The 144,179-nt window shown below is 51.2% G+C and overlaps 2 protein-coding genes across 2 annotated transcripts in view; one reads left to right on the forward strand and one right to left on the reverse strand.

The window, feature by feature from the left end:
* Positions 1-9,204: 9,204 nt before the first annotated feature.
* RUVBL2 (RuvB like AAA ATPase 2) lies at positions 9,205-113,056 on the reverse strand. The gene is made up of 15 exons (XM_075327153.1): positions 112,979-113,056; positions 109,569-109,620; positions 101,328-101,383; positions 100,133-100,274; positions 99,777-99,906; positions 69,518-69,584; positions 69,178-69,284; positions 61,946-62,039; positions 60,392-60,515; positions 59,932-60,026; positions 59,709-59,827; positions 15,887-16,006; positions 14,445-14,574; positions 10,685-10,799; positions 9,205-9,360 (listed from the first exon to the last, which is right to left on the reverse strand). The coding sequence occupies exons 1-15, from the start codon at positions 112,991-112,993 to the stop codon at positions 9,335-9,337; spliced, it is 1,392 nt and encodes a 463-aa protein (XP_075183268.1). The 5' UTR covers positions 112,994-113,056; the 3' UTR covers positions 9,205-9,334.
* A 6,683-nt stretch (positions 113,057-119,739) lies between these two features.
* Positions 119,740-144,179, forward strand: part of GYS1 (glycogen synthase 1) — a 41,865-nt gene continuing 17,425 nt past the window's right edge. Inside the window, exons 1-4 of the mRNA XM_075328123.1 lie at positions 119,740-119,947; positions 135,837-136,018; positions 143,072-143,263; positions 143,348-143,536. Coding sequence (XP_075184238.1) covers positions 119,830-119,947; positions 135,837-136,018; positions 143,072-143,263; positions 143,348-143,536 — 681 coding nt within the window. The 5' untranslated portion in view covers positions 119,740-119,829. The remainder of the gene's footprint in view (positions 119,948-135,836; positions 136,019-143,071; positions 143,264-143,347; positions 143,537-144,179) is intronic.

Consider the following 144,179-nt stretch of genomic DNA (forward strand, 5'->3'; position numbering starts at 1 on the left):
AGCCCGGACCCCCAGAGAGATTCTGCAGCCAGCGCCGATCGCTGTGAGAACGCTGGTAAAATGGCGCCGGAGCGAGGAGAGGGGGCGGGGCCTACTCTGAGAGCGAGAACTGGAGGGCCAAGGAGATTTACAGGGGAGGGAACATTTCCTCAGAGAGGAGTGTCCCTCCCCTGTGCCGAACGGCCGCTGGGCGGAGCCGCACTGTCCCTCTGCATGATTGACATGCAGGGGCAGTGAAATCGAAACTAGGCCTCAGGCGAAGCCGGGGCCTAAATTTAACGATGCGATGGGCGCGCAGGCACCATCGGCGCGGTTCTCAGGCGAAAACCAGAGAACCGGCCGGAAATGTCAGAATAGATACACAGCCCACTCTCCATAACAATAAAGTACAAGGGATCCCCCGAAAATAACGTCTCAGATACTTAGCTTGTGAGACGCAGGGTTTCAAGTCCCTGGGGATGAGTGCTCCGTCCGGCAGGATCCTGAAGGGCTGCGGATGGAGACCGTTCTCCTGCAAGGCAGGGAGAACCGTGCTGGCTCCCACTTCAAGCCAGAGCCCGAGGGATGGTGAAGGAGCGCGGCATGTAAGGCTCCAGCCCTGAAATCAACCTTAACAACACCGCCGACACAGTGGGGTGAGAAGGGACATGCCGGGAGTCCAGGCTTGGACCCGCTTTTCTTCAAATTCTTTCCAAAAATCAAAAATCAGATGAGAATGCATGTGTGGATGTATGCCTCCTGAACACAAAGCATTGAACTGGCTATATTGGTTATCCAGGGGGTGTATAAGCTCAAAGGGAGGAGCTACACTTTTTAGTGTAGTACTTTGTGTGTCCTCCGGAGGCAGGAGCTATACACCCAATGTCTGGGTCTCCCATAGGAACGATAAAGAAATGAAAATTCTGGGCCGATAGGGTAAGACCAAGATGTGGAAGAGCTCAGACTTGTCAGCTACCGGAGTAACCCCTAGAAGAAGAATAGAGGCTTCTAGGTGACCAGCAGATACGTAAAATCTCCTATTGCCTTAGTGATCCAGTCAACACCGCAAAAAAATGATCGGCTGAGCGTCTAAGCTTAATGTTCAAACGAGACGGACCTGTCCAGTGCTCTCCTAGGAGGTTAACAGATAGAAAGCCTGATAGTATTCTCTACCTCAGTCATGAAGGATTGTATGCAAAAAATACTAGGATAAGGTGGACAGCGCCTCGGGAAACGAGATGGCGTAAGGGATGAACCAAAGTTCTGAACTAGCCGCGCCAAAAGGCGGCTTCAATAGCCTCTCAATGCGCTCAACACCGACTAACTAGGTGTTGACTGCCTGGGTTTAGCCCGGTGGAGAACAGTCAGCTCTTTTTCTTAAATGTGTTCTTCGTGTTAGCCTCCAGGTGGCAGCATATTAACCCATGGCTTGTGTCCCACAATGAAGCCACCAAGAAAGTCAAGTGTATTACTTGCTGATTAATAGAAATAAATAGATAAATAAAAGGCCGAGTGTGCATGTGAATGGAGTGCCTGGAGCTGTAGGACAGCATGCATGTTTCATTGTGAAACGCTGCGGCGTAGAATAGAGTTAGGGATCAATTTATTAAGACACGGGTTATACAGACTAGCCTTACAGAAAGGATCTGGTATAGCGCCTGCACATACAAAGTCACAACTTCAGTGATAGTCTTAGGACCAAGAATAAAAGGTGGTGACTAATGTATATAATTATGTAACTATAACATCCTTGACATGTATTTACCGTTTTTTTTTTCATTTTATAAGACGCACTGGATTATAAGATGCACCCCAAATTTAGGGGAGGAAAAGAAGGGAATTTTGTTTACTTACCGTAAATTCCTTTTCTTCTAGCTCCTATTGGGAGACCCAGACAATTGGGGTGTATAGCTTCTGCCTCCGGAGGCCACACAAAGTATTACACTTAAAAAAGTGTAACCCCTCCCCTCTGCCTATACACCCTCCCGTGGATCATGGGCTCCTCAGTTTTGGTGCAAAAGCAGGAAGGAGAAAACTTATAAATTGGTCTAGGGTAAATTCAATCCGAAGGATGTTCGGAGAACTAAAAACCATGAACCAAAAGAACAATTCAACATGAACAACATGTGTACACAAAAGAACAACCAGCCCGAAGGGAACAGGGGCGGGTGCTGGGTCTCCCAATAGGAGCTAGAAGAAAAGGAATTTACGGTAAGTAAACAAAATTCCCTTCTTTGTCGCTCCATTGGGAGACCCAGACAATTGGGACATCCAAAAGCAGTCCCTGGGTGGGTAAAAGAATACCTCAATAAAAAGAGCCGCAACGGCCCCCTCTTACAGGTGGGCAACCGCCGCCTGAAGGACTCGCCTACCTAAACTGGCGTCTGCCGAAGCATAGGCATGCACCTGATAGTGTTTCGTGAAAGTGTGCAGACTAGACCACGTAGCTGCCTGACACACCTGCTGAGCCGTAGCCCGGTGCCGCAATGCCCAGGACGCACCCACGGCTCTGGTAGAATGGGCTTTCAGCCCTGAAGGAAGCGGAAGCCCAGAAGAACGCTAGGCTTCGAGAATCGGTTCCTTGATCCACCGAGCCAAGGTTGACTTAGAAGCCTGCGAACCCTTACGCTGGCCAGCGACAAGGACAAAGAGCACATCTGAACGACGCAGGGGCGCCGTGCGAGACACGTAGAGCCGGAGTGCTCTCACTAGATCCAAAGAGTGCAATTCCTTTTCACATTGGTGAATTGGATTAGGGCAAAATGAAGGCAAGGAGATATCTTGATTGAGATGAAAAGGAGATACCACCTTAGGGAGAAAATCCGGGACCGGACGCAGAACCACCTTATCCTGGTGAAACACCAGGAAGGGGGCTTTGCATGACAGCGCTGCAAGCTCAGACACTCTCCGGAGTGATGTAACTGCCACTAGAAAGGCCACCTTCTGCGAAAGACGTGATAAAGAGACATCCCGCAGCGGCTCAAAAGGTGGTTTCTGAAGAGCCGTTAGCACCCTGTTAAGATCCCAGGGTTCCAGCGGACGTTTGTAAGGTGGGACTATGTGGCAAACTCCCTGCAGGAACGTGCGGACCTGCGGAAGCCTGGCTAGGCGCTTTTGAAAAAATACGGAGAGCGCCGATACTTGGCCCTTGAGAGAGCCGAGTGACAAACCCTTGTCCATTCCGGATTGATGGAATGAAAGAAAAGTGGGTAAGGCAAACGGCCATGGCGGAAAACCGTTATCAGAGCACCAGGATAAGAAGATTTGCCAAGACCTGTAATAGATCTTGGCGGACGTTGGCTTCCTGGCCTGTCTCATGGTGGCAATGACATCCTGAGATAACCCTGAAGACGCTAGGAGCCAGGACTCAATGGCCACACAGTCAGGTTGAGGGCCACAGAATTCAGATGGAAAAACGGGCCTTGTGACAGCAAGTCTGGGCGGTCTGGAAGCGCCCACGGTTGTCCCACCGTGAGATGCCACAGATCCGGGTACCACGACCGCCTCGGCCAGTCTGGAGCGACGAGAATGGCGCGACGGCAGTCGGATCTGATCTTGCGTAACACTCTGGGCAGCATCGCCAGAGGAGAAAACACATAAGGCAGTCGAAACTGCGACCAATCCTGAACTAACGCGTCCACCGCCAGAGCTCTGTGATCCTGAGACCGAGCCATGAATGCCGGGACTTTGTTGTTGTGCCGTGACGCCATGAGATCGACGTCCGGCGTTCCCCAGCGGCGACAGATCTCTCGAAACACTTCAGGGTGTAGAGACCATTCCCCCGCATCCATGCCCTGACGACTGAGAAAATCTGCTTCCCAGTTTTCTACGCCCGGGATGTGAACTGCGGAGATGGTGGAGGCTGTGGCTTCCACCCACTGCAGAATCTGCCGGACTTCCTGGCAGGCTTGACGACTGCGAGTGCCGCCTTGGTGGTTGATGTATGCGACGGCAGTGGCGTTGTCCGACTGGATACGGATCTGCCTGCCCTCCAGCCACCGATGGAAAGCCAATAGGGCTAGATACACTGCCCTTATCTCCAGAACATTGATCTGAAGGGAAGACTATCGGAGTCCAGGTTCCCTGAGCCCTGTGGTGGAGAAAAACCGCTCCCCACCCTGACAGGCTCGTGTCCGTGGTGACCACAGCCCAGGTTGGGGGTAGGAAGGATTTTCCCTGCGATAGAGAATTGGGAAGGAGCCACCACTGAAGAGACGTCTTGGTTGCAAGGGAAAGAGAGACTTTCCTGTCGAGGGAAGCCGAACTCCTGTCCCATTTGCGGAGAATGTCCCATTGGAGTGGCCGCAGATGGAATTGCGCGAACGGCACTGCCTCCATCGCTGCCACCATCTTCCCCAGGAAGTGCATGAGGCGCCTTAAGGGGTGTGACTGACCCCGAAGAAGATATTGCATCCCTGCCTGCAGAGAAAGCTGTTTGTCCCGCGGTAGCTTGACTACCGCTGACTGTGTATGAAACTCCATCCCGAAGTCAGTGATTGGGTCGGTGTCAACTTGGATTTTGGGAAGTTGATGATCCACCCGAACTGCTGGAGAGTCGCCAGAGCGACGGTAAGGCTGTGTTGACACGCCACCCGAGAAGGGGCCCTGACTAGGAGATCGTCTAAGGAGGGAATCACAGAGTGGCCCTGAGAGTGTAGGACCGCCACAACGGATGCCATGACTTTGGTGAAAACCCGTGGGGCTGTCACCAGGCCGAAAGGCAATGCCACGAACTGAAGGTGTTCGTCCCCGATGGCGAAACGCAAGAAGCGTTGATGCTCGGGTGCGATCGGCACGTGGAGATAAGCATCCTTGATGTCGATCGATGCTAGGAAGTCTCCTTGTGACATCGAGGCGATGACCGAGCGGAGAGATTCCATCCGAAACCGTCTGGTTCTCACGTCTTGAGTAGTTTGAGGTCCAGAACGGGACAGAATGATCCGTCCTTTTTTGGCACCACGAACAAGTTGGAGTAAAAGCCGCGACCACGTTCCTGAAGGGGAACGGGGATCACAACTCCTTCTGTCTTCAGAGCGTCCACTGCCTGAAAAAGTGCGTCGGCCTGAGTGGGGGGCGGAGAGGTTCTGAAGAAACGAGCCGCAGGACGAGAGCTGAACTCTATCCTGTAACCGTGAGACAGAATGTCTCTCACCCATCGGTCTTGAACATGTGGCCACCAGGCGTCGCCAAAGCGGGAGAGCCTGCCACTGACCGAGGATGCGGCTGGGGGATGCCGAGAGTCATGAGGAGGCCGCCTTGGAGGCAGTGCCTCCTGCGGCCTTTTGGGGGCATGACTTGGACCGCCACGCATAGGAGTTCCTCTGGCCTTTCTCCGGCCTGCTGGACGAAGAGGATTGGGGCTTGGCGGAGGGACCGAAACCTCAATTGTATTTTCCGTTGCTGAGGTCTCTTAGGTTTGGATTGGGGTAAGGAGGAGTCCTTTCCCTTGGATCCTTAATAATCTCATCCAATCGTTCGCCAAACAAGCGGTCGCCAGAAAACGGGAAACCGGTTAAGAACCTCTTGGAGGCAGAGTCTGCCTTCCATTCGCGCAGCCACATGGCCCTGCGGACTGCCACAGAGTTAGCGGATGCCACAGCTGTACGGCTAGCAGAGTCTAGGACTGCGTTCATGGCGTAGGAAGAAAAAGCTGACGCTTGAGAAGTCAAAGACGCAACTTGCGGAGCAGAATTACGTGTGACAGCATTAATCTCAGCCAGACAAGCTGAGATAGCTTGGAGTGCCCACACGGCTGCAAAGGCCGGGGCAAAAGACGCGCCCGTGGCCTCATAGATGGACTTCACCAGAAGCTCTGCCTTTCAGTGGCATCCTTTAGCGATGAGCCATCTGCAACCGATACCACAGATCTAGCCGCCAATCTAGAGACTGGAGGATCCACCTTGGGACACTGAGCCCAACCCTTAACGACCTCGGAGGGGAAGGGGTAACGCGTGTCAGTGAGGCGCTTAGTAAAGCGCTTGTCCGGAACCGCTCTGGGCTTCTGGACAGCATCTCTGAAGTTAGAGTGATCGAAAAACGCACTACGTGTACGTTTGGGGAACCTAAACTGGTGTTTCTCCTGCTGAGACGCCGACTCCTCTACAGTAGGAGGCGGGGGAGAGAGATCCAACACCTGGTTGATGGACGAGATAAGATCATTTACTAAGGCGTCCCCCTCAGGTGTATCAAGGTTAAGGGCGACGTCAGGGTCAGAGCCCTGAGCTGCGACGTCCGCCTCGTCCTCCAGAGAGTCCTCAAGCTGGGAACCCGAGCAGCGTGAAGAAGTCGGGGAAGATTCCCAGCGAGCCCGCTTAGCCTGTCTAGGACTGTGATCCGGGCAGGAGTCCTCCACGTGAGACCTAGGGCCCCCCCTGGGAGCGCGCTGCAGCGCGGACCGAGAGGGGCCTGGAGGCGACGATCCAACAGGGGCAGGGGCCTGTGTAAGGACCGGTCTGGACTGCAAAGCTTCTAGCAGCTTGGCAAACCATTTGTCCATAGACTGAGCCATGGATTGTGAAAGTGACTCAGAGTTTCTCAGCAAAAGAGGCGAACTCTGTCCCTGCCGCCTGGACAGGGGGAGCAGGGGGGTCTACATGAGCCGAGGGGCCCACTAGTGACCGAGGCTCCGGCTGAGCAAGCGAAACAGGGGTCGAGCATTGCTCACAGTGAGGGTAGGTGGAACCCGCAGGTAACATAGCCCCACAAGAGGTACAGGCCGCAAAAAAACCCTGTGCCTTAACAGCTTTGCTCCTTGTGGACGACATGCTGTTGTCTCCTAGGAGAATGACCACTGAGGGTATATGGGCAAAAAAGGGTATACAGCCCGACCGAACAGAAATATATATATAAATACGTATCTATTCCGGCACCCTAGGGGGGCCAGCACCGGGTGACCGGTGTGGCTTACCGACCGCTAAAAAGCGGAGTGTGTGTCCTCCAGATTCCCTGCCTTAGGTCCCCCGGAGCTGCAGAGCTCTTCACTGAGAATCCTCCACCGGCAGAATGCCAAAAAATGGCTGCCGGAGCTCTCAGGGGAGGAGTGGAGCCGTGGGCGGCGCCAGGAAAGTGCGGGAATCTGGGGTCCCCACAGTGATCAGTGAGGGGGGGAGGAAACATGCAGGATGGTCCGGCCCTCACATCCGACGTCAGGTCGGCAGTCCCGCCCTTACCCCTGACAGGCAGGCCCGGGGGCGGGATTTTTGCGACTAGGCCGCGATGAAGCCGGGGACTAAATTTGAGACCGCGCCCGACAAGCAGGCACGGTCGGCGCGGAAGTCCGCCGGCCTTCTCAATTCAGCAGCTGCCGCAGCGTCCGGGAAGAAGGTGCGCTCCCTGCACAGTCCCCATGGGGACACAGAGTACCTTAGAGTTGCAGGGCCCGGTCCCTGAGGTTGAATAGACTCCGGTCCGGCAGATTCCCACAGGGGCTGCGGAGGGAGCACGGTCCCAGTAAATGGATGACCGCTCAGGATCCCACTTCTCCCAGAGCCGCTAAGGGATGGTGAAGGAGACGGCATGAGGCTCCGGCCTTTGTACCCACAATGGGTACCTCAACCTTAACAACACCGCCGACGTAGTGGGGTGAGAAGGGAACATGCCGGGGGCCCCGTGGGGGCCCTCTTTTCTTCCAACCGACATAACTAATATGAGAATGCATGAGTGGATGTGTGCCTCCTTCCACACAAAGCATAAAACTGAGGAGCCCGTGATCCACGGGAGGGTGTATAGGCAGAGGGGAGGGGTTACACTTTTTTAAGTGTAATACTTTGTGTGGCCTCCGGAGGCAGAAGCTATACACCCCAATTGTCTGGGTCTCCCAATGGAGCGACAAAGAAATAGGAAAAATAATTTTTAATGTTAAAATGAGGGTCCGTCTGATCATCCTAGTGCGTCTTTATCCTAATGCTTACCGGGGGGAGCGGCGGTGGTGGAGCGGATCAGGAAGGTCACAGGAGGCAGGGTAGGAGATGCTGCGGGCTTAGAGGAGGGTGTGTTGCTGCTCAGGAAGGTCGGCGATACTGCGAGCTCGGGGTATCGCAGCAGGTGCCACTGATCTGCCAGCGGGCTGCGGGGGTGTCGTGGCGGCAGGCGCCATTGATCTGCTGGCGGGCCGCAGGGGTGACACTGCAGTAGAGCGACTCAGGAGGGTCACAGGCCGGGGCGTCTTGGTGGCGGGTGCCATTCATCTGACTGCAAGCTATGTTGAATACCCCGGATATGGCTTACCAAGGCGGCAGTGGTGGAGTGGGGTCATAGGAAGTAGGTTCACAGGACGCGCTTGGGGTATCCTGCCAGGCGCCATTGATCTGCTAGCGGGCTGCGGGGGTGTGGCGGCAGGCCGCAAGGGCAACACTGCAGTCGAGCGACGCAGGAGGGTCACAGGCCGGGGTGTCTTGGTGGCAGATGCCATTGATCTGACTGCAGGCTATGTTGAATCCCCTGGATACAGCTTACCAGGATGGCGGTGGTTGAGCAGGGTCATAGGAGGCAGGTTCACAGGACGCGCCCGGTGGTGTCGTAGCGGGTGCCATTGATCTGAGGGCAGGTGGGCTATGGAGGTACTACAGGATGGGATGGTTCAGCAGCGGGTGCATTGAGCTGACTTTGGGCTCCATTGAATCGCCCGCGGTTGACGTTATTGACTTCAAGAAAATGGCGGAGGAGACGGCGCGTGAGCAGATAGGACTCCGTGGCCATTTTCATGAAGTCAATGGCATCAATCTGCAAACACACAGCCTCTGCGGCCATTTTCTTGAAGTTCATAGCGTCAACTGCGGGCGATTCAATGGAGCCCACACCGTGACACCATGTCCTGTGACACCCCCGCAGCCCAATGGCACTCTATGTGATACCCCCGAGCGCATCCTGTGACCCTGTCTCCTATGACCCTGCTTAAAACACCCTCACCCCATTAAGCTATATCCATTTTGTAAGACGCACCCACATTTTACCCCCAATTTGGGAAAAAAAATTGAGTCTTACAGTCTGGAAAATACGGTACACAAAATAGTTGTTTTGCTATGGTGTGCCTTTTGGGGGTGTAATGTCATTAGTTTTTCTTCCAGTCTTTGTGTATGTAATGCATTGTGATTAATAAAATATGAGATTTGTGCATCATTGTCAAATTTCTCTTGGGTCCCGGCCCCTGTGCATTTATTTCCTTTTACTGGGAAGTGCCGGTCCATTTTACATCATGCAAAATTGCATAAAACAAAACTCAGAAACTTTTCTTTTCTCTTTTTGTTTTAATAAAAAAGGACAGGAACATTGAAATTAAGGAAAATACAAGAATGGAAACAAAACGGACGTGGGGAGAGGAGACAACAACAAGCACGTTCATCCGCATCATCAGTCATCAAGAGGTGTCCATGGTTTCTCCTTCTGTAGAAATGAAAGGCAAAAAGCAAAGAAGCATTACAGATATCACTGGTCAGTAATGTGAACACAACGCGGACGACATAAAGCGAGAAAGATCACGTAGGAACTAGAGTCGGAGCAAATCGACTGCAGGATCTGGTTTAATCGGCCGCATCAGACATGGAGCCCGGAGAGCCGCCTTTTAGCTCCAGGCATCCACCGCTCTTCCACTGATTAACCGGCCTGGGGTGAGACATCATCGTTGCGGTATGACTCATGTGACTTTACGCCAGGCCAGCTAATCAAGCGTAGAGAAGCGGATGATGGGAGGTAGGAGGCGTATCTTATCCGTGGTCACATAATACTGATGTGGCCGATGGACCAAGTCCTGCGAATGGATTCACACCAACTCTAGAAGGAACACGAAGTCCAATATGGAGGATTTACTTGAGGTGCACCCGATCTAAGGAACCTTAATACATTAAAACGTGAACTTTGGGCTTAAAGAAAAGTAGTGTATTTGGCTGATTATAAGACACACTTTTCCTCCCAAAAATAATCCGAACGTAGCTTACCGGGAGGTAGCGGAGAGAGGTAGCGGCAAAGCTGCGGGCGCTGTGCTGCGGTTAGTGGGGCACTGGCAGGGGCTATCTTGAAAATGTTGGCGGTGCAAGGTTCAAATAATGGTGCCTGAATTTGGCGCATGCGCAGATTGCGCTCTCGGCTCAAGATCTCATCTGGACACGCGGCACCTCCGGCCCATTGATCTCCCACATTTAAAAGGGACGGTCACTAGGTTTTTGCTCCCGCACCTCAGACCCGCATAATGTAGACAGAGACCCGGATTCCAGCGATGTCTCAATTATTGAGCTGTTTGCAGTCTCCTCTGCTGCATATTTATACAGAGCTCATGTATATGCTGGACTACCTGCAGCACGCAAAGTAGCCCTGTAATGATTTTTGACTGCTGATTAATCAGTGATTTTATCAAAACTACACTAAGCAGCTGAGTAAGGCAGGTTTCACACATCCGACTTTTTGCCGGATCCGGCGCTCTCCTGTACAGATAATACAGTACAATGACAGCGCTGTAACTTCCGGGTCACATGCGCCGGTCACATGACAGCATGTGACCGGCGCTTGTTGCGCTGTCATTGTACTGTATTAACTGTACGGGAGAGCGCCGGATCCGGCAAAACGGCAAAGAGTCGGATGTGTGAAACCGGCCTAAGTGACACATCACTGGAATCAGGATCTCTGCCCCTACATTATGCTGCTCTCAGATTAGGCGGCAAAACCTGGTGACCGATTTCCTTTCATGCATCTATACACTATACAACACACTTACTCATTTCATTGAACATGAAGGCGTCCTGGTATTCTTTCATGTATTGTGTTGATCGAGATTCATCAAGGAACAGTGAGTAAACGCGTTTGATGTCATCCACCTGCACATCATTACCCTGGAAAAACAGCGACATCCAATGACTGCCATATACTAAGAATAGGGATGATCAAATACCTCAAATATTAGGCTTCACGAATATCTGACGAATAGGTCGCCGCTATGCGAATATTCAATGTGCAATGTAAGTCTATGGGAAGCCCAAATAGTTCCGAATAGTTGTTATTCGGGTTCCCCATAGACTTACATTGGGCATCGAATATTCGCGAATAGCGGCAAACTAAATCGGCAACTATTCGCGAAGCCGAATATTTGAGGTATTTGATCATCCCTAACTAAGAACAGTCCACACGTCACCCTCCTAAGCCGGGAGCGTGGAGTGGCACACGTCTCTCCTTCCACATCCAGCGTTAGTATACCGGGTCACATCGTCCCTCTCTGAGGAGGGTACCTGGCTTTTAGGGAAGACCCCAATTCATCAAGCCACATTTGTCTTTTTGGTTAGACCCGGACCACTCTGAGCAAAGGTTGGGTGGGACTGGTCTAAAAACACTAGACGATGCTACATTTTTGTGCAACAACCAATTGCACAAAAATGGAGTAACTTTTCAAAAGGTTTTATGCCAAAAAAAAAAAAAAGAGAGAATTTTGTTTACTTACCGTAAATTCTTTTTCTTATAGTTCCGTAATGGGAGACCCAGACCATGGGTGTATAGCTTCTGCCTCCGGAGGACACACAAAGTACTACACTAAAAAGTGTAGCTCCTCCCTCCTAGCATATACACCCCCTGGATAACCAAATATAGCCAATTTAGTGCAAAAGCTGAAGGAGGATAGCCACCCATAAGTAGAGATAGAGCAAAAAACCGGAAGAACCGGAGCCTCTGTCTACAACAACAGCCGGTAAAAACACACGGAACAAGAAAACTGCCAACAGGCAACAGGGAGGGTGCTGGGTCTCCCATTACGGAACTATAAGAAAAAGAATTTACGGTAAGTAAACAAAATTCTCTTTTTCTTCATCGTTCCTATGGGAGACCCAGACCATGGGACGTTCCAAAGCAGTCCATGGGTGGGAATAAACAGAAAACTGAGAAGTAGGCGAAACCTAACTTCACAAATGGGCGACAGCCGCCTGAAGGATGCGTCTGCCCAAGCTCGCATCTGTCGAAGCATGAGCATGCACTTGGTAGTGCTTCGAAAAGGTATGCAGACTAGACCAAGTGGCAGCCTGACAGACCTGCTGAGCCGTAGCCTGGTGCCGGAAAGCCCAAGAGGCACCGACAGCTCTGGTCGAGTGTGCCTTGATCCCCGGCGGGGGAGGCACCTGAGAACACTGGTAGGCATCGGAAATGGCCGACCTAATCCAACGAGCTAGGGTCGGCTTAGAAGCCGAAAGGCCCTTGCGCCGACCTGAGGTCAGCACAAAAAGAGGTGCACCGCCTAAGAGCAGCGGTGCGAGACACACAGATCCGGAGCGCCCGCACCAGATCCAGAGTATGCAACGCTTTTTCAAAGCGATGAACAGGAGCCGGACAAAAGGAAGGCAGGGAAATATCCTATTTAAGGTGGAAAGGAGATACCACCTTAGGAAGAAAGTCCGGAGTCGGACGGAGAACCACCTTGTCCTGATGAAAAACCAAAAAAGGTGACTCCGAAGAGAGAGCAGCCAAATCAGAGACTCTCCTGAGGGAGGTTATGGCCACTAGAAAGACCACTTTCTGTGAAAGACGAGACAAAGAAACCTCCCTAAGTGGCTCAAAAGGGGGTTTATGCAAGGCCGTGAGGACCAGATTAAGGTCCCAGGGATCCAAAGGCCGCCGGTAAGGCGGAATGATGGGAGATGTGCCCTGCATGAAGGTGCGCACCTGAGCCAGTCGGGCGATACGCCGCTGGAACAATACTGACAGAGCCGAGACCTGACCCTTGAGGGAAGTGAGGGATAGTCCTAGCTGCAGACCGGACTGTAAAAAGGACAGAAGGGTCGGCAGGGAAAAAGGCCAAGGAGCATGGCCGGAAGAGCGACACCAGGATAGGAAGATTCTCCAGGTCCTGTGATATATCTTGGCCGAGGAAGACTTCCGAGCCAGAGTCATAGTGGAGATGACTTCAGGAGGGATACCAGAAGTCGTCAAGATCCAGGACTCAAGAGCCACGCCGTCAATCTGAGAGCCGCAGAATTCTGGCGGAAAAACGGACCTTGTGAGAGAAGGTCTGGACGGTCCGGAAGATGCCACGGCACCTCTACGGACAGGTGGAGCAGGTCTGGGTACCAAGCTCGCCTGGGCCAGTCTGGAGCAATGAGGATGACCCGACGGCCCTCCATTCTGATCTTGCGCAGGACTCTTGCTTATGATTGGAATCAATGCTTATGATTAAGGACTTATCTATATTCCAACTGTCCGAAACGCGTCAAGCCATGATGTTTTCATGGAACCGATGATGTTTTTCTTGGATTTTTAATCATTGAATAAAGTTTCTACACTTTTATATATTTTTCGTTGAATTTATATTTTTGCTATCCTGGAATTGGTGCTGAGTCCCGTCCTACCACCATGTTAGAGCAGGCATCACAATGTGGATATGTGCTCGGTTCAGGCAGTACGAGCTTACATGCAGTGCATATTGAGTGCAGCCTTGCAGCCTTGCTCCTTGTGAGACATGCTGCTGAAGTGGGGGTTCTGAGTAGAATGGCACCCAGAGAGTATATAACTAGGTCCACAACCGGAGGTTGTGGCTTACCCAACCGTTTGTGTGCCCTCCAGATCCCACAGACCGGACCCCCAGAGAGATGCTGCAGGCAGCTCCAATCAGTGTGAGAACGCTGATAAAATGGCGCCGGAGCGAGGAGAGGGGGCGGGGCCTATCTCAAAGAGCGGGATCCGGAGGGCAAAGGAGGTATACAGGGGAGGGAATCTTTCCTCAGAGAGGAGTGTCCCTTCCCTGTGCTGAACAGCCGCTGGGCAGAGCCGCACTGTCCCTCTGCATGATTGGCATGCAGGGGCACTGAAAACGAAAGTAGGCCTCAAACGAAGCCGGGGCCTAAATTTAACAATGCGGCCGGCGCGCAGGCACCATCGGCGCGGTTCTCCGGTGAAAACCAGAGAACCGGCCGGAAAGTCAGCATAGTTACACAGCACACTCTCCCCAACAAGGGACCCCCTGATAACCACGTCTCAGATACTTAGCTTGTGAGACGCAGAGCCAGGTCCCTGAGGGATGAGTGCTCCGTCCGGCAGGATCCAAAAGGGGCTGCGGATGGAGACCGGTCTCCTGCAAGGCAGTGAGAACCGTGCTGGCTCCCACTTCAAGCCAGAGCCCGAGGGGATGGTGAAGGAGCGAGGCATGAAGGGCTCCAGCCCTGAAATCAACCTTAACAGCACCGCCGACACAGTGGGGTGAGAAGGGACATGCCGGGAGTCCAGGCTTGGACCCGCTTTTCTTCAAAAACTTTTCCAAAAATCAAAATCAGATGAGAATGCATGTGTGGATGTGTGCCTCCTGAACACAAAGCATTGAACTGGCTATATTTGGTTATCCAGGGGGTGTATATGCTAGGAGGGAGGAGCTACACTTTTTAGTGTAGTACTTTGTGTGTCCTCCGGAGGCAGAAGCTATACACCCATGGTCTGGGTCTCCCATAAGGAACGATGAAGAAAAAAAAGTTTGATGCACTTTGGCCCCAATGTATCTTCTGCCTCACCTTCCTCTTCCTGCACACCAGGCTGGCCGCTGTGATGAGCTGTATGGAGTATCTCAGCGAGGTCTCCAGGCCGATCCTCGTCAGTACAGTATAGGCGTCTTCACTCATGTCCACATCCTCCTCTTCACACCTGAATTACAACATCTACCATTACGACAGCACTGGTACGTCCTAAGCCATTAAGGTGTAATCACCTGCGGCTGCTGCGGTGAGCTGGAGGTGATTCCTGCACGTCAGCTGATTTGCATAGCAGACATGTGTGCCTCGCAGGTGGATCCGTGATCCACCCGTGCCTGTTAATCCCTTAAATTGCTCTGTCAAAATGTGACAGCGCGATTTAAATCCCCACCGCAGTAAACACGCAGTCATGATGTGAGCACGTGGAGCCGATGGTTGCCATGGTAGCACAGGGTCATATGATGACTCATGTAGCTATCATGACTCACTTCCTGTAACAGCCTGCCGAGTGCTGCCTGTTATAAAAGAGATGAGCATTTCTGGTGATCAGAGCTGTGTAGCTGTGATCAACAGAATTGATTAAGCGATCAGACTGCTAATCCTTATAGTCCCCTAGGGAGACTAGCAAAATAATAAAATAATAAAAAAAAAAAAAAAAAAAAAAAAAAAAAGAAAAATCAAAATCACCCCCCTTTTGCCCGATTGAAAATTAGTGTTAAAAAATACACACTATAAAAATATAAAATCAATTAATCTGACCGGTAAATAACGTAGCGCCCAAAAAAATTCCAAGCGCCAAAATTACGTTTGTTGGTCGCCACATATTTTGCGCAAAATGCAATAACAGGCGATCAAAACGTAGCATCTGTGCAAAAATGGTACCATTAAAAAGGTCATCCAATGACGCAAAAAATAAGCAGTCATTGATCTATAAATCCTGAAAAATGAGACCTATACGGGTCTTGGAAAGTGGAACAAAAAGTGCGCCACTTTTTTTGGACAAACTTCTGAATTTGTTTTTAACCCCTTAGATAAAAGTAAACCTATACATGTTTGGTGTCTTTGAACTCGCACTGACCTGAGGCATCACTCCCACATGTCAGTTTTACCATATAGTGAAGACTGTGAATAAAATATTCCAAAAACAGTAGTACAAACACTTTTCTTTTTGCAATGTTTCCGCACATGGAAATTTTTTTACCCCATTTTCCAGTACACTATGTAGTAAAACTTATTATTTCAATTAAAAGTGCAACTTGTTGCGCAAAAAAACAAGCCCTCTTGTGCCAAGATTGTCGGAAAAATAAAAAAAAAAGTTACAGCTCTTGGAAGAAGGGGAGCAAAAAAACCCCCCAAAAAACAGAAAATCGGCCGGGGAGGGGTGGGGGTTAAGTCTATAGACCTGCTGATGACAGGTTCCCTTTAACTCGCCCTCCTTTGTGAATCTTCGTTCACAGCCCCAGATACCGCAGAATCAGACTCGCCTGATCTTCAGGATCTGTTTTGTTTCCTTCTCATTATATGGTGAAGTGGAGATGATCAGTAACCGGTCCAATAAATCAATAGGGATGCCGTGGGGACTCTGGTAATTTGTGCCTCGGATCCTGATAGAGACAAGAAAAAAAAAAAGTTACAAAATCTGCAATATTGAAAAACTTGATATTTTAATCACTATCCTCTGACAGTCTGCATTTTGCTTTATTTTATTGCTCACTGACACGCCTCATCACCAATTCAGCTCTGCTACATCTCTGTATTGTGGGTAACATACGTGACCGGGTGCAGACGATGCACGAGGGGCTGCCTAGCCAAAATGCTCAGCAGCGAGGTCTCCATGACATAAATAAATCCTCATAACTATCATATACCGTATTTTTCAGACTATAAGGCGCACCCTTGTTTTAGAGGAGGAAAAAAGAGAATTTTGTTTACTTACCGTAAATTCTTTTTCTTATAGCTCCGTATTGGGAGACCCAGACATTGGGTGTATAGCTTCTGCCTCCGGAGGACACACAAAGTACTACACTAAAAAGTGTAGCTCCTCCCTCTGAGCATACACACCCCCTGGAGAACCAGATCTAGCCAGTTTAGTGCAAAAGCTGAAGGAGAATAGCCACCCACAAGTAAAGAGAGCAAGAACCGGAACAACCAGAGCTTCTGTCTATGACAACAGCCGGTGATAACACGCGGAACAAGAAACTGCCAACAGGCAACAGGGAGGGTGCTGGGTCTCCCAATACGGAACTATAAGAAAAAGAATTTACGGTAAGTAAACAAAATTCTCTTTTTCTTTATCGTTCCTATGGGAGACCCAGACATTGGGACGTCTCAAAGCAGTCCATGGGTGGGAATAAACAGAAAAACTAAGAAGTAGGCGGAGCCTAACTTCACAAGTGGGCGACAGCCGCCTGAAGGATGCGTCTGCCCAAGCTCGCATCTGCCGAAGCATGAGCATGTGTTGAGGATAAAGAATTGAGTATCCAAAAATACTTAATTCAGCCATTTCATAGACTCAGTTATATAGTTCAGTAGATGTGAACTAACACATATTTGTGAATGCTTTTGTTTCTTACTAACATGTATATATGTATATTGCATATTCAGTGTATTTTCCTTAGACACAGTATATACCAGCACATGTAATTGTAAAGATGGCTGCTATTTCCTGTTCTACACCCAAGACAGATGGACAAAAGAAATTCCTGGAGCCTGGACTGACCAATCCAAGGAGGATGTGCAGATCTCTCTACGTCATGAAGCCCTGACCTGCGATACTTGATTGGACTAAAACTTTTGTTTACACCCCCTTACTGCTTGGTCTAGAGTTTCTTTCAAACAATAAAAAGTACACTTGGTCAAGAGCCAGTCATGGAGATAGATGTAACTGACTTGCTTTCCAGTTATTTAGTCTCGTGTGCACTCATGACATTTTTAATTAGAAACAGCAGCCGGATAACGAGAGATCCTTTGAGTCTCATCATAATCGTCATTCTGACCTTGACAGTTGGCGCGCCAAGTGTGGGGCCACCGAGAAGAGTGAGTCAGAGCTTCCACTTTCCGGACGTCTGGGGCTACTCCACAAGTATCCAGGTGTTGCTCGATATCGAGGTTTGATCGCCCTCCGTTTCACGGTAAGCATCATATACATTGTGTGTGCTGTTTTACCTGTGGATCGAGAGACACCTGGCGAAAGGGGGTGGTCACTAGTCCGGAGAATGGTAGTGCACCGGAGACCTAACGGTGTGACTGTCGCTCGCCGGTGACCTAGAGAAAAAACCCAGACCCTATAGGTGCTGGCTTTTAGGTCTTTTGTATAGGATCCGGCTGTCTGTATTTCTGGCTGTAAGTAAGGTAGAAATGGGGGGCTTTTTGAGTAGCTGTTGATTTATATATAGGTGTATGGTTAATCAGGCTTGTGATTTCTCTGTTTGGTTCTCGGAGAGTTAATTGTCTGAGCAGACAGCTATAGAAATGGTGGAGAGAAGCCCGGCGTGCCTGCAGTCTGTTACACAAAAAGGAGGGGGGTCAGTCCCTCACTGGCTGCTTACACGGGACAGAGAGCGGGAGTTGTATTACGCGCTGTGCCTGCAGTCTCTTAGACAAAGAAAGCGGGGGGGGGGGGAGAGTTAATCACCCACTGCCTGCATTTCTCCACTAAGAGGAAAGCAAGAAAAAGGTGGGGGGGTCACTCGCTCACGCAGCTACGTTCTTTTGCTAAAGGCCCCGTCACACTAAGCAACATCGCTAGCAACATCGCTGCTAACGAACAACTTTTGTGACGTTGCTAGCGATGTTGCTGTGTGTGACATCCAGCAACAACCTGGCCCCTGCTGTGAGGTCGTTGGTTGTTGCTGAATGTCCTGGGCCATTTTTTAGTTCTTGTTGTCCCGCTGTGAAGCACAGATCGCTGTGTGTGACAGCGAGACAGCAACAACTAAATGTGCAGGCAGCAGGAGCCGGCTTCTGCGGAGGCTGGTAACCAATGTAAACATCGGGTAACCAAGAAGCCCTGTCCTTGGTTACCCGATATTTACCTTTGTTACCAGCCTCCGCCGCTCTCACTGTCAGTGCCGGCTCCTGCTCTGTGCACATGTAGCTGCAGGACACATCGGGTTAATTAACCCGATGTGTACTGTAGCTGTGAAAGCAGGGAGCCAGCGCTAAGCATTGTGCGCTGCTCCCTGCTCTGTGCACATTTAGCTGCAGCACACATCGGGTAATTAACCCGATGTGTGCTGTAACTAGGAGAGCAGGGAGCCAGCGCTCAGTGTGCGCTGCTCCCTGCTCTCTGCACGTGTAGCTGCGTGCACTGGTAACCAAGGTAAATATCGGTTTGGTTACCCGATATTTACCTTAGTTACCAAGCGCAGCATCTTCCACGTGGCGCTGGGGGCTGGTCACTGGTTGCTGGTGAGCTCACCAGCAACTCGTGTAGCGACGCTCCAGCGATCCCTGCCAGGTCAGATTGCTGGTGGGATCACTGGAGCGTCGCAGTGTGACAGCTCACCAGCAACCTCCTAGCAACTTACCAGCGATCCCTATCGTTGTTGGGATCGCTGGTAAGTTGCTTAGTGTGACGGGGCCTTAAGAGGGCAGCAGGGAGGAGAAGGGGGGTTGATAGAGCCCACACAGACGCAGCTGCTGTCTTTGTTCTGTGGAGGAGAAGGGGGGGGTCAGTGTGTGTTGGCCATTGCCCACCGACTGCTTGAGAAAGAGCAGAGATCGAATTACATAGCTACGTCCCTGCTGTCTTTTAGCTGAGAAACAAAGGGGGTGGAGGAGTGAAGAGGCAGACACCGGTGGTCAAAACAGCGCAGCTCTTTGCAGTGAAGAGAAAGGAGGGGTCAGTGGGGTAACATACAGGAGATGGCTGCAGCCTTTGTATAGTAAAGCAAACAGTTGTAATGATTTGAAAGAAAGACAAGTGTTATTTTGGTTTGGATTAGAGAGAAATTAACGGGTTCATGCATTTTTCAGTTTTTTTAAATTGTTTGTTTTTGAACAGAAGTATGAGAACTAGCGATTCCCCTGTGTTGCGGATGACACAGCCACTGTTTGTTAGATATTAGATATTAAATATTAAATATTGAATGTTGGATAGATAATAAACGAGGCGGGAAGGGTTCTGTTAACTTAAAGTGGAATTAGCGTATTCCCCTGCGGTTCAGGCGCAAGTCACTGTTTGCATAGCAGAAGAGACGGGAAAGGATTTCATTTTAGTTAAGGTAAAAGTGTCGGAATTAGCGTATTCCCCTGCGTATTAAACGTGAGCCACTGTTATGAGGGGGTAGGTCGTCATAACGAGGCGGGAAAGAATTCCGGTTGGAGCCGGCCGGTCCAATTAGAGCACTTTGTATACACTCTGTTCAAGAGATAAATATGTTGTTTTTAGTAGGAGCTGAGAACGCTGTCGCCCTAGTTACAAAAAACGGAAAAAATATAAAAGATTGCAAAAAGTTGTGTAAAATCGTTGAACTACCACTAGATGGCAGGCTGCAACCCATGTATTGAAGTTCAGATTAATCTCCAGTGAGAGTATCCTGGAGAACAAAGACCTCATTCACTGTCTGTTGCTGTTTGTAGAATCACTAAATGTTTTTCTCTAGCTGTGCCTCATGGTTTTCCTTTAGAAGTCATTATATCTAGTGCTAATCAAATCTCTCCTTTGTATGCTGGAATGCAAATTTACAGGCACTAAAAGTATCCCTGGTTTACTACGTAGTTACAGCCACTCCCAGTACACCCAGAGAGTCACAACATGGATGCTACACCCGGAAGTCAGGTGCCTGGAACTTCCTGTGGCAGCCGTCTTGCTACACCCACTGATGGCAGTACACCTCATAAGCCACACCCCTCGCAATGGCTCTTTGTCTAAGACTCTCCACCCATCCCCGGTGGGAGGTGTTCTCTGGTATAAATGACTAACACATTTGAATAAGTATAAATTGTATATTTGTTTACTCAGCTATCCAATACATGCAAGTCAAAGATAAGTAAGTGAAATTTTTTTTTACTGAATTGATAAAGTCAGAGATAAGAATGGAATGTGTCTTTCCCCAATAGTGACGTAAGTTTGGTTTAACCCTTGGAGTTCAGGATTTCCCATTTTTAGTTTACTGCTTATACCGGAATAGGGAATATTAGATTTCATGGGATGTGCGATATAATTTGTGTTGTTTTGTTTTTAATGGCGATTTATTTGAACAATATATTTTTATTTTGTGACTATCATCTTTTCTGTTTTTACGATTATTTCTAAACAATTCATATATTTTTGCAGGTTAGTCGCCCAGTCACAGCTGTCATTTCATCATGTATCAGTTGTTTCTACTATGAAAGGTTTTTCTTTTCTTTATGCATACAGTGTTTATTGTAAGGTTTTAAAATTTCCCAGTAATGTATATTGTTGTGAGATATACGTTATTTTCAGTGTTTGTTCTTTTTAAGTTTTAGTATGTAGCTAATTTATTACCTGCTGTTTTATTTTTTTCTTTTAGGGAATACCAGTATAAAAACGCTGAATTTTGCCATATTGGTAAATAAACAATTAAACAAGGGGGGAATAAGGTATTTATTATATTCTCCAGTTTCTTCGAGGGTGCAGTAGGCATATTAGATAGGTTTTGAAGCTGACCTTTTTCCCACAGGCTATGTTTATTAGATTACTATGAGGTATATCTGTTAACTGAAATAGGAAAGTCTTGTCTTATATGTTTGTTTGTTTATTTATTTAGTATTCTCAGTGATGTGAAGTATAGATGACCACTAACTGTATTATGATCAGAGATAAAGTTATAAGAATGATCTAATGTATATTTTTTAGTTTTTGTTTTTATAGATGAAACCAGATGGTGGTCGATTCTGCACTGGATATGCTGCTGTTTACACCACATGAGGTAGTCTAAATTCGACCACTCCCTCCAATCCTATTGATACAGGAGACAGTGATGCATTAATGCCTCTCTTGATGGGTAGAACAGGAGTGGGTAAGAATCTTTAGAGGTGTATGTAGGTTGTAGATTTTTTCCTGTTGTCAAATGAATTAGGTATGCCGAAAAGAAAGTCTAGATCTGTGCTGATTGATTCGGATGGAGATCCTCGCACAGGTGCAGCTGACCAAGAAGCAGGTAACGGGCCTAGAGTTGAGAGTCTTTCACCAATACCGACCATGCCTTGGTGACACCGGTCACGTTAGTGACTTCTGTCACTCCTTGTGTTCTTAAATCCCTACAGGAACAAGCGATACAACAAGGAATGGAGTGTCACATGCAGGGAGCCAGCTGACTGAGGAAGGTCTGTGGACAAAGGGTGGTAAGCTTTCTCTGCCATGAGAGCTCTTCTTAATGATGGCCCAGGTAACGTTTGTGAAAGACAATGGTCAGTATGTGCTTTGGTGATACCGGGTTCAGTACCCAGGTGGGCAGATTCACCCAGTCTTGTGAGACAAGTGCCTAGAACGAAGTGAGAAAAAACTGTAAAGAGTCCGTAGAAACACCCTGCACCTACTCTACCCATTCTTAGAGACTGCAAACTGATTATAGATGTATATCATGAGCATGTTGTATGCAAGTCTGTGCGTGTTGTGTAAATTTCTCTCCAGGTTTGGTCAGAGGCATTCCAGTACAGAAAACGATATTGTTGAGAAGCACATGAAGGTGGTATGTAAAAAAATGTGTTTACAATAAGTGTATATTTTATAGAAAAGTGGAAACTAGTAAATCGTGTATAAAATGTATATGGTTTTCTTTTTGCAATAAGCAGGTCTTTATGTAAGATGTTTTTTTGGTTTAGCATAGACATGTATATTTTTATATAATTGACTGAATAGTGTGATAATCAGGTGTATTCTCCAATTCCAGATCTTAAATCAGAGCTATTAGCATATGGTCTCCAGTCAGGAGACTGATTGATCCTAAACGACAAGCGAGAAAGAGCCATGAGTCAACACTAGATGAGCCGATCCAACCACAGAAACATCTATGGATCCACACCTCGCATTGCAAAAGGGTCGATCAACCAGAGCTGCACTGAGCGTTCTGCTCATACTTATCCTTTTCAGAAAACCCTGTACAGTCTTAGACCAGCATTGCCAGAACAGTTAGAAGAGAGGACTTAGAGAACCTTGAGACATGGGAAAGTCCAACTACAAAGGGTGAGGACTCGCCTAGGAGTCCTTGGTCTCAAACCGGTGAAGAAAACCCCTTTCCCCTTTCCGACCATGTTTCAACGTTCAGTTAGGCAGGTTTTTCAACAGATCTTTCTACCTCTCTTCCTAAGGGAACACAGTACCCTTAGAATTTAGAAATGGCAGAAGTCTTTAGGGGGGACTGTTGAGGATAAAGAATTGAGTATCCAAAAATACTTAATTCAGCCATTTCATAGACTCAGTTATATAGTTCAGTAGATGTGAACTAACACATATTTGTGAATGCTTTTGTTTCTTACCAACATGTATATATGTATATTGCATATTCAGTGTATTTTCCTTAGACACAGTATATACCAACACATGTAATTGTAAAGATGGCTGCTATTTCCTGTTCTACACCCAAGACAGATGGACAAAAGAAATTCCTGGAGCCTGGACTGACCAATCCAAGGAGGATGTGCAGATCTCTCTACGTCATGAAGCCCTGACCTGCAATACTTGATTGGACTAAAACTTTTGTTTACACCCCCTTACTGCTTGGTCTAGAGTTTCTTTCAAACAATAAAAAGTACACTTGGTCAAGAGCCAGTCATGGAGATAGATGTAACTGACTTGCTGTCCAGTTATTTAGTCTCGTGTGCACTCATGACATTTTTAATTAGAAACAGCAGCCGGATATCGAGAGATCCTTTGAGTCTCATCATCATCGTCATTCTGACCGTGACACATGCACTTGGTAGTGCTTTGAAAAGGTATGCAGGCTAGTCCAAGTGGCAGCCTGACAGACTTGCTGAGCCGTAGCCTGCTGCCTGAAAGCCCAAGAGGCACCGACAGCTCTGGTCGAGTGTGCCTTGATCCCCGGCGGGAGAGGCACCTGAGAACACTGGTAGGCATCCGAAATGGTTGACCTAATCCAACGGGCTAAGGTCGGCTTAGAAGCCGAGAGGCCCTTACGCCGACCTGTGGTTAGCACAAAAAGAGAGGTGCACTGCCTAAGAGCAGCGGTGCGAGACACATAGATCCGGAGCGCCCGCACCAGATCCAGAGTATGCAACGCTTTTTCAAAGCGATGAACAGGAGCCGGACAAAAAGGAAGGTACGGTAATGTCCTGGTTAAGGTGGAAAGGAGAAACCACCTTAGGGAGAAAGTCCGGAGTCGGACGGAGAACCACCTTGTCTTGATGAAAAACCAAAAAAGGTGACTCCGAAGAGAGCGCAGCTAAATCAGAGACTCTCATGAGGTAAGTTATGGCCACTAGAAAGACCACTTTCTGTGAAAGACGAAACAAAGAAACCTCCCTAAGAGGCTCAAAGGGGGGTTTCTGCAAAACCGTGAGAACCAAATTGAGGTCCCAGGGATCCAAGGGCCGCCGGTAAGGCGGGATGATGTGAGACGCACCTTGCATGAAGGTGCGGACCTGAGCCAGCCGGGCGAGACGCCGCTGGAACAGAACTGACAAAGCTGAGACTTGTCCCTTGAGAGAGTTGAGGGACAGTCCAAGTTGCAGACCGGACTGTAGAAAAGACAGAAGGGTCGGCAAGGAAAAAGGCCAAGGAGAATGCCCGGAAGAGCGACACCAGGACAGGAAAATCTTCCAAGTCCTGTGATAGATCTTGGCAGAGGAAGACTTACGGGCCCGAGTCATAGTGGAGATGACTTCAGGAGGGATACCAGAAGTCGTCAAGATCCAGGACTCAAGAGCCACGCCGTCAATCTGAGAGCCGCAGAATTCTGGCGGAAAAACGGACCTTGTGAGAGAAGGTCTGGACGGTCCGGAAGATGCCACGGCACCTCTACGGACAGATGGAGCAGGTCTGGATACCAAGCTCGCCTGGGCCAGTCCAGGGCAATGAGGATGACTTGACGGCCCTCCATTCTGATCTTGCGCAGGACTCTGGGCAAGAGAGCTAGAGGGGGAAACACGTAGGACAGACGAAACTGGGACCAATCTTGAACCAGAGCGTCCGCTGCAAAAACCTGAGGATCGTGGGAGCGAGCCACGTAAACCGGAACCTTGTTGTTGTGACGGGATGCCATTAGGTCCACTTCCGGAGTGCCCCACTTGCGGCAGATTGACAAACACTGCCGGATGCAGGGACCACTCGCCGCTGTCTACGGTTTGACTGTACAAAGCTGTGGAAAAAGAAGCGCAAATAGGGTATTACCCCAATAATATGGGGTGAGGAAGGGGGAGTGAATACTCACCAGATGGAGTTGTGCAAGTCACAACCCCTTTAATCGCATGTAATGTATTGATCCAGGCTGCAGCCACCCGATGGCAGATAACAGAGAATAATAGAGATAGGTGATAATGCCGCGCCACAGATCACTTCTGGAACCGTAAGATTAACGTATCTTTATTGGCATAGGTCTACATGTTTCAGGAGCTCCGCTCCCTTCCTCAGGACCGTGAAGAACCAAGAGACATCAAATCTAAAATGGTGTCTACTGACATACATTAAATAGCCCCATTGACGTCATAAGGACCATCCCTCATGAAAAAAAAACGAGCGGGAAGAACACGTTGCATTAAAACCATGACATCATATAAACATTTGCATATACAAATTAATGAACACTGTGTGCAAAAACATATGAGAAGCATGAACCAAATCTACTGGCAAAAAACATGTGAACAAATGATTAAAACATCTGCAAACATTTGCAGATCCAGAATATATGTACAAAAAATGTATTAAGAGATCGAGCATACCTGGGGATTTTTTGCTCGATCTCTTAATACATTTTTTGTACATATATTCTGGATCTGCAAATGTTTGCAGATGTTTTAATCATTTGTTCACATGTTTTTTGCCAGTAGATTTGGTTCATGCTTCTCATATGTTTTTGCACACAGTGTTCATTAATTTGTATATGCAAATGTTTATATGATGTCATGGTTTTAATGCAACGTGTTCTTCCCGCTCGTTTTTTTTTCATGAGGGATGGTCCTTATGACGTCAATGGGGCTATTTAATGTATGTCAGTAGACACCATTTTAGATTTGATGTCTCTTGGTTCTTCACGGTCCTGAGGAAGGGAGCGGAGCTCCTGAAACGCGTAGACCTATGCCAATAAAGATACGTTAATCTTACGGTTCCAGAAGTGATCTGTGGCGCGGCATTATCACCTATCTCTATTATTCTCTGTTGTCTACGGTTTGACGGCTGAGATAATCTGCTTCCCAGTTTTCCACGCCTGGGATGTGGACTGCGGATATGGTGGACTTCGAGTCCTCCGTCCATTGAAGGATGCGTTGAACCTCCAACATTGCCAGGCGGCTGCGTGTCCCGCCTTGGTGATTGATGTAGGCAACCGCTGTCGCGTTGTCTGACTGGACTCGGATGTGCTTGCCCGCCAACAAAGACAGCTCTGGTTTCCAGCACATTGATCGAGAGGGCTGACTCGGACGGAGTCCAAGTGCCCTGTGCTCGGTGGTGGAGACATACCGCTCCCCAGCCGGATAGACTGGCATCCGTGGTGAGGATCACCCAGGACGGGGCCAGGAAGGAGCGCCCCTGAGACAGAGAGAGGGGCCGAAGCCACCACTGAAGAGAGCTCCTGGTCTGTGGCGACAGAGCCACTAGCCTGTGTAAGGAGGAAGGCCGCTTGTCCCAACAGCGGAGAATGTCCAGCTGCAGTGGACGCAGATGGAACTGGGCAAAGGGAACAGCCTCCATTGACGCCACCATCTTACCCAGCACCTGCATCAGGTGCCTGATGGAATAACGGTGGGGCCTCAGCAGAGAGCGCACCGCCAGTTGGAGGGACTGCTGTTTTACTAAGGGCAGCTTCACAAGTGCCGACAGAGTTTCGAACTGCATCCCTAGGTACGTGAGCCTCTGGGTCGGAGTCAGAGTGGATTTGGGCAGATTGACAAGCCACCCGAATTGGGCTAGAGTGGCAAGAGTGAGCGAGACACTCCGCTGACAGTCTGCGCTGGATGAAGCCTTGACAAGAAGGTCGTCCAGGTAAGGAATCACTGCTAACCCCTGGATGTGCAGAACCGCAACCACTGCTGCCATGACCTTGGTGAATACCCGAGGGGCTTTGGCTAACCCGAAGGGGAGAGCCACGAATTGGAAATGTTCCTCTTCGATTGCAAAACATAGCCAACGCTGGTGTGAAACTGCAATTGGCACATTTAGATAGGCATCTCTGATGTCGATGGATGCCAGGAAATCCCCTTGGGTCATTGAGGCAATGACTGACCGCAGAGACTCCATGCGAAAAATGCCGCACCTGAACATGCTTGTTGAGAAGCTTGAGATCCAGGATGGGCCGGAAGGAACAGTCCTTTTTGGGGACTAGGAAGAGATTTGAGTAGAAACCTCTGAACCGTTCCCGGGCGGGAACCGGTACAATTACTCCGTTGGCCTGCAAGGATGCCACGGCCTGTGAGAAGGCGGCGGCCTTGGAGCAGGGGGGAGTTGACAGAAAAAAATCTGTTTGGCGGGCTGGAAGAGAATTCTATCCTGTAGCCGTGGGAGATGATATCCCGCACCCACTGATCGGAGACGTGTTGAAACCACACGTCGCCAAAGTGGGAGAGCCTGCCACCGACTAAGGACGTTGCTGGCGCGGACAGATAGTCAAGAGGAGGCTGCCTTAGTGGCAGCAGCTCCTGCGGTCTTCTGTGGACGCGCTTTTGTGCGCCAGCTGGATTTTTGGTCCTTGGCTGAGTTAGTGGACGAGGCCGAGGGCTTAGAGGACGACCAGTTGGAGGAACGAGAGGAATGAAACCTCGACTGATTCCTACCCTGGACAGGTTTCCTGGGTTTGGTTTGTGGCATGGAAGTACTCTTCCCGCCAGTAGCTTCCTTAATAATTTCATCCAGCTGTTCACCGAACAGCCTGGACCCAGCAAAAGGGAGTCCAGCAAGGAACTTCTTCGAGGAAGCATCTGCCTTCCACTCTCGAAGCCACAGGATCCTGCGGATAGCGAGGGAATTAGCCGAAGCCACCGCAGTGCGGTGAGAAGCTTCCAGCATGGCAGACATGGCTTAGGATGAAAAAGCTGAAGCTTGGGAAGTTAAGGAAACCATTGCAGGCATAGATTCCCTGGCGAGGGAATGCATCTCCTCTAGAGAAGCAGAGATGGCTTTGAGAGCCCACACTGCTGCAAAAGTCGGGGAGAACGAGGCCCCTGCCGCCTCATATACAGATTTGGCCAGAAGGTCGACCTGGCGGTCAGTGGAATCCTTAAGAGAGGTGTCATCAGCCACTGACACAACGGTCCGGGCTGATAGCCTAGACACCGGAGGATCTACCTTTGGTGAATGAGCCCACTCCTTGACCACCTCAGGTGGAAATGGAAACCGATCATCAGAACCATGCTTTGGGAAGCGTTTGTCAGGACAGGCCCTAGGCTTGGACACAGCGGCCTGAAAACTGGAGTGGTTAAAAGAAGGGAATTTTGTTTACTTACCGTAAATTCCTTTTCTTCTAGCTCCTATTGGGAGACCCAGACAATTGGGTGTATAGCTTCTGCCTCCGGAGGCCACACAAAGTATTACACTTTAAAAAGTGTAACCCCTCCCCTCTGCCTATACACCCTCCCGTGCATCACGGGCCCATCAGTTTTGGTGCCAAAGCAGGAAGGAGGAAACTTATAAATTGGTCTAAGGTAAATTCAATCCGAAGGATGTTCGGAGAACTGAAACCATGAACCAAAAGAACAATTCAACATGAACAACATGTGTACACAAAAGAACAAACAGCCCGAAGGGAACAGGGGCGGGTGCTGGGTCTCCCAATAGGAGCTAGAAGAAAAGGAATTTACGGTAAGTAAAACAAAATTCCCTTCTTTGTCGCTCCATTGGGAGACCCAGACAATTGGGACGTCCAAAAGCAGTCCCTGGGTGGGTAAAAGAATACCCTGATAAAAAGAGCCGAAAACGGCCCCCTCTTACAGGTGGGCAACCGCCGCCTGAAGGACTCGCCTACCTAGGCTGGCATCTGCCGAAGCATAGGCATGCACCTGATAATGTTTCGTGAAAGTGTGCAGACTCGACCAGGTAGCCGCCTGACACACCTGCTGAGCCGTAGCCTGGTGCCGCAATGCCCAGGATGCACCTACGGCTCTGGTAGAATGGGCTTTCAGCCCTGAAGGAATCGGAAGCCCAGAAGAACGGTAGGCTTCAAGAATCGGTTCCTTGATCCACCGAGCCAAGGTTGACTTGGAAGCCTGCGACCCCTTACGCTGGCCAGCGACCAGGACAAAGAGCGCATCAGAACGGCGCAGGGGCGCCGTGCGAGAAATGTAGAGCCGGAGTGCTCTCACCAGATCTAACAAGTGCAAATCCTTTTCACATTGGTGAACTGGATGAGGGCAAAAAGAAGGTAAGGAGATATCCTGATTGAGATGAAAAGGGGACACCACCTTAGGGAGAAATTCCGGGACCGGACGCAGAACCACCTTATCCTGGTGAAACACCAGGAAGGGGGCTTTGCATGACAGCGCTGCTAGCTCAGACACTCTCCGAAGTGATGTGACTGCCACTAGGAAGGCCACCTTCTGCGAAAGGCGTGATAGAGACACATCCCGCATCGGCTCGAAAGGTGGTTTATGAAGAGCCGTTAGCACCCTGTTAAGATCCCAGGGTTCCAGCGGACGCTTGTAAGGTGGGACTATGTGGCAAACTCCCTGCAGGAACGTGCGGACCTGCGGAAGCCTGGCTAGACGCTTTTGAAAAAAAACACGGAAAGCGCCGATACTTGTCCCTTGAGAGAGCCGAGAGACAAACCCTTGTCCATTCCGGATTGAAGGAAAGAAAGAAAAGTGGGTAAGGCAAACGGCCAGGGGGTAAAACCCTGATCAGCGCACCAGGATAAGAAGATCCTCCAAGCCCTGTGATAGATCTTGGCGGACGTTGGTTTCCTGGCCTGTCTCATGGTGGCAATGACATCTTGAGATAACCCTGAGGACGCTAGGAGCCAGGACTCAATGGCCACACAGTCAGGTTGAGGGCCGCAGAATTCAGATGGAAAAATGGCCCTTGAGACAGCAAGTCTGGTCGGTCTGGGAGTGCCCACGGTTGACCCACCGTGAGGTGCCACAGATCTGGGTACCACGACCTCCTCGGCCAGTCTGGAGCGACGAGGATGGCGCGGCGGCAGTCGGACCTGATCTTGCGTAACACTCTGGGCAGCAGTGCCAGAGGAGGAAATACATAAGGCAGTCGAAACTGTGACCAATCCCCAACTAATGCGTCCGCCGCCAGAGCTCTGTGATCTTGAGACCGTGCCATGAATGCCGGGACTTTGTTGTTGTGCCGAGACGCCATGAGGTCGACGTCCGGCGTTCCCCAGCGGCAACAGATCTCTTGAAACACGTCCGGGTGAAGAGACCATTCCCCTGCGTCCATGCCCTGGCGACTGAGAAAGTCTGCTTCCCAGTTTTCTACGCCCGGGATGTGAACTGCGGAGATGGTGGAGGCTGTGGCTTCCGCCCACAGCAGAATCCGCCGGACTTCTTGGAAGGCTTGACGACTGCGTGTGCCGCCCTGGTGGTTGATGTACGCGACCGCCGTGGCGTTGTCCGACTGTATTCGGATCTGCCTGCCCTCCAGCCACCGCTGGAACGCCTTTAGGGCTAGATACACTGCCCTTATCTCCAGAACATTGATCTGAAGGGAGGACTCTGTCGGAGTCCAGGTTCCCTGAGCCCTGTGGTGGAGGAAGACAGCTCCCCACCCTGACAGACTCGCGTCCGTCGTGACCACAGCCCAGGATGGGGGCAGGAAGGATTTTCCCTTCGACAAAGACGTGGGAAGAAGCCACCACTGAAGAGAGGTTTTGGCTGCCAGTGAAAGAGAGACGTTCCTGTCTAGGGACGTCGACCTCCTGTCCCATTTGAGGAGAATGTCCCATTGAAGTGGACGCAGATGAAACTGCGCAAAGGGAACTGCCTCCATTGCTGCCACCATCTTCCCTAGGAAGTGCATGAGGCGCCTCAAGGGGTGTGACTGGGCCCGAAGGAGAGAGTGCACCCCTGTCTGCAGCGAACGCTGTTTGTCCAGCGGAAGCTTCACTATCGCTGAGAGAGTATGAAACTCCATCCCGAGGTAAGTCAGTGATTGGGTCGGTGTCAATTTTGACTTTGGGAAATTGATGATCCACCCGAACCTCTGGAGAGTCTCCAGAGCAATGGTCAGGCTGTGTTGACATACCACCCGGGAGGGTGCCTTGACTAGAAGATCGTCTAAGTAAGGGATCACCGAGTGGCCCTGAGAGTGTAGGACCGCCACCACTGCTGCCATGACCTTGGTGAAGACCCGTGGGGCTGTCGCCAGGCCGAAAGGCAGTGCCACGAACTGAAGGTGTTCGTCCCCGATGGCGAAACGCAGGAAGCGTTGATGCTCTGGTGCAATCGGCACATGGAGATAAGCATCCCTGATGTCGATTGATGCTAGGAAGTCTCCTTGGGACATCGAGGCGATGACAGAGCGGAGAGATTCCATCCGGAACCGTCTGGTTCTCACGTGTCTGTTGAGCAGTTTGAGGTCCAGAACGGGACGGAATGATCCGTCCTTTTTTGGCACCACGAACAAGTTGGAGTAAAAACCGCGACCACGTTCTTGAAGGGGAACGGGGATCACAACTCCTTCTGCCTTCAGAGTGTTTACCGCCTGAAAAAGTGCATCGGCTCGCTCGGGGGGCGGAGATGTCCTGAAGAAACGAGTCGGAGGACGAGAACTGAGCTCTATCCTGTAACCGTGAGACAGAATGTCTCTCACCCATCGGTCTTGGACATGTGGCCACCAGGCGACGCAAAAGCGGGAGAGCCTGCCACCGACCGAGGATGCGGTTTGGGGAGGCCGAAAGTCATGAGGAGGCCGCCTTGGGGGCGGCTCCTCCGGCGGTCTTTTTAGGACGTGACTTAGACCGCCATGCAGAAGAGTTCCTCTGGCCCTTCTCTGACCTGTTGGACGTGGAGGAACGGGACCTGGCTGAGGGCCGAAAGGACCGAAACCTGGGTTGTATCTTTCGCTGCTGAGGTCTGTTTGGTTTGGACTGGGGTAAGGACGAGTCCTTTCCCTTGGATTGTTTAATAATTTCGTCCAATTGCTCGCCAAACAAACGGTCGCCGGAAAATGGCAAACCGGTTAAGAACTTCTTGGAAGCAGAGTCTGCCTTCCATTCGCGTAGCCACATGGCCCTGCGGACTGCCACCGAATTGGCGGATGCTACCGCTGTACGGCTCGCAGAGTCCAGGACGGCGTTCATGGCGTAGGACGAAAAAGCCGACGCCTGAGAAGTCAAAGACATAACCTGCGGAGTAGAGGTACGTGTGACCGCATTAATCTCAGACAGACAAGCTGAGATAGCTTGGAGTGCCCACACGGCTGCGAATGCCGGAGCAAAAGACGCGCCTATGGCTTCATAGATGGATTTCATCAGGAGCTCTATTTGCCTGTCGGTGGCATCCTTGAGCGATGAGCCATCTGCCACTGATACTACGGATCTAGCCGCCAGTCTAGAGACTGGAGGATCCACCTTGGGACACTGAGCCCAACCCTTAACTACGTCAGGGGGGAAGGGGTAACGTGTGTCATTAAGGCGCTTAGTAAAGCGCTTGTCCGGAAATGCTCGGTGCTTCTGGACAGCATCTCTGAAGTTAGAGTGGTCGAAAAACGCACTCCGTGTACGTTTGGGAAACCTAAACTGGTGTTTCTCCTGCTGTGAAGCCGACTCCTCTATAGGTGGAGTTGGAGGAGAAAGTTCTAGCACCTGGTTGATGGACGCTGTAAGGTCATTTACTATGGCGTCCCCTTCAGGTGTATCAAGATTGAGAGCAACGTCAGGGTCAGAGCCCTGAGCTGCGACCTCCGCTTCATCCTCCAGAGAGTCCTCATGCTGAGACCCTGAGCAGCGTGATGAAGGCGAGGAAGGTTCCCAGTGAGCCCGCTTAGGCGGTCTGGGACTGCGGTCCGTGTCGGAGTCCTCCCCGTGGGACCTAGGTGTCACCCCAGGAGCACTTTGCTGCGCCGACCGAAGGGGGCCTGGGGGTGATGAACTGCCCTGGGCCTGTGATACCTGTCTGGACTGCAAGGCTTCTAGTATCTTAGCAGACCATCTGTCCATAGACGGAGCCATGGATTGTGAAAGCGACTCAGAGTTTCTCAGCCAAAACTGCAAACTCTGTCCCTGCCACCTGGACAGTGGAAGCCGGTGGTTCTACCTGAGCCGAGGGTCCCACCAGTGCCTGAGGCTCCGGCTGAGTGAGTGCCACAGGGGTCGAGCATTGCACACAATGAGGGTAGGTGGAACCTGCAGGTAACATAGCCGCACAAGAGGTACAGGTTGCAAAATAAGCCTGTGCCTTGGCACCCTTGCTCTTTGCGGACGACATGCTGTTGTCTCCTCTTAGAGTAATCAGTGAGGGTATATAGCCAAAGGCAAATAATGCGGCCGAACAGAAAATGTATACTATACTATAATATATATATATAAAGCGGTTGTGTGACCACCAGATTCCCTGCCTGGGCCTCCCAGAGCTGTAGAGCTCGTTCTGAATTCCTCCACCGGCAGAAGTGATTATAACAATGGCTGCCAGCGTTCTCAGAGGAGGAGGGAGCCGTGGGCGTGACTGAATCTGGTGCCCCTCAGTGCTCAGTGAGGGGGGAGGAGGATACCTAAGTATGCTCCAGCCCTCACTGCCGACGTCCAGTCGACCGTCCCACCCTTACCCCTGACTGGCAGGCCCGGGGGCGGGAGTTATGGTACTAGGCCGCAGAAGCCGGGGACTAAATTTAATAACGCGGCCGGCAAACAGGCGCGGTCGGCCCGGCGTCACAAAAAACACAGCAGCCGCTGCAGCGTCTGTTACACAGGCGCTCCATGCGCCGTCCCCAAGGGGACACAGAGTACCTCTTAGAAGCAGGGCCTGTCCCTGATGATACCCAGTCTCCTGTTCGTCAGATTCCCCCAGGGGCTGCGGAGGGAGCCCGGTCCCAGTGCATGGTGGCCGGTTAGGATCCCACTTCTCCCAGAGCCTCTAAGGGATGGGAAAGGAAAACGGCATGTGGCTCCAGCCTTTGTACCCGCAATGGGTACCTCAACCTTAACAGCACCGCCGACATTAGTGGGGTGAGAAGGGAGCATGCCGGGGGCCCTGTTATGGGCCCTCTTTTCTTCCATCCGATAAAATCAGCAGCTACTGCTGACTAAATGTGGAGCTTGCGTGAATGTGTGCCTCCTTCAACACAAAGCATAAAACTGATGGGCCTGTGATGCACGGGAGGGTGTATAGGCAGAGGGGAGGGGTTACACTTTTTAAAGTGTAATACTTTGTGTGGCCTCCGGAGGCAGAAGCTATACACCCAATTGTCTGGGTCTCCCAATGGAGCGACAAAGAAAACACACTCTGTGTCCTTTTAGGCGAGGTAAACTGGTGCTTTTCTGCCAGAGAGGGTTGCTCCTCTGATACTGGCGGATTGAAATCCAGTACAGAATTAATGGACGCAATCAAATCACTAACATCTGAGTCACTTTCGGACAGATCAATGGGGCACATGGAGTTAGCCTCCGAGCCCCCAGTAAAGGCATCCTCCTCATCCTGCGAGTCAGCGTCCGAAACAGAGCCGCGGGACGAGGAAGGAGAGGGAGCCCTGCGACTCCTTTTAGGAGGACTGGGTCTGGGACCAGATGATGAATCCTCTGTGAGCTCCGCTGAGAGAGCCCTAGCAGCAGAGGCACCCTGTGAAGGGGGCTGATGCATGCTCAGCAGAGTCCGGGACAACTGTCCCATGGAGTCGGCAAAAGACTGGGAGATTGACCTAGAGAAGGATTCTACCCAAGCCGGGGGTTCAGCCACAGGAGCCGGAGAGACCACTGGGGGTGCGATTCCAGGCTGAGGCATCGTCAGGTTAGAGCAGGCATCACAATGTGGATAGGTGCTCGGTTCAGACAGTAGGAGCTTACATGCAGTGCATACTGAAAACAGCTTTGCAGCCTTGCTGCTGAAGTGGGGGCTCTGCCAGAATGACCCCCAGAGAGTATATACAGAAGGTCCACAACTGGAGGTTGTGGCTTACCAGACCGCTGGAGCGGTTTGTGTGCCCTCCAGATCCCAAAGCCCGGACCCCAAACACTTCAGCAGAGATGCTGCAGCCAGAGCTGATCGCAGGGAAGAACGCTGAGAAAATGGCGCCGGAGCGAAGAGAGGGGGCGGGACCAGCTCTGAGAGTGGGATCTGGAGGGCCATAGAGACCTACAGGGGAGGAGACAGATACTCAGTGAGGAGTGTCCCTCCCCTGTGCAGAACGGCCGCTGGGCGGAGCCGCATTGTCCCTCTGCATGAATGACATGCGAGGGCAGTGAAACCGAAAGTAGGCCTCCGGCGAAGCCGGGGGCCTAAATTTGAGCGGTGCGGCCGACGTGCAGGCACCATCGGCGCGGTTCTCAGGCGACAGCCAGAGAACCCGCCGGAAATGTCACAAAAATCACTCAGCACACTCTCCCACAACAATAAAGTACAAGGGACCCCCATATATAAACGTCTCAGGTACTTAGCTTGCTGAGACGCATGGTTCCAAGTCCCTGGGGGCGAGTGCTCCGGTCCAGCAGGATCCTGAAGGGCTGCGGATGGAGACCGGTCTCCTGCCAAGCATGGAGAACCGTGCTGGCTCCCACTTCAAGCCAGAGCCCAAAGGGATGGTGAAGGAGCACGGCATGTAAGGCTCCAGCCTTGCAATCAACCTTAACAGCACCGCCGACACAGTGGGGTGAGAAGGGACATGCCGGGGGTCCAAGCTTGGACCCGCTTTTCTTCAAACTCTTTCCAAAAATGAAAAATCAGATGAGAATGCATGTGTGGATGTATGCCTCCTGAACACAAAGCGATAAACTGGCTAGATCTGGTTCTCCAGGGGGTGTATAAGCTCAGAGGGAGGAGCTACACTTTTTAGTGTAGTACTTTGTGTGTCCTCCGGAGGCAGAAGCTATACACCCAATGTCTGGGTCTCCCATAGGAACGATAAAGACATAAAATTTTAAGCAAAAAATGTGGCCATGACACACTTATGGGGTGAAGATCTGCTGCTGACACTTATGGGGTAATGTCCCCAAATTCTCTACTAAGATACCCCATCCTGGTAATGATCCTCCTGCCTCGTATATGATCCCCATCCTAATATATTTATTTATTTATTTATATATTATATATATATATATATATATATATATATATATATATATATATATATATATATATATATATATATATATATATATATTATACATATATACATACATATATACATACATATATACATACACACACACACACATATATACATACACACATATATATATATATACTATATACACACCCCCATCCTGGTATATATTCCCATCCTGCTAATATACCGCCATCATGGTGTATATTCCCCTCCTGCTATATACCGCCATTGTGGTATAGCCCCCATCCTGCTACATAGCACCATCCTGGTATATGACCTTATCCTGAAATATACTGCCATCCTGCTATATACCCCCATCCATCCTGCTATATTCCCCCATCCTGCTATATGGCCTGTATCCTGTGGCACACAAAAAAAAAACCCAACAAACTTTTATACTTTCCTCGCTCCATGCAGCATCGCTCCTCCACCTGTCAGTGACGGCAGCAGCGCCGCTGGAGTGTGGCGCTGTCACCGTTCCCCTGCAGCATAGCTCGTCCTCCTGTCTGCCTGTCAGCTGACCTGTGTGGAGACTAGCGGTGCGCACAGTGATGACATCATTGCTGTGCTCACCGCTTCTACACAGATCAGCTAGCCGGCAGACAGGAGGATGAGCGATGCTGCAGAGGAACAGTAACTGGTGAGTGTACTGCTTCACTGCACGGATGATGATGCGCGGGGGACAGTGAATATAGCTACACATGATCACTCCAGGCTGTAGTTGTCAGGGGTGATCACGCGGGCTGGCTATTAATGTGCGCACCCCCCCGCCCAGCGCTTCAGCGCTGAGGGATGATGGGCGGGAGGATGGTCGTGCATATCAAATGTGCGGGCCCATGTGGTCACGGCAGGCTGCTACAGTCTGCTCATGCCCCCGATGACCCGCTCCACCGCAGCACCCTCATTCCCCGCAGCCACATTCAGACTAAGACGAACCCCCCACTTTCCCCAACATTTGGGGGAGAAAAGTGCTTCTTATAGTCCAAAAAAAACAACGGATTTTTGTGTACTCACCGTAAAATCGTTTTTTCTTAGCCATCATTGGGGGACACAGGACCATGGGTGTTATGCTGCTTATCCATAGGACACTAAGTAGATGCAAAAAGCATAGCTCCTCCTCTGCAGTGTACACCCCCTGGCCGGAAAACCTCAGTTTTAGTGCACAAGCAGGAGGAGAAAAAAAAATAGTAAGAACTTATCTTAACAGAGGAACATGACAAAAAAAAAGAGAGTCATAACCAAATAAGGTACTGAGAGAACCAAGGCCCCACAGGGCAACAGGGTGGGTGCTGTGTCCCCAATGATGTCTAAGAGAAAACGATTTTACGGTGAGTACACAAAAATCCGTTTTTCTCTGACGCCTCATTGGGGGACACAGGACCATGGGACGTCCTAAAGCAGTCCATAAGTGGGAAACCAAAAAAAAACAAACAAAAAAAAAAAAAAGATAACGCAACCCAAGGACTAGGAACCAGTCCCAGACAGCCTGGAGCGCCTACTGAGAGAGGTGCTCTACTGCCGTTTGCAGAATTGTCCTACCCAGATTTGCCTCAGTTGAAACCTGGGTATGGACTCTGTAATGCTTTGAAAAAGTATGTAGGCTAGACCAGGTCGCAGCCTTACACACCTGTTACACTGAAGCCTGATGCCGAATGGCTCACGAAGCGCCAACTGCTCGCGTGGGATGAGCCCGTAGCCAATTAGGAATGGGCTTGAGTTGCAAGCGGTAGACTTCCTGGATCGCAGAGCGAATCCAGCGAGCCAGAGTCGCCTTTGAAGCTACCTGTCCCTTCTTAGGCCCCTCAGGAATGACGAACAAAGAGTCAGTTTTCCTAAAGGGGGCTGTCCTGGATATGTAATATCTGAGAGCTCTGACGAGGTCTAACGAATGCAGAGACCTTACCACCCTATGAACCGGGTGCGGACAAAAGGAAGGCAGAACAATGTCCTCGTTCAAATGAAACGGGGTAGGAACCTTTGGACGAAAATCCGGAAGGGGGCGCAGGACCACCTTGTCCTGGTGAAAAATCAGAAAAGGCTTGCGGCAAGAGAGTGCTGCCAGCTCCAAAACCCGTCTGATGGACGTAATTGCCACCAGGAATGTTACCTTCCAGGACAGCAGAGCAAGGGAGGATTCCTTGAGAGGTTCAAAGGGGGACCTCTGGAGACCGTCCAGAACGAGATTGAGGTCCTATGGTTCCAGCGGCTGTTTGTACGGGGGAACTAGATGGGAAACGCCCTGGAGGAAGGTCTTGACTTGCAGTTTTTGAGCCAGGCGGCATTGGTAGAAGATTGAGAGCGCTGAGACCTGCCCTTTAAGGGAACTGAGAGCCAACCCCGCTTGCAAGCCAGACTGTAGAAAGTCGAGAATTCTGGGGATGGCCAGAGGCAGAGGCTGGACGTTAGTTTCCCTGCACCACGAAAGGAAGATTTTCCAAGTACGGTGGTAAATGCGGGATGAAGCAGGCTTTCAGGCGCTGATCATGGTGGAGATAACTGCGGGGGAGAATCCCGCTCTTGTTAATACCCAGGTATCAATGGCCATGCCGTCAGCTTCAGGGCTCTGGAGTTCTGATGGGAAATGGGCCCTTGGGTCAGCAAGTCTGGGATGTCTGGAAGGAGCCACGGTGCGTCTGTGAGCATTTGTACTAATTCGGCGTACCAGGCGCGCCTGGGCCAGTCCGGTGCTATCAGTATCCCCGGGAATCCCTCTGCCTTGATCTTCCTGATTACCCGCGGCAGAAATATGTAAGGCAGGCGGAAGTGGTGCCTGGAGCAGACTAGAGCATCCGCGCCGATGGACTGCGGGTCGCATGACCTGGCTATGAACGTGGGTACCTTTGCGTTCAACCTTGAGGCCATTAGAGTCACGTCTGGTGTGCCCCAGCGAGTGCAGATGTGTAGAAACACTTCTGGGTGGCGAGACCACTCTCCGGCGGCCAGGCCTTGGCGACTTAGAAGTCTGCTGCCCAGTTCTCTACTCCCGGTATGTGTACTGCTGATATCACTGACCCTGTTTTGGCCCAGCTGAGGATCTTGTGGGCCTCGAGATAAGCCGCTTTGCTGCGGGTGCCCCCCTGCTGATTGATATAGGCTACAGCTGTCGCATTGTCTGACTAGACTCGAATCTGACGACCCGCTAGCAGAGGGCGGAACGCCTTGAGCGTGAGGAAGATCGCGCGGATTTCCAGGATATTTATGGGTAGGGAAGACTCCTGGGGGTGTCCAACATCCTTGAGCAGTGTGGTGCCGGTACAGCCTAGGAGGCTGGCGTCCGTGGTCAGGACCAGCCAGTTCACTGGGAGAAAAGATCTCCCCTTGGATAGGGATGAGGACCGAAGCCACCAGCGGAGTGCGTACCTGACTGAAGGCGTCAGGTGAAGATGTTTGTCTGGGGAGAAGGGGCTCTTGTCCCAGGCAGCTAGAAGGGCCAACTGCAGTGGACGGAGGTGCAGCTGAGCAAAGGGTACTGCCTCCATAGCCGCCACCATCCTGCCTAGCACCCTCATGCTGAATCGAATGGAGCGAGACGGAGGACGTAGATGGCAGCGTACCGCTAGTCGTAGAGCCATCGCCTTGTCCTGAGGGAGAAGGATCAAGCCCCTACGGGTGTCCAGGGACATGCCCAGAAAGGTGATTGATCGTGATGGGACCGGGGATGATTTGTCTAGATTCAGTAGCCACCCTAAGCAGGATAGGGTGTCCGCGGTGATCTGCACACTGGTTGAGCAGTTGCGGAAGGAGGGGGCCTTTATGAGGAGGTCGTCCGGGATAGGTATTATCACTCCTGCCATTTGGAGCGAGTGGATTGTTGAGAAAAAGGCCTCGCGTCGTTTTTGAGTCTTTGGGGGGGTTTGAGAGAAAGAACCAACTCGGGGGTCGCACCCATTTGTCGTCTGAGGTGGCATGCCAGATGTGTTGGAAGAGCCGCAGTCGACCCCCTACAATGAGTGTGTCTACCGGGGTACCGAAGGAGTCATGAGGGAAGGGGGGGGGGTAAGCGTCGTGGATGAGTCTCCCTAGTCCTGGACTGGTTTTGGTCTAGGCTGCCATGACGAAGTGGGTTTCGTGGAGAGCTGAGAAGGTCGGTCCCTGCGTAGTCCGCGGTTAGTGGCGGGGGCAGAGCGGGATGTCGACCAAACAAATGAGTTCTGAAAGGAGCGGAACGAGGACTGTGGACGTCTGGTGAAGGTCGTCCTGGGCTTCAGCTGGGGAAGGGAGGTACTTTTCCCTCCCGTGGCGTCCGAAATGAGCTTGTCCACATGTTCGCCAAACAATTGGTCTGGAAAAAAGGGAAGGCCCGTGAGAGACTTCTTGGAGGCAGAGTCCGCTCGCCATTGTCGGAGCCAGAGAGATCTACGGATGGCTATGGTATTTGAGGTGGCAAACGCTGCGCAGGTAGCAGCGTCCATGGAGGCCTGCATGAGGTACTCCGCCGCAGCGGCAATTTGAGCTGTTACCTCTGTGAAGGTATGAGGGAACTGAGATTCCTCAAGCGAAGTGTTAAGGGATTCTGCCCAGACCGAGATCGCCTTTGCGACCCCCACAGAGGCAAAGGAGGGCGAGAGGAAAGAACCCGCAGCCTTAAAAGCAGAGCGGGCGAGGTGCTCCACCTGTCTTTCTGTCGGGTCCTTGATGGAGGAGCCATCGGGTAAAGACAAGAGCGTCTTTGTGGCAAGGCGGGAGACCGTATCGGCCCAGCCCTTAGGGGCAGGTGAGGCAAAAGGGCACCGGGCCTCCATGAGTTTTCGGTTACCGAAGCGCCTGTCAGGCTTCTCCCTTTGCTTTGTGATGATATCTTGAAACTCTGGGTGATCAGCGAAAACCTTTTGGGGTTTCTTTGCCCTCTTAAAGGAGACCACATGGTCAGTGGTAGTGGATGGGGGATCCTCTACATGCAGAGTTTGGTTGATTGCTGCTATAAGGGAGTCTATTGCAGTTTGATCATCTCGGGGTGATGAAACCAAGGAATTCTCCTGGTACAAACAGCATTCTCCCTCCTCCAGCTCTTCAGAAGCCGTGGAGCGTGTAGGAGAGCCTGCCCTGTGTGTTCCAGAGGGAGAGCCCTGGGGGCCATGAGAGAGTGCTGGAGACACCCGGCCGTGTGCCCTTTTTCTGATCCCTGCAACCGGTGAAGCATGGGCCCGGAATTCCTCAGAAGGACCCTCCACAGGGGTGACAATAGGCTGCGTTCCGTCCGGGGGCCCAGAAGGGTGTGGAGGACAACATTGCATAGCCAGAACCAGGTTCTGGGACAGTTTTTCCATGGATTGGGACAGAAACTGTGCCCATTCCGGTGGGCTGGGAGCTCTAGGCTCTGGGCTGACTGTTGCAGCGGTGGTGGGGGGGGGGAGTCTTGGGGGGCTACAGGGGCACAGGACTCACAGAAAGAAGAGGTGTGTTTACGTGGTAGCTTAGCGTGGCAGGCAGTGCAGGCCGTGCAGGCCGAATAACAGACTATGTGAGCCTTTGCACTCTTAGTACCCGTAGAATTTTGCATGTTCCTGGTAGGAGTATGCCAGGAGGGGGAGCAATGATCTGCAGAGCTACAGTGAAGCAGTGTGAAAAGAAGGGAATTTTGTTTACTTACCGTAAATTCCTTTTCTTCTAGCTCCAATTGGGAGACCCAGACAATTGGGGTGTATAGCTACTGCCTCCGGAGGCCACACAAAGCAGTACACTTAAAAGTGTAAGGCCCCTCCCCTTCTGCCTATACACCCCCCGAGGGACCATTCTCCTGCGTCCATGCCCTGGCGACTTAGAAAGTCTGCTTCCCAGTTTTCCACGCCTGGGATGTGAACTGCGGATATGGTGGATGCTGTGTCTTCCACCCACATCAGAATCCGCCGGACTTCCTGGAAGGCTTGCCGACTGCGTGTTCCCCCTTGGTGGTTGATGTACGCCACCGCTGTGGAATTGTCCGACTGAATCCGGATCTGCTTGCCTGCCAGCCACTGTTGGAAGGCTCGCAGGGCAAGAAAAACTGCTCTGATTTCCAGAACATTGATCTGAAGGGTGGACTCTTTCTGAGTCCACGTACCCTGAGCCCTGTGGTGAAGAAACACTGCTCCCCACCCTGATAGGCTCGCATCTGTCGTGACCACCGCCCAGGATGGGGGTAGAAACGACCTTCCTTTTGACAATGAGGTGGGAAGAAGCCACCACCGGAGAGAGTCCTTGGCTGTCAGAGAGGGAGACATCCCTGTCGAGGGACGTCGACTTCCCGTCCCATTGGCGGAGAATGTCCCATTGTAGAGGGCGCAGATGAAACTGCGCGAAAGGGACTGCTTCCATTGCTGCCACCATTTTCCCTAGGAAATGCATGAGGCGCCTCAAGGAGTGCGACTGGCTCTGAAGAAGAGATTGCACCCCTGTCTGCAGCGAGCACTGCTTGTCCAGTGGAAGTTTCACTATCGCTGAGAGAGTATGAAACTCCATGCCAAGATATGTTAGTGATTGGGTCGGGGTTAGATTTGACTTTGAAAAGTTGACAATCCACCCGAACCTCTGGAGAGTCTTCAGTGCCACGTTCAGACTGTGTTGGCATGCCTCTTGAGAGGGTGCCTTTATCAGCAGATCGTCCAGATACGGGATCACAGAGTGACCCTGTGAGTGCAGGACTGCTACTACTGCTGCCATGACCTTGGTGAAGACCCGAGGGGCTGTTGCCAGCCCGAAAGGAAGCGCTACGAACTGCAGGTGTTCGCTTCCTATAACGAAGCGTAGAAAACGCTGATGCTCTGGCGCAATCGGTACGTGGAGATAAGCATCTTTGATGTCTATTGATGCTAGGAAATCTCCTTGAGACATTGAGGCGATGACGGAGCGGAGAGATTCCATCCGGAATCTCCTGGTTTTTACGTGTTTGTTGAGCAACTTTAGATCCAGGACGGGACGAAACGACCCGTCCTTCTTTGGCACCACAAACAAATTGGAGTAAAAACCGTGACCTTGTTCCTGAAGAGGAACGGAAGTCACCACTCCTTCCGCCTTTAGAGCGGCCACCGCCTGCAGCAGAGCATCGGCCCGGTCGGGCGGTGGAGAAGTTCTGAAGAAACGAGTTGGAGGACGAGAGCTGAACTCTATCCTGTACCCGTGAGACAGAATGTCCCTCACCCAACGGTCTTTGACCTGTGACAGCCAAATGTCGCCAAAGCGGGAGAGCCTGCCACCGACCGAGGATGCGGAGAGAGGAGGCTGAGAGTCATGAGGAAGCCGTCTTGGTAACGGTTCTTCCTGCTGTCTTTTTTGGGCGTGATTGAGTCCGCCAAGAATCTGAGCCTCTCTGATCCTTTTGAGTCCTTTTGGACGAGGAGAATTGGGACCTGCCTGAGCCTCGAAAGGACCGAAAACCAGACTGACCCCTCCTTTGTTGGGGTTTGTTTTGTCTGTGTTGAGGTAAGGATGAATCCTTACCCTTGGAGTGTTTAATGATTTCATCCAAACGCTCACCAAACAATCGGTCACGAGAAAAAGGCAAACTGGTTAAGCACTTCTTGGAAGCAGAATCTGCCTTCCATTCTCTCAACCATAGGGCTCTGCGTAAAACCACGGAGTTGGCTGACGCCACCGCCGTACGGCTCGTAGAGTCTAGGACAGCATTAATCGCGTAAGACGCGAATGCAGACATTTGAGAGGTCAATGGTGCCACCTGCGGAGCAGATGTACGTGTGACTGAGTCGACTTGCGTAAGGCCAGCTGAAATAGCTTGGAGTGCCCATACGGCTGCGAATGCTGGCGCCAACGACGCTCCAATAGCTTCATAGATGGATTTCAACCAGAGCTCCATCTGTCTATCAGTGGCATCTTTAAGTGCCGCTCCATCTTCTACTGCAACTAAGGATCTAGCTGCAAGCCTGGAGATTGGAGGATCCACCATGGGACACTGGGTCCAGCCCTTGACCACGTCAGGGGGGAAAGGATAGCGTGTATCTTTAAGCCGTTTGGAAAACCGCTTATCAGGATAAGCGTGGTGTTTCTGGATTGCGTCTCTAAAGTCAGCGTGGTCCAGAAAAGAGCTTAATTTACGCTTGGGATATCTGAAATGGAATTTCTCATGCTGTGAAGCTGACTCCTCCGCAGGAGGAGCTGGCGGAGAAATATCTAACATCTTATTGATGGACGCTATAAGATCATTCACTATGGCGTCACCATCCGGTGTATCCAGATTGAGAGCGGTCCCAGGATCAGAATCCTGGTCAGTTACATCCGCCTCATCACCCATAGATTCATCCCGCTGGGATCCTGACCAGTGAGACGAAGTTGAGGGCCCCTCATAGCGAGCCCGTTTAGGGTGTCTGGGACTGTCGTCCGAGTCAGAGACGTCACCCTGGGGTGCGTGTGACACCCCCGGAGCACGGAAGTGTTCCAGCTGAGGGGGACCAGGGAGCAATGATTCAACAGTGTCCGTGGTCTGAGTTACTGGTCTAGACTGCAATGTTTCAAGAATTTTAGACATAGTCATAGACAATCTGTCAGCAAAAGCTGCAAACTCCGTTCCTGTCACCTGGACAGCATTCACAGGTGGTACACCCTGGGTCACGTCTAGCAGAGGCCCCGGCTGTGCAAGTGTCACAGGGGCCGAGCACTGCACACAATGGGGGTCAGTGGAACCTGCCGGTAGAGCAGCCCCACATGCGGTACAGGCAGCATATAACGTCTGTGCCTTGGCACCCTTGCGTTTTGCGGACGACATGCTGTTGCCTCCTTGTAATCTAGGAGGGTATATAGCCGAGAACACCAGCGACCGTACAGTGTCAGTATTTGCAAACACAAAATACCAGGTACACAAACGGCACAAGTGGGGGTGAGCCCTTGAGGGCTGCTTACCGCCCGCTGAACAGCGGGTATGAGGCCGTAGAATCCCGTGTCTGGGTCTCCCCGTCTCCCCTCTGCAGCTCAGCGTGCAGGCAGGAATGGCTGCCGGCGTCCTGTGAAGAGGGGCGGACCGTGGGCGTGCCACAGACAAAAGTGCGGGAAACTGCGTCCCCCTGTGCCTAGTGTGAGGGCTGGAGTATGTAAAAAAGACTCCAGCCCTCAGCGCTGATGCTCTGTACAGCGTCCCGCCCTCCTCCTGACAGGCAGGTGCGGAGGCGGGCACGAGACGAACTAGGCCGCAAAAGCCGGGGACTGTAGTAATAAGCGCGGCCGAGATGAAGGGAATTTTGTTACTTACCGTAAATTCCTTTTCTTCTAGCTCTTATTGGGAGACCCAGACGATTGGGTGTATAGCACTGCCTCCGGAGGCCACACAAAGCAATTACACTAAAAAGTGTAAGGCCCCTCCCCTTCTGGCTATACACCCCCAGTGGGATCACTGGCTCACCAGTTTTAGTGCAAAAGCAAGAAGGAGGAAAGCCAATAACTGGTTTAAACAAATTCACTCCGAGTAACATCGGAGAACTGAAAACCGTTCAACATGAACAACATGTGTACCCGCAAACAAACCAAAAATCCCGAAGGACAACAGGGCGGGTGCTGGGTCTCCCAATAAGAGCTAGAAGAAAAGGAATTTACGGTAAGTAACAAAATTCCCTTCTTCGGCGCTCTATTGGGAGACCCAGACGATTGGGACGTCCAAAAGCTGTCCCTGGGTGGGTAAAGAAATACCTCATGTTAGAGCTGCAAGACAGCCCTCCCCTACGGGGAGGCAACTGCCGCCTGCAGGACTCTTCTACCTAGGCTGGCGTCCGCCGAAGCATAGGTATGCACCTGATAATGTTTGGTGAAAGTGTGCAGACTCGACCAGGTAGCTGCCTGGCACACCTGTTGAGCCGTAGCCTGGTGTCGCAATGCCCAGGACGCACCCACGGCTCTGGTAGAATGGGCCTTCAGCCCTGATGGAACCGGAAGCCCAGCAGAACGGTAGGCTTCAAGAATTGGTTCTTTGATCCATCGAGCCAGGGTGGCCTTAGAAGCCTGCGACCCTTTGCGCTTACCAGCGACAAGGACAAAGAGTGCATCCGAACGGCGCAGGGGCGCCGTGCGGGAAATGTAGATTCTGAGTGCTCTCACCAGATCTAACAAATGTAAATCCTTCTCATACCGATGAACTGCATGAGGACAAAACGAAGGCAAAGAGATATCCTGATTAAGATGAAAAGAGGATACCACCTTCGGGAGAAACTCCTGAATGGGGCGCAGCACTACCTTGTCCTGGTGGAAGACCAGGAAGGGAGCCTTGGAAGACAGCGCTGCTAGCTCAGACACTCGCCGAAGAGATGTGATCGCTACCAGAAAAGCCACTTTCTGTGATAGTCTAGAAAGTGAAACCTCCCTCAGAGGCTCGAAGGGCGGCTTCTGGAGGGCAACTAGTACCCTGTTCAGATCCCATGGATCTAACGGCCGCTTGTACGGGGGAACGATATGGCAAACCCCCTGTAGGAACGTGCGCACCTTAGAAAGTCGTGCTAGACGCTTCTGAAAAAAGACGGATAGCGCCGAGACTTGTCCTTTAAGGGAGCCGAGCGACAAACCTTTTTCTAACCCAGATTGCAGGAAAGAAAGAAAGGTAGGCAATGCAAATGGCCAGGGAGACACTCCCTGAGCAGAGCACCAGGATAAGAATATCCTCCACGTTCTGTGGTAGATCTTAGCAGACGTGGGTTTCCTAGCCTGTCTCATGGTGGCAACGACCCCTTGGGGTAAGCCTGAAGACGCTAGGATCCAGGACTCAATGGCCACACAGTCAGGTTCAGGGCCGCAGAATTCCGATGGAAAAAAGGCCCTTGGGACAGTAAGTCTGGTCGGTCTGGTAGTGCCCACGGTTGGCCGACCGTGAGATGCCACAGATCCGGATACCACGCCCTCCTCGGCCAGTCTGGAGCGACGAGTATGACGCGGCTGCAGTCGGATCTGATCTTGCGTAACACTCTGGGCAAGAGTGCCAGAGGTGGAAACACATAAGGGAGCCGGAACTGCGACCAATCTTGCACTAGGGCGTCTGCTGCTAGAGCTCTTTGATCGCGAGACCGTGCCATGAAGGTTGGGACCTTGTTGTTGTGCCGGGACGCCATTAGGTCGACGTCCGGCCTTCCCCATCGGCGACAGATTTCCTGAAACACGTCCGGGTGAAGGGACCATTCCCCTGCGTCCATGCCCTGGCGACTGAGGAAGTCTGCTTCCCAGTTTTCTACGCCGGGGATGTGAACCGCGGATATGGTGGAGGCCGTGGTTTCCACCCACATCATAATCCGCCGGACTTCCTGGAAGGCTTGCCGACTGCGTGTCCCCCCTTGGTGATTGATGTATGCCACCGCTGTGGAGTTGTCCGATTGAATTAGGATCTGCTTCCCTTCCAGCCACTGTTGGAAGGCTAGTAGGGCAAGATACACTGCTCTGATTTCCAGAACATTGATCTGAAGGGTGGACTCCTGCTGAGTCCACGTACCCTGAGCCCTGTGGTGGAGAAACACTGCTCCCCACCCTGACAGACTCGCGTCTGTCGTGACCACCGCCCAGGACGGTGGTAGGAAGGATCTTCCCTGTGATAATGAGGTGGAAAGGAGCCACCACTGCAGAGAGTCCTTGGCCGTTTGGGAAAGGGAGACTTTCCTGTCCAGGGATGTTGACTTCCCGTCCCATTGGCGGAGAATGTCCCATTGAAGTGGACGCAGATGAAACTGCGCAAACGGAACCGCCTCTATTGCCGCCACCATCTTCCCGAGGAAGTGCATGAGGCGTCTTAAGGAGCGCGACTGACTTTGAAGGAGAGCCTGCACCCCAGTCTGTAGAGACCGCTGCTTGTCCAGCGGAAGCTTCACTATCGCTGAGAGAGTATGAAACTCCATGCCAAGATACGTTAGTGATTGGGTCGGTGACAGATTTGACTTTGGGAAGTTGATGATCCACCCGAACGTCTGGAGAGTCTCCAGTGCAACATTCAGGCTGAGTTGGCATGCCTCCTGAGAGGGTGCCTTGACCAGTAGATCGTCCAAGTAAGGGATCACAGAATGTCCGTGAGAGTGCAAGACTGCTACCACTGCCGCCATGATCTTGGTGAACACCCGAGGGGCTGTCGCCAGACCAAATGGCAGAGCTACGAACTGAAGATGGTCGTCTCCTATCACGAAGCGTAGAAAGCGTTGGTGCTCTGTAGCAATCGGCACGTGGAGATAAGCATCTTTGATGTCTATTGATGCTAGGAAATCTCCTTGAGACATTGAGGCAATGACTGAGCGGAGGGATTCCATCCGGAACCGCCTGGCGTTCACATGCTTGTTGAGCAGCTTTAGGTCCAGAACAGGACGGAATGAGCCGTCCTTTTTTGGAACCACATAGAGATTGGAGTAAAATCCTCGCCCCCGTTCCTGAGGGGGGACAGGGATCACGACTCCTTCTGCTCTTAGAGAGTCCACCGCCTGCAGCAGGGCATCTGCTCGGTTGGGGTGTGGGGAGGTTCTGAAGAACCGAAGTGGAGGCCGAGAACTGAACTCGATTCTGTACCCGCGAGACAAAATGTCTGTTACCCACCGGTCTTTGACCTGTGACAGCCAAATGTCGCAAACGCGGGAGAGCCTGCCACCGACCGAGGATGCGGAGGGAGGAGGCCGAAAGTCATGAGGTAGCCGCTTTGGAAGCGGTTCCTCCATTTGCTTTCCTGGGGCGTGAGTGAGCCCGCCAGGAATCTGAGCTCCCTTGTTCTTTCTGAGTCCTTTTGGACGAGGAGAATTGGGCCTTGCCCGAGCCTCGAAAGGAGCGAAACCTCGACTGCCACTTTTTCTGTTGAGGTTTACTTGCCCTGGGCTGTGGTAAGGAAGAGTCCTTACCCTTGGACTGTTTTATGATTTCAGCCAATGGCTCACCAAACAGTCTGTCTCTAGATAATGGCAAGCTGGTTAAGCATTTTTTGGAACCAGCATCTGCTTTCCAGTCCTTTAACCACAAGGCTCTGCGCAAAACCACAGAATTGGCGGACGCCATAGCGGTACGGCTCGTAGATTCTAGGACAGCATTGATAGCATAGGTCGCAAACGCAGACATTTGCGAAGTTAGGGACGCCACCTGCGGTACTGCTGGATGTATGACAGCATCCACCTGTGCTAAACCAGCTGAAATAGCTTGGAGTGCCCACACGGCCGCGAATGCTGGAGCAAACGACGCGCCGATAGCTTCATAGACAGATTTCAACCAAAGGTCCATCTGTCTGTTGTTGGCATCTTTAAGTGAAGCACCATCCTCTACTGCGACTATGGATCTAGCCGCAAGCTTGGAAATTGGGGGATCCACCTTTGGACACTGGGTCCAGCGTTTGGCCACCTCAGAGGGAAAAGGATAACGGGTATCCTTAGAACGTTTAGAGAAACGCTTGTCTGGGTGAGCGTCGTGTTTCTGGATTGATTCTCTGAAGTCAGAGTGGTCCAAAAAAGCACTTAATTTACGCTTGGGATACAGGAAATGGAACTTCTCCTGCTGTGCAGCTGCCTCCTCTGCTGAAGGAGCTGGGGGAGAAATATCCAACAGCCTATTAATTGCCGATATAAGGTCATTAACCATGGCGTCACCATCAGGGGCATCCAGATTGAGAGGGGCCTCAGGATTAGAATCCTGATCACCGTCCTCAGTCTCATCACAGAGAGACTCTGCTCGCTGAGACCCTGAGCAGTGTGATGACGTCGAGGGTCTTTCCCAGCGAGCTCGCTTAGGCTGCCTGGGACTGTCATCTGAGTCAGAGACTTCAGCCTGTGATGCTTGAGACCCCCTTGAAGTACGGATTAGTTCCAACTGAGGGGGACCGGGGAACATAGGCACAGCAGTGTCCATGGTCTGAATAACTGGCCTGGACTGCAAGGTCTCCAGGATTTTTGTCATAGTCACAGACATTTTATCGGCAAAAACTGCAAAGTCTGTCCCCGTCACCGGGGCAGGGTTCACAGGCGTCTCTGCCTGGGCCACTACCACCATAGGCTCTGGCTGACGAAGTGCCACTGGGACTGAACATTGCACACAATGAGAGTCGTTGGAGCCTGCTGGTAGATTAGCCCCACATGCTGTACAAGCAATGTACACAGCCCTTGCCTTGGCACCCTTGCGTTTTGCGGATGACATGTTGCTGCCTCCTCAGAGCAGTACAGGGTGTCCAGCCAAGAAGCGACCTTACAGTGCAACTATATATATATATATGGTACCAAGAAAAAAGTACACTAATATAACACTGAGGCACTAGTGGGGCCAGCACTAATGTGCTGCTTACCGCCCGCTTAGGAGCGGGTGTGTGGTCGCCGAAATCCCTTTAGTCTGGGTCTCCCAGAGCCTGCTGCCTTTCCCCAGCCAGACTGCATGTGTAATGGCTGCCGGCGTCCTTGTGGAGAGGGGGGGCGGGCCCTGGGCGTATACAGACGAAGAGCGGGAAGCCTGCTTCCCACTGTGCCTAGTGAGAGGGCTGGAGCATGTAAATAAAGCTCCAGCCCTCGGCGCTGCCGATTGAGCAGCGTCTCTCCCCTACCCTGATTGACAGGGTGGGGGCGGGAACGAAGCGGCGCTAGGCCGCAGAAGCCGGGGGCTAAAGTTAGAAGCGCCGCCGCCGTAAAAGCGCGGTCGGCGCAAAGTCCCCGGCGCATCACAAGTCGCAGCTGCTCCGCCGCTCCAGGAGCGGTCGGCGCAGTAGTTCCCAACATGTAACGTCACTCAGCAAAGCTGGAGTGACCTAACCCCAGCGCACAGCGCTACTGTCCCCGGCGCACTATAACGCTCAGCAAGCCTTGAGTGTCCGTGCCTGCCGGGGACACAGAGTACCTGAAAGTTGCAGGGCCTTGTCCCTGAACGGCACTCCCGCTCCAAATCCAGCAGGTTCTCTGGGTCTGTGGATGGAGCCCGGCCCCAGGGCTTGGGGGCCGGCAAGATCCCACTTCCACAGAGCCCTCCATGGGATGTGGAAGGAAAACAGCATGTGGGCTCCAGCCTCTGTACCAGCAATAGGTACCTCAACCTTACAAGCACCACCGCGGGTGAGAAGGGAGCATGCTGGGGGCCCCATATGGGCCCTCTTTTCTTCCATCCGATATAGCCAGCAGCTACTGCTGACTACAAACAGTGGAGCTATGCGTGGATGTCTGACCTCCTTCGCACAAAGCAGAAAACTGGTGAGCCAGTGATCCCACTGGGGGTGTATAGCCAGAAGGGGAGGGGCCTTACACTTTTTAGTGTAATTGCTTTGTGTGGCCTCCGGAGGCAGTGCTATACACCCAATCGTCTGGGTCTCCCAATAGAGCGCCGAAGAAATATGCATGGCCAGCGCGGAAGTCCCCGGCGCACCACAAGTCCCAGCCGTGTCACAGTGCGACTGACCCCAGCGGCCGGCGCGACCGTTCGCCCTGGTCTACCCACTCAGCCGAGCTGTAGTGAGGAAATGGCACAAGCGCAGCAGCGTTGATGTCCCCGGCGCACTAACACACCCAGCAATGCTGCGGTGTGCGCGCGTATGCACGGGGACACAGAGTACCTTGACGGAGCAGGGCCATGTCCCTGACGATACTCAGCTCCATATCCAGCGGCTTCTCCAGGGGCTGCGGATGGAGCACGGTCTCCTGTGCCTGGAGACCGGTAAAGTCCCACTTCACCCAGAGCCCTAATGGGGGTGGGGAAGGAATCAGCATGTGGGCTCCAGCCTCCGTACCCACAATGGGTACCTCAACCTTAACAAACACCGCCGACAGAAAGTGGGGTGAGAAGGGAGCATGCTGGGGGCCCTAGTATGGGCCCTCTTTTCTTCCATCCGACATAGTCAGCAGCTGCTGCTGACTAAACAGTGGAGCTATGCGTGCGTGTCTGACCTCCTTCGCACAAAGCAAAAAACTGAGGGACCCGTGCTCCCACGGGGGGGTGTATAGCCAGAAGGGGAGGGGCCTTACACTTTTAAGTGTAGTACTTTGTGCGGCCTCCGGAGGCAGTAGCTATACACCCCAATTGTCTGGGTCTCCCAATTAGGAGCGAAAAAGAAAGGTTCGTACTTTGCTTCGGTGTACCTCACCAGAATCAGCCGATGGCCCTGCGTCCTCAGGAAGGAGTAAGCCCGGTCTGTGTGGCCCTGGGAGCCCTCCCCCGCCACTGGTAGATTGATGATTGCAGGGAATCTTGCAGAGACAAAAGGACTCCCCCTCCCTCCAGCTAGCACGCAGCTATGGTGGGAATACAGCCTGTGAGCTCATAGTCCTGGGAGCAGTCTTACTCCCTTTGCCTGGGAAAACAGTCAGGGAGGATCTCACCTTAACACTGCCTCAGTCCAGGCAGTGGAAATAGCAGAGTAAGGCTATGAGCGCACGCTGCGTTTTTTTGACGCTGCATTTTTGTGCGTTTTTGGCCGCTAAAAATGCACAAAAACGCACCTGCGTCGAAAAAACGCATCAAAAAACGCATGCGTTTTTACCGCGATTTGGTGCGTTTTGCTGCGTTTTTCCAATGCATTCCATCGGCGGAAAACGCAGAAAAACGCAGGAAAGAACTGACATGTCCATTTTTTTTTTGAAGCTCAAAAACGCAGCTTAAAAAACAGTTGTGTGCGGACAGCAAAAATGAAAACTCAGATTTTGCTGGGGAAGCAAAGTCATGCAGTTTTGAGGCCAAAAACGCACCCGAAAAACGCGCAAAAACGCCGCGAAAAACGCACTGTGCGCACATAGCCTCAGCCTGTTGTGTCCGGCCACACAGGTGCAATGTATCAACTCGGTGCCTGCAAAAGGAGCTGAGGAAGTGTGCCTCTGCCCTGGGCCTCTGGAAAATCGGTATCTGTGGGACCAGTCGTCCAGAAGATGCAGCCCAGGATCTAGCATCGCAGGAGGGGGTACGGGGAGGCAACACTCCGCGTTCCCGCCTGTTGATGGTATTGGGAGATCGGTCCCTAGGGGAACCGTCGCCCTCAAAAAAAATAACAAAAAAACCTTGAAAGGATGTGCCTCCTACAGACACTAAGCTAACACTGAGGTTGCCTGGCCCGGCCACGGGGTGTATACTGCAGAGGAGGAGCTAATGCTTTTTGCATCTACTTAGTGTCCTCCTATGGATAAGCAGCATAACACCCATGGTCCTGTGTCCCCCCATGAGGCGTCAGAGAAAATCCGGTAATTCACTGGTAACTTAAAATAATGCAAAAGTATCTTATTACTATTAAATCTTGAGGATGTGATGACCGTGTTTGTTCCAATTCACTTGCTGCAATTTTATTATATTTCAACTGAAAGCCGCCACCATCTACATATTTCATGTAACTTACAAATTCAAGATGTAAAAAGTCCAACTGCAGAATTTTGTTTTATTATTTCCTCGTCTGTTAGATATCAGTAAAGTATGTTCTGTTGCAGCGTTAACAAAAAGAATTTTGTTTACTTACCGTAAATTCTTTTTCTTATAGCTCCGACATGGGAGACCCAGACCATGGGTGTATAGCTTCTGCCTCCTGAGGACACACAAAGTACTACACCAAAAAGTGTAGCTCCTCCCTCCGAGCATATACACCCCCTGGATGACCAAATCTAGCCAGTTTAGTGCAAAAGCTGAAGGAAGACATCCACCCACAAGTAGAGATAGAGTAAAACCCGGAATAACCGGAACCTCTGCCAACAGGCAACAGGGAGGGTGCTGGGTCTCCCATGTCGGAACTATAAGAAAAAGAATTTACGGTAAGTAAACAAAATTCTCTTTTTCTTCATCATTCCTTATGGGAGACCCAGACCATGGGACGTCTCAAAGCAGTCCATGGGTGGGAATAAACAGAAAACTGAGAAGTAGGCAAAACCTAACTTCACAAATGGGCGACAGCCGCCTGAAGGATGCGTCTACCCAAGCTCGCATCTGCCGAAGCATGAGCATGCACTTGGTAGTGCTTCGAAAAGGTGTGCAGACTAGACCAAGTGGCAGCCTGACAGACCTGCTGAGCCGTAGCCTGGTGCCTGAAAGCCCAAGAGGCACCGACAGCTCTGGTCGAGTGCGCCTTAATCCCCGGCGGGGGAGGCACCTGAGAACATTGGTAGGCATCGGATATGGCCGACCTAATCCAACGAGCTAGGGTCGGTTTAGAAGCCGAGAGACCCTTGCGCTGACCTGTGGTCAGCACAAAAAGAGAGGTGCACCGCCTAAGAGCAGCGGTGCGTGACACATAGATCCAGAGCGCCCGCACCAAATCTAAAGTATGCAACACTTTCTCAAAGCGATGCACAGGGGCCGGACAAAGGGAAGGCAATGAAATGTCCTGGTTAAGGTGGAAAGGAGACACCACCTTAGGGAGAAAGTCCGGAGTCGGACGGAGAACCACCTTGTCTTGGTGAAAAACCAAAAAGGGTGACTCCGAAGAGAGCGCAGCCAAATCAGAGACTCTCCTGAGAGAAGTTATGGCCACCAGAAAGACCACTTTCTGTGAAAGTCGAAACAAAGAAACCTCCCTAAGAGGCTCAAAGGGGGGTTTCTGTAAGGCCGTGAGGACCAGATTAAGGTCCCAGGGATCCAAAGGCCGCCGGTAAGGAGGAATGATGTGAGATGCGCCCTGCATGAAGGTGCGCACCTGGGCCAGTCGGGCGATACGCCGCTGGAACAACACTGACAGAGCCGAGACCTGTCCCTTGAGGGAATTGAGGGATAGTCCTAGCTGCAGACCGGACTGTAGAAAGGACAGGATGGTCGGAAAGGAAAACGGCCAAGGAGCATGGCCGGAAGAGCGACACCAGGACAGGAAAATTCTCCAAGTCCTGTGGTAAATCCTGGCAGAGGAAGACTTCCGAGCCTGAGTCATAGTGGCGATGACCTCGGAAGGAATGCCTGAAGGCGTCAGGATCCAGGACTCAAGAGCCACGCCGTCAATCTGAGAGCCGCAGAATTCTGGCGGAAAAACGGACCTTGTGAGAGAAAGTCTGGGCGGTCCGGGAGATGCCACGGCACCTCTACGGACAGACGGAGCAGGTCTGGGTACCAAGCTCGCCTGGGCCAGTCTGGAGCAATGATTATGACCCGACGGCCCTCCATTCTGATCTTGCTCAGGACTCTGGGCAAGAGAGCTAGAGGGGGAAACACGTAGGCCAGACGGAACTGGGACCAATCCTAAACCAGCGCGTCCGCTGCCAAGGCCTGAGGATCGTGGGAGCGAGCCACGTAAACCGCGACCTTGTTGTTGTGCCGGGATGCCATTAGATCCACTTGCGGCAGATTGACCGGAACACTGCCGGATGCAGGGCCCACTCGCCGCTGTCCACGGTTTGACGGCTGAGATAATCTGCCTCCCAGTTTTCTACGCCTGGGATGTGGACTGCGGATATGGTGGACTTGGAGTCCTCCGTCCACTGAAGGATACGTTGAACTTCCAACATTGCTAGGCGGCTGCGAGTCCCGCCCTGGTGATTGATGTAGGCAACTGCTGTCGCGTTGTCTGACTGGACTCAAATGTGCTTGCCCGCCAACAGGTGGTGAAAGGCTACGAGAGCTAGGAGCACAGCTCTGATTTCCAGCACATTGATCGAGAGGGCAGATTCGGACGGAGTCCAAGTGCCCTGTGCTCGGTGGTGGAGAAACACTGCTCCCCAGCCGGATAGACTGGCATCCGTGGTGAGAATCACCCAGGACGGGGCCAGGAAGGAGCGTCCCTGAGACAGAGAGAGGGGCCGAAGCCACCACTGAAGAGAGCTCCTGGTCTGTGGCGACAGAGCCACTAGCCTGTGCAAGGAGGAAGGCCGCTTGTCCCAACAGCGGAGAATGTCCAGCTGCAGAGGACGCAGATGGAACTGGGCAAAGGGAACCGCTTCCATTGACGCCACCATCTGACCCAGCACCTGCATGAGGTGCCTGATGGAATGACGGCGGGGCTTCAACAGAGAGCGCACCGCCAGATGAAGGGACTGCTGTTTGACTAAGGGCAGCTTCACAAGTGCCGTCAGAGTCTCGAATTGCATCCCTAGGTACGTAAGTTTCTGGGTCGGGGTCAGAGTGGACTTGGGCAGATTGACAAGCCACCCGAATTGAACAAGCGTGGCGAGAGTGAGCGAGACACTCCGCTGACAGTCTGCACTGGATGAAGCCTTGACTAGAAGGTCGTCCAGGTAAGGAATCACTGCCAACCCCTGGAGGTGCAGAACCGCAACCACTGCTGCCATGACCTTGGTGAATACACGAGGGGCCGTGGCTAACCCGAAGGGAAGAGCCACGAATTGGAAATGTTCCTCTCAGATTGCAAAACGTAGCCAACGCTGGTGTGAAACTGCATTTGGCACATGCAGATAGACATCACTGATGTCGATGGATGCTAGAAAATCTCCTTGGGTCATTGAGGCAATGACCGATCGCAGAGATTCCATGCGAAAGTGCCGCACCTGAACATGCTTGTTGAGAAGCTTGAGATCCAGGATGGGCCGGAAGGAACCGTTCTTCTTGGGGACTAGGAAGAGATTTGAGTAGAAACCTCTGAACCGTTCCCGGGCGGGAACCGGTACAATTACTCCGTTGGCCTGCAAGGATGCCACGGCCTGAGAGAAGGCGGCGGCTTTGGAGCAGGGGGGAGTGGACAGAAAAAATCTGTTTGGCGGGCTGGAAGAAAATTCTATCCTGTAGCCGTGGGAGATGATATCCCGCACCCACTGATCGGAGACGTGTTGAAACCACACGTCGCCAAAGTGGGAGAGCCTGCCACCGACCAAGGACGTTGCTGGCGCGGACAGATAGTCAAGAGGAGGCTGCCTTTGTGGCAGCCGCTCCTCCGTTCTTCTGAGGACGCAGCTTCGTGCGCCAGCTGGATTTTCGATCCTTGGCTGAGTTAGTGGACGAGGCTGAGGGCTTAGAGGATGACCAGTTAGAGGAACGAAAGGAACGAAACCTCGACTGGTTCCTGCCCTGGACAGGTTTCCTGGTTTTAGTTTGTGGCAAGGAAGTACTCTTCCCGCCAGTAGCTTCCTTAATAATTTCATCCAGTTGTTCACCGAACAGCCGGGACCCAGCAAAGGGGAGCCCAGCAAGGTACTTCTTGGAAGAAGCGTCTGTTTTCCACTCTCAAAGCCACAAGATCCTGCGGATAGCGAGGGAATTAGCGGAAGCCACCGCCGTGCGGTGAGAAGCCTCCAGAATGGCAGACATGGCATAGGATGAAAAGGCTGAAGCCTGGGAAGTTAAGGCAACCATTTCGGGCATAGATTCCCTGGTGAGGGAATGCATCTCCGCCAGAGAAGCAGAGACGGCCTTAAGAGCCCACACTGCTGCAAAAGACGGGGAGAACGAGGCCCCTGCCGCTTCATATACAGATTTGGCCAGAAGGTCAATCTGGCGGTCAGTGGGATCCTTAAGTGAGGTGCCATCGGCCACAGATACAACTGTCCGGGCTGAGATTCTAGACACCGGAGGATCTACCTTTGGTGAATGAGCCCACTCCTTGACCACTTCTGGTGGAAAGGGAAAACGGTCATAAGAACCAGGCTTTGGGAAGCGTTTGTCAGGACAGGCTCTGGGCTTGGTCACAGTGGCCTGAAAACTGGAGTGGTTAAAGAACACACTCCTTGCTCTCTTAGGTGAGGTAAACTGGTGTTTTTCTACCTGAGAGGCTTGTTCCTCTGACACTGGTGGATTGAGGTCCAGTACGGAATTAATGGACGCAATCAAATCACTAACATCCGCATCACCTTCAGTTAGATCAATGGGGTACATAAGAGGTAGCGTCCGAGCCCACAGTAAAGGCATCCTCCTCGCCCTGCAATTCAGCTCGTGAATCAGAGCCGTGGGACGAGGAAGGAGAAGAGTCCCTGCGTCTCCGTTTAGGAGGACGGGGTCTGGGAACAGATGAAAAATCCTCTGTGAGCTCTGCAGAGCGAGTCGGAGCAGCAGAGGCGCCCTGAGAAGGGGGCTGATGCATGGTCAGCAGAATCCGGGACAGCTGTCCCATGGAGTCGGCAAAGGACTGGGAGATAGCTTTAGAAAAAGATGCTACCCAAGCCGGGGGTTCAGCCACCGGGGCTGGAGCAGCCGGAGGGACCCCTGGGGGGACTCCAGGCTGAGGCACCACCATGTTAGAGCAGGCATCACAATGTGGATATGTGCTCGGTTCAGGCAGTATGAGCTTACATGCAGTGCATATAGAGTAAAGCCTTGCAGCCTTGCTCCTAGTGAGAGACATGCTGCTGAGGTGGAGGTTCTGCAGTAAAGAATACACTCCTTCAGAATGACCCCCAGAGAGTGTATAATAAAGCCCACAACCAGAGGTTGTGGCTTACCAGACCGTTTTGTGTGCCCTCCGGATTCCACAGCTTGGACCCTCAGACAGATGCAGAGCTGCAGCAGCCAGCGCCGATCAGTGTGTGAACGCTGATAAAATGGCGCCGGAGTGAGGAGGGGGGGCGGGGTTTAGTCCAAGAGCGGGAACCGGAGGGCCAAGGAGAAATACAGGGGAGGGAAACATCTCCTCAGAGAAAAGTGTCCTCCCCTGAGCTGAACGGCCGGTGGGCGGCGCCGCACTGTCCCCCTGCATGACTGACATGCAGGGGCACTGAAAACGAAACTAGGCCGCAGCCGAAGCCGGGGCCTAAATTTTCCCATGCGGCCGACGAGCAGGCACCCTCGGCGCGGTTCTCAGGAGAAAACCAGAGAACCGGCCGGAAATCACAGCAAAGTGAAATAACACACTCTCCCCACAATAAATGTACAAGGGACCCCTCAATAACGTCTCAATACTTAGCTTATGAGACGCAGGGCCAGGTCCCTGAGGGGTGAGCGCTCCGTCCGGCAGGGTCCTGAAAGGGCTGCGGATGGAGACCGGTCTCCTGCAAAGCAGTGAGAACCGTGATGGCTCCCACTTCAAGCCAGAGCCCGAGGGATGGTGAAGGAGCGCGGCATGTAAGGCTCCAGCCTTGTAAAATCAACCTTAACAGCACCGCCGACACAGTGGGGTGAGAAGGGACATGCCGGGAGTCCAGCTTGGACCCGCTTTTCTTCCAACTCTTTGAAATCAAAAATCAAAAATCAGATGAGAATGCATGTGTGTGTGACCTCCTGAACACAAAGCATTGAACTGGCTAGATTTGGTCATCCAGGGGGTGTATATGCTCGGAGGGAGGAGCTACACTTTTTGGTGTAGTACTTTGTGTGTCCTCCGGAGGCAGAAGCTATACACCCATGGTCTGGGTCTCCCATAAGGAACGATGAAGAAAAAAAGATTTTGGGTACTCACCGTAAAGTCTCTCTTTCTCGGAGACTTCAAATCGCTGTCTTTTGCAGTTTGCAGCGCTGCGCCGCTCCTCTACTAGATTAGAGGACAGAGAATTCTGCATGGAACGGAAGTTACTTTCTTAATGTGAATCTACGAACCTCATAATGAGGTTCTGATAGAATCACATTAAGAAAGCAAGTGACTGTCTTCCATATGTGCTGGCAAGATGTAGCTGCTGTCACATGAAGGAGGAGAGGACAGGAGCAGCGCTGGAAACGGGAGAAGACAACAACTCTGCAGGCCCATTTTAAAGGGGTTGTCCAGGCTTCACACAAGTCTGCAGTCACTTTATCTGAGTCGTGAGTGTGTGGTGTGTACGCTGTCAGGATTCCCCTTTACTGAAGATGCGAGTGGCTGGGTGACCACATACATGTGATTACTAGACGTATAAACTGAGCAAGGACAAGCACTTCTAGTTGGCATGTGACCGCAAGTATGCAGATTGCGTACATAACCGCTCACTCGTTCATGAAATACCGGGAAATCCTGAAAGCGTGCACCCCCCACATCATGAAGATTCAGAATTCTGAAGTCACAGAGTGAATGGAGACTTGTGTTTAGCCTGGACAACCCCTTTAAGATGACTGGGTCTGTTGCAATTTCCTATAGAGAAGTGTGCTGGGGGGGGGGCAAACAAAGGCAATGCTGCTCTGCAGTCAATCATGAAGTGATGGCACATAAGAATTCTCCTTTAAGGTTACTTGATTACAGACTTGCTTGTTCCCTTTATCACTCAACGGCTCTGGGAAAGTGCAGATATTACCATATAATAATGATCTAATAATTAGGAAACAAAAAATTAGACACTTACCTGGTGATTCCCCTATTTGTGGCCATAATAAGAACTGGAGCCATGTCGCTTTCCAAAGCCCGATTCAAGAAAGAAAAACACTCAATGTCCAGCATGTGAACTTCATCAATGAACAGCACCTACCGAAGAACAAGGAAAATATGTGAGGACACGGCAGCGCGCCAGACGCACAGGTGTAATGTGTCACCACTCAGCGGAGAGAATAGGGCCAACGTCTCCTCACCCCTGGGATTATCTCCGCCTTCCCTTCCTCTCGCCATTCAGCCACTTTTGCATTAATTTGCTCTCGGACCTCGGATTTTATTTCTCCTGTATCACCTGCATAAAAAAAAAAAAAAAAAAAAAAAAGTTGGGGGTTAAGGTTTGGTTTTTTTCTACCTTCTGTTCTCAGGTCCACAAACATACATTAATTTGGAGTGCCTAGTGATCTTACGGTTTCAGAAAACCCCAGTCGCAGTCCATATATCGTTATCTAGGATCTCCATTCCTACAACAGTGATTAACCCCTTCACTTCAGTATTTATTTCATTGTGGAGCTGCTGCAGCCGTTTTTTCAGTAGTTGTGAGTTTTACAAATTTTACAGGTCAGCACGTTTCCCGGTTTTTACACCTTTTCCCACCACAGATCAGACCCTATTTGACTCCCCAGTTGCTCCACAGTCATTATGTTTCCATAGACGTACCTGAGAAGAGAGCGAGGAATCCCTGCGTTCTGCTGTTGATCACATCGATTTCGTGCAGTGACACTGTATGCACCACTTCCTTCCGTTTCTGGAGCTCGCCGTCAGGACATTGCACAAACTTTGTCTGTGGGAAGTAAAAGAATGGAGTAATTAAAAGGTGCTATTTCTGAAGAACGTGTAAGGGTACGTGCCCATGATCAGGACCCGCTGCTTCCCGAACGTGGCAAGTCCTGACGACCGCAGCTGCCTGTGCCCACGATCAGGACCCGCTGCTTCCCGAACGTGGCAAGTCCTGACGACCGCAGCTGCCTATGCCCACGATCAGGACCCGCTGCTTCCCGAACGTGGCAAGTCCTGACGACCGCAGCTGCCTGTGCCCACGATCAGGACCCGCTGCTTCCCGAACGTGGCAAGTCCTGACGACCGCAGCTGCCTGTGCCCACGATCAGGACCCGCTGCTTCCCGAACGTGGCAAGTCCTGACGACCGCAGCTGCCTGTGCCCACGATCAGGACCCGCTGCTTCCCGAACGTGGCAAGTCCTGACGACCGCAGCTGCCTGTGCCCACGATCAGGAACCGCTGCTTCCCGAACGTGGCAAGTCCTGACGACCGCAGCTGCCTGTGCCCACGATCAGGACCCGCTGCTTCCCGAACGCGGCAAGTCCTGACTACCGCAGCTGCCTGTGCCCACGATCAGGGTTCGGGCAGTTGCGGTCTCTTCTGTTCTCCCTGTGCAGAACGCTTGCGACGCCACAGCAAACAATTGACATGCCAGGGCTCGGAAAGCCGCACCGCAGGTCAGTTTTCACTGTGGCCTGTACACACACACACACAGTGGGCATGGGATGTCTACAAATCCCATCCACTGTGCTTGTACTGTATATCGCAGCATTTTGGATGCACCTGAAGCATGCTGCATCCAAAAGGCTGTTAACACTGATCGTGGCATGTACCCTAAGGCACCTGATACAAGAGGAAGGTGCCCACTTCAGATCAATTAGCCAGTGTGGCTATAGTAGCGACATGCAGCTTCTTTCTCTGAAGGATGCATCATGTGCGATACATAGGCAGCGGTTTCCTGTCAATGGTGACTGTGTAATGCTTCATTTTACCGCTGCTGCGGCTACAGAACTGAAACACTTGCTGCGCTGACTTCCTGTCACTGCTCTGGGTGCAGCGCTGATCACCGCCCTGGGCAAAATGGAGCTCAGCAGCTGTGGCACTGTTGACGGCACGTGCTGCTGAGCTCAGTGCAAAGCTAGAGCGGTGATCAGTGCTGTCGACTTGAGATAACCGCTGCAGCCGAAACACCGGGATCCAGTGCGGAGGCACCAAACCCCGAGGACAGGGGGAGAGGGGGGGGGGGGGGGGGATTGGGGTGAGTAACCCCTGAGCTAGTTATTTCAAGTATTTCACACAGATTGGAGCCAACATTCAAGAAAATATGCAAATCCCTTTAAAGGAAACACAACAAAGGTTGCCCAAGGCAGACAAATTTTATAGTTCGAGGTTTTCTATGGAAGACAAAATAATTTGACCACTGAGAGGCTGTACCTGAGATCCCATGGCATCGTAGTCCCTTGCTCTTGTGAAGGCACGGCCTAATTTTGTAATCTTGCCTGTGGCTTTATCAATGGTTATAACATCCCTAAACAGGAAACAGAGAGAAGAAGGGAATTTTGTTACTTACCGTAAATTCCTTTTCTTCTAGCTCTTATTGGGAGACCCAGACGATTGGGGTATAGCTACTGCCCTCCGGAGGCCACACAAAGCACTACACTAAAAAGTGCAAGGCCCCTCCCCTTCTGGCTATACCCCCCCGTGGTATCACGGGTACTCCAGTTTTAGTGCCAAAGCAAGAAGGAGGAAGCCAATAACTGGTTTAAACAAATTAACTCCGAGAAACATCGGAGAACCGAAAAAACCGTTCAACATGAACAACATGTGTACCCGCAAACAACAAAAAAATCCCGAAGGACAACAGGGCGGGTGCTGGGTCTCCCAATAAGAGCTAGAAGAAAAGGAATTTACGGTAAGTAACAAAATTCCCTTCTTCTTCAGCGCTCTATTGGGAGACCCAGACGATTGGGACGTCCAAAAGCTGTCCCTGGGTGGGTAAAGAAATACCTCATGTTAGAGCTGCAAAAAAACAGCCCTCCCCTACGGGGATGTCACTGCCGCCTGCAGGACTCTTCTACCTAAGCTGGCATCCGCCGAAGCATAGGTATGCACCTGATAATGCTTGGTGAAAGTGTGCAGACTGGACCAGGTTGCTGCCTGGCACACCTGTTGAGCCGAAGCCTGGTGTCGTAATGCCCAGGACGCACCCACGGCTCTGGTTGAGTGGGCTTTTAGCCCTGAAGGAACCGGAAGCCCCGCAGAGCGGTAGGCCTCTAGAATTGGTTCTTTGATCCATCGAGCCAGGGTGGCTTTAGAAGCCTGCAATCCCTTGCGCGGACCAGCGACAAGGACAAAAAGAGCATCGGAACGGCGCATGGGCGCCGTTCGGGAAATGTAGATTCTGAGTGCTCTCACCAGATCTAGCAAACGTAAGTCCTTTTCATACCGGTGAACCGGATGAGGGTAAAAGGAAGGCAAGGATATATCCTGATTAAGATGAAACGAGGATACGACCTTAGGGAGAAACTCCGGAATGGGGCGCAGCACTACCTTGTCCTGGTGGAACACCAGGAAAGGAGCCTTGGATGACAAAGCTGCCAGCTCAGACACTCGCCGAAGCGATGTGATCGCGACAAGAAACGCCACTTTCTGTGACAGGCGAGAAAAGGAAACGTCCTTTAGAGGCTCGAAGGGCGGCTTTTGCAGAGCAACAAGTACTCTGTTCAGATCCCATGGATCTAACGGCCGCTTGTACGGGGGCACAATATGACAGACCCCCTGTAGGAACGTGCGCACCTTAGGAAGACGTGCTAGACGCTTCTGAAAAAACACCGACAGTGCCGAGACTTGCCCTTTAAGGGAGCCGAGCGACAAGCCCTTTTCCAACCCCGATTGCAGGAAGGAAAGAAAGGTGGGCAATGCAAATGGCCAAGGGGATACTCTCTGTGCAGAGCACCAAGATAAGAAAATCTTCCACGTTCTGTGGTAGATCTTAGCAGACGTTGACTTCCTAGCTTGTCTCATTGTGGCAACGACTCCTTGAGATAATCCTGCAGACGCTAGGATCCAGGACTCAATGGCCACACAGTCAGGTTCAGGGCCGCAGAATTCTGATGGAAAAACGGCCCTTGGGACAGTAAGTCTGGTCGGTCTGGCAGTGACCACGGTCGACCGACCGTGAGATGCCACAGATCCGGATACCACGATCTCCTCGGCCAGTCTGGGGCGACGAGTATGACGCGGCTGCAATCGGATCTGATCTTGCGTAACACTCTGGGCAAGAGTGCCAGAGGTGGAAAGACGTATGGGAGCCGGAACTGCGACCAATCTTGAACCAATGCGTCTGCCGCCAGAGCTCTTTGATCGCGCGACCTCGCCATGAATGCCGGGACCTTGTTGTTGTGCCGGGACGCCATTAGGTCGACGTCCGGCACTCCCCATCGGCGACAGATTTCCTGAAACACGTCCGGGTGAAGGGACCATTCCCCTGCGTCCATGCCCTGGCGACTGAGGAAGTCTGCTTCCCAGTTTTCTACGCCGGGGATGTGAACTGCGGATATGGTGGAGGCCGTGGCTTCCACCCACATCAGAATCCGCCGGACTTCCTGGAAGGCTTGCCGACTGCGTGTCCCCCCTTGGTGGTTGATGTATGCCACCGCTGTGGAGTTGTCCGACTGAATTCGGATCTGCCTTCCTTCCAGCCACTGCTGGAAGGCTAGTAGGGCAAGATACACTGCTCTGATTTCCAGAACATTGATCTGAAGGGTGGACTCCTGCGGAGTCCACGTCCCCTGAGCCCTGTGGTGGAGAAACACTGCTCCCCACCCTGACAGACTCGCATCTGTCGTGACCACTGCCCAGGATGGGGGCAGGAAGGATCTTCCCTGAGACAATGAGGTGGGAAGGAGCCACCATTGTAGAGAGTCCTTGGCCGTCTGGGAAAGAGAGACTTTCCTGTCCAGGGACGTTGACTTCCCGTCCCATTGGCGGAGAATGTCCCATTGAAGTGGACGCAGATGAAACTGCGCAAAGGGAACTGCTTCCATGGCTGCCACCATCTTCCCGAGGAAGTGCATGAGGCGCCGTAAGGGGTGCGACTGGCCCTGAAGGAGGGATTGCACCCCTGTCTGTAGTGACCGCTGCTTGTTCAGCGGAAGCTTCACTCTCGCTGCTCGAGTATGGAACTCCATGCCAAGATACGTTAGTGACTGTGTCGGAGACAGATTCGACTTTGGAAAGTTGATGATCCATCCGAACGTCTGTAGAGTCTCCAGTGTAGCATGTAGACTGAGTTGGCATGCCTCTTGAGAGGGTGCCTTGACAAGTAGATCGTCTAGGTAAGGGATCACCGAGTGTCCCTGAGAGTGCAAGACCGCTACCACTGCCGCCATGACCTTGGTGAAAACCCGTGGGGCTGTCGCCAGACCGAATGGCAGAGCTACGAACTGAAGATGTTCGTTTCCTATCACAAAACGTAGAAAACGTTGATGTTCTGTAGCAATTGGCACGTGGAGATAAGCATCTTTGATGTCTATTGAGGCAAGGAAGTCTCCTTGAGACATTGAGGCCACGACAGAGCGGAGGGTTTCCATCCGGAACCGCCTGGCGTGCACATGTTTGTTGAGCAGCTTTAGATCCAGAACAGGACGGAACGAGCCGTCCTTTTTTGGAACCACAAAGAGATTGGAGTAAAACCCTCTCCCTTGTTCCTGAGGCGGTACAGGAACCACTACTCCTTCCGCTCTTAGGGAGTCCACCGCCTGCAGCAGGGCATCTGCTCGGTCTGGATGTGGGGAGGTTCTGAAGAACCGAGCTGGAGGACGAGAACTGAACTCGATTCTGTACCCGCGAGACAAAATGTCTGTCACCCACCGGTCTTTGACCTGTGACATCCAAATAACGGAAAAGCGGGAGAGCCTGCCCCCGACCGGAGATGCGGAGGGGGGGAGCTGGAAGTCATGAGGTAGCCGCTTTGGAAGCGGTTCCTCCATTTGCTTTCTTGGGGCGCGCGTGAGCCCGCCAGGAATCTGAGCTTCTTTGCGTCCTCTGAGTCCCTTTGGACGAGGAGAATTGTGTCTTGCCCGAACCTCGAAAGGACTGAAACCTCTGCTGCCATTTTTTCTGCTGAGGTTTGCTTGATCTGGGCTGGGGCAAAGAAGAGTCTTTACCCTTGGACTGTTTAATGATGTCAGCCAATGGCTCGCCAAACAGTCTATCTCTAGATAAAGGCAGGCTGGTTAAACATTTTTTGGAACCAGCATCTGCTTTCCAGTCCTTTAACCACAAGGCTCTGCGCAAAACTACCGAATTGGCGGACGCCATTGAGGTGCGGCTGGTAGATTCTAGGACCGCATTGATAGCGTAAGATGCAAACGCGGACATCTGCGAGGTAAGGGACGCCACTTGCGGCACCGCTGGATGTAAGATAGCATCCACTTTTGCTAACCCTGCTGAAATAGCTTGGAGTGCCCATACGGCTGCGAATGCTGGAGCAAACGATGCGCCGATAGCTTCATAGACAGATTTTAACCAGAGGTCCATCTGTCTGTCATTGGCATCCTTAAGTGAAGCGCCATCCTCCACTGCAACTATGGATCTAGCTGCAAGTTTGGAAATCGGGGGGTCAACTTTTGGACACTGGGTCCAGCGCTTGACCACATCAGGGGGGAAAGGAAAACGTGTATCCTTAGAACGTTTAGAGAAACGCCTTTCTGGATGAGCGTCGTGTTTCTGGATTGACTCTCTGAAGTCAGAGTGATCCAAGAAAGCACTTAATTTACGCTTGGGATAGAGAAAACGAAACTTCTCCTGCTCTGCAGCTGCCTCCTCTGCAGAAGGGGCTGGGGGAGAAATATCCAACAGTCTATTGATGGCTGAGATAAGCTCGTTTACCATGGCGTCCCCATCCGGGGTATCCAGATTGAGAGGGGTTCCAGGATAAGACTCCTGATCACTCTCATCAGACGCATCACAGAGCGACTGATTGCGCTGAGACCCTGAGCAGTGTGATGACGTTGAGGGTCTTTCCCAGCGAGCCCGCTTAGGGTGGCTGAGGCTATCATCTGAGTCATAATACTCAGCCTGTGAAGCCGGGGACCCCCTTGCAGTCTGGATTAAATCCAACTGAGGGGGATTAGAGGACAGAGACCTCGCCGTGTCCATAGACTGAGCCCCAGGCATGGATTGCAAAGTTTCAAGGATTTTTGCCATAGTCACAGACATATTATCAGCAAAAACTGCAAAGTCTGTCCCTGACACCGGGGCAGGACTTACAGGCGTCTCAGCCTGGGTCACTATCTCTCCTGACTCCGGCTGGCGAAGCAGCACCGGATCTGAGCATTGCACACAATGGGGGTCCTTGGAGCCTGCTGGTAGAGCAGCCCCACATGCAGCACACGCAGTGTACACAGCCCTAGCCTTGGCAGCCTTGCGTTTTGTGGATGACATGTTGCTGCCTCCTCAGAGCGATCTGGGTATACAGCCAGGAAGCGACCTCACAGTGCAAGCAATAAGGAAATATATATATGTCCAGTGACACAGTACACTAATACACACTGAGGCACTAGAGGGGCCAGCTGAAAAGCCGCTTACCGCCCGCTTAAGAGCGGGTGTGTGATCTCCAAAGCCCCCTAGTCCAGGTCTCCCAGAGCCTTGCGTCCTTCCTCCAGCCAGACATGCATGTAATGGCTGCCGGCGTCCTGAGAGAGGAGGGGGGGCGGGCCCTGGGCGTTCCTGACTAAGAGCGGGAAGCCTGCTTCCCTCTGTGCCTAGTGAGAGGGCTGGAGCATGTAAATCAGGCTCCAGCCCTCGTCGCTGCCGTGAAACAGCGTCTCTCCCCTACCCTGATTGACAGGGTGGGGGCGGGAACGAATCGGAGCTGCCGGCGTCCTAGGCCGCAAAAGCCGGGGACTAGATTTATAAACGCCACCGCCGTAAAAGCGCGGTCGGCGTGTCCCCGGCGAACTAAAAGTCACAGCAGCGCCGCCGGTCCAGCGGGGGTCGGCGCTGCGTTCCCACAACACAGAAAAAAATCCCCCAGTTAAACTGTAGGAACACTAGCTCTAGCGTTACGGTCCCCGGCGCACTACAACACCCAGCCAGCCCGGAGTGTGTCTGTGCCTGCCGGGGACACAGAGTACCTGTATGATGCAGGGCCTTGTCCCTGATGGTACTCCTGCTCGGCATCCACCAGGTGCTATGGGTCTGTGGATGGAGCCCGGCGTCAGAGCTTTGAGGCCGGCAGGATCCCACTTCCACAGAGCCCTACAAGGGGATGTGGAAGGAAAACAGCATGTGGGGCTCCAGCCCCTGTACCAGCAATAGGTACCTCAACCTTACAACACCATCTACGGGTGAGAAGGGAGCATGCTGGGAACCCTATATGGGCCCTCTTTTCTTCCATCCGAAATAGTCAGCAGCTACTGCTGACTAAAATCTGTGGAGCTATGCATGGAATGTCTGACCTCCTTCGCACAAAGCTTGAAAACTGGAGTACCCGTGATACCACGGGGGGGTATAGCCAGAAGGGGAGGGGCCTTGCACTTTTTAGTGTAGTGCTTTGTGTGGCCTCCGGAGGGCAGTAGCTATACCCCAATCGTCTGGGTCTCCCAATAGAGCGCTGAAGAAATACATGTATATGTATGATTTTACTTATGACTGCAGACTGCATATAAAATAAAACAATATATTAAAGGTCCGGATTAATCAAAACTGGCATTTCAGAGTAAGATGCGCTAAATTCATTAGGTGTAAGATTATTAATAAACTAATGGCCCAGTTACACACAGTGACATCGCTAGCGATGCCACTGCCGATCGCACCCGACCCCGTCGTTTGTATGTCATGGGCAAATCGCTGCCCGTGGCGCACAATATCGTTAGTCCCCGTCAGAGATACTTAACTGCCTAGAGACATCGCTGTGGCCGGCGAACTGCCTCTTTTGTAAGGGGGGCGGTTCGTGCGGCGTCACAAGGCAGGCGGCCAATAGAACCGGAGGGGCGGAAAGCAGCCGAAGGAAAGTCACGCCCACCTCGTTGCCGGAGGACGCAGTTACGCTGTTTTTCGTCGTTCCCGGGGTGTCACACGTAGCGATGTGTGCTGCCTCAGGAACGACAAACAACCTGCGTCCTGCACAAGCAACGATAGTATGAAAATGAACGACGTGTCAACGATCAGCGATATGGTAATTTTGATGGGTAGCGGTCGCTCGTACGTGTCACACGCAACAACGTCGCTAACGAGGCCGGATGTGCGTCACGAATTCTGTGACCCCCAACGGCATCTCGTTAGCGATGTCGTTGCGTGCACATAGGCCTTTAGTGCAACTTCCAGCTGCAAAAAATGTTGGCATTAACAACATTTTTGGCTTATGATAAATTTGTCGTCCGGGACTGATAACAAACGCCAAGTCTTAAATACAAGTTGCTAAAATATTTGCCAACATTTCAGCAGTTGCAATATAGAAAAAATAGGGGCTGAGGCATTTTTTTTTTTCCAATAGGACTCGTGCACGAAATATGTTTGGCCCCCGTGCGGCTGCACTGGTTGCGGCAATGGTATGGCCGCCCCAAGCATGACCGCACAACCCCATTATCCTCTAATGCTGCAGTTTATAAGTTAAGCCGACGACGAACACCGAGAATTGTATAAATGGATTTTCCTCTTACCCAGACTGGACCTTTTCCTTCGTGAGGGATTCAATCATCTTCGTGCCCAGGTCATAAATGGTTTCCATCTCTGTTGTTTTCAAGGTCAATTTACCAACTTTGGCACCCTACAAGATAGGAGAGAAGGCCAAAATAAATGCTCAAGGCTGCACATGGGGGCTTTAATATAATCATGGGTGAGGTTTGCGATTCCACAAGGGGGTGAATCGAAATGTAGGCAACACACACATTGGTGATCCACTCTCAGTCCAAAGACAACCAAATCCCAATTACAATCCCTCCAGACTTTATAAAAAGGTGATACATAATATAAAAATGTATATATATTTTGATCACTCACTGTTCCTGTAGCTGGTCTGTCAATCTGCACCTCTACAACTTCTCCTTCAATGATTTCTGTTTCCTCCCTGGGGAAAAAAACAAAAAAAAACAAAAAAAACATTCAATACGTTCACAAGCAATGACAAAAAATACTTAAAAGGGGTTTTCCAGTTTCAGGAAGCCTGTGTAACCCAGCTGCAATATTGTGTGTGTATATACAGTATATACAGTGCCTACAAGTAGTCTTCAACCCCCTGCAGATTTAGCAGGTTTGATAAGATGCAAATAAGTTAGAGCCTGCAAACTTCAAACAAGAGCAGGATTTATTAACAGATGCATAAATCTTACAAACCAACAAGTTATGTTGCTCACTTAAATTTTAATAAATTTTCAACATAAAAGTGTGGGTCATTTATTATTCAACCCCTAGGTTTAGTATTTTGTGGAATAACCCTTGTTTGCAATTACAGCTAATAATCGTCTTTTATAAGACCTGATCCGGCCGGCACAGGTCTCTGGAGTTATCTTGGCCCTCTCCTCCATGCAGATCTTCTCCAAGTTATCTAGGTTCTTTGGGTGTCTCATGTGGACTTTAATCTTGAGCTCCTTCCACAAGTTTTCAATTGGGTTAAGGTCAGGAGACTGACTAGGCCACTGCAACACCTTGATTTTTTCCCTCTTGAACCAGGCCTTGGTTTTCTTGGCTGTGTGCTTTGGGTCGTTGTCTTGTTGGAAGATGAAATGACGACCCATCTTAAGATCCTTGATGGAGGAGCGGAGGTTCTTGGCCAAAATCTCCAGGTAGGCCGTGCTATCCATCTTCCCACGGATGCGGACCAGATGGCCAGGCCCCTTGGCTGAGAAACAGCCCCACAGCATGATGCTGCCACCACCATGCTTGACTGTAGGGATGGTATTCTTGGGGTCGTATGCAGTGCCATCCAGTCTCCAAACGTCACGTGTGTGGTTGGCACCAAAGATCTCGATCTTGGTCTCATCAGACCAGAGAACCTTGAACCAGTCTGTCTCAGAGTCCTCCAAGTGATCATGAGCAAACTGTAGACGAGCCTTGACATGACGCTTTGAAAGTAAAAGTACCTTACGGGCTCGTCTGGAACGGAGACCATTGCGGTGGAGTACGTTACTTATGGTATTGACTGAAACCAATGTCCCCACTGCCATGAGATCTTCCCGGAGCTCCTTCCTTGTTGTCCTTGGGTTAGCTTTGACTCTTCGGACAAGCCTGGCCTCGGCACGGGTGGAAACTTTCAAAGGCTGTCCAGGCCGTGGAAGGCTAACAGTAGTTCCATAAGCCTTCCACTTCCGGATGATGCTCCCAACAGTGGAGACAGGTAGGCCCAACTCCTTGGAAAGGGTTTTGTACCCCTTGCCAGCCTTGTGACCCTCCACGATCTTGTCTCTGATGGCCTTGGAATGCTCCTTTGTCTTTCCCATGTTGACCAAGTATGAGTGCTGTTCACAAGTTTGGGGAGGGTCTTAATTAGTCAGAAAAGGCTGAAAAAAAAGGGAATTTTGTTTACTTACCGTAAATTCCTTTTCTTCTAGCTCCTATTGGGAGACCCAGACAACTGGGTGTATAGCTTCTGCCTCCGGAGGCCACACAAAGTATTACACTTTAAAAAGTGTAACCCCTCCCCTCTGCCTATACACCCTCCCGTGGACCACGGGCTCCTCAGTTTTGGTGCAAAAGCAGGAAGGAGAAAACTTATAAATTGGTCTAGGGTAAATTCAATCCGAAGGATGTTCGGAGAACTGAAAACCATGAACCAAAAGAACAATTCAACATGAACAACATGTGTACACAAAAGAACAACCAGCCCGAAAGGAACAGGGGCAGGTGCTGGGTCTCCCAATAGGAGCTAGAAGAAAAGGAATTTACGGTAAGTAAACAAAATTCCCTTCTTCTTTGTCGCTCCATTGGGAGACCCAGACAATTGGGACGTCCAAAAGCAGTCCCTGGGTGGGTAAAAGAATACCTCGATAAAAAAGAGCCGAAACGTCCCCTCTTACAGGTGGGCAACCGCCGCCTGATGAAAAGGAGATACCACCTTAGGGAGAATTCCGGGACAGGACGCAGAACCACCTTATCCTGGTGAAACACCAGGAAGGGGGCTTTGCATGACAGCGCTGCAAGCTCCGACACTCTTCGGAGTGATGTAACTGCCACTAGAAATGCCACCTTCTGCGAAAGACGTGATAAAGAGACATCCCGCAGCGGCTCGAAAGGTGGTTTCTGAAGAGCCGTTAGCACCCTGTTAAGGTCCCAGGGTTCCAGCGGACGCTTGTAAGGATTTTCCTTGCGATAGAGAATTGGGAAGGAGCCACCACTGAAGAGACGTCTTGGTTGCAAGTGAAAGAGACGTTCCTGTCGAGGGAAGTCGACCTCCTGTCCCATTTGTGGAGAATGTCCCATTGGAGTGGCCGCAGATGGAATTGCGCGAACGGCACTGCCTCCATCGCTGCCACCATCTTCCCCAGGAAGTGCATGAGGCGCCTCAAGGGGATGTCGATCGATGCTAGGAAGTCTCCTTGTGACATCGAGGCGATGACCGAGCGGAGAGATTCCATCCGAAACCGTCTGGTGCTCACATGTCTGTTGAGTAGTTTGAGGTCCAGAACGGGACGGAATGATCCGTCCTTCTTTGGCACCACGAACAAGTTGGAGTAAAAGCCGCAACCACGTTCCTGAGGGGGAACGGGGATCACAACTCCTTCTGTCTTCAGAGCGTCCACTGTCTGAAAAAGTGCGTCGGCCCGAGCGGGGGGCGGAGAGGTTCTGAAGAAACGAGTCGGAGGACGAGAGCTGAACTCTATCCTGTAACCGTGAGACAGAATGTCTCTCACCCATCGGTCTTGAACATGTGGCCACCAGGCGTCGCAAAAGTGGGAGAGCCTGCCACCGACCGAGGATGCGGCTCTGGGATGCCGAGAGTCATGAGGAGGCCGCCTTGGAGGCAGTGCCTCCTGCGGCCTTTTGGGGGTGTGACTTGGACCGCCAAGCATAGGAGTTCCTCTGGCCTTTCTCCGGCCTGCTGGACGAAGAGGATTGGGGCTTGGCGGAGGGACAAAAGGACCGAAACCTTGATTGTATTTTTCGTTGCTGAGGTCTCTTAGGTTTGGACTGGGGTAAGGAGGAGTCCTTTCCCTTGGATTCCTTAATAATCTCATCCAATCGTTCGCCAAACAAGCGGTCGCCAGAAAACGGCAAACCGGTTAAGAACCTCTTGGAGGCCGAGTCTGCCTTCCATTCGCGCAGCCACATGGCCCTGCGGACTGCCACAGAATTAGCGGATGCCACCGCTGTACGGCTAGCAGAGTCTAGGACTGCGTTCATGGCGTAGGAAGAAAAAGCTGACGCTTGAGAAGTCAAAGACGCAACCTGCGGAGCAGAATTACGTGTGACCGCATTAATCTCAGCCAGACAAGCTGAGATAGCTTGGAGTGTCCACACGGCTGCAAAGGCCGAGGCAAAAGACGCGCCCGTGGCTTCATAGATGGATTTCACCAGGAGCTCTATCTGCCTGTCAGTGGCATCTTTTAGCGATGAGCCATCTGCAACCGATACCACAGATCTAGCCGCCAGCCTAGAGACTGGAGGATCCACCTTGGGACATTGAGCCCAACCCTTAACTACGTCAGAGGGGAAGGGATAACGCGTGTCAGTGAGGCGCTTAGTAAAGCGCTTGTCCGGAACCGCTCTGGGCTTCTGGACAGCATCTCTGAAGTTAGAGTGATCGAAAAACGCACTCCGTGTACGTTTGGGGAACCGAAACTGGTGTTTCTCCTGCTGAGAAGCCGACTCCTCTACAGGAGGCGGCGGGGGAGAGAGATCTAACACCTGGTTGATGGACGAGATAGTAAATGATCTTAAGGCGTCCCCTTCAGGTGTATCAAGGTTGAGGGCGACGTCAGGGTCAGAGCCCTGAGCTGCGACGTCCGCCTCGTCCTCCAGCGAGTCCTCAAGCTGGGAACCCGAGCAGCGTGAAGAAGTCGGGGAAGATTCCCAGCACGCCCGCTTAGCCTGTCTAGGACTGTGGTCCGGGCAGGAGTCCTCCACGTGAGACCTAGGGCCCAACCTGGGAGCGCGCTGCGGCGCGGACCGAGAGGGGCCTGGAGGCGACGATCCAACAGGGGCCGGGACCTGTGTAAGGACCGGTCTGGACTGCAAAGCTTCAAGCAGCTTGGCAGACTATTTGTCCATAGACTGAGCCATGGATTGTGAAAGTGACTCAGAGAGTTTCTCAGCAAAAGAGGCAAACTCTGTCCCTGCCGCCTGGACAGGGGGAGCAGGGGGGTCTACATGAGCCGAGGGGCCCACTAGTGACCGAGGCTCCGGCTGAGCAAGCGAAACAGGGGTCGAGCATTGCTCACAGTGAGGGTAGGTGGAACCCGCAGGTAACATAGCCCCACAAGAGGTACAGGCCGCAAAAAAACCCTGTGCCTTAGCACCTTTGCTCCTTGTGGACGACATGCTGTTGTCTCCTAGGAGAGTGATCACTGAGGGTATATGGGAAAGGGTATACAGCCCGACCGAACAGAAATATATATATATATAAATACGTATCTATTTCGGCACCCTAGGGGGACCAGCACCGGGTGACCGGTGTGGCTTACCGACCGCTAAAAAGCGGAGTGTGTGTCCTCCAGATTCCCTGCCTTAGGTCTCCCAGAGCTGCAGAGCTCTTCCCTGATAATCCTCCACCGGCAGAATGCCAAAAAATGGCTGCCGGAGCTCTCAGGGGAGGAGTGGAGCCGTGGGCGGCGCTAGGAAAGTGTGGGAATCTGGGGTCCCCACAGTGATCAGTGAGGGGGGAGGAAACATACAGGATGCTCCGGCCCTCACATCCGACGTCAGGTCGGCAGTCCCGCCCTTACCCCTGACAGGCAGGCCCGGGGGCGGGATTTTTGCTACTAGGCCGCGATGAAGCCGGGGACTAAATTTAAGACCGCGGCCGACAAGCAGGCGCGGTCGGCGCGGAAGTCCGCCGGTCTTCTCAAATCAGCAGCTGCTGCAGCGTCCGGGAAGAAGGCGCTCCCTGCACAGTCCCCATGGGGACACAGAGTACCTTAGAGATGCAGGGCCCGGTCCCTGAGGATGAACAGACTCCTGTCCGGCAGATTCCCACAGGGGCTGCGGAGGGAGCACGGTCCCAGTAAATGGATGACCGGTCAGGATCCCACTTCTCCCAGAGCCGCTAAGGGATGGTGAAGGAGACGGCATGAGGCTCCGGCCTTTGTACCCGCAATGAGTACTTCAACCTTAACAACACCGCCGACGTAGTGGGGTGAGAAGGGAACATGCCGGGGGCCCCGTGAGGGCCCTCTTTTCTTCCAACCGATTAACTAAAATGAGAAAGCATGAGTGGATGTGTGCCTCCTTCCACACAAAGCATAAAACTGAGGAGCCCGTGATGCACGGGAGGGTGTATAGGCAGAGGGGAGGGGTTACACTTTTTAAAGTGTAATACTTTGTGTGGCCTCCGGAGGCAGAAGCTATACACCCAATTGTCTGGGTCTCCCAATGGAGCGACAAAGAAAAGGAATTTACGGTAAGTAAACAAAATTCCCTTCTTTGTCGCTCCATTGGGAGACCCAGACAATTGGGACGTCCAAGAGCAGTCCCTGGGTGGGTAAAAGAATACCTCAATAGAAAGAGCCGAAACGGCCCCCTCTTACAGGTGGGCAACCGCCGCCTGAAGGACTCGCCTACCTAGACTGGTGTCTGCCGAAGCATAGCTATGCACTTGATAGTGCTTCGTGAAAGTGTGCAGACTAGACCACGTAGCTGCCTGACACCTGCTGAGCCGTAGCCCGCTGCCGCAATGCCCAGGACGCACCCACGGCTCTGGTAGAATGGGCTTTCAGCCCTGAAGGAAGCGGAAGCCCAGAAGAACGGTAGGCTTCAAGAATCGGTTCCTTGATCCACCGAGCCAAGGTTGACTTGGAAGCCTGCGAACCCTTACGCTGGCCAGCGACAAGGACAAAGAGCGCATCTGAACGACGCAGGGGCGCCGTGCGCGACACGTAGAGTCGGAGTGCTCTCACCAGATCCAAAGAGTGCAAATCCTTTTCACATTGGTGAATTGGATTAGGGCAAAATAAAGGCAAGGAGATATCCTGATTGAGATGAAAAGGAGATACCACCTTAGGGAGAAAATCCGGGACCGGACGCAGAACCACCTTATCCTGGTGAAACACCAGGAAGGGGGCTTTGCATGACAGCGCTGCTAGCTCAGACACTCTCCGGAGTGATGTGACTGCCACTAGAAAGGCCACCTTCTGCGAAAGACGTGATAAAGAGACATCCCGCAGCGGCTCGAAAGGTGGTTTCTGAAGAGCCGTTAGCACCCTGTTAAGATCCCAGGGTTCCAGCGGACGCTTGTAAGGTGGGACTATGTGGCAAACTCCCTGCAGGAACGTGCGGACCTGCGGAAACCTGGCTAGGCGCTTTTGAAAAAATACTGAGAGCGCCGATACTTGGCCCTTGAGAGAGCCGAGTGACAAACCCTTGTCCATTCCGGACTGAAGGAATGAAAGAAAAGTGGGTAAGGCAAACGGCCATGGAGGGAAACAGTTATCAGAGCACCAGGATAAGAAGATTTGCCAAGACCTGTAATAGATCTTGGCGGACGTTGGCTTCCTGGCCTGTCTCATGGTGGCAATGACATCCTGAGATAACCCTGAAGACGCTAGGAGCCAGGACTCAATGGCCACACAGTCAGGTTGAGGGCCACAGAATTCAGATGGAAAAACGGGCCTTGTGACAGCAAGTCTGGGCGGTCTGGAAGCGCCCATGGTTGACCCACCGTGAGATGCCACAGATCCGGGTACCACGACCGCCTCGGCCAGTCTGGAGCGACGAGAATGGCGCGATGGCAGTCGGACCTGATCTTGCGTAACACTCTGGGCAGCATCGCCAGAGGAGGAAACACATAAGGCAGTCGAAACTGCGACCAATCCTGAACTAACGCGTCCGCCGCCAGAGCTCTGATACTGAGACCGTGCCATGAATGCCGGGACCTTGTTGTTGTGTCGTGACGTCATGAGATCGACGTCCGGCGTTCCCCAGCGGCGACAGATCTCTCAAAACACTTCTGGGTGCAGAGACCATTCCCAGGCATCCATGCCCTGATGACTGAGAAAATCTGCTTCCCAGTTTTCTACGCCCGGGATGTGAACTGCGGAGATGGTGGAGGCTGTGGCTTCCACCCACTGCAGAATCCGCCGGACTTCCTGGAAGGCTTGACGACTGCGAGTGCCGCCTTGGTGGTTGATGTATGCGACGGCAGTGGCGTTGTCCGACTGGATACGGATCTGCCTGCCCTCCAGCCACCGATGGAAAGCCAATAGGGCTAGATACACTGCCCTTATCTCCAGAACATTGATCTGAAGGGATGACTATCGGAGTCCAGGTTCCCTGAGCCCTGTGGTGGAGAAAAACCGCTCCCCACCCTGACAGGCTCGCGTCCGTGGTGACCACAGCCCAGGTTGGGGGTAGGAAGGATTTTCCCTGCAATAGAGAATTGGGAAGGAGCCACCACTGAAGTGACGTCTTGGTTGCAAGGGAAAGAGACGTTCCTGTCGAGGGAAGCCGACCTCCTGTCCCAATTGCAGAGAATGTCCCATTGGAGTGGCCGCAGATGGAATTGCGCGAACGGCACTGCCTCCATCGCTGCCACCATCTTCCCCAGGAAGTGCATGAGGCGCCTTAAGGGGTGTGACTGACCCCGAAGAAGAGATTGCACCCCTGCCTGCAGAGAAAGCTGTTTGTCCCGCGGTAGCTTGACTACCGCTGACTGTGTATGAAACTCCATCCCGAGGTAAGTCAGTGATTGGGTCGGTGTCAACTTGGATTTCGGGAAGTTGATGATCCACCCGAACTGCTGGAGAGTCGCCAGAGCGACGGTAAGGCTGTGTTGACACGCCACCCGAGAAGGGGCCCTGACTAGGAGACCGTCTAAGTAGGGAATCACCGAGTGGCCCTGAGAGTGTAGGACCGCCACAACGGATGCCATGACTTTGGTGAACACCCGTGGGGCTGTCGCCAGGCCGAAAGGCAATGCCACGAACTGAAGGTGTTCGTCCCCGATGGCGAAACGCAAGAAGCGTTGATGTTCGGGTGCGATCGGCACGTGGAGATAAGCATCCTTGATGTCGATCGATGCTAGGAAGTCTCCTTGTGACATCGAGGCGATGACCGAGCGGAGAGATTCCATCCGAAACAGTCTGGTGCTCACATGTCTGTTGAGTAGCTTGAGGTCCAAAACGGGACGGAATGATCCGTCCTTTTTTGGCACCACGAACAAGTTGGAGTAAAAGCCGCGACCACGTTCCTGAAGGGGAACGGGGATCACAACTCCTTGTGTCTTCAGAGCGTCCACTGCCTGAAAAAGTGTGTCGGCCTGAGCGGGGGGCGGAGAGGTTCTGAAGAAACGAGCCGCAGGACGAGAGCTGAACTCTATCCTGTAACCGTGAGACAGAATGTCTCTCACCCATCGGTCTTGAACATGTGGCCAACAGGCGTCGCCAAAGTGGGAGAGCCTGCCACCGACCGAGGATGCGGTTAGGGGATGCCGAGAGTCATGAGGAGGCCGCCTTGGAGGCAGTGCCTCCTGCGGCCTTTTGGGGGCGTGACTTGGACCGCCACGCATAGGAGTTCCTCTGGCCTTTCTCCGGCCTGCTGGACGAAGAGGATTGGGGCTTGGCGGAGGGACGAAAGGACCGAAACCTCGATTGTATTTTCCGTTGCTGAGGTCTCTTAGGTTTGGACTGGGGTAAGGAGGAGTCCTTTCCCTTGGATTCCTTAATAATCTCATCCAATCGTTCGCCAAACAAGCGGTCGCCAGAAAACGGCAAACCGGTTAAGAACCTCTTGGAGGCCGAGTCTGCCTTCCATTCGCGCAGCCACATAGCCCTGCGGACTGCCACAGAGTTAGCGGATGCCACAGCTGTACGGCTAGCAGAGTCTAGGACTGCGTTCATGGCGTAGGAAGAAAAAGCTGACGCTTGAGAAGTCAAAGACGCAACTTGCGGAGCAGAATTACGTGTGACAGCATTAATCTCAGCCAGACAAGCTGAGATAGCTTGGAGTGCCCACACGGCTGCAAAGGCCGGGGCAAAAGACGCGCCCGTGGCCTCATAGATGGACTTCACCAGGAGCTCTATCTGCCTGTCAGTGGCATCCTTTAGCGATGAGCCATCTGCAACCGATACCACGGATCTAGCCGCCAATCTAGAGACTGGAGGATCCACCTGGGACATTGAGCCCAACCCTTAACAAGTTCAGAGGGGAAGGGGTAACGCGTGTCAGTGAGGCGCTTAGTAAAGCGCTTGTCCGGAACCGCTCTGGGCTTCTGGACAGCGTCTCTGAAGTTAGAGTGATCGAAAAACGCACTACATGTACGTTTGGGGAACCGAAACTGGTGTTTCTCCTGCTGAGACGCCGACTCCTCTACAGTAGGAGGCGGCGGGGGAGAGAGATCTAACACCTGGTTGATGGACGAGATAAGATCATTTACTAAAGTGTCCCCTTCAGGTGTATCAAGGTTAAGGGCGAAGTCAGGGTCAGAGCCCTGAGCTCCCACGTCCGCCTCGTCTTCCTGAGAGTCCTCAAGCTGGGATCCCGAGCAGCGTGAGGAAGTCGGGGAAGAGTCCCAGCGAGACCGCTTAGCCGGTCTGGGACTGCGGTCCGGGCAGGAGTCCTCCGCCTGAGACCTAGGGGCCAACCTGGGAGCGCGCTGCGGCGCGGACCGAGAGGGGCCTGGAGGAGACAAGCTAACAGGGGCCGGGGCCTGTGGAAGGTCCGGTCTGGACTGCAATGCCTCAAGGAGTTTAGAAGACCATTTGTCCATAGACAGTGCAATGGATTGGGAAAGTGACAGAGTTTCTCAGCAAAAGAGGCCAACACCGGTGACTCTGTCCCTGCAGCCTGCTCAGGGGGAGCAGGGGGATCTACATGAGCCGAGGGGCCCACCAGTGCCCGAGGCTCCGGCTGAACAAGCGTGGCAGGAGTCGAGCATTGATCACAGTGAGGGTAGGTGGAACCCGCAGGCAACATAGCCCCACAAGAGGTACAGGCCGCGAAAAAAACCTGTGCCTTAGTAGCTTTGCTCCTTGTGGACGACATGCTGTTGTCTCCTAGGAGAGTGACCACTGAGGGTATATGGGAAAAGGGTATACAGCCTTTCCGAACAGATACACACACATAGATATTGTATATGTGTATATATATATGTATCTATCTATCTATCTATATATATATCTATCTATTCCGGCACCCTAGGGGGACCAGCACCGGGTGACCGGTGTGGCTTACCGACCGCTAACGAGCGGAGTGTGTCCTCCAGATTCCCTGTCGTGGATCCCCCGGAGCTGTAGAGCTGCTTCACTGAGAAGCATCCACCGGCAGAATGCCAGAAAATGGCCACCGGAGCTCTCAGGGGAGGAGTGGGGCCAAGGGTGGCGCCAGCAAAGAGCGGGAATCTGGGGTCCCCACAGTGGTCAGTGAGGGGGGAGGAAGACATGCAGGATGCTCCAGCCCTCACATCCGACATCATGTCGGTAATCCCGCCCTTACCCCTGACAGACAGGCCCGGGGGCGGGATTTTCGCGACTAGGCCACGGTGAAGCCGGGGACTAAATTTGAGGCCGCGCCCGACAAGCAGGCACGGTCGGCGCGGAAGTCCACCGGCCTCCTCAATTTCACAACTACCGCGGCTTCCGGGAAGAAGGTACGCTCCCTGCACAGTCCCCTATGGGGACACAGAGTACCTTTAAGTTGCAGGGCCCGGTCCCTGAGGTTGAAGAGGCTCCGGTCCGGCAGGTTCCACCAGGGGCTGCGGATGGAGCACGGTCCCAGCAAATGGATGACCGCTCTGGATCCCACTTCTCCCAGAGCCGCATAAGGGATGGTGAAGGAGACGGCATGTGGCTCCAGCCTCCGTACCCGCAATGGGTACCTCAACCTTAACAACACCGCCGACATAGTGGGGTGAGAAGGGAACATGCCGGGGGCCCCGTGGGGGCCCTCTTTTCTTCCAACCGACATAACTAAGTTGAGAATGCATGAGTGGATGTGTGCCTCCTTCCACACAAAGCATAAAACTGAGGAGCCCGTGATGCACGGGAGGGTGTATAGGCAGAGGGGAGGGGTTACACTTTTAAAGTGTAATACTTTGTGTGGCCTCCGGAGGCAGAAGCTATACACCCCAATTGTCTGGGTCTCCCAATGGAGAGGTGTTTAGGTAGCGAAAAAGAGAATTTTGTTTACTTACCGTAAATTCTTTTTCTTATAGTTCCGTATTGGGAGACCCAGACCATGGGTGTTTAGCTTCTGCCTCCGGAGGACACACAAAGTACTACACTAAAAAGTGTAGCTCCTCCCTCTGAGCTTATACACCCCCTGGTAGCCAGTCCTAGCCAGTTTAGTGCAAAAGCTGAAGGAGAATAGCCACCCACAAGTAGAACCGAGTAAGAACCGGAACAACCGGAGACTCTGTCCACGACAACAACCGGTGATAACACACAAAACAAGAAAATTGCCAACAGGCAACAGGGAGGGTGCTGGGTCTCCCAATACGGAACTATAAGAAAAAGAATTTACGGTAACAAAATTCTCTTTTTCTTTATCGTTCCTTTGGGAGACCCAGACCATGGGACATTCCAAAGCAGTCCCTGGGTGGGAATAAACAGAAAAAACTAAGAAGTAGGCAGAACCTAACTTCACAAATGGGCGACAGCCGCCTGAAGGATGAGTCTGCCCAAGCTCGCATCTGCCGAAGCATGAGCATGCACTTGGTAGTGCTTTGAAAAGGTATGCAGGCTAGTCCAAGTGGCAGCCTGACAGACTTGTTGAGCCGTAGCCTGGTGCCTAAAAGCCCAAGAGGCACCGACAGCTCTGGTCGAGTGTGCCTTGATCCCCGGCGGGGGAGGCACCTGAGTACTCTGGTAGGCATCCAAAATGGTCGATCTGATCCAACGGGCTAAGGTCGGCTTAGAAGCAGAGAGGCCCTTACGCCGACCTGTGGTTAGCACAAAAAGAGAGGTGCACCGCCTAAGAGCAGCGGTGCGAGACACATAGATCCAGAGCGCCCGCACCAGATCTAGAGTATGCAGCGCTTTCTCAAAGCGATGAACAGGGGCCGGACAGAAGGAAGGCAAGGAAATATCCTGGTTAAGGTGGAAGGGAGAGACCACCTTAGGAAGAAAGTCCGGGGTCGGACGGAGAACTACCTAGTCTTGGTGAAAAACAAAAAAAAAAGAAGGGAATTTTGTTTACTTACCGTAAATTCCTTTTCATCTAGCTCCAATTGGGAGACCCAGACAATTGGGGTGTATAGCTATGCCTCCGGAGGCCACACAAAGTATTACACTAAAAGTGTAAAGCCCCTCCCCTTCAGCCTATACACCCCCCGTGCTGCCACGGGCTCCTCAGTTTTGGTGCAAAAGCAAGAAGGAGGAAAAAATTATAAACTGGTTTAAAGTAAATTCAATCCGAAGGAATATCAGAGAACTGAAACCATTCAACGTGAACAACATGTGTACACAAAAACAGGGGCGGGTGCTGGGTCTCCCAATTGGAGCTAGAAGAAAAGGAATTTACGGTAAGTAAACAAAATTCCCTTCTTTGGCGCTCCATTGGGAGACCCAGACAATTGGGACGTCCAAAAGCAGTCCCTGGGTGGGTAAATAATACCTCATAATAGAGCCGTAACGGCTCCGTCCTACAGGTGGGCAACCGCCGCCTGAAGGACTTGCCTACCTAGGCTGGCATCTGCTGAAGCATAGGTATGCACCTGATAGTGTTTCGTGAAAGTGTGCAGGCTCGACCAGGTAGCTGCCTGACACACCTGCTGAGCCGTAGCCTGGTGTCGCAAGGCCTAGGACGCTCCCACGGCCCTGGTAGAATGGGCCTTCAGCCCTGAGGGAACCGGAAGCCCCGAGGAACGATAAGCTTCGAGAATTGGTTCCTTGATCCACCGAGCCAGGGTTGATTTGGAAGCTTGTGTCCCTTTACGCTGGCCAGCGACAAGGACAAAGAGTGCATCCGAGCGGCGCAGGGGCGCCGTACGAGAAATGTAGAGTCTGAGTGCTCTCACCAGATCTAACAAGTGCAAATCCTTTTCACACTGGTGAACTGGATGAGGGCAAAAAGAAGGTAAGGAGATATCCTGATTGAGATGAAAGGGGGATACCACCTTAGGGAGGAATTCCGGAACCGGACGCAGAACCACCTTGTCCTGGTGAAACACCAGGAAAGGAGCTTTGCATGACAACGCTGCTAGCTCAGACACTCTCCGAAGTGAAGTGACTGCTACTAGAAAAACCACTTTCTGCGAAAGGCGTGCGAGCGAAATATCCCTCATTGGCTCGAACGGTGGTTTCTGAAGAACCATCAGCACCCTGTTCAGATCCCAGGGTTCTAACGGACGCTTGTAAGGAGGGACGATGTGACAAACCCCTTGCAGGAACGTGAGTACCTGTGGGAGTCTGGCCAGGCGCTTCTGAAAAAACACAGAGAGCGCAGAGACTTGTCCCTTAAGGGAGCCTAGCGACAAACCCTTTTCCAATCCGGATTGAAGAAAGGACAGAAAAGTGGGCAAGGCAAATGGCCAGGGAGAGAAACCCTGAGCAGAGCACCACGACAGGAATATTTTCCACGTCCTGTGGTAGATCTTGGCGGACGTTGGTTTCCTAGCCTGTCTCATGGTGGCAATGACCTCTTGAGATAATCCTGAAGACGCTAAGATCCAGGACTCAATGGCCACACAGTCAGGTTGAGGGCCGCAGAATTCAGATGGAAAAACGGCCCTTGAGACAGCAAGTCTGGTCGGTCTGGCAGTGCCCACGGTTGGCCGACCGTGAGATGCCACAGATCCGGGTACCACGACCTCCTCGGCCAGTCTGGAGCGACGAGGATGGCGCGGCGGCAGTCGGCCCTGATCTTGCGTAACACTCTGGGCAACAGTGCCAGAGGGGGAAACACATAAGGAAGCTGAAACTGCGACCAATCCTGAACTAAGGCGTCTGCCGCCAGAGCTCTGTGATCTTGAGATCGAGCCATGAATGTTGGGACCTTGTTGTTGTGCCGTGACGCCATTAGGTCGACGTCCGGCATCCCCCAGCGGCAACAGATCTCCTGAAACACGTCCGGGTGAAGGGACCATTCCCCTGCGTCCATGCCCTGGCGACTGAGAAAGTCTGCTTCCCAGTTTTCTACGCCCGGGATGTGAACTGCGGAGATGGTGGAGGCCGTGGCTTCCACCCACATCAAAATCCGCCGGACTTCTTGGAAGGCTTGCCGACTGCGTGTTCCACCTTGGTGGTTGATGTAAGCCACCGCTGTGGAGTTGTCCGACTGAATTCGGATCTGCTTGCCTTCCAGCCACTGCTGGAACGCTTTTAGGGCAAGATACACTGCCCTGATCTCCAGAACATTGATCTGAAGTGAGGACTCTTGCTGAGTCCACGTACCCTGAGCCCTGTGGTGGAGAAAAACTGCTCCCCACCCTGACAGACTCGCGTCCGTCGTGACCACCGCCCAGGATGGGGGTAGGAAGGATTTCCCCTTCGATAATGAGGTGGGAAGAAGCCACCACCGAAGGGAAGCTTTGGTTGCCTGAGAGAGGGAGACATTCCTGTCTAGGGACGTCGGCATCCTGTCCCATTTGCGTAGGATGTCCCATTGAAGAGGACGCAGGTGAAACTGCGCGAAAGGAACTGCCTCCATTGCTGCCACCATCTTCCCCAGGAAGTGCATGAGGCGCCTCAAGGGGTGTGACCGACCTTGAAGGAGAGATTGCACCCCTGTCTGTAGTGAACGCTGTTTGTCCAGCGGAAGCTTCACTATCGCTGGAAGAGTATGAAACTCCATGCCAAGATATGTCGGCGATTGGACCGGTGTCAGATTTGACTTTGGAAAATTGATGATCCACCCGAAACTCTGGAGAGTCTCCAGAGTAACGTTGAGGCTGTGTTGGCATGCCTCTTGAGAGGGTGCCTTGACCAGCAGATCGTCTAAGTAAGGTATCACCGAGTGACCCTGAGAGTGGAGGACCGCAACTACTGTAGCCATGACCTTGGTGAAAACCCTTGGGGCTGTCGCCAGGCCGAACGGCAGTGCCGCGAACTGAAGGTGTTCGTCTCCTATGGCGAAGCGCAGGAAGCGCTGATGCTCTGGAGCAATCGGTACGTGGAGATAAGCATCTTTGATGTCGATTGATGCCAGGAAATCTCCTTGGGACATTGAGGCGATGACGGAGCGGAGGGATTCCATCCGGAACCGCCTGGTCATTGCGTGTTTGTTGAGCAGTTTTAGATCCAAAACAGGACGGAAAGACCCGTCCTTCTTTGGAACCACAAACAGGTTGGAGTAGAAACCGTGACCCTGTTGCTGAAGAGGAACCGGGACCACCACTCCTTCTGCCTTCAGAATGCCCACCGCCTGCAGAAGAGCCTCGGCTCGCTCGGGAGGCGGAGATGTTCTGAAGAATCGAGTCGGAGGACGAGAGCTGAACTCTATTCTGTAACCGTGAGACAAAATGTCTCTCACCCAACGGTCTTTTACTTGTGGCAGCCAGGTGTCGCAAAAGCGGGAGAGCCTGCCACCGACCGAGGATGCGGTGTGAGGAGGCCGTAAGTCATGAGGAAGCCGCCTTGGTAGCGGCACCTCCGGCGGTCTTTTTAGGGCGTGATTTGGACCGCCATGCGTCGGAGTTCCTCTGATCCTTCTGAGGCCTTTTGGACGAGGAGAATTGGGACCTGCCCGCCCCCCGAAAGGACCGAAACCTCGACTGTCCCCTCCTCTGTTGGGGTGTTTTTGGTTTGGCCTGGGGTAAGGATGTTTCCTTTCCCTTGGATTGTTTGATGATTTCATCCAATCTCTCACCAAACAAGCGGTCGCCAGAAAATGGCAATCCAGTTAAGCACTTTTTGGAAGCCGAATCTGCCTTCCATTCCCGTAGCCACAAGGCCCTGCGTATTGCCACCGAATTGACGGCTGCAACCGCCGTACGGCTCGCAGAGTCCAGGACAGCATTAATAGCGTAGGACGCAAATGCCGACGTTTGAGAGGTTATGGACGCCACCTGCGGCGCAGACGTACGTGTGAGTGCGTCAATTTGCGCCTGACCAGCTGAGATGGCTTGGAGTGCCCATACGGCTGCGAATGCTGGAGCAAAAGACGCGCCGATAGCTTCATAGATGGATTTCAACCAGAGCTCCATCTGTCTGTCAGTGGCATCCTTGAGTGAAGCTCCATCTTCCACTGCAACTATGGATCTAGCCGCCAGTCTGGAGATTGGAGGATCCACCTTGGGACACTGAGTCCAGCCCTTGACCACGTCAGGGGGGAAAGGGTAACGTGTATCCTTAAGGCGCTTGGAAAAACGCTTATCTGGACAAGCTCGGTGTTTCTGGACTGCCTCTCTGAAGTCAGAGTGGTCCAGAAACATACTCTTTGTACGCTTGGGAAACCTGAAACGGAATTTCTCCTGCTGAGAAGCTGACTCCTCCACTGGAGGAGCTGAGGGAGAAATATCCAACATTTGATTGATGGACGCAATAAGATCATTCACTATGGCGTCCCCATCAGGAGTATCAAGGTTGAGAGCGGCTTCAGGATCAGAATCCTGATCAGCTACCTCCGCTTCATCATACAGAGAGTCCTCTCGCTGAGACCCTGAACAATGTGATGATGTCGAGGGGATTTCATAGCGAGCTCGCTTAGGCGGTCTGGGGCTGCGGTCCGTGTCAGAGACCTCACCCTGGGATCTATGAGACACCCCGGGAGGACATTGTTGTTCCAACTGAGGGGAACCAGGGGGCAATGATTCCACAGTGCCCATGGCTTGAGATGCCGGCCTGGACTGCAAGGCTTCTAATATCTTAGCCATAGTCTCAGAAAGTCTTTCAGTAAAAACTGCAAACTCCGTCCCTGTCACCTGGACAGTGTTAACAGGTGGTTCTCCCTGGGCCACCCTTAGCAGAGGCTCCGGCTGAGTAAGTGCCACAGGGGCCGAGCATTGCACACAATGAGGGTCAGTGGAACCTGCCGGCAGTATAGCCGTACATGCTGCACAGGCAGCATAGTAAGTCTGTGCTTTGGCACCCTTGCTATTTGTGGACGACATGCTGTTGTCTCCTCTGAGCAATACAGGAGGGTATATAGCCAAAGAAGGGAATTTTGTTACTTACCGTAAATTCCTTTTCTTCTAGCTCTTATTGGGAGACCCAGACGATTGGGGTATAGCTACTGCCTCCGGAGGCCACACAAAGCACTACACTAAAAAGTGCAAGGCCCCTCCCCTTCTGGCTATACCCCCCCGTGGTATCACGGGTTCTCCAGTTTTAGTGCCAAAGCAAGAAGGAGGAAAGCCAATAACTGGTTTAAACAAATTAACTCCGAGTAACATCGGAGAACTGAAAAACCGTTCAACATGAACAACATGTGTACCCGCAAACAACAAAAACATCCCGAAGGACAACAGGGCGGGTGCTGGGTCTCCCAATAAGAGCTAGAAGAAAAGGAATTTACGGTAAGTAACAAAATTCCCTTCTTCTTCAGCGCTCTATTGGGAGACCCAGACGATTGGGACGTCCAAAAGCTGTCCCTGGGTGGGTAAAGAAATACCTCATGTTAGGGCTGCAAAACAGCCCTCCCCTACGGGGGTGTCACTGCCGCCTGCAGGACTCTTCTACCTAAGCTGGCATCCGCCGAAGCATAGGTATGCACCTGATAATGCTTGGTGAAAGTGTGCAGACTGGACCAGGTAGCTGCCTGGTACACTTGTTGAGCCGAAGCCTGGTGTCGTAATGCCCAGGACGCACCCACGGCTCTGGTTGAGTGGGCTTTTAGCCCTGAAGGAACCGGAAGCCCCGCAGAACGGTAGGCCTCTAGAATTGGTTCTTTGATCCATCGAGCCAGGGTGGCTTTAGAAGCCTGCAACCCCTTGCGCGGACCAGCGACAAGGACAAAAAGTGCATCGGAACGGCGCATGGGCGCCGTGCGGGAAATGTAGAGTCTGAGTGCTCTCACCAGATCTAACAAACGTAAGTCCTTTTCATACCGGTGAACCGGATGAGGACAAAAGGAAGGCAAGGATATATCCTGATTAAGATGAAATGAGGATACGACCTTAGGGAGAAACTCCGGAATGGGGCGCAGCACTACCTTGTCCTGGTGGAACACCAGGAAAGGAGCCTTGGATGACAAAGCTGCCAGCTCAGACACTCGCCGAAGCGATGTGATCGCAACGAGAAACGCCACCTTCTGTGACAGGCGAGAAAGGAAACTTCCTTCAGAGGCTCGAAAGGCGGCTTCTGGAGAGCAACTAATACCCTGTTGAGATCCCATGGATCTAACGGCCGCTTGCACGGGGGTACGATATGACAGACCCCCTGTAGGAACGTGCGCACCTTAGAAAGACGTGCTAGACGCTTCTGAAAAAAACACGGATAGTGCCGAGACTTCCCCCTTAAGGAAGCCGAGCGACAAGCCCTTTTCTAACCCCGATTGCAGGAAGGAAAGAAAAGTAGGCAATGCAAATGGCCAGGGAGACACTCCCTGAGCCGAGCACCAGGTTAAGAAAATCTTCCACGTTCTGTGGTAGATCTTAGCAGAGGTGGACTTCCTAGCCTGTTTCATGGTGGCAACGACCCCTTGGGATAATCCTGAAGACGCTAGGATCCAGGACTCAATGGCCACACAGTCAGGTTCAGGGCCGCAGAATTCCGATGGAAAAACGGCCCTTGGGACAGTAAGTCTGGCCAGCCTGGTAGTGACCACGGTCGGCCGACCGTGAGATGCCACAGATCCGGGTACCACGATCTCCTCGGCCAGTCTGGGGCGACGAGTATGACGCGGCTGCAATCGGATCTGATTTTTTGCGCAGTACTCTGGGCAAGAGTGCCAGAGGTGGAAACACATATGTGAGCCGGAACTGCGACCAATCTTGCACTAAGGCGTCTGCCGCCAGAGCTCTGTGATCGCGCGATCGTGCCATAAATGCCGGGACCTTGTTGTTGTGTCGAGACGCCATTAGGTCGACGTCCGGCACCCCCCAGCGGCGACAGATTTCCTGAAACACGTCCGGGTGAAGGGACCATTCCCCTGCGTCCATACCCTGGCGACTGAGGAAGTCTGCTTCCCAGTTTTCTACGCCCGGGATGTGAACTGCGGATATGGTGGATGCTGTGTCCTCCACCCACATGAGGATTCGCCGGACTTCCTGGAAGGCTTGCCGACTGCGCGTCCCTCCTTGGTGGTTGATGTATGCCACCGCTGTGGAGTTGTCCGACTGGATTCGGATCTGCTCTCTTTCTAGCCACTGCTGGAAAGCTAGTAGGGTAAGATACCCTGCCCCGATTTCCAGAACATTGATCTGAAGGGTGGACTCCTGCTGAGTCCACGTCCCCTGAGCCCTGTGGCGGAGACAAACTGCTCCCCACCCTGACAGACTCGTATCTGTCGTGACCACTGCCCAGGATGGGGGTAGGAAGGATCTTCACTGTGACAATGAGGTGGGAATAAGCCACCATTGCAGAGAGTCCTTGGCCGTCTGGGAAAGGGAGACTTTCCTGTCCAGGGAGGTTGACTGCCCGTCCCATTGGCGGAGAATGTCCCCTTGCAGTTGGCGCAGATGAAACTGCGCAAAGGGAACTGCCTCCATGGCTGCCACCATCTTCCCTAGGAAGTGCATGAGGCGCCTTAAGAGGTGCGACTGGCCTTGAAGGAAAGACTGCACCTCTGTTTGCAGTGAACGCTGCTTGTTCAGCGGAAGCTTCACTATCGCTGATAGAGTGTGAACTCCATGCCGAGATACGTTAGTGATTGAGTCGGTGACCGATTTGACCTTGCCAAATTGATGATCCACCCGAAAGTCTGGAGAGTCTCCAGCGTAACATTCAGGCTGCGTTGTCATGCCTCGAGGGAGGGTGCTTTGACGAGTAGATCGTCCAAGTAAGGGATCACCGGGTGTCCCTGAGAGTGCAAGACTGCTACCACTGCTGCCATGACCTTGGTGAACACCCGTGGGGCTGTCGCCAGACCGAATGGCAGAGCTACGAACTGAAGATGGTCGTCTCCTATCACAAAACGTAGAAAACGTTGGTGCTCCGTAGCAATTGGCACGTGGAGATAGGCATCTTTGATGTCTGTTGAGGCAAGGAAGTCTCCTCGAGACATTGAGGTAATGACGGATCGGAGGGATTCCATCCGGAACCGCCTGGCGTTCGCATGCTTATTGAGCAGTTTTAGGTCCAGAACAGGACGGAAGGAGCCGTCCTTTTTTTTTGGAGCCACAAAGAGATTGGAGTACAAACCCTCGCCCTCGTTCCTGAGGGGGGACAGGGATCACCACTCCTTCTGCTCTTAGAGCGTCCACCGCCTGCAGCAGGGCATCTGCTCGGTGGGGAGGTGGGGCCGTTCTGAAGAATGGAGTCGGAGGACGAGAACAGAACACTGTCCTGTGCACGTGAGCACAATGTCCGTCACCCACCGGTCTGTGACCTGTGGCAGCTAAATGTCGCCAAAGGCGGGGGGAGTCTGCCATCAACCGCGGATGCGGAGAGAGAGAGAGAGCTGAGAGTCATGAGGAGACCGCCTTGGTAGCGGTTCCTCCGGCTGCCTTCCTTGGGCGTGATTGAGCCCGGCCGGAATCTGAGCCCGTCTGAGGTTTTGTAGCCCTTTTGCACGAGGACAATTGGGACCTGCCCGAGCTTGGGAAGGACCGAAACCTCGACTGAACTTTTAGGACAGCATTAATAGGGTAAGTCGCAGTGCAGACATTGCGGAGTTACGGACGCCTCTGCGGTACAGATGTACATGTGCTCAAGGCCAGCTGCGCAAGAACAGCTGAAAAGGTTAGGTTGCCTATACGGCTGTGAATGCCGGAGCAACCGACACGCCGATAGCCTCCTAGACAGATTTCAACCAGAGTCCATCTGTCTGTGAATGGCATCTTTAAGTGAAGCCCCATCTCCAGTGCAACTATGGCTCTAGACGCAAGCCTGGAGATTGGAGAATCCACCTTTGGACCCTGGGTCCAGCGCTTGACCACGTCAGGGGAAAAGGGATAACGTGTATCTTAAAAACGTTTTGAGAAGACGCTTATCTGGTAAGCGTGGTGTTTCTGGACTGCTTCTCTGAAGTCAGCGTGGCCAGAAAAATACTCAATATCCGTTTGAGATACTGAAAAGGGACTTCTCCTGCTGTGAAGCTGACTCCTCCACTGGGGGAGCTGAGGGAGAAAGATCCAACCTTCCATTGATGGACGCTATAGGATCATTCCGTATGGCGTTACCATCCGGTGTATCCGGATTGATAGCGATGTCAGGATCAAAGTCCTGGAGAGCTGCCTTATCATACAGAGAGTCCTCCTGGGACCCCCCCGTTCCAAATGAGGTTGGTCAGGAAGATTGCCCATGGCCTGTCTGGACTGCAAGTCTCTATCTTATGACAATATATCTGTCGAAACTGCAACTCCGTCCCTGTCCTTGGACAGGGATGACAGGTGGTTTCTTTGGCCACGACTAGTAGAGACCCCGGCAGACGAAGTGCTAGAGACCCCGGCAGACGAAGTGCTACAGGGGAGCATGCACACAATGGGACGGTGTCATGAACAGCATCCCATGTAGTAAAAACAGCACTGAAAATCTGTGTTGCTTTTTTGCCGCTGCCGACTAGCCATCTAGAAGTATATAGCCAAGATTGGTGACCGTACAGTGCAATGTATAGCATACAAGCATAAAGTACAAATGAACACTGCAGCACAAGCAATACAAGCAGCATAGAAGCCTGTGCCCTGGCACCTCTGCTCTTCTGCTGCTGTAGACTAGTCATCTAGGGGAATATAGCCCAGAAGAGTGACCATACAGTGCAATGTATAGCATACAAGCACAAGTACAAATGCACACTGCAGCCCATGCAATACAAGCAGCATAGAAAAAAACCTGTGCCCCAGCACCCTTGGTTTTCTGCTGCTGTAGTCTAGCCATTCCAGGAGAATATAGCTAAGACTAGCGACTGTACAGTGCAGTGTATAGCATACAAGCATAAACACAAATGAACACTTCAGTACGTGCAATACAAGCAGCCTAGAAAGCCTGTGCCTTAGCACACCTGCTTTCCTGCTGCTGATGTGTCGCTCTCCAAGCGGGCATATAGCGACCTATGCAGTTAAAATACACATGTACACACTGCAGTATATATTGGGGTCAGCACTATGTGTGCCGCTTACCGCCCGCCTATAAGCGGGTGTATGGTCGCCACCGTCCTGCCTGGTTGCCGAAAGTCCGAGCTCGGACTGCAGTAATGGCTGCCGGCGTCTTCCCCAGCTCGTGTGAGGAGGGGCGGGCCGTGGGCGTGCCCCAAGTCAGAGCGGGAATCCGGCGTCCGACAGTGTGCAGTGAGAGGGCTGGAGCATGTAAATAAGGCTCCAGCCCTCGGCGCTGCTGATTGCTCAGCGTCTGTCCCCTTCCCTGAGTGACAGGGAGGGGGCGGGAACGAAGCGGCACTAGGCCGCAGAAGCCGGGGACTGGATTTATAAGCGCCGCCGCCGTAAAAGCGCGGTCGGCGCCCAGTCCCCGGCGAACTACAAGTCCCAGCCGCGCCGCCGCTCCCGGAGCGTCCGGCGCGGTAGTTCCCAATACACAAAGTCACTCAGCAAAGCTGCAGTGACTGTAACCCTTTACTGTCCCCGGCGCACTAGCACACCCAGCAAGTCTGGAGTGTGCTGTGCCTGTGTGTACGGGGACACAGAGTACCTGTAATGGTGCAGGGCCATGTCCCTGAACGGTACTCCAGCTCCGTATCCAGCAGGTTCAAATGGGTCTGTGGATGGAGCCCGGCGTCAGAGCTTTGAGGCCGGCAGGATCCCACTTCCTCAGAGCCCCCCAGGGGGATGTGGAAGGAAAGCAGCATGTGGGCTCCAGCCTCCGTACCAGCAATAGGTACCTCAACCTTACAACACCATCAACGGGTGAGAAGGGAGCATGCTGGGGGCCCTATATGGGCCCTCTTTTCTTCCATCCGAAATAGTCAGCAGCTACTGCTGACTAAAATCTGTGGAGCTATGCATGGATGTCTGACCTCCTTCGCACAAAGCTTGAAAACTGGAGAACCCGTGATACCACGGGGGGGTATAGCCAGAAGGGGAGGGGCCTTGCACTTTTTAGTGTAGTGCTTTGTGTGGCCTCCGGAGGCAGTAGCTATACCCCAATCGTCTGGGTCTCCCAATAGAGCGCTGAAGAAAACAACCGTGCACCATACGTTGTAAAGTATAGCCTATAATCATATAATCTATAAGTACACTTCTGCACCAGTGGGGCCAGCACCTAGGTGCTGCTTACCGCCCGCGCAATGCGGTTGTGTGGTCACCAGAATTCCTGCCTGGGTCTCCCTGAGCTTGTCTCCCTTCTCCAGCGTTAGCAGAGCTGACAGGAATGGCTGCCGGCGTCCTGAGGAGAGGAGGGGGCCGTGGGCGTGCCCTAGAAAGTGCGGGAATCTGGTGCCCCACTGTGCACAGTGAGGGGGGTGGAGTATGCAAAGCATGCTCCAGCCTCAGTTGCTGACGTCCTTTACAGCGTCCCGCCCTTCCCCAGACTGGCAGGCCTGGGGGCGGGAAAAGAATGAGACTAGGCCGCAAAAGCCGGGGACTAAAGTTATAAGCACGGCCGCCGTATAAGCGCGGTCGGCGCGGAAGTCCCCGGCGCACTAACAGTCCCAGCCACGCCGCAGTGATAACAATGGCAGCGGCGGTCAGCGCGGCAGTCCCCATACACTAACACACTCAGCGACGCTGCAGTGTGTAAAGGCACAAACGCAGTCAGCGCCGCGGTCCCCGGTGCACTAGCACACCCAGCAATGCTGGAGTGTTGCTGTGCGCGGTCCCCACGGGGACACAGAGTACCTCAAAGTAGCAGGGCCATGTCCCTGAACGATACTCGGCTCCTATCCAGCAGAGTCCTCAGGAGCTGTGGATGGAGCACGGTCTCATGTGCCTGGAGACCGATAGGATCCCACTTCACCCAGAGCCCTAAGGGGGATGGGGAAGGAAAACAGCATGTGGGCTCCAGCCTCCGTACCCGCAATGGATACCTCAACCTTAACAACACCGCCGACAAGAGTGGGGTGAGAAGGGAGCATGCTGGGGGCCCTGTTATGGGCCCTCTTTTCTTCCATCCGACATAGTCAGCAGCTGCTGCTGACTAAGCTGTGGAGCTATGCGTGGATGTCTGCCTCCTTCGCACAAAGCATAAAAACTGAGGAGCCCGTGGCAGCACGGGGGGTGTATAGGCTGAAGGGGAGGGGCTTTACACTTTTAGTGTAATACTTTGTGTGGCCTCCGGAGGCATAGCTATACACCCCAATTGTCTGGGTCTCCCAATGGAGCGCCAAAGAAAAGAGAATTTTGTTTACTTACCGTAAATTCTTTTTCTTATAGTTCCGACATGGGAGACCCAGACCATGGGTGTATAGCTTCTGCCTCCGGAGGACACACAAAGTACTACACTAAAAGTGTAGCTCCTCCCTCCGAGCATATACACCCCCCGGATGACAAATCCAACCAGTTTAGTGCAAAAGCTGAAGGAGGACATCCACCCACAAGTAGAGATAGAGTAAAACCCGGAATAACCGGAACCTCTGTCTACAACAACAGCCGATGAAAACACACGGAACAAGAACTGCCAACAGGCAACAGGGAGGGTGCTGGGTCTCCCATGTCGGAACTATAAGAAAAAGAATTTACGGTAAGTAAACAAAATTCTCTTTTTCTTCATCGTTCCTTATGGGAGACCCAGACCATGGGACGTCTCAAAGCAGTCCATGGGTGGGAAATAAACAGAAAACTGAGAAGTAGGCAAAACCTAACTTCACAAATAGGCGACAGCCGCCCGAAGGATGCGTCTGCCCAAGCTCGCATCTGCCGAAGCATGAGCATGCACTTGGTAGTGCTTCAAAAAGGTGTGCAGACTAGACCAAGTGGCAGCCTGACAGACCTGCTGAGCCGTAGCCTGGTGCCTGAAAGCCCAAGAGGCACCGACAGCTCTGGTCGAGTGTGCCTTGATCCCCGGCGGGGGAGGCACCTGAGAACGTTGGTAGGCATCGGATATGGCCGACCTAATCCACGAGCTAGGGTCGGTTTAGAAGCCGAGAGACCCTTGCGCTGACCTGTGGTCAGCACAAAAAGAGAGGTGCACCGCCTAAGAACAGCGGTGCGTGACACATAGATCCGGAGCGTCCGTGCCAAATCTAAAGCATGCAACGCTTTCTCAAAGCGATGCACAGGGGCCGAACAAAGGGAAGACAATGAAATGTCCTGGTTAAGGTGGAAAGGAGACACCACCTTAGGGAGAAAGCCCGGAGTCGGACGGAGAACCACCTTGTCTTTGTGAAAAAAACAAAAAGGGTGACTCCGAAGAGAGCACAGTCAAATCAGAGACTCTCCTGAGAGAAGTTATGGCCACCAGAAAGACCACTTTCTGTGAAAGACGAAACAACGAAACCTCCCTAAGAGGCTCAAAGGGGGGTTTCTGTAAGGCCGTGAGGACCAGATTAAGGTCCCAGGGATCCAGAGGCCGCCGGTAAGGCGGAATGATGTGAGATGCGCCCTGCATGAAGGTGCGCACCTGGGCCAGTCGGGCGATACGCCGCTGGAACAACACTGACAGAGCCGAGACCTGTCCCTTGAGGGAATTGAGGGATAGTCCTAGCTGCAGACCGGACTGTAGAAAGGACAGGATGGTCGGTAAGGAAAACAGCCAAAGAGCATGGCCGGAAGAGCGACACCAGGACAGGAAAATTCTCCAAGTCCTGTGGTAAATCCTGGCCGAGGAAGACTTCCGAGCCTGAGTCATAGTGGAGATGACCTCGGAAGGAATGCCTGAAGCCATCAGGATCCAGGACTCAAGAGCCACGCCGTCAATCTGAGAGCCGCAGAATTCTGGCGGAAAAACGGACCTTGTGAGAGAAGGTCTGGGCGGTCCGGGAGATGCCACGGCACCTCTACGGACAGACGGAGCAGGTCTGGGAACCAAGCTCGCCTGGGCCAGTTTGGGGCGATGAGTATGACCCGACGGCCCTCCATTCTGATCTTGCGCAGGACTCTGGGCAAGAGAGCTAGAGGGGGAAACACGTAGGCCAGACGGAACTGGGACCAATCCTGAACCAGCGCGTCCGCCGCCAAGGCCTGAGGAACGTGGGAGCGAGCCACGTAAACCGGAACACTGCCGGATGCAGGGCCCACTCGCCGCTGTCCACGGTTTGACGGCTGAGATAATCTGCCTCCCAGTTTTCTACGCCTGGGATGTGGACTGCGGATATGGTGGACTTGGAGTCCTCCGTCCACTGAAGGATACGTTGAACTTCCAACATTGCTAGGCGGCTGCGAGTCCCGCCCTGGTGATTGATGTAGGCAACTGCTGTCACGTTGTCTGACTGGACTCAAATGTGCTTGCCCGCCAACAGGTGGTGAAAGGCTACGAGAGCTAGGAGCACAGCTCTGATTTCCAGCACATTGATCGAGAGGGCTGATTCGGACGGAGTCCAAGTGCCCTGTGCTCGGTGGTGGAGAAAACACTGCTCCCCAGCCGGATAGACTGGCATCCGTGGTGAGAATCACCCAGGACGGGGCCAGAAAGGAGCGTCCCTGGGACAGAGAGAGGGGCCGAAGCCACCACTGAAGAGAGCTCCTGGTCTGTGGCGACAGAGCCACCAACCTGTGCAAGGAAGAAGTCCGCTTGTCCCAACAGCGGAGAATGTCCAGCTGCAGAGGACGCAGATGGAACTGGCAAAGCGAACCGCTTCCATTGACGCCACCATCTGACCCAGCACCTGCATGAGGTGCCTGATGGAATAACGGCGGGGCCTCAGCAAAGGGCGCACCGCCAGTAGAGGGACTGCTGTTTGACTAAGGGCAGCTTCACAAGTGCCAGCAGAGTCTCGAATTGCATCCCTAGGTACGTAAGTTCCTGGGTCGGGGTCAGAGTGGACTTGGGCAGATTGACAAGCCACCCGAATTGAACAAGCGTGGCGAGAGTGAGCGAGACACTCCGCTGACAGTCTGCACTGGATGAGGCCTTGACTAGAAGGTCGTCCAGGTAAGGAATCACTGCCAACCCCTGGAGGTGCAGAACCGCAACCACTGCTGCCATGACCTTGGTGAATACATGAGGGGCCGTGGCTAACCCGAAGGGGAGAGCCACGAATTGGAAATGTTCCTCTCCGATTACAAAATGTAGCCAACGCTGGTGTGAAACTGCGATTGGCACATGCCGATAGACATCTCTGATGTCGATGGATGCTAAGAAATCTCCTTGGGTCATTGACTGATCGCAGAGACTCCATGCAAAAATGCCGCACCTGAACATGCTTGTTGGGAAGCTTGAGATCCAGGTCGGAAGGCACCGTCCTTTTCGGGGACTAGGAAGAGATTTGAGTAGAAATCTCAGAACCGTTCCCAGTCGGGAACTGGTACAATTACTCCGTTGGCCTGCAAGGATGCCACGGCCTGAGAGAAGGCGGCGGCCTTGGGGCAGGGGGGAGTTGACAGAAAAAATCTGTTTGGCGGGCTGGAAGAGAATTCTATCCTGTAGCCGTGGGAGATGATATCCCGCACCCACTGATCGAAGACGTGTTGAAACCACACGTCACCCAAGTGGGAGAGCCTGCCACCGACCAAAGGACGTTGCTGGCGCGGCCAGATAATCAAGAGGAGGCTGCCTTGGTGGCAGCAGCTCCTGCGGACTTCTGAGGACGCGGCTTCATGCGCCAGTTGGTTTACGGACCTTGGCTGAGTTAGTGGACGAGGCCGAGGGCTTAGAGGACGACCAGTTAGAGGAACGAAAGGAACGAAACCTCGACTGGTTCCTGTCCTGGACAGGTTTCCTGGGTTTGTGGCATGGAAGTACTCTTCCTGCCAAAAGCTTCCTTAATAATTTCATCCAGTTGTTCACCGAATAGACTGGTCCCAGCAAAAGGGAGCCCAGCAAGGAACTTCTTAAGAAGCATCTGCCTTCCACTCTCGAAGCCACAGGAGCCTGTGGATAGCGAGGGAAGTAGCCGAGGCCACCGCAGTGCGGTGACAGTCTCCAGCATGGCAGACATGGCATAGGATGAAAAGACTGAAGCCTGGAAGTTAAGGCAACCATTTCGGGCATAGAGTCCCTGGTGAGGGAATGCATCTCCTCCAGAGAAGCAGAGATGGCTTTGAGAGCCCGCACTGCTGCAAAAGATGGGGAGAACGAGGCCCCTGCCGCCTCACATATAGATTTGGCCAGAAGGTCAACCTGGCGGACAGTGGAATCCTTAGAGAGGTGCCGTCAGCCACTGATACAACTGTCCGGGCTGAAAGTCTAGACACCGGAGGGTCCACCCTTGGTGAATGAGCCCACTCCTTGACCACCTCTGGTGGAAGGGGGAAACAGTCATCAGAACCCGCTTTGGGAAGCGTCTGTCAGGACAGGCCCTGGGCTTGGTCACAGTGGGCTGACAAACTGGAGTGGTTAAGGAACACACTCCTTGTTCTCTTAAGGTATACTGATGCCTTTCTGCCAGAGGGGGATGCTCCCCTGATACAGGCGGATTGAGGTCCAGTACAAATATAATGGACGCAATCAAATCATTAGCATCTGCGTCACCTTCGGACAGATCAATGGGGTACATGAAGTAGCGTCCGAGCCCCTAGTAAAGGCATCCTCCTCGTCCTGCGAGTCAGCTCGTGAATCAGAGCCGCGGGACGAGGAAGGAAAGAGGACCCTGCGTCTCTATTTTAGGAGGACGGGGTCTGAGACCAGATGAAGGATCCTCTGTGAGCTTTGCTGAGCGAGCCGTAGCAGCAGAAGCGCCCTGAGAAGGGGGCTGATACATGCTCAGCAGTGTCCGGGACAGCTGTCCCCTGGAGAGAGGGATTCTACCCAAACCGGGGGATCAGCCACCGGAGCCGGAGCAGCCGGAGGGACCACTGGGGATGAGCCTCCAGGCTGAGGCACCACTATGTTAGAGCAGGCATCACAATGTGGTTATGTGCTCGGTACAGGCAGTACGAGCCTACATGCAGTGCATAATAAGAACAGCCTTGCAGTCTTGCTCTGATGTGAGACATGCTGCAGAAGTGGGGGCTCTGTCCAGAATGACCCCCAGCAGAGTATATAAACAGAGTATATAAGCAGCTGCACAACCGGAGGTTGTGGCTTGCCAGACCGTTTAACATAGGGACATCTGTGTCCTCCAGATCCCCCAGCCCAGGCCCCCATTTGTCACAATGTGGTTATGCAGACATTGAGAACGCTGATAAAATGGCCGGAGCGAGGAGAGGGGGCGGGGCCTACTCTGAGAGCGGGATCCGGAGGACAAATGAGGAATACAGGGGAGGGAATCTTTCCTCAGTGAGGAGTGTCCGTTCCCTGTGCTGAACAGCCGCTGGGCGGAGCCACACTGTCCCTCTGCATGACTGACATGCAGGGGCAGTGAAATCGAAACTAGGCCTCAGGCGAAGCCGGGGCCTAGATTTAAAAATGCAGCCAGCGTGCAGGCACCATCGGCGCGGTTCTCCAGTGAAAACTGGAGAACCGGCCGGAAATGTTAACACAGTCATATAACACACTCTCCCCAATATATAAAGTACAAGGGACCCCTGGAAAGACCACTTTCTGTGGTAATAACGTCTCAGTATTTAGCTTGTGAGACGCAGGTGCCAGGTCCCTGGGGGGGTGATCGCTCCGTCCGTCAGGGTCCTGAAAGGGCTGCGGATGGAGACCGGTCTCCTGCAAAGCAGTGAGAACCGTGATGGCTCCCACTTCAAGCCAGAGCCTCAGGGGATGGTGAAGGAGCGCGGCATGTGAAGGCTCCAGCCTTGTAAAGTCAACCTTAACAGCACCGCCGACACAGTGGGGTGAGAAGGGACATGCCGGGAGTCCAGATTGGACCCGCTTTTCTTCCAAATCTTTGAAATCAAAAATCAAAATTCAGAGAATACATGTGTGTGTGTGACCTCCTGAACACAAAGCATTGAACTGGTTGGATTTGTCATCCAGGGGGTGTATATGCTCGGAGGGAGGAGCTACACTTTTAGTGTAGTACTTTGTGTGTCCTCCGGAGGCAGAAGCTATACACCCATGGTCTGGGTCTCCCATAAGGAACGATGAAGAAATGCTGATGTTTGGTTCCCTTTAATCCAGAAAACCCCTTTACAGCACTAGACTAGAGCTTTGCAATCTGTTATTTTTCTGGCTTCGTTGACACGACATATTGACTCACTTACTTGATTCTGACTCCGATAGAGCGGCGGAAAGACTGTGTCAGGGCCTCTGTTTTGCTCATTTCCAGAGAGAAGATCTCACTGCCGGCAATGGCGGTAAATGGTGTATCCGAGCCCAGAGCTTGAGCCATACCTGTGTAAAATAAAGGATTCACTTACAGCGAGACTTCATACAACTCCACAATTATTGTTAGAGCGCCCTCTAATGACATATATGGAAATCACAGGCGGCCTAAAAACTGTAATACCTACATAGCTGAACAATGCGGCACAGCGTGATAGTATCAAATATCCCCAGCGGTTTTGTAAATATATTTAATGCTTTAGTAAATGCAATGTGTAATGTATAAATGCATTACCCATAGCAATAGCCGTCTTCCCCGTTCCGGGCTGTCCAGCTATTAACACGGCACGTCCGGCAATTTTCCCCTCTTTGATCATTTCTAGAATAACCCCAGCTGCTCGGCGGGCCGCCAACTGTCCGACCATGCCTTGTGATACCTGTATAGAGAGAAATACAGACACATCATGAAAAAACGTCATGATATTGGCTTCTCTGACCACCTAATGGGTATACAAACAAGATGTAATTGACATAAGCTTCAAGCCTAAAAGTTCTGAAGACCCCTTTTTAGGGGGACAAAGGTTCTGCCTTCTCGCACGATGAAGGTTGGAGTGTGTGATTAGTTGTGGCACGGTGATGGAGGTGGCGGTGCGTGCAATCATATAGGTGCACCCCGTCCAGCACCATGCCACAACAGGCAAATACGGAACGGGAAACACTAATATTTCACTGTTGGATAGTGGTTGGTGCATCATATACAGTGGAACCTCGGTTTGCGAGTAACTTGGTGTGCGAGTATTTCGCTATACGAGCAAGGCTTGCTGTACATTTGTAACTTTGTTTACGAGAAAGCTTTGCTGTACGAGCAAAATACTCACCGCACACACTTCCGGTTCCGTACTTTCACCGCGCACTGACACGCTCTTGCAGTTCACACGCACATATTATGCTCACCTTACCTTCCGTTCCCTCGCCGGCCTCCTGGTTCTTGTAGTTCGCCGGTACAGGATGTGTATCGGGTAACGATCACGACAAGGGAGGAACTTCCACTGTCAGCCGCTTCACAAAGGCAGCGTGCTGACCAATCGGACGTAAGCGGCTCCTGCCTTTGATGTCAGCGGAAGTTCCGGCATCGGTAGCGGTGGTTACCCGATACAAATCCTGTACCGGCAAACTGCAAGAACCGGGAGGCCAGCGATGGAACGGATGGTAAGGTGAGCATAATATGTGTGTGTTTGTGTGTGTGTGGGATGGCACAAGAGGGGACGAGGATGGGACATTGAACAAGTTGTGGAAGGAATTGTCTGAGCTTGCATTATTTCCTATGGGATATTTTGCTTTGCTAGACGAGTAACTTGGTTTACAAGCAGTCCCAGAACAGATTATGCTCGTAAACCAAGGTTCCACTGTACTAATATAGTAATCTATGGCTACTGGATGGGGCCCTGAGAACCGCCTCGTCCCTTCACTCTTGATATTGTTGGTATTACCTGTCGGGGTTCAAGAGCGTCGTCCAGTCCGAGCCCCCGGATGTGAGAATGAGCGCCTAGAATCAGAGAATAGATAGAAATTAAAACCTTAGAATAAATTTCACTGCGCACAGTAAGCACAATCAGTGCACTCTCCTGGAGACGTCCCCTACTGAGGTATCAGATATCCCCCATTTAATACACCCCCTTTGGATAGAAAGTGTTTGGCCCCAGCAGAGGACTATGGACGTCCGGGTTCTTTCTGTGGACTGTAGCAGGGATCACCCTTCATTCTAACTAAACGTCTATTGCTAAAGAAGGGAATTTTGTTTACTTACCGTAAATTCCTTTTCTTCTAGCTCCAATTGGGAGACCCAGACAATTGGGTGTATAGCTATGCCTCCGGAGGCCACACAAAGTATTACACTAAAAGTGTAAAGCCCCTCCCCTTCAGCCTATACACCCCCCGCACTGCTACGGGCTCATCAGTTTTGGTGCAAAAGCCAGAAGGAGGAAAAAATTATAAACTGGTTTAAAGTAAATTCAATCCGAAGGAATATCGGAGAACTGAAACCATTTAACATGAACAACATGTGTATACAAAAAACAGGGGCGGGCGCTGGGTCTCCCAATTGGAGCTAGAAGAAAAGGAATTTACGGTAAGTAAACAAAATTCCCTTCTTCTTTGTCGCTCCTAATTGGGAGACCCAGACAATTGGGACGTCCAAAAGCAGTCCCTGGGTGGGTAAATAATACCTCATAATAGAGCCGTAACGGCTCCGTCCTACAGGTGGGCAACTGCCGCCTGAAGGACTCGCCTACCTAGGCTGGCATCTGCCGAAGCATAGGTATGCATCTGATAGTGTTTCGTGAAAGTGTGCAGGCTCGACCAGGTAGCTGCCTGACACACCTGCTGAGCCGTAGCCTGGTGTCGCAAGGCCCAGGACGCTCCCACGGCCCTGGTAGAATGGGCCTTCAGTCCTGAGGGAACCGGAAGCCCCGAGGAACGGTAAGCTTCGAGAATTGGTTCCTTGATCCACCGAGCCAGGGTTGATTTGGAAGCTTGTGTCCCTTTACGCTGGCCAGCGACAAGGACAAAGAGAGCATCGGAGCGGCGCAGGGGCGCCGTACGAGAAATGTAGAGTCTGAGTGCTCTCACCAGATCTAACAAGTGCAAATCCTTTTCACATTGGTGAACTGGATGAGGACAAAACGAGGGTAAGGAGATGTCCTGATTGAGATGAAAAGTGGACAAGGCAAATGGCCAGGGAGAAAACGCCTGAGCAGAGCACCACGACAGGAATATTTTCCACGTCCTGTGGTAGATCTTGGCGGACGTTGGTTTCCTAGCCTGTCTCATAGTGGCAATGACCTCTTGAGATAATCCTGAAGACGCTAGGATCCAGGACTCAATGGCCACACAGTCAGGTTGAGGGCCGCAGAATTCAGATGGAAAAACGGCCCTTGAGACAGCAAATCTGGTCGGTCTGGCAGTGCCCACGGTTGGCCGACCGTGAGATGCCACAGATCCGGGTACCACGACCTCCTCGGCCAGTCTGGAGCGACGAGGATGGCGCGGCGGCAGTCGGCCCTTATCTTGCGTAACACTCTGGGCAACAGAGCCAGAGGTAGAAACACATAAGGAAGCTGAAACTGCGACCAATCCTGAACTAAGGCGTCTGCCGCCAGAGCTCTGTGATCTTGAGATCGAGCCATGAATGTTGGGACCTTGTTGTTGTGCCGTGACGCCATTAGGTCGACGTCCGGCATCCCCCAGCGGCAACAGATCTCCTGAAACACGTCCGGGTGAAGGGACCATTCCCCTGCGTCCATGCCCTGGCGACTGAGAAAGTCTGCTTCCCAGTTTTCTACGCCCGGGATGTGAACTGCGGATATGGTGGATGCTGTGGCTTCCACCCACAGCAGAATCCGCCGGACTTCCTGGAAGGCTTGCCGACTGCGTGTCCCACCTTGGTGGTTGATGTAAGCCACCGCTGTGGAGTTGTCCGACTGAATTCGGATCTGCTTGCCTTCCAGCCACTGCTGGAACGCTTTTAGGGCAAGATACACTGCCCTGATCTCCAGAACATTGATCTGAAGTGAGGACTCTTGCTGAGTCCACGTACCCTGAGCCCTGTGGTGGAGAAAAACTGCTCCCCACCCTGACAGGCTCGCGTCCGTCGTGACCACCGCCCAGGATGGGGGTAGGAAGGATTTCCCTTTCGATAATGAGGTGGGAAGAAGCCACCACCGAAGGGAAGCTTTGGTTGCTTGAGAGAGGGAGACGTTCCTGTCTAGGGACGTCGGCCTCCTGTCCCACTTGCGTAGGATGTCCCATTGAAGAGGACGCAGGTGAAACAGCGCGAAAGGGACTGCTTCCATTGCTGCCACCATCTTCCCCAGGAAGTGCATGAGGTGCCTCAAGGGGTGTGACCGACCTTGAAGGAGAGATTGTACCCCTGTGTGTAGTGAACGCTGTTTGTCCAGCGGAAGCTTCACTATCGCTGGAAGAGTATGAAACTCCATGCCAAGATATGTCAGTGATTGGACCGGTGTCAGATTTGACTTTGGAAAATTGATGATCCACCCGAAACTCTGGAGAATCTCCAGAGTAACGTTGAGGCTGTGTTGGCATGCCTCTTGAGAGGGTGCCTTGACCAGCAGATCGTCTACGTAAGGTATCACTGAGTGACCCTGAGAGTGGAGGACCGCAACTACTGTAGCCATGACCTTGGTGAAAACCCTTGGGGCTGTCGCCAGGCCGAACGGCAGTGCCGCGAACTGAAGGTGTTCGTCTCTTATGGCGAAGCGCAAGAAGCGCTGATGCTCTGGAGCAATTGGTACGTGGAGATAAGCATCCTTGATATCGATCGATGCTAGGAAATCTCCTTGGGACATTGAGGCGATGACGGAGCGGAGGGATTCCATCCGGAACCGCCTGGTCCTTACGTGTTTGTTGAGCAGTTTTTGGTCCAAAACAGGACGGAAGGACCCGTCCTTCTTTGGAACCACAAACAGGTTGGAGTAGAAACCGTGACCCTGTTGCTGAAGAGGAACCGGGACCACCACTCCTTCTGCCTTCAGAATGCCCACCGCCTGCAGAAGAGCCTCGGCTCGCTCGGGAGGCGGAGATGTTCTGAAGAATCGAGTCGGAGGACGAGAGCTGAACTCTATCCTGTAACCGTGAGACAAAATGTCTCTCACCCAACGGTCTTTTACTTGTGGCAGCCAGGTGTCGCAAAAGCGGGAGAGCCTGCCACCGACCGAGGATGCGGTGTGAGGAGGCCGTAAGTCATGAGGAAGCCGCCTTGGTAGCGGCACCTCCGGCGGTCTTTTTAGGGCGTGATTTAGACCGCCATGCGTCGGAGTTCCTCTGATCCTTCTGAGGCCTTTTGGACGAGGAGAATTGTGACCTGCCCGCACCCCGAAAGGACCGAAACCTCGACTGTCCCCTCCTCTGTTGGGGTGTTTTTGGTTTGGCTTGGGGTAAGGATGTTTCCTTTCCCTTGGATTGTTTGATGATTTCATCCAATCTCTCACCAAACAAACGGTCGCCAGAAAATGGCAATCCAGTTAAGCACTTTTTGGAAGCCGAATCTGCCTTCCATTCCCGTAGCCACAAGGCCCTGCGTATTGCCACCGAATTGACGGCTGCAACCGCCGTACGGCTCGCAGAGTCCAGGACAGCATTAATAGCGTAGGACGCAAATGCCGACGTTTGAGAGGTTATAGACGCCACCTGCGGCGCAGACGTACGTGTGAGTGCGTCAATTTGCGCCTGACCAGCTGAGATGGCTTGGAGTGCCCATACGGCTGCGAATGCTGGAGCAAAAGACGCGCCGATAGCTTCATAGATGGATTTCAACCAGAGCTCCATCTGTCTGTCAGTGGCATCCTTGAGTGAAGCTCCATCTTCCACTGCAACTATGGATCTAGCCGCCAGTCTGGAGATTGGAGGATCCACCTTGGGACACTGAGTCCAGCCCTTGACCACGTCAGGGGGAAAAGGGTAACGTGTATCCTTAAGGCGCTTGGAAAAAACGCTTATCTGGACAAGCTCGGTGTTTCTGGACTGCCTCTCTGAAGTCAGAGTGGTCCAGAAACATACTCTTTGTACGCTTGGGAAACCTGAAACGGAATTTCTCCTGCTGAGAAGCTGACTCCTCCACTGGAGGGACTGAGGGAGAAATATTCAACATTTCATTGATGGATGCAATAAGATCATTCACTATGGCGTCCCCATCAGGAGTATCAAGGTTGAGAGCGGCTTCAGGATCAGAATCCTGATCAGCTACCTCCGCTTCATCATACAGAGAGTCCTCTCGCTGAGACCCTGAACATTGTGATGATGTCGAGGGAATTTCATAGCGAGCTCGCTTAGTCGGTCTGGGGCTGCGGTCCGTGTCAGAGACCTCACCCTGGGATCCATGAGACACCCCGGGAGGACATTGCTGTTCCAACTGAGGGGGACCAGGGGACAATGATACCACAGTGCCCCTGGCTTGAGATGCCGGCCTGGACTGCAAGGCTTCTAATATCTTAGCCATAGTCTCAGAAAGTCTTTCAGTAAAAACTGCAAACTCCGTCCCTGTCACCTGGACAGTGTTAACAGGTGGTTCTCCCTGGGCCACCCCTAGCAGAGGCTCCGGCTGAGAAAGTGCCACAGGGGCCGAGCATTGCACACAATGAGGGTCAGTGGAACCTGCCGGCAGTATAGCCGTACATGCTGCACAGGCAGCATAGTATGTTGTCTCCTCTGAGCAATACAGGAGGGTAAATAGCCACAAATCAACAGTGCACCATACAGTGTAAAGTATAGACTATAATCATATAAACTATTAATACACTTCTGCACTAGTGGGGCCAGCACCACAGGTGCTGCTTACCGCCTGCGCAAAGCGTTTGTGTGGGCACCAGAATTCCTGCCTGGGTCTCCCTGAGCTTGTCTCTCCTCTCCAGCGTTAGAGCTGAGAGGAATGGCTGCCAGCGTCCTGGGGAGAGGAGGGAGCCGTGGGCGTGACCCAGAAAAGTGCGGGAACTGGTGCCCCACTGTGCAGAGTGAGGGGGGTGGAGTATGCAAAGCATGCTCCAGCCCTCAGTGCTGCCGTCCTGTACAGCGTCCCGCCCTTCCCCTGACTGGCAGGGCTGGGGGTGGGAAAAGAATGAGACTAGGCCGCAGAAGCCGGGGACTATAGTTATAAGCGCGGCCGCCGTATAAGCGCGGTCGGCGCGGAAGTCCCCGGCGCACTAACAGTCCCAGCCGCGCCGCAGTGATAACCATGGCAGCGGCGGTCAGCGCGGCAGTCCCCCTACACAAATACACTCAGCGACGCTGAAGTGTATAGTGGCACAAATGCAGCCAGCGCTGCTGTCCCCGGTGCACTAGCACACCCAGAAATGCTGGAGTGTTGCTGTGCGCGGTCCCCACGGGGACACAGAGTACCTCAAAGTAGCAGGGCCATGTCCCTGAACGATACTCGGCACCTATCCAGCAGGGTCCTCAGGAGCTGTGGATGGAGCACGGTCTCCTGTGCCTGGAGACCGATGGGATCCCACTTCACCCAGAGCCCTAATTGAGGGATGGGGAAGGAAAGCAGCATGTGGGCTCCAGCCTCCGTACCCGCAATGGATACCTCAACCTTAACAACACCGCCGACAAGAGTGGGGTGAGAAGGGAGCATGCTGGGGGCCCTGTTATGGGCCCTCTTTTCTTCCATCCGACATAGTCAGCAGCTGCTGCTGACTAAGCTGTGGAGCTATGCGTGCATGTCTGACCTCCTTCGCACAAAGCATAAAAACTGATGAGCCCGTAGCAGTACGGGGGGTGTATAGGCTGAAGGGGAGGGGCTTTACACTTTTAGTGTAATACTTTGTGTGGCCTCCGGAGGCAGAAGCTATACACCCAATTGTCTGGGTCTCCCAATTAGGAGCGACAAAGAAATAAGACATTGTGGCCCTTCAGCGTTTCAACTGCAAATGGGACTTTACAACAAGGTGCTTAAAGGGATCTTCCGTCTTCAGAAGACCTCAATCCAACGTTTTAATCATCCTCCCCAGGTCCGGTACAGAGTCTCTGCTGCAGAGCTGATGACACATCGACAGCAACACAGCCAGTATCGGAGCTCAGCCCAAGTAGATGGCATGAGAGGTAACAGCTGCTGTGCTCACCGATTGGCTGCAGCGCTGTCGACAGCATGTCAGCTCTGCAGAAAATAACAGACACTGGGGCAGCTGCAGAAACTCAGGACTCATGGTAATCGCAGGGGTTCCCCCGCTGTACCCTCACGATCGCCACCGGGTCTCCGGCTGGAGTTACAGCTGAGGCCTGGCTCTCACTGCCCGGGGTGTTGCTCGCGCCGTTTAACTCCCTAAATACTACAATCAATCATGATCGCAGTATTCAGCAGGCAGAAGGACGAATCACTCACCTCTCCCTGCGATTGGGTCCCTGTAATGCGATCACAAGGACCAGATCGCTGCCATGGCTACCCCGGGTTACTAAGCTACGAATCGCCTCACACGCCATACCAGATGCATGTTGTGTGTGGCGAAGAGTGCAGCACTGATAGATAATCCACTGCAGTGATTGAGCATGAGCCCTGCAGTGGATTATATCTGCAGGAAAAAAAAACGTAGAAAGAACTGTCATGCTGCAGATATTTTTTCTGCATCAAAATCTGCAAGGAAACAAAAATCTGCAACATGTGCACTCAAGGTAAGGTTCTCATAGACTTTGCTGGGATGCGTTTTTTCCTGGCAGTATTAATTAAAAGCAGCCTTGTTATTGCAGGACAACTTAAGTCATGTTATAGACTTATAATTAGCATATATATTATATATATATATTATATATATATATATATATATATATATATATATATATATATATATATATATATATATATATATATATATATATATATATATATATATATATATATATATATATATATATATATATATATATATATATATATATATATATAGGATAGGTCATGATTATCAGACTGCAGGGGGTCCGGCACCCTCACTGATCAGCTGCCATCACCCCCAGTTACAGTCAGATGTAACCAGTGAGTGGAGACTGGGATACAACCGCTCCCTCTCAGTTTAGGGGTCACAGCCAAGTACTGCAGACCAGTCCTATTCTTTTGGACAGGAGCTAATCTGTAGTTGCCAATCCCAATAATCTTTATAAATACAGAAGTGAAATTATGGCGTTTTCTTTTTCTCCTTTATGTATTACAGCACCAATACAACGCTGATACTAAAAATCTAGCTACTCGGTCTTATACTCAGCCTCCGCCGTCTTCACCTCTTTCCAACGTCATTCAGGTTAGTCTCTGACCCGCGGGCAGCTTTAATGTTTCATAGAGTACGCCGGAGGTCACAACTAAACACAAGTCTATGAGAGCCTCGTTCTGGCCATCATAGAGATGCATTGAGACCTTGTGGCGTAACTTCTCACTTCCGGCCAGTCAGAAGCTACAGTCACAAGATGGCGCCGTGTGAACGAAGCCATGTCAATAAAGGGTGAAGATGTCAGAAGGTGGGTAGATAACAAGGGGGTTACATTTAAAGCGCCACTCCAGTAGTAAAAAAAAAACAAAAAAAAAACAAAACAACACAGTAAAACACTGGAGTGGTGCTTTAAGGCATTGGCATATAATACACAGCAATAAAATTGGAGGATTACATGAAAGCCTTTCGCTAAAGGTTCTTTATAACGTTTGCTCATGAATATAGTTGGTGCAAATCAATTTGCAGGCGCCGGTATAGTGACCATGTCAGTAATCTGGGGTCACTGGATGGGGGTCCTGAGAATGGCCTCTTATCTGGTGGCTTCCTCGGCTCCCCTTTTGACTAGTTGGCATGGCCCAACATCACGTGTCCTGCTGCAGTGATGAGATCACGCCAGGTAATCAAAACGGAAGCCGAGAAAGCCGCCAGATAAGAGGCCGTTCTCAGGCCACTGGACTGGAAGCTGTAAATAGATTTGCGCCATTTCTAGGTATGAATATTCACACATTTTTCCTTTATTTGTAATGATCGTCATGGTCCTGTGAATGTTGAGAACTGAAATCCTGCAACTTGTGAAAGTTTACATGGACGACCCTTGTTGCTATGGATACCGTGTGTTGGCTGTTATGTTACCAGGGAAACAACACAATACAGCCCCAGGACCAAGCCAAACAAACAAGGGTCAGATTACAATAATGTCACCCAGTTCATGAATACACAAGAAATAAATGAAGGACAGACCGATCCTCTCAATCCTGGTGACGTCTCGGACTTCTGGCACCTTGGTGGTCGTCTGCGAGAGAAAGACACAGAATTAACGGCGGCATCAACAAAAATCTTAAATTACTTACCGGTAATGATTTTTACGAGAAGCCACGACAGCGCCACCAAAGTAGTGGCGCTGTCATGATGAAGGGTAAAATCTTAAATTACTTACTAGTAATGATTTTTACCAGAAGCAGTAGCGCTGTCGTGGTGAAGGGTAAAATCTTAAATTACTTACCGGTAATTAGTTTTTCCAGAAGCCACGACAGCGCCACTGCTTTGGTGGCGCTGTCGTGGTGAAGGGAAAATCTTACACTGGTTTTTAGCGACCATTCGGTAGACTCAAAAATAAAACTTTGTGTCCCCGATGGTCTATAGACCACTATGCCAGCGAAATCAATGCAGCTCCTGAACCGTACACCAGCCTAACTAACCTAAGTATCTCATTATATTAGAAAATAAAAGTCTTGCACCCCTTTAACCCCTTCACAACACGGCCAATTTTCATTTTTTTCTCCCCTTCTTCCTAGAGCCATAATGTATTTAATTTCCCTGTCCACAGACATATGAAGGCTTATTTTTTGCAAGACAAGTTGTACTTTTGAATGACACCATTCATATTACCACATAGTGTACTGGAAAACGGGTGAAAAAAAAAATACCAAATGGGGAGAAATTGTGAAATAAAAAAAAATTCTGACTTTTTTGGGAATTGTTGTTATGGTGTACATTTAGTGGTAAAAATGACATCACAATATGATTCTGCTCATCAGTAACACGATCAGGGTTCACAGCGTTTTGGATGCAGTGTTTTCGCTGCGTACAAAACGTTGCATTGTACAGTACAAGCACAGTGGGTGAGATTTCTAGAAATCCCATTCATACTGTACTTGCTTTTCCCGCAGCTTCCCAAGCAGCAAGTATATCAACTTATTGCTGCGAAGCCTCAAGTGTTCTCAGTAGGGAGAATAGAAGAAAGACCGCAACTGCCCGAACCCTGATCGTGGGCAAGGACTGCTGCAGTCTCCTTTTGAGGACACTAACGGGCGGCCCCGCAGGAAAGGACCCGCCGTGTCCAGGATGCAGCATGTCCGGATCGTGGGCACGTACCCTTATGGCAACACCAATCATGGCCAGTTTCTTTATTATTTTAATGGAAAAAAAATAAATAAACAAATTCGGGGGCTGTGTTGCCATTTTCAAAGACACGTAATGTTTCCATTTTTTCAGTCGACGGATCTGAGTGATGGCTTATTTATTGTGAAGCGGGACAACATTTTTATTTATATTATCTTGGGATACATATGACGTTTTGTCATACCTGTATGGTGGATGTCGTGAAGGGGTTAAAAGGCAATTCCCATCTTAACAAGTAATCACCTAACCGTGGGAAAGGCGTTAACCTGCTGTGGATGGGGGATATTGCTGGGATCTCAAGAACGAGGCTCCCAGGGCAGGGTGCTGCTGCCCCATATATGAATTGATAGCGTACTAGAAATGAGGACCAGCAATGAAATGATTATCACTAAGTAGTAAGTTATCCCCTACACTATTAGTAGAAGATTACTAAAATGACTGCTGGGAGTCCGACCACTGCGATTAAAAACACAGGTCTATGGAACCGGGTAAGAATCCCCTCTTGAAGGGAGTGGAGGTATATGCAGGCTCGACCCATGCACCAATCATTGTCTATGGGACTGCAAGAAGGTGCAGTGTACAGCCAGCAGTCCATAGACAATGAATGGGGCGGACGCGCCTCCGCATTACTCTGTGCAGAGTCCAATTCCTGAGATCGCTGTGGTGCCGGCAATCAGTAAGTGATCCCCTACTGCATGGATACTAAATTGTCCCCTCTTATCAGAATTACTATCCCGGGCCGTTCCCTGCAGTAGGATCACCCTACACCATGGATTGGGGGGGGGGGGGTGTAGCTATACTATCTCAGGATTAGAATTACTATCCCGGGCTGTTCCCTGCAGTAGGATCACCCTACACCATGGATAGGGGGGGTATCTATACTATCTCATGATTAGAATTGCTATCCCGGGCTGTTCCCTGCAGTAGGATCACCCTGCACCATGCTTGGGGGGGGGGGGGGGGGGGTATAACTATACTATCTCAGGATTAGAATTACTATCCCGGGCTGTTCCCTGCAGTAGGATCACCCTGCACCATGCTTGGGGTGGGGGGGGGGGGTGTAACTATACTATCTCAGGATTAGAATTACTATCCCGGGCCGCTCCCTGCAGTAAGATCACCCTACACCATGGATAGGGGGGGGGGTAACTATACTATCCCAGGATTAGAATTACTATCCCGGGCTGTTCCCTGCAGTAGGATCACCCTGCACCATGCATGAAAGGTGGGGGGGGGGGTAACTATACTATCTCAGGATCGTAATTACTATCCCGGGCCGCTCCCTGCAGTAAGATCACCCTACACCATGGATAGGGGGGGGTAACTATACTATCCCAGGATTAGAATTACTATCCCGGGCTGTTCCCTGCAGTAGGATCACCCTGCACCATGCATGAAAGGTGGGGGGGGGGGGGGGTAACTATACTATCTCAGGATCGTAATTACTATCCCGGGCCGCTCCCTGCAGTAGGATCACCATGCATGGGTGGGGGTGGGGGTGGGGGGGTAACTATACTATCTCAGGATTAGAATTACTATCCCGGGCCGCTCCCTGCAGTAGGATCACCATGCATGGGTGGGGGGGGGGTAACTATACTATCTCAGGATCGTAATTACTATCCCGGGCCGCTCCCTGCAGTAGGATCACCCTACACCATGGATAGGGGGGTAACTATACTATCTCAGGAACAGAATTACTATCCCGGGCCGCTCCCTGCAGTAGGATCACCATGCATGGGTGGGGGGGGGGGGGGGGGTAACTATACTATCTCAGGATTAGAATTACTATCCTGGGGGCAGTTTTCGGTATCATTAGGGTTCCCATCGCTTAGATCCTCTGCCCCATTGGGGGATAACTTGAAATCTTGCAATATTCCCATTAAACAGCAGCAAAGGATGTGAACTGGCCCCAGAAATATCAGGGGCTGCGTAGCTGACACCCGTTTCCATTGACTACCAGAAGAATTATGAGTGCAGCTCTGGAGGCTCATGAACATCACGTGCACAATGACAGCCACCAACACCAAGGTCATATACAGACAATATAATCTGCCCCTCCATAGAAATCAATGTTGCCATTAACCACGATGGTGCATTACAGATCCAGAAGCAGTATTATCCTGGTGGCTCAGCCTCATTCACACAGTGCGGATATATCAGCTATGACCCAGCATAAAACACATTCAGAGCCCGACTTCTACCAACTCCCAGCCCCTCCTGTGGCCACACGGCCTCCTTCGCTATCTTACCGCCATGGTTGCCATGCTGCCGCTTCTCCGCACTACACAACCGCCAGGGAGACGAGTGGGTGCACCTGTGATACCGCTCCGGCCGGAACACAAAGCTCGGAGGAAACGTTCCGCTTGGACACGCCCACTGGGGAGTGAAGCAATGGAACCGTCGCAGCAGGATGTGTGTGCAGTACATAAACCCGCCATTAGAGGGCAGCCCGACAATAGCAAAAGTCTCGTCCCTCTATTCCTACCAAGCCATGTTCACACACAGCTTTTCGGGGCGACAGTTTTCTGGGGGGAGGGGGGGGGAGACAGTTTTCTATGGCATTTGCAGACACAGTCTCTTTTTCTGCTAATCTAGAAAGAAAAAAGGCAAACAAAACGCTAGAGAGACAATTCTCATTTATTTCTATGTACAAACTACTCGCTGTTCATATGTTCAGGCTTTAGAGCGTTTTTTAAACACTCCCCAAAGATGCCAAGGGGCTAAAAGATGTGACCAAGTGTTTTCTGCTCTGAAGTCGCCTTGTACTTTATAGTAGAAGGCAAGGAGAGAACCAAGAGGTTTTTTAAAGAGTTTTCTAATCTTTTATGCTTGGAAATTGATTCATGGCTTTATGGATTTAATAAAACATCCCAGCAAATAATAAAAACAATGGGTTGCCGTAAAGACCCCAATGCTTGTCATGATGATTCTCCTGTGATGTCTGGTCCATAGCCGGCGTTCATAGGAAACTGATTTTTTGCTATACATTGCAGTGCTTATGCACCGCTATGCATAATACAAATGATCGCAGCTTCAAGTACCTTAAGGGGACTAACAAATACAGTGAAAAGTGAAAAATAAAACGTTTAAAAAGTATGAAAACAATAGAAGTATCACGCACATTTTCCCCATATTATAATAATATGATACATTGAATAGTTTACCTGGATGGGTACAAAAGGGAAGACAAGTGCGGCGCTGACCTAAGCGCACTAAATGGTGAAAATTGGATATAAATGAATTAAATGCTCACCTTTTTGAAGGTATAATTTGCTTTGAAAGTAGCTGTATTGAGCCACGGCAACTGGCCCCTCTTGGCTTGCAGCAATCCCTGGACAATATGAGAGAATCCTCCCTTGGATTCACATAGGCACCACAAATCAGAACCATAAAAAAATCCAGGCTGTGTGTGATTGCGCTTCCATAGGAGGCCGGAGCGGGGTGATCCTTTTTAAAAATTATTTATTAATGTTCACATAATCCACATACAACGCGTTTCGGCTAGCAAGCCTTCTTGCTTATATTATACCTGAAAAAGGCTTGCTAGCCGAAACGCGTTGTATGTGGATTACGTGAATAATAATAAATAAACAAAATAATAATAAATAAGTAAAGTCAAAACGTTACAACTGCTGAAAATTTTATAATTGTTATTTTTTTTTTTTTACAATAGCTGCGATGCTCTGCGTGTCCTGACTCCTTTCTATCATAGCTGTGATGCTCGGCGTGTCCTGACTCCTTTCTATCATAGCTGCGATGCTCTGCATGTCCTGACTCCTTTCTATCATAGCTGCGATGCTCTGCGTGTCCTGACTCCTTTCTATCATAGATGCGATGCTCTGCGTGTCCTGACTCCTTTCTATCATAGCTGCGATGCTCTGCGTGTCCTGACTCCTTTCTATCATAGATGCGATGCTCTGCATGTCCTGACTCCTTTCTATCATAGCTGCGATGCTCTGCGTGTCCTGACTCCTTTCTATCATAGCTGTGATGCTCTGCGTGTCCTGACTCCTTTCTATCATAGCTGCAATGCTCTGCGTGTCCTGACTCCTTTCTATCATAGATGCGATGCTCTGCGTGTCCTGACTCCTTTCTATCATAGCTGCGATGCTCTGCGTGTCCTGACTCCTTTCTATCATAGCTGCGATGCTCTGCGTGTCCTGACTCCTTTCTATCATAGCTGCGATGCTCTGCATGTCCTGACTCCTTTCTATCATAGCTGCGATGCTCTGCGTGTCCTGACTCCTTTCTATCATAGATGCGATGCTCTGCGTGTCCTGACTCCTTTCTATCATAGCTGCGATGCTCTGCGTGTCCTGACTCCTTTCTATCATAGCTGCGATGCCCTGCATGTCCTGACTCCTTTCTATCATAGCTGCGATGCTCTGCGTGTCCTGACTCCTTTCTATCATAGCTGCGATGCTCTGCATGTCCTGACTCCTTTCTATCATAGCTGCGATGCTCTGCGTGTCCTGACTCCTTTCTATCATAGATGCGATGCTCTGCGTGTCCTGACTCCTTTCTATCATAGCTGCGATGCTCTGCGTTTCCTGACTCCTTTCTATCATAGCTGCGATGCTCTGCGTGTCCTGACTCCTTTATATCATAGCTGCGATGCTCTGCGTGTCCTGACCCCTTTCTATCATAGATGCGATGCTCTGCGTGTCCTGACTCCTTTATATCATAGCTGCGATGCTCTGCGTGTCCTGACCCCTTTCTATCATAGCTGTGATGCTCTGCGTGTCCTGACTCCTTTCTATCATAGCTGCGATGCTCTGCGTCTCCTGACTCCTTTCTATCATAGCTGTGATGTTCTGCGTGTCCTGACTCCTTTCTATCATAGCTGCGATGCTCTGCGTATCCTGACTTCTTTCTATCATAGCTGTGATGCTCTGCGTGTCCTGACGCCTTTCTATCATAGCTGCGATGCTCTGCGTGTCCTGACTCCTTTCTATCATAGCTGCGATGCTCTGCGTGTCCTGACTCCTTTCTATCATAGCTGTGATGCTCTGCAGGTCCTGACTCCTTTCTATCATAGCTGTGATACTCTGCGTGTCCTGACTCCTTTCTATCATAGCTGCGATGCTCTGCGTCTCCTGACTCCTTTCTATCATAGCTGCGATGCTCTGCGTATCCTGACTCCTTTCTATCATAGCTGTGATGCTCTGCGAGTCCTGACTCCTTTCTATCATAGCTGTGATGCTCTGTGTGTCCTGACTCCTTTCTATCATAGCTGCGATGCTCTGCGTGTCCTGACTCCTTTCAATCATAGCTGCGATGCTCTGCGAGTCCTGACTCCTTTCTATCATAGCTGCGATGCTCTGTGAGTCCTGACTCCTTTCTATCATAGCTGCGATGCTCTGCGTGTCCTGACTCCTTTCTATCATAGCTGTGATGCTCTGCGAGTCCTGACTCTTTTCTATCATAGCTGTGATGCTCTGCGTGTCCTGACTCCTTTCTATCATAGCTGTGATGCTCTGCGTCTCCTGACTCCTTTCTATCATAGCTGTGATGCTCTGCATGTCCTGACTCCTTTCTATCATAGCTGCGATGCTCTGCGTGTCCTGACTCCTTTCTATCATAGATGCGATGCTCTGCGTGTCCTGACTCCTTTCTATCATAGCTGCGATGCTCTGCGTTTCCTGACTCCTTTCTATCATAGCTGCGATGCTCTGCGTGTCCTGACTCCTTTCTATCATAGCTGTGATGCTCTGCGAGTCCTGACTCTTCTCTATCATAGCTGTGATGCTCTGCGTGTCCTGACTCCTTTCTATCATAGCTGTGATGCTCTGCGTCTCCTGACTCCTTTCTATCATAGCTGTGATGCTCTGCATGTCCTGACTCCTTTCTATCATAGCTGCGATGCTCTGCGTGTCCTGACTCCTTTCTATCATAGATGCGATGCTCTGCGTGTCCTGACTCCTTTCTATCATAGCTGCGATGCTCTGCGTTTCCTGACTCCTTTCTATCATAGCTGCGATGCTCTGCTTGTCCTGACTCCTTTATATCATAGCTGCGATGCTCTGCGTGTCCTGACCCCTTTCTATCATAGCTGCGATGCTCTGTGTGTCCTGACTCCTTTCTATCATAGCTGCGATGCTCTGCGTCTCCTGACTCCTTTCTATCATAGCTGTGATGTTCTGCGTGTCCTGACTCCTTTCTATCATAGCTGCGATGCTCTGCGTATCCTGACTCCTTTCTATCATAGCTGTGATGCTCTGCGTGTCCTGACGCCTTTCTATCATAGCTGTGATGCTCTGCGTGTCCTGACGCCTTTCTATCATAGCTGCGATGCTCTGCGTGTCCTGACTCCTTTCTATCATAGCTGCGATGCTCTGCGTGTCCTGACTCCTTTCTATCATAGCTGTGATGCTCTGCAGGTCCTGACGCCTTTCTATCATAGCTGTGATACTCTGCGTGTCCTGACTCCTTTCTATCATAGCTGCGATGCTCTGCGTCTCCTGACTCCTTTCTATCATAGCTGCGATGCTCTGCGTGTCCTGACTCCTTTCTATCATAGCTGCGATGCTCTGCGTGTCCTGACTCCTTTCTATCATAGCTGCGATGCTCTGCGTGTCCTGACTCCTTTCTATCATAGCTGCGATGCTCTGTGTGTCCTGACTCCTTTCTATCATAGCTGCGATGCTCTGCTTGTCCTGACTCCTTTATATCATAGCTGCGATGCTCTGCGTGTCCTGACCCCTTTCTATCATAGATGCGATGCTCTGTGTGTCCTGACTCCTTTCTATCATAGCTGCGATGCTCTGCGTGTCCTGACTCCTTTCTATCATAGCTGCGATGCTCTGCGTGTCCTGACCCCTTTCTATCATAGCTGCGATGCTCTGTGTGTCCTGACTCCTTTCTATCATAGCTGCGATGCTCTGCGTGTCCTGACTCCTTTCTATCATAGCTGCGATGCTCTGCGTGTCCTGACTCCTTTCTATCATAGCTGCGATGCTCTGCGTGTCCTGACTCCTTTCTATCATAGCTGCGATGCTCTGCGTGTCCTGACTCCTTTCTATCATAGCTGCGATGCTCTGTGCATGTTTTGACAAATTATGCAAATATTGCACCAAAATTGTATTAAAAAATTACTCCAGAAATTAAAAAAAACAGCATGTGGTCTCCCTCAATTTTGATACTCAGCCAAGATAAAGTGTACAGCTGGGGGCTGGTATTCTCAGGCTGGGGAGACCCATGGTTATTGGGTTCCCCCCAGCCTAAAAATAGCACCCTGCAGCCAACACACAATTGTCACATCCATAAGATGCGATAATTCTGGTGCTTTACCCCACTCATCCCAATTGCCCTGGAGCGATGGCAATCGGTGTAATATAAGGGGTTAATGACAGTTGTGAATCGTCTTGGGATTTCGTGTGGATTACGTCGGACATGTGGGGGGTGTTGGAGCTAATGGTGAAAGATGTTTTTTTTTTTATTTAAAATAAATGATTTTTGTGTGTTTCTGTTTATTTTTACTTACACGATTAGTAATGGGGGTCCTCATAAACCTCTACTCATTACTAACCCCAGGCTTGATGACAGCTGTGATTTTTTGACAATTCACAGCTGTCATTAACCCCTTATATTATCCTGATTGCCACTGCTCCAGGGCAATTGGATTGAGTTGGCTAAAGTGCGGAATTATGGATGCAACAATCCAAGGCAGTTGTAGGCTGCTATTTTAATATAACTATGGGTCTCTCCAACCTGAGAATACCAGCCCCCAGCTGTTGGCTTGATCATGGCTGGGCACCAAAATTAGTGGGGACAGAGCGCCAGTTGTTCTGTTAGTTTGATACACAGCCAAGATAAGCGCAGGGCTGCAGCCTCCAGCTGTCTGCTTTATCAGTGTTGGTATCATAATACGGGGAGACCCTACGCCAATTTTTCAAATGATTGGTTTTTTTATACCACTTCCTGCCCCAGACAACTACTGAGAGGGAAACAATTCATAGACACCTGCAATCTGACTGCAGCCAATCACAGACACTGTTACAGATGGTAGGCGGGGCAAGCAGTGAATATGTATGAGATCTAATGAGCGGACCCGGAAGCAGTTTGAGAGCCAAGGTCCTCCTGAAAGCTATTCGAGTTTACCATTGACTTGCATTGGGCTTGAAAATACGAATAATAGAAATTATTTGGCACGCAGAATCCGAACCCGAATATTTCACTCTTCGCCCATCTCTACCCATTACATCATATGATAAAATGAACGGCGTCAGTCAAAAGTACAACTTGGCCCGCAAAAAACAAGACCTCACACGGCTACACTGACTCTCGGAATAAGGGGAGGAAAAAAAACGAAAAAAGCAAAAATGGAAGGTAGACCGGGCACTAAAGGGTTAAAAAAAATGCAAATGAAAAACACACAAAAAAAAAGTGCTAATGCAACAGCGAATAGGGCGCTGCAGAGAGCACAGCAGCCTCAGTCACGACATGACGGCGATCGCGACTCCTGTCACCGGCTGCAGGGCACTGACAGCACAGCTGCACCAGCTCTCTGCCCGCACGTAGTACACGCTCATTACATGCCAATCATAGTGACTGACAGGAGAGAGAGCCAATGCCTGCTCTCCCCTTCTCGATGACGGCACTAGACACGCCTCCGCTGCTTTAGACCAATCAGGGCTTGTTCTGATCTCGTCACTGATAGGCCAGTATTCTGCCCTACGCTCCGCCCCTCGTCGTCGTTACTTGGCAGGAGCAGGACCTGCTGAGAGGGGGCGGAACCTGTCAGTGCTGGAGAGGAGACGGAGCCTGGGGAACAGGAGCTACTGTTAGGGGGCGGAGTTTGTATGTGTCAGAGAGGGGGCGGAGCTTGTCAGTGTTGGAGAGCTGTGGAGAAAGTGGAGCCTAGTGCAGTTAAGGGGGCGGGGTCTGTGATTGCCAGAGTGGGGGCGGAGCCTATCAGTGTTAGAAAGCCGTAGAGAGGGCGGGGCCTGTAAGTGCCGGGGAAGGGGCGGAGCCTATTGCAGCTGAGGGGGCGGGGCCGGTCAGTAGTGGGGGAGCTGGAGCTGCTGGCACTTCAAGGGCAGCACATCCCGCTGTGAACGCCGGCGCCGCAGCTCGCTCGTCAGCGCATCGCCCGATCATCATGCCCCTGGCCCGCAGCCTATCTGTCACCTCTCTGAACGGCCTGGATGACTGGGACGATGACCTGGATCTGGACAACAGTGTTCTGTTCGAGGTGGCATGGGAAGTGGCCAATAAAGGTGAGTGGCGCCTGCCATGCCCCCTCTATGCCCTCCTCCAGGGCAGAAGAAAGTGCCCCCTGTGCTGCTCCTCTGCTGAATTCTCCCAATGCAAGCAATGTGCAAATACATTATGGGTTTGATTGCAAAGATCTCCCTATACCCCAATGCATCACAGCTGCCCCCGGCAGACCCCCGTCCATGGGTGCCCCCGGCAGACCCCCGTCCATGGGTGCCCCCGGCAGACCCCCGTCCATGGGTGCCCCCGGCAGACCCCCGTCCATGGGTGCCCCCGGCAGACCCCCGTCCATGGGTGCCCCCGGCAGACCCCCGTCCATGGGTGCCCCCGGCAGACCCCCGTCCATGGGGGCCCCCGGCAGACCCCCGTCCATGGGTGCCCCCGGCAGACCCCCGTCCATGGGTGCCCCCGGCAGACCCCCGTCCATGGGTGCCCCCGGCAGACCCCCGTCCATGGGTGCCCCCGGCAGACCCCCGTCCATGGGTGCCCCCGGCAGACCCCCGTCCATGGGTGCCCCCGGCAGACCCCCGTCCATGGGGGCCCCCGGCAGACCCCTATCAATGGGTGCCCCCCTCCCGGCAGAACCAGTCCATGGGTGCCGCCCCCCCCCCCCAGCAGACCGGTGCCCCCCCTCTCTGGCAGACCCCTTCAACGGGTGACCTTCCTCTGGCAGACCCCTTTCACGGGTGCCCCCCCCCCTCCCTCTGGCAGAGCCCTTTCACGGGTGCCCCCCCTCTCTCTAGCAGACCCCTTTCACGGGTGCCCCCCCCTCCCTCTAGCAGACCCCTTTCACGGGTGCCCCCCCCTCCCTCTAGCAGACCCCTTTCACGGGTGCCCCCCCCTCCCTCTAGCAGACCCCTTTCACGGGTGCTCCCCCCTCCCTCTGGCAGACCCCTTTCACGGGTGCTCCCTCCCTCCCTCTGGCAGACCCCTTTCACGGGTGCTCCCTCTGGCAGACCCCTTTCACGGGTGCTCCCTCTGGCAGACCCCTTTCACGGGTGCTCCCCCCTCCCTCCCTCTGGCAGACCCCTTTCACGGGTGCCCCCCCCCCTCCCTCCCTCCCTCTGGCAGACCCCTTTCACGGGTGCCCCCCCCCCCCCTCCCTCCCTCTGGCAGACCCCTTTCACGGGTGCCCCCCCCTCCCTCCCTCTGGCAGACCCCTTTCACGGGTGCCCCCCCCTCCCTCCCTCTGGCAGACCCCTTTCACGGGTGCCCCCCCCCTCCCTCTGGCAGACCCCTTTCACGGGTGCCCCCCCCCTCCCTCTGGCAGACCCCTTTCACGGGTGCCCCCCCCCTCCCTCTGGCAGACCCCTTTCACGGGTGCCCCCCCCCCCTCCCTCTGGCAGACCCCTTTCACGGGTGCCCCCCCCTCCCTCTGGCAGACCCCTTTCACGGGTGCCCCCCCCCCCCCTCCCTCCCTCCCCCCCCTCCCTCCCCCCCTCCCTCTGGCAGACCCCTTTCACGGGTGCCCCCCCCCCCTCCCTCTGGCAGACCCCTTTCACGGGTGCCCCCCCCCCTCCCTCTGGCAGACCCCTTTCACGGGTGCCCCCCCCCTCCCTCTGGCAGACCCCTTTCACGGGTGCCCCCCCCCCCTCCCTCTGGCAGACCCCTTTCACGGGTGCCCCCCCCCCTCCCTCTGGCAGACCCCTTTCACGGGTGCCCCCCCCCCTCCCTCCCTCCCTCCCTCCCTCCCTCCCTTCCCTCTGGCAGACCCCTTTCACGGGTGCCACCCCCCCCCCCCCTCTGGGAGACCCCTTCCATGGGTGGCCCCCCCGGCAGACTCCGGCCATATAACATATAATCTTTTTTTTATGGGATCGATGCAATCAGCCCTTGACCTTTCCCCTTCATCATCCTGCAATGTGGGAAGGGGCCGGTCGGGGTCTTTGTGCAGTGATGGTTTTATCGCCTGCAGGTGGCAAGGGACATGATCCTGGCCATATTACTGGCATCCCCTCCCCCGCAGCTGTAATAATGCAGATACGGATCTACGGGGATGTGCGATCCATTTTGCAACCATAATCCATCCCCGATGGGGAGTGTGGATTGCCCTCAGCTCCGCCGTGTTGCTGGGATCATTTTACGCCTACAGGTGCATCCATCAGGGCAGCAAATCAACTGCACAAAAATATGAGTAAAAAAAAAAAAGAGAAAAGGGCAATATTTTGGAAATTTGCACTGGCGGATCGGTCACAACTGGATTTGTTGTGGCTTTTGACTTCCCTGTTGGAGTTTGGGGAAAATCCACAAAAAGTCAATTAGCAACATACAAAAGAGACACAATTGTTACACTGCAATCCACTCACAGCGCCTGGTGCCATGAGTTTTTGTCACTGCGCAAAAAAACAAAAATACAACATCTTACAGGTCCGTGGACCACTGAAGACAATGGGGGCATACATAGAAATCATGGGGCCCCATAGAAGTTCTAATTGGCGAAACCCCCCCACCCCCCCCCAAAAAAAAAAAAATAATCGGCTGGGTCACATAATGATATCTCACAACTTTACAGCCCTTACAAAGTAATTTTCCTCCTATTGAAGCCCCTAGATTGCTCCTTTATTGCAGCCATAGAGTATGATGCCACCAAAAGTGCCCCCAAACACTGCGTGATACCCCCATAGTAAACTCCTCATCACACACAGTATAATGACCTGTAATCCTAACACACACCATTATCCCCAACAGTGACCCCCCCCCACCCACACAGGCCTCCATGCAGTATGATGGGCCCCCGCACGGCCCTGCGCGATGGGCCCCGCACGGCCCTGCGCGATGGGCCCCGCACGGCCCTGCGCGATGGGCCCCGCACGGCCCTGCGCGATGGGCCCCGCACGGCCCTGCGCGATGGGCCCCGCACGGCCCTGCGCGATGGGCCCCGCACGGCCCTGCGCGATGGGCCCCGCACGGCCCTGCGCGATGGGCCCCGCACGGCCCTGCGCGATGGGCCCCGCACGGCCCTGCGCGATGGGCCCCGCACGGCCCTGCGCGATGGGCCCCGCACGGCCCTGCGCGATGGGCCCCGCACGGCCCTGCGCGATGGGCCCCGCACGGCCCTGCGCGCCGTGTGATGGCCCTCAAAGGCTCCCTCTTAGCCCTCCAAATATTAAAAAGCTTCCCATAGTCCTCCATATCCTATATTGCTTCCCATAGTCCTCCATATCCTATATTGCTTCCCATAGTCCTCCATATCCTATATTGCTTCCCATAGTCCTCCATATCCTATATTGCTTCCCATAGTCCTCCATATCCTATATTGCTTCCCATAGTCCTCCATATCCTATATTGCTTCCCATAGTCCTCCATATCCTATATTGCTTCCCATAGTCCTCCATATCCTATATTGCTTCCCATAGTCCTCCATATCCTATATTGCTTCCCATAGTCCTCCATATCCTATATTGCTTCCCATAGTCCTCCATATCCTATATTGCTTCCCATAGTCCTCCATATCCTATATTGCTTCCCATAGTCCTCCATATCCTATATTGCTTCCCATAGTCCTCCATATCCTATATTGCTTCCCATAGTCCTCCATATCCTATATTGCTTCCCATAGTCCTCCATATCCTATATTGCTTCCCATAGTCCTCCATATCCTATATTGCTTCCCATAGTCCTCCATATCCTATATTGCTTCCCATAGTCCTCCATATCCTATATTGCTTCCCATAGTCCTCCATATCCTATATTGCTTCCCATAGTCCTCCATATCCTATATTGCTTCCCATAGTCCTCCATATCCTATATTGCTTCCCATAGTCCTCCATATCCTATATTGCTTCCCATTGTCCTCCATATCCTATATTGCTTCCCATTGTCCTCCATATCCTATATTGCTTCCCATTGTCCTCCATATCCTATATTGCTTCCCATTGTCCTCCATATCCTATATTGCTTCCCATTGTCCTCCATATCCTATATTGCTTCCCATTGTCCTCCATATCCTATATTGCTTCCCATTGTCCTCCATATCCTATATTGCTTCCCATTGTCCTCCATATCCTATATTGCTTCCCATTGTCCTCCATATCCTATATTGCTTCCCATTGTCCTCCATATCCTATATTGCTTCCCATTGTCCTCCATATCCTATATTGCTTCCCATTGTCCTCCATATCCTATATTGCTTCCCATTGTCCTCCATATCCTATATTGCTTCCCATTGTCCTCCATATCCTATATTGCTTCCCATAGTCCTCCATATCCTATATTGCTTCCCATAGTCCTCCATATCCTATATTGCTTCCCATAGTCCTCCACATCCTATATTGCTTCCCATAGTCCTCCATATCCTATATTGCTTCCCATTGTCCTCCATATCCTATATTGCTTCCCATTGTCCTCCATATCCTATATTGCTTCCCATTGTCCTCCACATCCTATATTGCTTCCCATAGTCCTCCACATCCTATATTGCTTCCCATAGTCCTCCACATCCTATATTGCTTCCCATAGTCCTCCACATCCTATATTGCTTCCCATTGTCCTCCACATCCTATATTGCTTCCCATTGTCCTCCACATCCTATATTGCTTCCCATTGTCCTCCACATCCTATATTGCTTCCCATAGTCCTCCACATCCTATATTGCTTCCCATAGTCCTCCACATCCTATATTGCTTCCCATAGTCCTCCACATCCTATATTGCTTCCCATAGTCCTCCATATCCTATATTGCTTCCCATAGTCCTCCATATCCTATATTGCTTCCCATAGTCCTCCATATCCTATATTGCTTCCCATAGTCCTCCATATCCTATATTGCTTCCCATAGTCCTCCATATCCTATATTGCTTCCCATTGTCCTCCATATCCTATATTGCTTCCCATAGTCCTCCATATCCTATATTGCTTCCCATAGTCCTCCATATCCTATATTGCTTCCCATAGTCCTCCATATCCTATATTGCTTCCCATTGTCCTCCATATCCTATATTGCTTCCCATTGTCCTCCATATCCTATATTGCTTCCCATTGTCCTCCACATCCTATATTGCTTCCCATTGTCCTCCACATCCTATATTGCTTCCCATAGTCCTCCACATCCTATATTGCTTCCCATAGTCCTCCACATCCTATATTGCTTCCCATAGTCCTCCACATCCTATATTGCTTCCCATAGTCCTCCACATCCTATATTGCTTCCCATAGTCCTCCACATCCTATATTGCTTCCCATAGTCCTCCACATCCTATATTGCTTCCCATTGTCCTCCACATCCTATATTGCTTCCCATAGTCCTCCATATCCTATATTGCTTCCCATAGTCCTCCATATCCTATATTGCTTCCCATAGTCCTCCACATCCTATATTGCTTCCCATTGTCCTCCATATCCTATATTGCTTCCCATAGTCCTCCATATCCTATATTGCTTCCCTTTGTCCTCCATATCCTATATTGCTTCCCATAGTCCTCCACATCCTATATTGCTTCCCATAGTCCTCCACATCCTATATTGCTTCCCATTGTCCTCCACATCCTATATTGCTTCCCATTGTCCTCCACATCCTATATTGCTTCCCATAGTCCTCCATATCCTATATTGCTTCCCATAGTCCTCCACATCCTATATTGCTTCCCATTGTCCTCCACATCCTATATTGCTTCCCATTGTCCTCCATATCCTATATTGCTTCCCATTGTCCTCCACATCCTTATATTGCTTCCCATAGTCCTCCATATCCTATATTGCTTCCCATAGTCCTCCACATCCTATATTGCTTCCCATTGTCCTCACATCCTATATTGCTTCCCATTGTCCTCCACATCCTATATTGCTTCCCATAGTCCTCCACATCCTATATTGCTTCCCATAGTCCTCCACATCCTATATTGCTTCCCATAGTCCTCCATATCCTATATTGCTTCCCATAGTCCTCCATATCGTATAATGCACCCCATTGTCATCTATATTGTATAATGCACCCATTGTCATCCATCAGTGTACTCGCTGATTTAAAAAACAACAAAATGAAATACCCCTCTCCTCTCTCCTCTCGCTGCTCTGGTGTATGTGCGAGCGTGCTGCAGCTCTGCACAGTGGCCGCGCAGTAGTGACATCATTGCACCTGCTGCGCTGAGATGTCAGAGCACAGACACAGCAAGAGAATGATGGAGGAGGGAGCAGTTGCTGGATTACTCCCTATTTCATCATTGCTTTTAAATGTATCATCATCTTAGGCCCCGTTCCGGCGTCTCCACCTTTTACAGACGCCGCTCGGTCCTGCGCCATCTTGAATGAATCTGTGGTGCGCATGCTTCAGCTCCTCTCCATTCATTGTCTATGGGACGGAGGGAAATGTCCTTTAATTTCTGTTACATCAATGGAGAATGTAGCTTTTTTTTTTGGTTTTGTAAATGCAGCTTTAGACACAATGTAACAACCTTCTAGAAAGTTGTGTTTTGATACAAATCTGTCGGATCCAGCGTCCCAGTGCGATTTCTCCCCAGTAAGGGCACATACTGGGGCAGAGCAGAGTGGATGAGAAGTTACTGGGAGAATGTGTTCTTTGATACGGTGCCAGCTCTCAGCAAACACTGATTGTGACGGCTCGGCCTGACTCATGCCAACGTACGGCTTCCTGGCTGGGAGTAACGCCGTTTGCAGGCCTTGTGATTGATCAAGTGAACACGCGTCCTGATCATGCTCTCCACAGCCCCCCATTAAAGGGGATTTTCAGTTCCAGAAACCCCTCTGTTCCCTCCCCCCCTAACTGCATTTTATATAAAATAAACAGTGCTTTATTCACCCTCCTTGGTCCAGTGCTCAGTCTCCTCTGCTGCAGCCAATTACAGAGCTCAGTAGCTTTGCCTGCGTACAGAGCTCACTGATTGGCCGCATTGCTGCAGACAATTTCAGCATTGGTAGCAGCGGCGGAGACTTAGTGCTGGACCTGGGGAGGATGAGTAAAGCACAATTTTAAAGACTTGTGGTGCAGCCTCCTGGCATCCCCCCCCCCCCCTCCCTCCCCTTCTCCTCGCAGTCTTTAGGTCTACGTTGGAAATGTCAAGCCATCGATTGTCTTGGCAGGTATTAGCGACCTGTGACACTTGGGGCATGCTGGGAGTTGTAGTTTGCAAAGCGCCAGAGTGCTGCATGTTCCTGATCACTGTTTTATGCCTATCTTTTCTCTCTATCATCCTTCTAAAGAAAGGAAAGCTGTGGCGCAGCACTCCTCAGACTGTGGTGGCATCAAGGAAGTGGCAAAATGGATAATTCTAGCCTTTCTGCAACCTGAGAAGCCAAACGGGATTAGTTAAAGGGTTAATCCTTTCTTCATTATGGATAGGTCTTGTAAAAACAAGCACTTTTGCTATTTACTGCTTATAAAATGTGCAGCCGTTCTTGAGATATTAATGCTTTAATTTACAGCTTGTTGCCATGGAGACCGACCACTGCTGCTGTCTAGCTTGTAAGCACTGCCCGGAGCTGGTCGGAATAGGAGTGTAACAGAGCACTGTAGAGAATCTGGCTGGCTTAAAAAAAAAAAGCACTTACAAGCTCAATAGAAAAGTCTTATCATTGCACGTGTTCGGATATCTAGCAGCGGTGGTCGGTTTCCGAAGCAACGAGCTCCTAAACAAAAGTGTTAATATCTCAAGAATGGATGAACATTTTAATGAGCAGTAAATTGCAAAAGTGCTTGATTTTACAAGCTCTATCCAACAAATATCCATGTATGAGGATGACAATACTCATTTAATAGAATCAATATTGTACTACAATGTTTCGAACTTAGGTTTTAACTTAATTCCATTGATTCTGAGAGTTTCCAGAATGTTCTCTATTACCCATCACTTGTGTCAGGTCTCTTATTTCCATTGACCATTAAAGAAAGATGGAAATTGTCAATGATTTTTGGTGCAGTTGTGATTGATCAAGCGGTTTCATGTCCAGGAACTGGAAAAAGTCCAGAGAATAAAATGTATTGGAGAGGTCATGTGACAGTTTAAAAAGAGATAATATACATGGAAAAAAATAAATATATATATGTGTGTGTAAAATATTTTTTTTTTCACCCATTTATATTATCTCCTTATTAAATTCTCACATGACCTCTCAATAATGTTATTTGATCATGCAGGTGAGATCTAGCTATCCCTCTATGTATCTAGCCCTCTATGTATCTATCCCTCTATGTATCTATCCCTCTATGTATCTAGCCCTCTATGTATCTAGCCCTCTATGTATCTAGCCCTCTATGTATCTAGCCCTCTATGTATCTAGCCCTCTATGTATCTATCCCTCTATGTATCTATCCCTCTATGTATCTATCCCTCTATGTATCTAGCCCTCTATGTATCTAGCCCTCTATGTATCTAGCCCTCTATGTATCTAGCCCTCTATGTATCTAGCCCTCTATGTATCTAGCCCTCTATGTATCTAGCCCTCTATGTATCTATCTAGCCCTCTATGTATCTATCCCTCTATGTATCTAGCCCTCTATGTATCTAGCCCTCTATGTATCTAGCCCTCTATGTATCTAGCCCTCTATGTATCCTAGCCCTCTATGTATCTAGCCCTCTATGTATCTAGCCCTCTATGTATCTAGCCCTCTATGTATCTATCTAGCCTCTATGTATCTAGCCCTCTATGTATCTAGCCCTCTATGTATCTAGCCCTCTATGTATCTAGCCCTCTATGTATCTAGCCCTCTATGTATCTAGCCCTCTATGTATCTAGCCCTCTATGTATCTAGGCCCTCTATGTATCTAGCCCTCTATGTATCTAGCCCTCTATGTATCTAGCCCTCTATGTATCTAGCCCTCTATGTATCTAGCCCTCTATGTATCTATCTAGCCCTCTATGTATGTATCTATCTATCTATCCCTCTATCTATCTATCTAGCCCCTCTATGTATCTATCTAGCCCTCTATGTATCTAGCCCTCTATGTATCTAGCCCTCTATGTATCTAGCCCTCTATGTATCTAGCCCTCTATGTAATCTAGCCCTCTATGTATCTAGCCCTCTATGTATCTAGCCCTCTATGTATCTAGCCCTCTATGTATCTATCTAGCCCTCTATGTATCTAGCCCTCTATGTATCTAGCCCTCTATGTATCTAGCCCTCTATGTATCTAGCCCTCTATGTATCTAGCCCTCTATGTATCTAGCCCTCTATGTATCTAGCCCTCTATGTATCTAGCCCTCTATGTATCTAGCCCTCTATGTATCTAGCCCTCTATGTATCTAGCCCTCTATGTATCTAGCCCTCTATGTATCTAGCCCTCTATGTATCTAGCCCTCTATGTATCTAGCCCTCTATGTATCTAGCCCTCTATGTATGTATCTAGCCCTCTATGTATGTATCTAGCCCTCTATGTATGTATCTAGCCCTCTATGTATGTATCTAGCCCTCTATGTATGTATCTAGTCCCTCTATGTATGTATCTAGCCCTCTATGTATGTATCTAGCCCTCTATGTATGTATCTAGCCCTCTATGTATGTATCTAGCCCTCTATGTATGTATCTAGCCCCTCTATGTATGTATCTAGCCCTCTATGTATGTATCTAGCCCTCTATGTATGTATCTAGCCCTCTATGTATGTATCTAGCCCTCTATGTATGTATCTAGCCCTCTATGTATGTATCTAGCCCTCTATGTATGTATCTAGCCCTCTATGTATGTATCTAGCCCTCTATGTATGTATCTAGCCCTCTATGTATGTATCTAGCCCTCTATGTATCGCTCTCACCTGCACAATTTGGGCCAATTGGAGCAAGTCCTTTTGATGAGCTCCTGCTATGTTGTGCCTCACATATTTAAGCTCCAGCTATCCCCCACTATTGACTGACAGCTTTCTGCCTATGCACAGTGTAGGCAGAAAGCTGTTAATTACTCGCTCAGGTGAGGTTATACTGAGATTATCATTGAGAAAACTACCAGAGCTGCAGTGATGGTCTCTAACCTGCAGTCAGAAGCCCAGTAAGTCACTCAGCACTGGTGTTGGGGGGTCTTTGCCCCTATTTTATGCTGACGTGAAATATACTGCTCAAAATAAAGGGAACACTTAAACAACACAATGGTATTTTAGTATTCCCTTTATTTTTTTGAGCAGTATATTTTATTCTAGCCTTCATGGTCTACTGGTCCCCCTGCCCTTCTTCCAGGGGTCTTAAACTTAACTTACACACTTGCATATTATATATATTTATTATTTATGTATGTATTATTATTCATATATTATTATTTATATATATAGTTATTATCAATAACTGTGTGTGTATATATATATATATATATTATAATAAAAACATACATAAGTAATGATAATAAATAATATATATATATATATATATATATATATATATATATATATATATATATATATATATATATATATATATATATATATTTATTATCATTACTTATGTATGTTTTTTTATTTTTTTTGCAACTTTGGTTCCGTGACCAATCATCACACATCTCCAAATCCACCGACATGTAGACAACGCCTTAGACTGTAATTTTCTGTAGAAAAAAAAATAATTGCCCAATTTTTCAGCATCACGTCGATTATTTGTTGGTGTCAAATTTGGCTTCATTCAAACATCTGGTTGGTTGGTTGTTTTTTGTTTTCCTCGTAAGCAAAATTGGACATATTTCATCATTGTCCATTTTTATGATCAGTGTTATCCCGCCTATCCAAAAAAAATACATTGCAAAAAGTTCTAAAAAAAAAAAAGTTCTAAAAAATGGAACCTGGATTTTTCTGCAAGCTTTTTTTTTTTTTTTCCCCACCATTTACAGGTGAATTTTTAGAATCCATGCCACGCAAGATTTTCTTTAAATCTCGCTGTGGATTTTCCACTTTTACAAATCTGTGTTCAAAATCCATATAAAAGATGCAACAAGTAAATGTTCCCTTATATAAGAAGTTTGTTTAAAAGAACTGAGAGTCCTCAGTAGTTGATACCTTTTGAATGGCTAACTGAAAAAAAGATGGTAATAATTGCAAGCTTTCGAGACTACTCAGGTCTCTTCATCAGGCATGGTATAACACAAAATCTGAAGAGTCACATATTTATACACAACAGGACATAGAATAAGTGCAGTGAAAAATAACAAGTTATGTGAAGCAGAACTATCACTATGGCAAGGGGGGCAAACTGTTGTGGCCATAAATATTGTTGTGGTTCATAGATAAGCAGTGTTAAAGTTTCATTGTCCTTTGATTGGGTCTGGTCCCGGCTGTGATGCCCCCGCCCCCCCCCCCCCCCCCCCCCCCCCCCCCCCGGATGCTCTGAAGAGCACATTTCTTAATTGATGTAAAACACAACAGTTTGCCCCCTTGCCATAGTGATAGTTCTGCTTCACATAACTTGTTTTTTTTTTTTACTGCACTATTCTAAGTCCTGTTGTGTATAAATATGTGACTCTTCAGATTTTGTGTTATATTGAGCCTGATGAAGAGACCGGAGTAGTCTGGAAAGCTTGCAATTATTACCATCTTTTCAGTTAGCCATTAAAAGGTATCAACCACAGAGGACTCTGTTCTTTTACACAAACTTTTTTTTATCTCTACTGTACACAGTACAAAGATATATTTTACCTGTTCCCTTATAGAGGTTTATAGAGGCGGCCACTGGTTGGTCTGACATCTTCATATTTATCTGAAGATCCCATCTCTTCTCTCTGTTTACTGAGTGGCAATGAGCCGTGCAGTGCTGTATGTTAAGGACACTTACAAGGATGTCATGCTCCTTACAAGAGAGGTGATCCAGACAACCAGCGACAACCGTATCAGCGTGACCTGCCGAGATAATAAAGTGTAACCTGCGACCAAAAATATCAACTCAAAATACTAGCGTCCTGTAGAGTTTCTATTAGGCTACTTTCACACCTCCGGCTTTTGCAATGCGGCATAATCCGGCACTTTGCAGGAAAACCGCAACCGATTTTTTTTTTGCTGCCGGTTGCGTTTTTCCTGCATAGACTTTAATTAGTGCCGTATTGTGCTGCATGGGCTTGCGTTCGGTCCGGTTTTTGCCGCATGCGGCAGATTTAGCCGATGCAGCGGCCGGATGGAACGTTCCCTGCAACGTTTTTTGCTCCGGCAAAAAAAAAACGCATCGCGCCGCATCCGGCCGATGCGGCGCTTTTCCCAATGCATCCCTATGGATGCCGGATGCGGCACGATGCGGCAAAAACCGCATCCGGCCGCCGCATGCGGTTTTTGCCACTGCACATGCTCAGTAGCATGCCGCAAGCGGCAAAAACCGGACCGGCCGCATGTAAAAAACTTATGCAAAGGATGCGGTGTTTTCACCGCATCCGTTGCATAGGCTTCACAGCCGGATTGAGCCGCACGGCTCAAACCGGATGTGTGAAAGTAGCCTTAAGGCTGCTTTCACACATCAGTTTTTTGCCATCAGGCACAATCCGGCGAAAACTAAAAAAAAAAGGATCCGGCGTCTGTTGCTGCCGGATCCATTTTTTTCCCCCATAGACTTTCATTAGCGCCGGAATGTGTCGGATGGCCTTTCGTTTCATCCGGTTTTTTTTGCCTGATCCGGCAAAATTTACTTGTCCAGCGGCCGGATGAAACGTTTTGTGTCCGGCAAAAAAAAACGGATCGCGCCGGATCCGGCGCTGTACGGCATGTTTTATAATGGAAGCCTATGGGCGCCGGATCCGGCATAATGAGGCAAAAAAAAACTGGATCCGGCGTAATGAGGCAAAAAAAAAACTGGATCCGGCGTAATGAGGCAAAAGAAAACTGGATCCGGCCGCCGGATCCGTATTTTTGAACTGAGCATGCTCAGAATCATAACGGATCTGTCAAAAAACTGAAGGAACTGATGGAAAAAACTGATGCAAGTGATCTGGTTTTTTGCCAGATCCGTCGCATCAGTTTTTTCGCTGGATCGTGCCTGATGCCAAAAAACTGATGTGTGAAAGCAGCCTAAGGCCCCCTTCACACGTCAGTGATTCTGGTCCGTTTGTGCTTTTTTTTAATACGTACCAGAATCACTGACATACGCAGACCCATTATAATCAATGGGTCTGCTCACACATCAGTGATTTTTCACTGAACGTGTCTCCGTGCAGCGTACACCCGTGTCTGTGATTCTGCACGGAGGACAAGTCCGTTTTTTTTCTGGCATCACTGATGACCCACGGACCACACTATGGTGTGATTCGTGTGTGATCCGTGAAACACGTACCAGAAAAACACGGACATATATAAAATAAACATTTTCAATTCACCTTTCCAGCGACTCGCTGTGCAGCCTCCGCTCTCTGCAGCTCCTGCCCGGCTCATGAATATTCATGAAAGCAGGAATAGCCGACCCGGAAGTAGCTGCAGAGAGCGGTGGGCGGACGCTGCAGAGCCGAGGAGATCATCACCATGGACAGCAGGAGCGAAGGCAGGTGAGTAATGTCCATTTGCAATCACGGATTGCACATGGAGAACCCACGTGTGCCGCGAATCACGGACCACGGAGGAACATGTGCGTGTTTTACACGTCAGTGAACAACGTCAGTGTTTTTCACTGACGTGTGAAGGGGGCCTAATACAGTAGAAAAAATATAATTAGACAACTGCAAATGATTACCAATCTATAATCCTTACATGCACGGTATGCAAATCCTATAATGACAGTTAATAGAATACAGATTATGGGACTTTAAAGATGACCTGTCATTTGCTCAAAAAAATTGAGCAATATACCATAAACAAATCCCTGATCTCCCTGATGCTGACGCTCTTTTCCGTTTTGCTCTGCGTCGCTCCATTGCAGAGATATTCACATTTGTTGCTTTGGAGAGCAGTATGTGAAATCTCTGCTCGTACTTCAATTGGGCGTTTCTTCAGAGTCTCCTCTGGGGGCGTGTGCTTAAATACCTCCCTACCAGATGTTGCCAGTCACAGTTAAGTAGCCTTTGAGGCTAAATCTTCTGCCAAAATGTGATTGGCAGCATCTTGGATGGAGGAGTGAAAGTGCCCCCACCCTCCTCGAGAAGACTCTGAAGAAAAGCCCATTTGCTCTACAAGCAGAGATTTCACATACTGCGCTCCAAAGCAACAAATATAAATATCTCTGCATTGGAGCGACGTAGAGCAAAACGGAAAAAAGCGGCAGAATCAGGAGAGCTCAGGGATTTTTTTTTTTTTTTTTTTTTTACAAGGTATGTAATTCAATTTGTTGAGAAAGTGACAGGTCCTCTTTAAGGCCCCCTGCATATTACATAAGTCTTTCATTCCCACCAATTACTTCTAGATTGGCCTACTATCTGATGTATATAGGGGTCTTCTGCTTCTCCCTCGACAGGGGTGGGAAGGGTCAGGCAGTCCAATTTTTCTTTACATGGGAAAAAATCCACTGCCAGAGAAATTTGTCAGCAGCTTTCTCTCCTCATGTGAAGCTATTTTGGGGACTGTCTTGTTATCCAGTTACAGGATTATTTTTTTATATGAATTATAGTAATTTTGATATTGACTACATTTCATTTTTTTGAGCCCCTACTAGTGACTGAAAGCCCTTAAACTTTTAGCCTTTTTTTTTTTTTTGGACTACATGGATCAGATCTGTCCTTACAATTATAGCTGAGTGGGGCCTCGAGTTCACGGCTGCATTCTTCTGCTGCTTTTTATAGCTTGTCATATTACATGGTTTTTAAATACTTCAAATAGCCCCAGAGGAAGTGGAAGTCTGCAAATGTCTATAGCAGGGTCATGGTGGACAAACATATATTCCTTATAGTCCTAACGCTTTGTTCACTTCCCCCAACAATGACTGACAACATTACGGAACCCAATGGAATCAGTTAGTCATTGAGGTCAGTTGTGGCGGATTCACCACTGCTTGGTGGTTTGTTTTTGAACTCTATGTATAGTGCTTAACATTCTGCCTAATCTAGTGTCCATATTCCTTGATATGTATCTGGCTGGGGTTATTTTTAGAGAAAAAACGGCTTCAAGGAGGAACTATCATGATCCATAAAAATATAATATTTTTACCTTTTATAAATTCCCTTGTTCTCCTGAATCCGACCCTGTTTTTCTTTTGATCCTACACCTCTACGTTCCTGAGATACGGCCTCCTCTTTCCTGTATGTAAATCTAGTCTCTTTAGGTAAGGGGGCGTGGTCCTCCTGTAGAAAAAGCATTGAGAGCCACGCCCACTTTGATAAAAGACTAGATTTATATAGAGGGAAGAAGAAGTCATATCTCCAGAACGGAGAGGCACAGGAAGAAAAGAAAAGCAACGCCGGATTCAGGAGAACAGCGGCATTTTTCTCAGGAGGAAGAAAATCACATTTATTGAAGTGACACTTCTTGAAAAGGCTGGACCGTCCCCTATGTGTGGGCCTGCTGCTTTAGAATGATGGGACTACAGTCGGGAAAGTGATGACACATACGGACAGACGAGGATTACAGAACACAGGGTCAGTAACGGAGCAGTGGCTCTCACGATGACCTTGATGTTGTCAATCCCCCTGATCCTGTGAGATGTTCTTGGCTCCGCTGTATACTGCAAATGATATCAGGATTTTCATACCTCATACGCTCGGGAAAACTGCTGAGCCATGTGCCGGGGACTCTTGGATGTCGCCCTTTTTTTTTTTTTTAGAGGAACCGGGCGTACATCCATTACTACGGAACATTCTGTACTGGCCACTATGGCCATCATCTTCCTTACCTCTGTGAAGTCCACAAACATCCTACATTGCATTGAAAACAATTTTATTGGGGGGGGGGGGGGGGGGACATGATTGACCAGTGCATTATGGCCCCATTGTCCTGGGAATTAGAGTGAAGACCAGCTTGGCGTACCCCACAATATTGGACATCCCTGTGTAGTAAGGATTTCATTTCATGGTGTTCTGCTTGTTGGTTTTATCATTAACGGCTTTTTTTTTGTATTTCTCTCCCCAGTGGGTGGAATTTATACGGTTATACAGACCAAAGCCAAGATCACCACAGATGAATGGGGCGAGAATTACTTCCTTATTGGACCCTACTTCGAGCACAATGTTCGGACCCAGGTTGAGTTGATTGAGCCTCCGCATCCTGCCATCAAGCGATCAATAGACTCCATGAACTCCAAGGGCTGTAAGGTGAGAAGACGCTGCTTCATTGTGCTCCTTAACACCTCTGATGTCTCTGCCTCCCTGTATTTAGGTCAAGTATGCACTGAGCCCTTGGCCCCTTCCAAGGGTGGCCCGGAGCCCTTGGCCCCTTCCAAGGGTGGCCCGGAGCCCTTGGCCCCTTCCAAGGGTGGCCCGGAGCCCTTGGCCCCTTCCAAGGGTGGCCCGGAGCCCTTGGCCCCTTCCATGGGTGGCCCGCAGCCCTTGGCCCCTTCCATGGGTGGCCCGCAGCCCTTGGCCCCTTCCATGGGTGGCCCGCAGCCCTTGGCCCCTTCCATGGGTGGCCCGCAGCCCTTGGCCCCTTCCATGGGTGGCCCGCAGCCCTTGGCCCCTTCCATGGGTGGCCCGGAGCCCTTGGCCCCTTCCATGGGTGGCCCGGAGCCCTTGGCCCCTTCCAAGCGTGCGCTGAATCTTCTCTTTTGCATACAAAATAATTTGCATGCCCGTTTTAAGGGGTTTAATTAGAATTTTGGCGTGACACACTCTTTAAAACCCTGCAATGATTGAGGATCATTGGTTTTCCTTACCTCAAGCTTAGAAAGAACCCAACCTTTAGCATAGGCTCCGACTCGCACATCCATTAGAGCAAACATTTTAGGTTTGCCTACATACACCCTAGACCTCTAAGAAAGTGGGTCCAGCCTAACTGCTGGCAGTATCGGTCCTTGTTTACTTTCCAGGCTAAAACAGAAGAATGTTCTCATCACTCCAAGAGAACTTTGGAGTTTCCATCTACCCAACCTACTGCCATCGATCTGAAGGCCCCAGATTGTCCGCAGGTTGCTGTTGGTGCCAACCACCTATGCCTGAACCTGCTTTTATTTCCGCTTAATTTTTTGTCACCTTTAAAGTCACTCTTAAAGACGTTTTCTAGTGATTGGCTGCAGCGGTCACATGTTCCTCTTGAATAGGCAGGTAGTAAACAGCCAATCTGCATGTCAGCCCAGTTTCCGCTGCAACATGTGAATAAAGACTTGGAAAAGTTTGAGTTTGGATCTGCATGTTCGGTCACCGCTGGTAGACTGCAGAGGTGGCCGGTAACCTAGCGTTCTACAATTACATATAAAAATCCCTTACCTCTGTAGAACAAAAATGATTTTTAATAATTGGTAAAATGCAAAGTTTTTTATTTTCATCTTTACTCTATAGCACGTTGCAATTTTTCATGTTATCGAGACCCAGTGGCGTAGTGCCAATGTGGCGCCCTGGACAAGCCAGGTCGTCACAGGTACTGCAACAACACACCCCACACCCCGGTTAGGCACATCAGTCGCACACAAATCCTTGTTGCCTCCCTCCAGGGGCTGATGTCCACACCAGGTGGGGTGGAGCCAGGCAGTTGGCCCCACCCACTGAGGAGTTCACAGTCCTGGAGGCGGAAAGGAAGTCAGAACAGCTAGGGAGGTGAAAGAGAACAGTGAGGGAGAGTGAAGGAGGAGAGTGGCAGTAGAGGAGCAGACTGACCCTGTCCGGGTACGTGGCTCGGGCACCAAGAGCAAGGTTGGCAGACGGTGGTGGCCGTCTGCAGGAGAGGCTGATTGACGCGGAACCGTAGGACCGGGGATGGGCGGTGGCCTGCCGGTACCGAACCGGGGAGCGAAGAGAAGCCAGCACAAACCGGCAGGTCCTACGGACCCCGACCAGGCTTGGAGTCGCCGTTAAACTGGTCAAATCCGTTAGCGACCGGAACCTCCGGGGTTTCCTAGCAGCAAAGACCCGACTGAAGGCAACCGTCCAAACCGAGAAAGGGAAATACAGCTACCACCACAGCTAGAATTCCCAGGGCCAGAGCCTGCGGGCAAAGGGGCTCCTCCGGCACCTATCCAAGGTGGGAAGCCATCGGGACCGAAGATACACAACAGGTGCAGGGAAAGGCAGCCACCACCAACCTTCCGGGGGTAACCACAGCAGCCGGCTGCGGGACCCGCCCATCCAGCCGTTTGTTTTACCGGAGACTCTGTATCCATTCTTGGCTGAGTGAGTACCACCGTGCCATCCGGCACCGCGCTGCCCCCGCGACCATGCACCTCGCCAACCCTGCCTCCCCGACAACCTCACCGGGCCCCGGGACCACCAACCCCCCCCTACCACGGAGGGGAGAGAACCATCTCGACTGCTCCCTGTCATCGCTCCTGGGATCCCCGTCCAGAGCAGCGGTGGTGCCCCAACCTCACCACAAACCGTGGGTGGCGTCACGGACCAACTCCCCAAACCCAAACTACCCCCTTTCACTCACGGGCGAGGAGCGCCGCTCGAGTCCCCGGATCCGGCCCACCGCTCGAGCCACCCAAGCGTGGTGAGCGCAGCGCCCTCCCCGCCCACGACACCAATAGCGTCAGACTACGCAACCCTATGGGGCCCGAGAGTCAAGGGGGCCCAGTGTCAGCGCCAGGCCCCCCCTCCCGTTGGCCGCCTGGCCAGTATTGCACTTTCAATTGTATTGGCATCACAGATGGCAATATAATTGAAAGCCATGATGAGAGAGAGCGAGCGCGGAGTGCTGCTGCTCTCATCATTCGCTGGGTCTGCGGTGCTCTGACAGCTCACCACAGCGGAGCGCAGTGATGTCACTACTGAACGCCGCTGGGCTGAGATGTGCAGAGCATGGGATGTGGCTTGAGAATGAGGGGCAGCAGAGGAACCGAGGAGAGGGGAGTATTTATATATTTAATCAATGAGTACACAGTGGGGCTGCAGACTGCTATATGGGGGCTGCATAATACTGTATGGAGTAATATGGGGAGTGTATTATAATATGGGGGGCATTATACGATATTAAGGGCTACGGATGGTGCATTATACTATATGGTAGACTTTTTGTGGGACCCATTACCTTTAGGAGGACTATGTGGGGTCCATTACTATGAGATGAATTATAGTACGTGGAGGACTATGGAGACACAGTATACTATATGGAGGATTATGTGGGGCCCGTTTACTACATGGGAGACTGTGAGGCCCATTATACTATATGGAAGGCTTTGTGGGGCCATTATATTATTTGGAGGGCTATTCGGAAGCCATTATGCTTTATCTACAATTATTTGAGGGTCATTATACTGTATACAAGCATATATACAGTGTGAAGGTTTGTGTGGGATCTATCATACTGTGCAGAGGGCTGTGTGGGGGGCCATTATACTATTTGAGGGATAGTAGGGGCCATTATACTGCATGGAGGGCTGTGTGGGGTCACAATTGGTGATCATGCTATGTTGGGGGTCACCATTTATTGCTGGGGTAGTTGAATGGGGGTACAGTAGTGTTATCATACAGTGTGTGTGTGGAGCGTACTGTGGAGGAATTTACTGCTGTGGGGGATCATAGAGTATTTGTGGGGCACTTCTGGTGCCATCATACTTTATGGCTGCAATGAAAGGGGAATCGAGGGGCATCAGTAGGAGGAAAATTACTTGGTGAGGGCTGTAAAGTTGTGAAATATGCCCTTCTATGACCCATCTGAATAAAAATAAAAAAAAAAAAAATATAAATATAAAAAATATCTATCTATCTATCTATCTATCTATCTATCTATCTATCTATCTATCTATCTATCTATCTATCTATCTATCTATATCTATATCTATATCTATATCTATATCTATATCTATATCTATATCTATATCTATATCTATATCTATATATATATATATATATATATATATATATATAAAATTTTTTTTTTTTTTAATGTATTTATTTTTTATATTTTTTTTTTTTCTAGGGAAGGGGCCCAATTATGAATTCTCCTATGGGGTCCCATGATTTCTATGTACGCCCCTGTTGAGGCCAGTTCTTTTAAGAGATCCTTGAAAAACATTGGATCAAAATTGTCGGTAATTGAGCCGATCGATCGCATTAAAAGGAAAAAAAAAAAAGTCACTCTGCCAGATTGAAATATCTATCAACCACTGTAAACATAAAAAATAAGAATAATTTCCACCGCTCTCCCCTCTCAACATCCATGGGCCATCAGAAACAATCAATCTTGTAAAATATTCATACAATCTCGGCTTTGGTTCTCCTTAGATGCCGTTTATTTGATTTTTATCGGCACTTTAAGAGTTAACTGTGTGTAATAAGTGGTTAGACTTTAAGACAAGCTCCTCGTGAACTTTTCCTCCGCAGTCAAAGTCTATATGTTATGCAAGGCGGCGTTCCGGTAATGTAGTGAATAAGCTGTTACATAATTTATTGCATCTGTCAGTTACGTTACACATCTAGACACTGACGGGAGACGAGCGCGAAGCCCCAAAACAGAGTGCACAGGAGGACGCACCGATCCCAGGACCCCAGTGCAGGAGCGGTGTATAAGCCTATAGCTCATCACCCACCCTTAAGGGGGCTTTACACGGAGTGACATCAGTAGCGATATCGCTAGTGATGGCACCCGCCCCCGTCTGTGCGTCACGGGCAAATCACTGCCCGTGGCGCACAATCTCGCTTGTCCGTGTCACAGGTACAGCTCTCCCTAACGACATCGCTGTGGGCGGTGAACAACCTCCCCTGAAAGGGGGAGGTTCATTCGGCGTCACACAGCGGGCCGCCAATAGAAGCGGAGGGCGGAGAGCAGCCGCATCTCCATCACTCCCACCTCGGTGCTCGTTGAGGACACAGGGACGCTGTAGTTCGTCATTCCCGAGGTGTCACACGTAGCGATGTGTGCTGCCACAGGAACGACTAACAACCTGCGTCCTCAACAACCAACGATTTTTTGAAAATGAAGGACGTGTCAACGATGGACGGTTTGGTGAGTATTTTCCATAGTTAACGGCCGCTCGTTGGTGTCACACGCAACGACGTCGCTAACTATGCCGGATGTGCGTCGCGGAATCCGTGACCGCAACGACATATTGTTAGATACGTCGTTGAGTGTAACGGGGCCTTTAGGGTTTACTTGAAAACCACCAGACACTATTCTGACCGCGATATCACAAAGGTCCTTAAGCAGTTTTGCCATATCAGGATATAAACGCTGGGGCCCCTAGAAGAATGAGGACCCGGTGAAATTGCCCAGTTTGCTCTCCTTTCCCCTTAGTGCCGATCATGAATACCAGCCTGTCTCCTGTTCAGTTCTTTTAGACTCCTGCAATAAAGAGACCTTTGGTCACATGCAAAGGTCCTTAAACAATCTTAACCTCGGAATACAAACGTTGGGGTCCCTAAGAGAGTGAGGACCCTGAAATATTGTCCAGTTTGTGCTCCATCAACTTTAATACTAGTCCTGCATATCAACCTGTCTCCTGTGCTGTTCCTTTTAGACTCCCTGCAATTAATACACCTTTGGTCGCATGCAAAGGTCCTTAAACAATCTTAACCTCAGAATACAAACCCCGAGTTCCCTAAGACAGTGGGGGGCCCTGAGAAGTTGCAGTTTGACTCTTTCCCCCCCCCCCCCCCCCCCCTTCCATTCCCCCCTAATGCCCTCCCTGACTGGTAACTAGGGCTTATATTTTAAATATTTTAAAATTATATTTTAAATAAAATATTTTAAACATACTCTGAAAGTCCTGTAAAATTATGCTAGGATTTATTTTCGGGGGGAACAGGGTAGTAGGAAACTTTCAGGACTCCAGATCTGTGTCCACAGACTACTGAAATGGCCGTGGACCAAGGTCCTGAGAATCTGGTCTCTAAAGAAGACCCAAGTATTCGATAAAACACAATGGAAGTTTAAGGAGTTGTATCATGAGAGATTCCGTGTGGTACCAATTGGTCTTCGCTCTTGAACCCGGACATATCGGAAGCTACATTTTGAAACAATGCCTCCTTGGTTACGGACTCCTCTGCGGAGCTCTAGAACCCAACTCCTGGGTGTCTTATTGTCATTGTCACGTCTTTGTCTCGCACCTTGTGACTTTGCTAAAATTCCTCCCCTCCCCCCATCAGTCTGTGCTTTCTGGAGCACATGTTCAAGCGCTAATTTTGCCGTTCCTCCGCCGTGACCCGATGTTATGCAGGGATTCAGTTACAGCCCATTGAAAGGTCAACTCTAAAAATTGTAAGTCACGCTCGTGTTCGGCCTCGGGTTCCCGGACGGGATCACAGAATTAGTTTGGTATCGAGGGCCCGTAATTGTCCTGACAGCTGAGATGACGGTGAGAGGGTGACGGTGCGGAGGTCAGGGAGCACCTCGTGAGAGCCGTGGTCTTTCACAAAAAAGGTCAAAGATAAGCAACCGGAGTATTAGTGGCCGGAGATTGCGTAGTGAATGACGGCAGCACATACTTTAGCAATGCCGGTCTGATCTTTGCTAGACCCGATCTTGTAGGTGTGGGTCACCCCCTACAATGACTAATGTGCCAGAATTACAGAATATAGGAATTACTGTGTGTGTGTGTGTGTGTGTGTGTGTGTGTGTGTGTGTGTGTGTGTGTGTGTGTGTGTGTGTGTGTGTGTGTGTGTGTGTGTGTGAGATATATATATATATATATATATATATATATATATATATATATATATATATATATATATATATATATATATATATATATATATATATATATATATATATATATATATATATATAATTAATTTTTTATTATTGTATTTTTATTATTATTATTTTATTTTTATATTTTTTTCTTCCTATCATGTTCTTCATTGCAAAAAAAGCTACATTTGTAATCTTGCAATTCTCATGCAATTGTGGCTTCCCTTTCATATATCCTGTCTGTTCAGTTTGCATACACTATGGTATTTGCAGTTATCTCATCTCTTCCCTCCGTTCGGTGACCTTTGCACATGCTCATTAGATGCTTAAATAGGGCGGGGTCCGACCATTGCTGCTAATGTACATGTGCTCTTTCTTGAACAGGAAGTCTGACTCTAAAGCAAATAAAGCCCCAGTGGCCAGTGTGAGAATTGCAATGGATGAAAGACATTTGCAGATTGCTTATGAGCATTTGCTCCGTTCTTGTCCATTGGCTCTCCGTCCCATTCACTGCAATCCCAGATATTGCCATGGACTAGGATGGCACTCTTTCTGTAGAAATAAGTGACCAACCTTTTTGTTTTGCACAGATCTACTTTGGCCGCTGGCTGATAGAAGGCAGCCCGTACGTGGTCCTCATCGACATAGCTGCCACCGCCTGGAGTCTGGACCGCTGGAAGACTGAGCTGTGGGACAGCTGCGCCATCGGGATCCCCTGGTATGACCGAGAAGCCAACGATGCTGTCCTTTTTGGCTTCTTAACAGCGTGGTTCCTGGGTGAGGTACGTGCGCCATCCAGCGAGGCCGACCCTATGTAGCGCTTATTATCACGACACCCCTGTCCTTACCGCTCATCATTCTCCCAGTTTGCAGCACAATGTGGTGACGAGAAGCCCTTCATCCTGGCTCATTTCCACGAGTGGCTGGCTGGCGTTGGCTTATGTTTGTGTCGAGTCCGGAAACTCCCAGTGGCCACCATCTTCACCACCCACGCCACCCTCCTGGGCCGATACCTGTGTGCCGGAAGCGTGGACTTCTACAATAACCTGCAGACGGTGAGATCTGGACAGTGTATAGACGCTTATACCCTGCTGTAGTGTTTTGGCTATAGTGGGAGCTGCTGCTCGCCAAAACTTCTTCCGTTCTCCTGTGGGTATTTGGGTGATTTGGATAATGTTCTTGATCCCCATAATCTCCTAAACTCCTGATTCCGAGCTCTAGAATGTGTCTAACATCCGGCCCCTCGCCCCCGGTGTACAACCTCCAGCCCCCTCCATGCCGTCTGCTTTTACTAATGTGACAGAACAGCCGGTGGTGCAGAGCTCACTGATACCAGCGCATCCTGTAATAGGAGCCATCGGGGTAACACGTCCATTCATCACATTTCTTCCTCCTAAATCCCCCATCACCTGTGAGTGATACTGAGAAGTGGAAGGAACCGCAGCAACTCGGCCATGAATTTGAGACCCTGTAACGTTACAGGGTGGAGGGCCAAATGCTGAGGAGCAGAGGGCAGAAAAGTCACCACCTCCCTGCTGACCCCATAACTGCAGAGTCCAGACCTCCTCTGGTAACATCAGCACAAACACCTGCGCCCACCGGGAGCATCATGGCTGAGCAGTTGCCGTCGTACGTCACGGGAGCACAGTGCCGAGCCGTACGTCACGGGAGCACAGTGCCGAGCCGTACGTCACGGGA

Source organism: Anomaloglossus baeobatrachus, chromosome 11 (genome assembly GCF_048569485.1).
Source record: "Anomaloglossus baeobatrachus isolate aAnoBae1 chromosome 11, aAnoBae1.hap1, whole genome shotgun sequence".
Taxonomy (NCBI): Eukaryota; Metazoa; Chordata; class Amphibia; order Anura; family Aromobatidae; genus Anomaloglossus; species Anomaloglossus baeobatrachus.

Bases quoted from the DNA above. Each gene is read 5' to 3' on its own strand.
- RUVBL2 (XM_075327153.1), bottom strand. The intron at 69,585-99,776 runs GTAAGTGAGTCA...TTTTTTCCCCAG, and splicing joins TCTATCGGAGTCAGAATCAA to GGAGGAAACAGAAATCATTG. The intron at 10,800-14,444 runs GTGAGGCAGAAG...CTGTTTTTCCAG, and splicing joins TGGTGTGCAGGAAGAGGAAG to GGTAATGATGTGCAGGTGGA.